The sequence below is a fragment of the Magallana gigas genome, chromosome 3 (assembly GCF_963853765.1).
Source record: "Magallana gigas chromosome 3, xbMagGiga1.1, whole genome shotgun sequence".
NCBI classification, from domain to species: domain Eukaryota; kingdom Metazoa; phylum Mollusca; class Bivalvia; order Ostreida; family Ostreidae; genus Magallana; species Magallana gigas.
This window is the reverse complement of record NC_088855.1, coordinates 49,353,479-49,497,657: the sequence shown is the minus strand read 5'-3', so window position 1 is coordinate 49,497,657 and position 144,179 is coordinate 49,353,479. Positions and strand designations below refer to the sequence as shown.

At 32.9% G+C, this 144,179-nt stretch overlaps 5 protein-coding genes, 4 long non-coding RNA genes, 1 other non-coding gene and 1 pseudogene across 21 annotated transcripts; 2 read left to right on the top strand and 9 right to left on the bottom strand.

Annotated features, from left to right (window-relative positions):
• Positions 1–2,535: 2,535 nt before the first annotated feature.
• LOC109617985 (uncharacterized) lies at positions 2,536–4,247 on the bottom strand (annotated as a pseudogene).
• Positions 4,248–15,473: 11,226 nt separating this feature from the next.
• Positions 15,474–17,270, bottom strand: LOC117693072 (uncharacterized). Its single transcript, XM_034483137.2, has 2 exons — positions 17,256–17,270; positions 15,474–17,093 (listed from the first exon to the last, which is right to left on the bottom strand). The coding sequence occupies exons 1-2, from the start codon at positions 17,268–17,270 to the stop codon at positions 16,575–16,577; spliced, it is 534 nt and encodes a 177-aa protein (XP_034339028.2). The 3' UTR covers positions 15,474–16,574.
• A 13,187-nt stretch (positions 17,271–30,457) lies between these two features.
• On the bottom strand, positions 30,458–31,605 carry LOC105322962 (interleukin 17-like protein). The gene is made up of 2 exons (XM_034483136.2): positions 31,525–31,605; positions 30,458–31,390 (listed from the first exon to the last, which is right to left on the bottom strand). The coding sequence occupies exons 1-2, from the start codon at positions 31,537–31,539 to the stop codon at positions 30,884–30,886; spliced, it is 522 nt and encodes a 173-aa protein (XP_034339027.1). The 5' UTR covers positions 31,540–31,605; the 3' UTR covers positions 30,458–30,883.
• Positions 31,606–42,806: 11,201 nt separating this feature from the next.
• Positions 42,807–95,518, top strand: LOC105322950 (nitric oxide synthase, salivary gland). Of its 8 annotated transcripts, XM_066080156.1 has the most exons (29): positions 52,323–52,469; positions 52,638–52,794; positions 71,700–72,911; positions 73,752–73,897; positions 83,738–83,900; positions 84,040–84,131; positions 84,238–84,379; positions 84,505–84,644; positions 85,020–85,194; positions 85,739–85,840; positions 86,535–86,729; positions 86,957–87,054; positions 87,164–87,308; positions 87,531–87,635; positions 87,822–87,871; positions 89,856–89,885; positions 90,847–91,147; positions 91,748–91,886; positions 92,016–92,094; positions 92,194–92,387; positions 92,481–92,650; positions 92,794–93,004; positions 93,146–93,233; positions 93,330–93,463; positions 93,574–93,731; positions 93,889–94,080; positions 94,230–94,385; positions 94,507–94,524; positions 94,959–95,518. In XM_066080156.1, exons 3-28 carry the CDS (start codon positions 71,883–71,885, stop codon positions 94,522–94,524), a joined length of 4,452 nt encoding a protein of 1,483 aa, XP_065936228.1. In that variant the 5' UTR covers positions 52,323–52,469; positions 52,638–52,794; positions 71,700–71,882; the 3' UTR covers positions 94,959–95,518. The 8 variants fall into 8 exon arrangements, with proteins under 8 accessions (XP_065936224.1, XP_065936228.1, XP_034339024.2 ...); XM_066080152.1 differs by lacking the exons at positions 52,323–52,469; positions 94,507–94,524 and adding an exon at positions 42,807–42,954; XM_034483133.2 differs by lacking the exon at positions 94,507–94,524.
• LOC105322948 (uncharacterized) lies at positions 43,188–54,694 on the bottom strand. Of its 2 annotated transcripts, none has more exons than XR_002199001.3 (3): positions 54,578–54,694; positions 54,073–54,161; positions 43,188–43,524 (listed from the first exon to the last, which is right to left on the bottom strand). It is a non-coding gene; the product is annotated as an uncharacterized lncRNA (long non-coding RNA). The 2 variants fall into 2 exon arrangements; XR_004604311.2 differs by lacking the exon at positions 54,578–54,694 and adding an exon at positions 54,438–54,568.
• Positions 95,519–95,747: 229 nt separating the features above from the next.
• Positions 95,748–99,516, bottom strand: LOC105322947 (2-oxoglutarate and iron-dependent oxygenase domain-containing protein 2). Of its 4 annotated transcripts, XM_066080158.1 has the most exons (7): positions 99,357–99,516; positions 98,795–98,851; positions 98,221–98,331; positions 98,021–98,123; positions 97,719–97,843; positions 96,368–96,911; positions 95,748–96,160 (listed from the first exon to the last, which is right to left on the bottom strand). In XM_066080158.1, exons 1-6 carry the CDS (start codon positions 99,468–99,470, stop codon positions 96,387–96,389), a joined length of 1,035 nt encoding a protein of 344 aa, XP_065936230.1. In that variant the 5' UTR covers positions 99,471–99,516; the 3' UTR covers positions 95,748–96,160; positions 96,368–96,386. The 4 variants fall into 4 exon arrangements, with proteins under 4 accessions (XP_065936230.1, XP_011420155.3, XP_011420157.3 ...); XM_011421853.4 differs by having other exon boundaries at positions 95,748–96,911; XM_011421855.4 differs by lacking the exon at positions 98,221–98,331 and having other exon boundaries at positions 95,748–96,911.
• Positions 99,517–99,658: 142 nt separating this feature from the next.
• On the top strand, positions 99,659–102,939 carry LOC105322946 (synaptic plasticity regulator PANTS). Its single transcript, XM_011421852.4, has 4 exons — positions 99,659–99,797; positions 100,522–100,567; positions 102,182–102,306; positions 102,576–102,939. Exons 1-4 carry the CDS (start codon positions 99,693–99,695, stop codon positions 102,813–102,815), a joined length of 516 nt encoding a protein of 171 aa, XP_011420154.2. The 5' UTR covers positions 99,659–99,692; the 3' UTR covers positions 102,816–102,939.
• Positions 100,318–100,392, bottom strand: Trnas-aga (transfer RNA serine (anticodon AGA)). The gene has a single exon. It is a non-coding gene; the product is annotated as a tRNA-Ser (tRNA).
• A 1,742-nt stretch (positions 102,940–104,681) lies between the features above and the next one.
• LOC105322945 (uncharacterized) lies at positions 104,682–105,666 on the bottom strand. The gene is made up of 3 exons (XR_899209.4): positions 105,560–105,666; positions 105,140–105,209; positions 104,682–105,037 (listed from the first exon to the last, which is right to left on the bottom strand). It is a non-coding gene; the product is annotated as an uncharacterized lncRNA (long non-coding RNA).
• Positions 105,667–108,317: 2,651 nt separating this feature from the next.
• Positions 108,318–111,810, bottom strand: LOC109617984 (uncharacterized). The gene is made up of 3 exons (XR_004604309.2): positions 111,673–111,810; positions 111,528–111,586; positions 108,318–108,871 (listed from the first exon to the last, which is right to left on the bottom strand). It is a non-coding gene; the product is annotated as an uncharacterized lncRNA (long non-coding RNA).
• Positions 111,811–123,030: 11,220 nt separating this feature from the next.
• On the bottom strand, positions 123,031–125,876 carry LOC105331378 (uncharacterized). The gene is made up of 3 exons (XR_900628.4): positions 125,813–125,876; positions 125,678–125,735; positions 123,031–123,317 (listed from the first exon to the last, which is right to left on the bottom strand). It is a non-coding gene; the product is annotated as an uncharacterized lncRNA (long non-coding RNA).
• Positions 125,877–144,179: the final 18,303 nt, after the last annotated feature.

Below are 144,179 nucleotides of genomic sequence, written 5' to 3'. Positions count from 1 at the left end.
TATTTTGACCTTTTTGCACTAATAAAACGCTGTTTTAATCCCTTACCGATTCAACATGAAATGAAATTATTTAAGAGTCTCAATTTTTTTTTTAAATTAGGATAAACTTGTCAAAAAAACCTTCAAATTTTAGAAAATAAAACCAAAAGTATGGGACTATTATGTAAAATTTGAGATATGGCATGAAATAAGCTAATTTTAGCCAAAAATTGGAATTCATTTTCCCCTGAATTTTATGAAATATAAGTTAAATTTGCCAATATGTGTCTATAGATATATTGAAAAATTGTAAAAATATTTTTTTCATAACGAAATGAAAATATCCTAATGCACAAACTATCTGGAAATTGTATTTGCACTGAAAATAAAGAAGCTGACGTTACTCTTAAACAACTGAGTTATGAAAAATGTTCATTTTCTTCTTATAAACCTTCCGCCACAAAATATAGTCCCATACTAAACTAAATATGTAAATATGTTGTTTTTCCTTTAGTATTTAATTTAAAATAGTTAAATTGGCATTATAAAATATGAATTTATGAGTAGAATCAATATATGATGCATAATTTCCAGAAAAGAGGAAACCCAAAATGGCTACCCAAAAACAGAGGATCGAACCTCTTTAAGTGTGTGGCACTCCCTGCTTGCACCAGGATCACGCCCAAATGTGCTGTCATCACTGCTTGTGTTGACGGTTGTGAGTTTAAATGTACTCTTTATGTTTAATTTATTAATGTTAAGAATTGAGTCTTGTCCGATTTTTTTTACTTATGAAAATGTAAAAGTTGAATTTAACGAGGCCGAGTACAGAACGAGTACGCACGCTTTCGCGCAGCGTTTCATTTGTATTGTGACGTCATCTTTTTGCTTGGTTGACGCCATGGCGTGATAGTTTCAACTGCAGATATTCAGCGAAATTTGTTGAAAATGGCTCGTTTAATGCGTAAAATTAATGTTATATTGTGGAATAAACATAACTGTCTCGAAGTATAAGCTATATTTGGGCTCGGGTCGAAAACGTGAAAAGGGTTCAGCAGGCCTAACCCTCTGTCACGTTTTCTTAACCCGCCTAAATATAGCTTAATTCATATATTTCAAGACAGTAACCATGTATTTTATATTAATGACCCTTAATATTTGATGTTATATATTTTTTTATTACTTAAATATGTCTGAATGCTTTAATAATACTATAAAGATCACCTTTTCCGCCTTTCTCAAATAAAAAATAGCCATTATCTGACAAATCTGGAAAATTGGGCATACAAAAATCAACTTTGATAAGACCCCTGGAACAAACCAAGAGGTAGAAGGTTTTTTTTATTTGACCATTTGATGCCTTTCAGCAATAACTTTAATATGTAGAACAGAAAAAGAAATCCCTAGGGCAGAAGTTTAAAAAATGTGCAAAATTGATACATTTCATGCGTTATCCCATAGGGTCCTATGTTAAAGATTAACAAACTTTGAGATGACCCCCTAAACAAACGGTGTGGTAAATGTTTTATTTTTTAATCTTAAAATAATAATTATATAAGTAGATATTCAGGTAAAAAAATTCATTAAAAAATCTAGGGCAGAACTAATTAGACCCAGCCTCGTTAAATAAATGTCCATCATATCATAGTAAAAGAGAATAATAGATTTTATCTTTTAATTTTTAAAAATTGTAAAATTAACCATAGAAATAGTAATCAAATTTTACAAACTAACAAGGACTATATTTTTGACAGAACACTGGCGTAGGAAAATATCACACGTTATCATAATTGTTATTGAAAATTACTGAAGATATATAATTTCAATAAATATTTTAAAAACAACAAAATCAATCAAAAAAAAAAATATGGGCTTTGCAATATCAACTTTAGCTTTAATATTTATTCAATTAAGTGGCATAAACTGATAGACATTGTATTTTTCATCATTTCATTTTAGAATAAAAACCTAGTATATTAAAATAAATGTTGGTGTCACTGATTTAATTTAACTGCGTCTAATCTTATTATCCCGAAAGTTGAAGGTAAAAATAATAACCTTGTCCTGACCTTGCTGTAAAAACAAGATGGTCAAAATTAATCTAACTGATATCATTATTTGGTATAATTGTCTGTTAGAGTATGTAACATTTCGTGTATTTCTAAATACATGTATTAAAAGTATAAGTAGACCTTTATTAAGAAATAAATATTGCATGAATGTAAAGATTTTATGTCTGGGAAAAAAATGCAATCTTTTAGAAACTTTTACTCAACTTGCACTAGCGAAGAGACATGGGTCACAAACTGACAGATTATCACGCTAAAATATTTAATATAGTTAAAAAATATTTTCAGCGTTTAAATCTACAACATCTTAGCAAAGGTGCTTTAAAGTTATTTTTTGTAATTCATCTCCACCCTCAACCTCAATAAAGTGTATATACATTTGTATTAATAAAAAATTAATAAACAAAAATATAAATTTTATTAAAAATGATATCGTAAATGCATACAAAATAATACCAGTATGAGATATAAAAGATGATTGGCTCAACTGAAAGACAATTCGCAGATGATACAGAATCAAGAAATTTCACACTAAATTAACATTTTCCTTCTTAATAACAATGTATTGAAACGTAAATAATATTGGTAAAACTTGCATAAAAACATTTGAGCTAAAACAAACAAAATTGAGAGTATTTGTTCATCCAAACAAAAAATTCGATCACTTTTTTCTGTTACTTAATGTCTGACCCGATCTGCAAACAGAGATTCGTGTTTCCTTTGGAATGCGTTGGACAGCGATAAACGAGCTGGAATTTGATAATTAATACTGACTAGAATATTCAGAGACAATATGTAAATAATATATCCTAGTGTATAAATAAGTATTGTTACTCAAACTCTTATCATTATAACAATACAACCACACAAAGTCATGCTAACTTTAACACAATACTGGATCCTTTCTCAACCTCTGGACATCGTCTGCCTATCGTTTTTTATGCAGACACATCCATTGGAAACCTTCTCCCAGAAGTAGTCGTACACTTACTCACCCTTTTTGTTACACCCCGTCACCCTCAGCACTCTGGTATAGTAAAACAGACGCACACAGGCTTTTTCAGGGGAGCCAAGACAACCGTTACATTTACAATGAACCTGCAGCATCATGCTTGGGATCCTGAATCTATCATACTCCATCACCTTGTACCCGCGACACACGTGTAATTTGTTCTCCAGAGTTGCCGGACACGTCGTGTTCTCGTTATCTTAGTTGACATAGACACTGCCCTTGTATTGAGGAGGAACAGTCACTTTGCTGCGCAGATAAAAACGTTCTGGCAAGTCTTTTAGTTTGTATCGGCTCAGACCGCGCGCAAGCTTACGAACGGAAGATGGATTGCGACAATTTGTCCTGTCACTTTCAACTTGACAACAAAAGAAAGTCAGCAAAGCATGGAACAAATCTGTAATGATAAAAAAGTAATGTCCCAAACTCGAAAACTTTTTTGAAAAAAGATGAAGAAAATTTGAATTAAAAATATTGTCGTCAAATAAATTACCAAAAAACAACAACTTAACTTTGGAATGAAATTATAATTTGGTATAAATAGTCATGCATACCTTTTTCAATGACATATTAATTTTTTGTTGTTGATATTTTGCCTGCTACTTTTTCAATATTGTCAATATTTATTAAGTATCTGTACAGTCTCTACTAAATGTGTTCATTAAAATCTTTAAACACCTGCTGTTATATATATGTACCCCAATGAGTGAGACTGCTTCGTCCAATTACAGTCTTCAAACCTCGAAAAAGGAAGTTCTAACAACTAGCAAATCCAAATAGTAGAATAACCAGGATGTAATCTATTTTTAGCTGCAGTTGGCTTCTAATTGCTTAATTCTTCTACGATATGTGGCATTTTTTTTTTACCTGTACCAGTGATTTAACACTGATCTAGTTGTATGACTAATATTATGATTTAAATTGAATTTCTTTCGTATCACCGAAAAAATCTGTGCAGTTAATTAAGAGTGAGTTAATTCATTTGTTTCGAGGAATAAAATTTAATATATATGTTGAAAGATTTAAATAAAACATGGTAATAGTGTATGTAGTTATTATTGCTGCGACAATGCTAGCATCGCATGATTAAATTGAAAAGAAAAGTGTATTCATGACTTAACCGATTTGAATTGAATTTACAACTTACGTTTACTGACTCGATATAACAATTTACATCCATTTCTCCTCATAATGGTCTACAGTACTGTTATATTGTAGAACAATAACCCCGTGAATCAGAAAACTCTACTAAAAAGAAAACAATTTATAATGTATTTAATTATATATTTCAATATCATTTTATATTTAGTGAAGTTTAGCTGTAATACTAGAAATCTTTCATCTTATTGCACCATTCAAACTAGTTAAGTTAAAACTCGACAGAATGGAAAAGGGTAGGTTAATTTGTCTATGTCGCTCGTGGTTCTTAATTGTGTGCTGTGGGAAATAGTCTGTATATCATAAATTTTCGTGATATTTAGAAATTTTAGAGAGAGAATGTATAGCTTCACAAAATATCTTTTTACGAAATTTAAGAGAAAAAATGCGTAACTTCACAAAATTTCCACACAATTTAATTTTCAAATCATCATTCACGACAAGATGCCCATGACACACAGCGTTTAACTGAACAACATTCGTTGTGTCATTCTATTGCAATATGTTTTAATAGAAGAAAATCTTTTAAATTATTGTAATATACTTCTAATTATATTCAAAGATTTGACAATACATTAAAGGGACATGGTCACGATTTTGGTCATTTCCCCTATTTCCTTTACTTCTATGTTGAGTTTTAAACCCACCTAAGGGTCCCAGTATTAGTTCAGATGTCACGATTTTAACAATTTAAAATCTACACTATCTTACAATTCTTGCATATTAATCATTTTTAAGAAAATAGAAAATTATCAATTTACATAAATATATTTGAATTTTTATCTTTGAACCCCTTCAGGGGCACCTGATTAGTCCGGAGGTCAATGTATTTACAATGAAGCATAAGCTAACATAGAATGTTTGCACAGTAATTTTATAATTTGTAGCATTGTAGTTCATTAGAAGAATATTTCTACGTTAAACTTGAAACCCCTTCGGGGGCCCCAGTAATGGTCACGGGGTCACAAATTTAACGAATTAGAATCCACATTATTTTAGAATACATGGATATGGACATAGCTTTGTGGTTCTTGAGAAAAGGATTTTTAATCATTTTTCTTATATATTGCTATGTTAAACTTTGAACCCTTCCAGAGGCCCCAGTATTTATCTGGGGTCTACAGTTTAAACAATTTAGAATTTTCACTATCTTAGAGTGCTTGCATATTAATCCCAAATTTGTAGCTTAGTTATTCTTGAGAAGATTTTTAAATATATTCCCAACATATCTATCTGTTAAACATTATCCCCCTTCTTGGGCCCAGTATTGGTCCGGAGGTAACGGTTTTAACAATTTATTACTTTCTCTATCTTAGACATATAATTTCACAATTTGTTGCATTGTAGTTGCATTGTAGTTCTTAAGATGAAGAATTTGAAACATTTCTCCCTTATATTTCTATGTTACATTATGAACCTCTTCTTGGGCCCCAGTATTGGTCCGGGGGTAATGATTTTAAGAATTAAGAATATTTACTATATATGCAAGCTTTGGTGTATATTTTAGCAATTCCGGTGCAGTGGCTCTTGACAATAAGAATTTATTTAGACTCATACCCCATTTTTACTTTTTCTCAATTATCTTCCTTTTAAAAAGGGTTTGTTCTTTATTTTTTAACAATTTAGAATTTCCTTCTCATAATGGTGCTTTGTACCAAGTTTGGTTAAATTTGGTCCATTTTTTGAGGAGGAAAAAGTAAAAAATATGAAATGTTCACAGACGGACGGACGGACAGACGGAGGACAGTGTCTTACAGTTGATCAGAAAATCCCACTTGAATCTCCGTTTCAGGTGAGCTAAGTTTTTGTTTTTGTTTATATTTATTTAGAAGTTAAGAAATATGTACGATAGAACAAAGAACAAACAAAACTTTGATTCTCAAAAGGAATTTTATCCGGGAAATCCATCTCCCCATTGGGCAATGCTTTTGTTATTCGCAATAGCTCCTTTTTTGTGTGAGGTTTTGTCACGGGAAAATGATATCGATTAGCTTCTTTTTAATCTTATCCTAGCTAGTGTTGAGAAGACATAACAGTTACGAAATGTTGAAAAGTACATATCATTATATGCATGAATTTTAAGTTATTCTATTTACTAGAGTGAACACGTCGAAGTTTTGTTAAATACATGTATGCGTCAAGTTTAATACTGGTTTGCGAAAAACACACTCAGTGTGATATGAATCTAGATTTTATCTAAGAGTTAACAAAAGAAGGAAAATAACAGAAGTTGACACGTTGTAGAGAGGAGAAACCCAGAACTAAAGGAAAACATGAGGTTTTGAAATATTTTTGATCCGGATTAAGAAGGTAATTCAAGGAAAATTAGAGCATTTTCACTGCTTTGGAATGCAAACTTGCTTTTTATTTACGTATGGAAGATTTTTTTTTATATTTGAGTATTTTCTACTCTTTACACTGCATTTTAGTAGATATATAAATTACTCAGAGGCAGTTGTATGTTTACATTCTACTTCTCCGTGAGATGTTTGTATTTCCTCCCCATATATATATATATATATATATATATATATATATATATATATATATATATATATATATATATAAATATATATATATATATATATATATATATATATATATATATATATATATATATATATATATATAAAATATTGAATATGTCATAGAACACACCCAAAGACCGAGTGCCCCAGACAGCAATTCTTTGTTTCTGAAAATTGTACTGTGACTATAACCCGATGCTATTGTTATATTGTACTGAAAAGAAGCAACGAAAGTATCAATTAAATGAAATTGACACTGCGGAAGTGCTATAATAACTATGACTAATTCACAAAATAAATTATGTTTCCATGTACACTGATGTCTGTAAACGTGGCAAAAGTACAAATGAAAAAGCTGAAGGTGGAAGTTCCTGAAAAGACAACGCGTGCTGAAAAAAGAGAGAAAAGGCTGAAAATTAAGCATATTTTAATACAGTGCATCATTGAAGGAAGTTGAAGACTGCAGATGAATGGCTTAAATCTATCGCTAAAGGCCCAAAGATTTGTTGGAGAATGTCAAATTGTCGCAGACCCACGATTTGTGCTGCATACAAGTGTCACGAATGATTCCGATACTTTTTTCTATTTTCGATTGTCCTGTTGAGAACTAATCCGCGACGATTGACGTCTGCGAACAAGTAGTTCTGTAATGAATTAACATAAGAATATCTAATAATAGAGGTTGACCCTGGATATTAGTAGTGAGATGCTTGTATTTCCTCCCCATATATATATATATATATATATATATATATATATATATATATATATATATATATATATATATATATATATATAAAATATTGAATATGTCATAGAACACACCCAAAGACCGAGTGCCCCAGACAGCAATTCTTTGTTTCTGAAAGTTGTACTGTGACTATAACCCGATGCTATTGTTATATTGATATTTCCATATACCAGAACAACAATAGGACCTATGTGATATTTATCAGACCTGAGAGTGTGAAATGTAGAACCCGATCAATGATACGACGCGTTGAATACCTTGAGATCCTCGGTGTTATTTCCCTTTAAACGACACGAGACGTTAGAGGATTTAAAAAATATTGAACGGAACGAGTTCCATGTTTGATAGAAAACAAAAGGATTTGAATTCCAAAATGTTACCGGCAGTTTATTGTTAATTAATTATTCTTTATCTTTCCGTATCGCTTTCCCTCGGAGTGCCAACGTTACTATGTTTTATCTAAAATGACTAACATTAATGTCCTTAAAAGTAACAAGAGTATAAAATGATGTATGACAGCATGGAAGTTCCTTAAATGACTCTACGTGCTTAAATAAAGATATGACTTTTTCCACAAAATGTAGTATTTTTATTTACATTTATGACTTTAGAAGTAACGAAAGTATCAATTAAATGAAATTGACACTGCGGAAGTGCTATAATAAGTATGACTAGTTCACAAAATAAATTATGTTTCCATGTACACTGATGTCTGTAAACGTGGCAAAAGTACAAATGAAAAAGCTTAAGGTGGAAGTTCCTGAAAAGACAACGCGTGCTGAAAAAAGAGAGAAAAGGCTGAAAATTAAGCATATTTTAATACAGTGCATCATTGAAGGAAGTTGAAGACTGCAGATGAATGGCTTAAATCTATCGCTAAAGGCCCAAAGATTTGTTGGAGAATGTCAAATTGTCGCAGACCCACGATTTGTGCTGCATACAAGTGTCACGAATGATTCCGATACTTTTTTCTATTTTCGATTGTCCTGTTGAGAACTAATCCGCGACGATTGACGTCTGCGAGCAAGTAGTTCTGTAATGAATTAACATAAGAATATCTAATAATAGAGGTTGACCCTGGATATTAGTAGTACGCATCTGAAACTTAACAACTAATACACAGCGCCATCATTTGTAAATTAGTTTTATAGTTATTGCATTCATATTTACCCTTACGTTTAGGTAAACGTATTCAACTATTTCTTGATGATGGAAGTAGGTTGATGAAAATAGATGATTTCAAAATTAACTTAATATGTCAATTTTTCAGATAAATAATTTGAATTATTTTCATGCACAGTTATTTTCTTTCTTTTTCTACACTGTCTATGCTGTAATTCAGTTTCTTTTCATCTATTCCATGAAAAATGAGGAAAACATACTTCGGAGATATTGTTTTTCTCTTTGATTAAAGATGTTTATGTTTAAAAGAAGGTTTACCTTATCTTTCATAAACATTAAATCTAATTACTTCAGAAAATCCCGAGTGCAATTTTCATATATATGTTATAGCGTTTAGTAATGGCGATGAAAGCAAAATTGATGAAAAAATATTTTTTTAATTCAAAGATGAACATTAATAAACATAATTTTGTACTGTTTCAAATCTATTTATCACAGGTTATGTTTTTTTCTCCTGCAAATGCTCACTACTTTGAAGGTCGGAATAAAGCGCCAAAGGAAAAGTTTTATTGTTTATATATACAAACATCGTTATTTCGAACTAGATGGGACTTTTTAAAAACTTTGCGATATCTGAGTATTCGAGATATCGAGGGTAAAATACTTTAAAAATATATGGTTGTGACTTACAAATCGCTTCCACATATCCATTGTATTCCAGATATCAGTGTTCGATATATCAAAGTTCAACTGTACATCTATTTTTAATTCATTTAATCAATTATACACTCGGATGAAAAATTGAGTGAAGTACGTAAATTGTCATACAGCAATTCTTTGTTGTTGGAAGTTGTGCTGGAAGTATAATCTATTGTTATTGTACATGTACATGCATTCTTGGTATTTTTATTGACCAAAACTAGTGAAGTTTATCAAAACTGCGGTTGTGAAAAATGTGAAAGCCGTTGATGCGATGTTGAATACCTATACAAATACATATATAAGGAGATCCTTGTTGTTATTTTCCTTTAAACGATGCGGTACGTCGTTATACAATTCAGAAAAAAGAACGTGTTCCATGTTTAACATCAATGCTAAAAAAAGATGAACAATATATGTAAAATTATAAAGCATTTCCATTTTTCAAATATATCTCTAGAAGGATCAAATGAAATATAATACCCCAGTAGTTCATTAAATGACTCTGTGTGCTATGATAATAAATATAGACCTTATGACAATATAAAGCATGTTTTAATTTACATTAATGTCCTTAAAAGTAACATAAGTATCAAATGAATAAAAAACACCGTGGAAGTGCTGAAATAACTATGACTCATTCATATAAATAAGTACATTTCTCTGAACACTGATGACTGTTAACATGGCAAAAGATCAAATGAAAAAGATTAATGTTGAAGTTCCTGAAATGACAACGCATGCTGTAAAAATGGAGAATGAAATATTGAAAGTAAAGCATCTGTTAAGACGGCGCATCATTAAAGGAAATTAAAGACTTCAAATGAATGGCTTAAATCAATCGCAGATGGCACACATATTGGTTGGTTAATGTAAAGTTGTCGTATCCTGATGTTTACTAAACGTACAATGTACGAATCTTTTTCTATAAGCATGCTTTTTATTATAGCAGTAGGCCGATTACCTAGGTTTTTGTCTTGTCATGCATATATGAATTGCAATCGATTATGAAAATGACAATAACAAACTGTCAACCATCTCAACAACCTATAAAACGAAATACAAATTCAAAGCAGAGCAACACGGACCTCCATAAAGATGGAGGTAGGATCAGGTGCCATGGCGGAGTGAGCATCCTCTGCTGACCGGTCATACCCGCCGTGTGCTCTTTGTCGTATTAACGGGAAAAAATGCAAAAGTCCGTAGACAATTAGGTGATTAATTATGGTCTAACAATTAGTATGAAAAACGTCAGTCAGCATGCGACCCAGTGGAGGATTGTACACGAATTTGCTTAGAAGGTCATTGTATCAACCATAGAACTTACGAAAAGATGACTTCAAACGAGACTGTTGATAGTCCTGTTTTATCAACTTGTTCGTCAGCAGCTTGCCTCGCCTTAGAAACTGTTCATACGAAGAGCATGCCCTTGTGTATCGAATTAACAGAGAGACAAAAACACCATATGCAGGTGATGAAGGTATATTGCTACATAAGTAAGGAAAGTTGGCCATAGAAAAATTGAAGTCATCGTGTTTATCATAAAGTTTTGTTGTAAGGTTACAATAAAAAATATCATAGTAAATAGAGAATGTAAATATATATGATCCATATGTGAAAAAAAAATAATGATTCAGCCATCATTAGAAATATCTATGTTTCCCCTAACCCGACCCTAAATTTTTAAGTTGGGTAGGTAGGAAGGTAGATAAATATTTTTTTTCTGTCAGGGCACAATATAAAATACTTTATAAATTAAAAATGAAAAAAAAAAATTAATTATTTAATTAATTACAAAACTAAAAAAATATGACCAGTTCTTATACTTGGCTGATGGAATGTCAACAAATTTAAGATCGGATTCACAATTTGATATTGTTCATCTTAAATTTTAACATGTTTGATTCAATGACCAGACGTGCATGAATACATTCATTCATGATGACATATATTATTTGTATGTTGATGTACATGTAAACCTATATATAAATATCATTTTAGTGAACATAATGTACCTACTTCAAAGTATCGATTATTTTTTTTTCAAAATTTGGTATATAAAATGTCTAAAAGTATATTAAAACAATATTATTTGATAAATTTAAGGTAATGTAATAAATGTAAATATTTGTGAAGTCATATTTAATGATTCTACAACAGTAAGGTTACACAAAATCACTACACTTGCAGATAATGTTCTTCTTTAACGAGGAAATTTTAACCCAAATTTGAAACATAATGCTAGGGAAGAAAAATAAATTTAGATACCAAAATTTTTTGTAAATTTACCTACATGTAATTTCATTTTGATTATACATGTAGTCATAACCAAAACCAACCCTTTTGTATCTTTTAATTTGAAATTTGACGAAGTTAAGAGAACTGTTTAAATTTTTCAAAACGTAAAGAGTCTTTTAATTCATACAGTTTTGGGAGATTTATTTCTCCCTTACAGAAAAGTAGGGAGAAGTTTGACATCAGGGAGACTGTCAATATTTGATACATCATAACCTACAGGAACGATGATATACACAGATTCAACCTTACTGAAAATTGGATTAAACTTTAAGCAAGTTAATAAAAAATAAAACAACTTCTAAAAGTTTTAAAAACTTATCCAATCTATTAAATTTAATTGATTATTTATTTAATTCATTTGATGTATTGATACATTTAATTGATGAAATGTTTTGTAATTGTGTTAGCTAAATGACAAATAAAATCAGTCTCTGTAGTTCTGTGTATTTTGAAGGTATTACTCCAACCTTTTGACCCAATTACAACCATTGTGTAGAGGATCATTTTAATTTAATAAGATAACTGTAGGTAGATGGTTTTATGATTATTCTAGCGTTAATTTGGTAGAGTTATTAACTAATTACAAGTTACCAACTATATGTATATCTAATATCAACACTAAAAGTAATAAACATCGGTTGTAATTTTCAATGCAGAGTAGGCTTCATGTTGCATCACTCGTATTTATACCAATTAAAGATAAAACAAGATTAATCACAACAGTGGTTAACTGAGGCTGTGGAAACCTCTATTAATTAAATGATTTTCATTTTTAATGTCTCTGGGGTTAATTTATACGATCGTGAACTCAGAACACATTCTCTTTCGGAGGAAATTCCGGTGAAGTTACCGATCATAAAGCGAGTATCTCGCCTATGTTAATAGACCGAGGCTTTCAAAATGATTGGAAAACGAAAAACGATTTTGGGTAAAAACCCAATTCAGTCGGCGGGATTAAATTGGGGCGGTCGCGTTAGGGGAAACATAAATATTTTTAATTTTGGCCTAACGTGAGCGTATCTTTAAAATAGAGGAAGCATGAGACGCCTTCTGAAAATTGCTGATACATTGCTGAATACTCATCAATGTCCTTAAAAGTAACAAAAGTATCAAATGAATAAAAAAAACACCGTAGAAGTACTGATATAACCATCACATATTCATATAAATAAGTACATTTCCCTGAACACGTGGCAAAGTATCAATTGAAAAAGATCAATGTTGAAGTTCCTGAAATGACAAAGCGTGCTAAAAAAAAGAAGGATGAAATATTGAAAGTCAAGCATCTGTTAAGACGGCGCATCATTAAAGGAAATTGAAGACTTCAAATGAATGGCTTAAATCAATCGCAAATGGCACACATATTGGTTGGTTAATGTAAAGTTGTCGTAGACCAAGAAGTACACAAAACGACGAATTTACGGCATCACTTTTTGTTGATAGAATGATCTGTAGGAATTGCTGTGACTTTGAAGTGATTGCATATATCCTGATGTTTACTAAACGTACAATGTACGAATCTTTTTCTATAAACATGTTTTTTATTATAGCAGTAGGCCGATTACCTAGGTTTCTGTCTTGTCATGCATATATGAATTGCAATCGATTACTGTAATGAAAAAATGACAATAACAAACTGTCAACCATCTCAAACCTCTAAAACGAAATACAAATTCAAAGCAGAGCAACACGGACCTCTAAAGAGATAGAGGTAGGATCAAGTGCCATGGCAGAGTGGGCATCCTCTGCTGACCGGTCACACCCGCCGTGTGCCCTTTGTCGTAATCGGGAAAACCCCCCCCGAAAAAGTCCGTAGACAATTAGGTGATTAATTATGGTCTAACAATTAGTATGAAAAACGTCAGTCAGCATGCGACCCAGTGGAAGGTTGTACATGAATTTGCTAAGAAGGTCGTTGTATCGACCATAGAACTTACGAAAAGATGACTTCAAACGAGACTGTTGATAGTCCTGTTTTATCAACTTGTTTGTCAGTAGCTTGCCTCGCCTTAGAAACTGTTCATACGAAGAGCATGCCCTTGTGTATCGAATTAACTGAGAGACAAAAACACCATATGAAGGTGATGAAGATATATTGCTACATAAGTAAGGAACGTTGACTATAGAAATAATTGAAGTCATCGTGTTTATCATAAAATTTTGTTGTAAGGTTACCATTAAAATATCATAAGAAATAGGGAATGTAAATATATACGATCCATATATGAAAAAAAAATAATGATAACGTGAGCGTTTCTTTAAAATAGAGGAAGCATGAGACGCCTTCTGAAAATTGCGGATACATGCTAAATGCTCTGCTTTATTAATCATTGAGTAAATACATTTTGTCATTCACAAATGTTGTAGGTTCCTTATCAATTAGCATTTCATTTTTAGCTCACCTGAGCTGAAAGCTCGAATGAGCTTTTCTGATCACATTTTGTCTTTCGTCCGTCTGTCCGTAAACTTTTTACATTTTCAACATCTTCTCAAGAACTACCGAGACGATTTCAACCAAACTTGGCACAAATCATTCTTAGGCAAAGGATATTCAAAGTTGTGAAAATTAAGGGCCACATCCTTTTTCAAGAATAATTAGAAATTAATGAAAATTTTTGAGAATCTTTCAAAAAACTTCTTCTCCAGAACCATAAAGCCAGGAAAGCTGAAACTTGTGTGGAAGCATCCTCATGTAGTTTAGATTCAAAGTTGTGAAAATCATGACCCCTGGGAGTAGGGTGGGGCCACAATGGAGGGTCGAGGTTTAAACATAGGAATATAGAGAGCAGATCTTTAAAAATCTTCTTCTCAGAAACTAATCAGCCAGGAAAGCTGAAACTTGTGTGGAAGTATCCTCAGGTAGTGTAGATTCAAAGTTGTGAAAATCAGGATCCCTAGGGGTAGGGTGGGGCCACATTGGGGGGGGGGGTGTTAAAGTTTCATGAAGGAATATATAGCGTAAATCTTTAAAAATCTTCTTCTCAGAAACTAATCCGCCAGATGATTCTTTATAATTGTTAAGACTTTGGTTCCAGGACAATTCTTCGGCCTCACAAGAAGGTTCAGAGTTTGATGTAGCTATATATCCCATAATAAAAACAATTTTTAAGGATCTTTTTGAGAACTGCTATACTCAACATGTGATATGACTATAAAATCATCCTGTTAAAAAAGGGACTAATGATTAAAAACAAAAGAATATCCAGGGGGGAAAATGAATTTTATTTATAGAGGATCCACGTGTATTATTGTACATTGTCCAGATAGTTTGTATTATGACTCCATTAAGCTGATTTTATCATACCTATTGTTCCTCAGGTGAGCGATGTGGCCCATGGGCCTCTTGTTAGAAGATAACTTTACAGGTTGAAAAGTTTCCGCAAGGAAGTTTCACCCACATACGTATATCAGGTTTGAGCAGTTGCGACACATATATCATCCACAGGTTAGCCAAGAAGAGCCTTATCTAGCTCTGCTCTAGATATAAAAGTAGCCCAATACTGTCAGGAAATCAAAATTAAACAATCAGTTTCATAGCCGACGATTGTAAAGTGCATTTGAGTAAGAATATTTCTTCCTGACAGATTTGATTATTTCTTATATAATGGCATTTGATAGCCAATCAAGAATATCTCTAATAACACATTGTTTTGATGAATAAAGAATTTTTATTTGAGTTTAATACGAACACTTGTTTATTAAATTCTAAAAAGAATTCAGCGGCTTTAAATACAACCTAAGAAAAACAAATTGCACAGTAAGAGAATAAAATCATACATAAAAAGTAAATTATCAAAAACTTCTGAACAAAATTACAAATTAAAAATAATAACATAATAATAAATGCGTTAAAAATACAATTATTACAAAAGTAAATAAGCACGGAATGGATCAACTATAAGACCATTCACAATGTTACACAACATCGTTAGGAATTTCAATATGTAATTAGCAAATGTCCTTCTTAGTGACAATTAAAGTGATGGGTAACTTTATTTGTAAAACTTGCCAAAATATGTAAGCTAAAACAAACAAAAAAGAGGAGTGTCTCTTTAACCAAACAAAAACTTAGATCACGTCCTCTATTTGTACATGCCTGAGTCCCGATACCATAATGTAACTCTATTTAGATCATTAGCCAGTAGAGATTATCGCTTTCCTAAGATTGCGTCTGGCTGTGAAGGAAATGCATTGGGTTATGATAGAATTGTATTGATTAGAGCATTTTGAGACAGTTTGTAAATAGAATGTCCCAGTTCCTCAGTGCTTAGAGGTAAAAGGAATGTACATGTATATTTTAAAAAAAATATATCTTTTTATTGAAAGACTAGATTTTAAATTGATTCTCTCTCTCTCTCTCTCTCTCTCTCTCTCTCTCTCTCTCTCTCTCTCTCTCTCTCTCTCTCCGCTACATGTGCACTTCCTGTCAAATAATCGAACTTTACAAAACACGTTTTCTTTAATTTACACTACTCCATTAGAAATATTTAAGATATCGAATCAAATGAAACGATGTGTTACAGTTCATAAAATGACAATGTGTAAACACAAATAGGAGGAGACAACGTTAAACGACCGTGTATCACGGAATTTAGTGAGACTTATAAAATACAATAATTTAAACAGCATTACATGTATTCTTATACTCACTATAAATTACACATCCGAGCAAAGACACGCAAACATACTATTATTTTATTTCCTTCCTTCGTCTTTTAATATTGGTTGAAATAACAGTTTGGTAGTCTTGTGTGATAGATAATAATGTGATAATGGTATTGACTAGAGTATTTGAGACAACATAAATAATTGGCAATATTTCTAACATATCATACACATACAACAAGATATATACTCATCATGAAGATGTTTGCGTTTAAATATCCATAAAAAGGAGCATTCAAGCAGACAAAACACAATAAATAATGATAAATTCTCCGAACACAATACTGGACCCTTTCTCAACCTCTGGGCATCGTCTGCCTATCATTTTTGATGCAGACACAGCCATTGGAAACCTTCTCCCAGAAGTAGTCGTACACATACACTCCCTTTTCGTTACACCCCGTCACCCTTAGAACTCTGGTATAGTAAAACAGACGCACACAGGCTTTGTCCGGGGAGCCAAGGCAACCGTTACATTTACAATGAACCTGCAGCATCATGCTTGGGATCCTGAATCTATCATATTCCATCACCTTGTAGCCGGGACACACGTGTAATTTGTTCTCCAGAGTTACTGGACACGTCGTGTTCTCGTTATCTAAGTTGACATAGACACTGTCCTTGTATTGAGGAGGAACAGTCACTTTGCTGCGCAGTTTATCCATTAGATAAAAACTTTCCGGCAAGTCTTTTAATTTGTATAGGCTTAGGCCGCGCTCAAGCTTACGAACGGAAGATGGATTGCGACAATGTGCCCTGCCACCTTTAACTTGACAACAAAACAAAGTCAGCAATTGCAAAAGTATGGGACAAATCTGTGAAAAATAAAAATGTCATATCACAAAGAAGAATTTGGATAAACAAAACTTTTATGAAGATCTTGGTCAATTAATCAAACTATACCTAACGTCTAAAATGAAATTAAAAAAAAGTAAAAAAAATATTCATGTTAATATCTGATTAATACAGCTGCATACCTTTTTCATTGACATATTTGAAACCTGTTGCCTTTTAAAGTATAGTTAAGATTTATCTAGTACAGTGTATCTTACATTCTCTATCGAATTTGTTTTTAAAAATCTTGATACACCTAGTGTTGTATATATAGTACTTGTGAATGTTAAAGATTGGTTGCACAGGGGTGTCGCCTATCAAATTACAGTCTACAAGCTTTAAAAAGGAAGTAGTAAAAACAAGCAAATTCTGATAATAAAACACGCCGGATGTAATCTATATTTAGCTGCATTTGACCTGTATGAATTCGATTGCTTCATGGTTTTTTTTTCGGTATGTGTAATCTTTTTATCAATAACAAATACGATAATCTGGTTTTAAAACTGTGCAAACATTCAAAAGTAATTTAATCTTATCATTTCGGGTAATAAACTTCATGATATAATTAAAAAATTTTTTTTTTTAAATTCCTTTTCTTTTATAAGAAATCTATAATCTAGAATGAATTCACAAGAGCGTAGTCTTGACATTAACTGATAACATTTGGCATCCAAGTTTCAACCAAATGGTTTGTATAATGTACAGAATAAAAATTCTTACCGATAAAGAAAACCATTTGTAATGTTTTCATTTTTACATTTTAAATTATGTATATTTGTTTATTATATTAAATATATATCATCACACTATACTGGTATTAAATATTTTCTGTTCTCTGTAATAAAGATACACCATACATGCATAAAGAATAACAATGTCGACAGTCTGAGCATCTTTTGGAATCGGAAAATTAAGAATCATATCAGGAACAACTTAACATAACTTTATATATAATATTATAAATATACATTATCAATGCACACATATAAAATAATTCTTTCTATATTAGCTTTTGAATTTGAAATAGATTCTCCTCTTCGAATATGTAATACTTTATTTTGAACTCCACCAATTTCCCAACCTTCTAAATTAACCCGACACCTCGGAAGCACTACGTGTACAAAAAAAGTAAGTATACATAGTAAATATAATTATTTTAGGATTTAGGAGTTAAACTATGGAAGGTAAAGTGCCATTTTCGGACAATGATCTTGTCTTCACTTTTTTAGAAATTAGGATAATTGGCAGCCCGTAATTTGAAATAAAGTGCAATATCAGGTACATAGCTTATTCTAAAAGCTAAAAGGAATGTTCATTATTTAAAAGAATATATTATTAAATATCCATAGTTTAGATTTTATTTAATCTCTCTCTCTCTCTCTCTCTCTCTCTCTCTCTCTCTCTCTCTCTCTCTCTTTCGCCTTATGTGCATTTCTTGTCAAAGTAATCTAATTTTACGAAATGTAACACATGTTTACTATAAATTACACTGATATATTTGAAATATTTGAAGATATCGAATCAAAAGAAACAATGTGTTGTAGTTCCTGAAATAACAATGTGAAAACATGCACAAAAAGGATGAGACAATGAGGGGGGGGGGGGGGAGATATCATGGAATTAAGGAAGTTGAAGACTTACAAAATACAATTAATCAGCATTAATCTGGATAAATACAATAAAATCAATAATCTGGCATTATTGACAAAGAACTTCGTTGGGCGAATTCTTAATAATATGAAAGCTCCATCAATTTTCAGTTTGTGCTCCTTGAGAAACTTCTTTTATTTGAGTATAGTCAATAAACAAGTGCTCACAGAAGATGCATATATAAATTTCTATATCAACGTGCATGCACTAAACTTTTACACCAAGTCCTTTGATTAAGAATTATTGTTTTTTAAGTTTACTTAAAAATCTACTAGCTTTCTGTACATCATCTTTGGAAACACAAAGCCGGATTGGATATTCTAAGAATATTGCATTTATCTAATATTAAAACAGTCCTGTAATTTTTCGGGATTTTTTTTTTGTGAGGGGGTGGGGAGTGGGGTCGGGTTGGGGGTTGGGGGAGTCAAAAAGTCAAGAGAGTCAACTGAATGTGAAAAACATAGGTCTTTACTCTAGCCGTCTAAGTATTTCCCCTATTTGAAAAAATATTCCTCCGACTTTTAAAGATACAAGTATGGATATAACTACTTATTAAATTGTGTTGAAATAGAATAAACAACATGTTAATGGCTTGTAATATGAATGATTTTAACTCAATAATTACGTATTACTTGTTACAGAAAAAGGCTTTTGATAGCTTGATTTTTTTCGGGAGGGGGAGTAAGGATTTCTTATGCACTACTTATGAAATATTGAGAGATGCATAATAACTTTTACTATTGATATAAAGGAAACCTTTTTTTAAAATCATTTTCCAAAGAACGTTTGTTTTTATCAGTTAAAATCTAAGTTATAACACTTTAAATGTGATAGGTTGAAAAGTTTCCGCAAGGAAGTTTGGCTCTTCTGCATACAAGTTTTTCTGGTTTACGAAATACACATTCTATGATGCTAGCAATAAAGATTCTTTCCAACGGCCAACGAGATTACGGAAAACAACATACGTTGTGTCGATAAGAGCCTCCCAAAACAACCTTATATGGAAATCTGTGTAGGCCTCAACTGGATTAACAACTCAGTAGCTGTCAATTGAAACGAGGACAATTTAACCAACACGACTTATTTCAAACATAATTAAGTCGCTAAAAACTGATCGATACCTGTCAGATTGAATTTAAAATAGCGGATTCTCACCTAACTGATTTTTTGGACAACTAACAAATTGCTTTACTATGTAATGTAATGCAGAAAAGCAGATGTAAAATTTCAAACATATTAACCCCTTTTATTTCGGTTGATTGAATTTGATATATCCTTGTTAAACATACGTTACAATTTTAACATTATCATATATTATTAATTTTAACAAAGTCACCTTAGAATGTAGACTCGTTGTATTCACGATATTTGGCTAAGATAAGTAATTGCTTGTTATTTGAATTGACATCCTTCTAATATGAAAATAGATTTTTAATCCTTACTTAGTAATACTCTTTCGTCGTTAAACTGCTTGTTTGTCTATTTCTGATTATCTTCGGGAAACATAAAGAGACTTAAGACTAAGACAGTGCTTAAGTAGGACTTATGTACATTCTTAGACTTAAGTCCGTAACTAGAAGAGTGCTTAGCTAAGACAATTTACCCAAAACTTAGGCGGCCGGTAGAAATGACTTAAGTACGTCTTAAGTATTGTTTTAACACATTTAGAAGTTTTATTGTTAATTATTTCAATTCAGCATATGATTACAAAGTATTAAACACATTTTGATATTTACACCGATTCAATATATTAATATTCACCAATATGAACATTTTGATTTGATTTATATAAATATTAACAGTGGTCGTAATGAGCTGGAACATTTTCATAAACCAGTAGGATGCAAGTGGGCTGCTGAATAGGTTGTAAACACGTAATGGTCGGTTTACAATTAAGAAGTAACTGCATATATAAACTCGCGAAACTTTAGAAATTAAAAAAGGACGTTTGAAGACAGAAAAACCCTCAGCGATTTTAAAGACGACGATTGCCTCATTTCAGTATATCGACTTAATAAAGAAATCATACTCAGAATATGTGAATTGCCTTATCAAGTTCTGACGACATCGCTATATCACGCCACATGCAGTCTTCTAGATTGACTAAAATAGTGAATATTTGTCAAAAGAAAGAAGAAACAGCAATAGACTGAATATATTGCCCAAGATCCATCGGTCTAAGCCTTTTAAAAAAATTAGGTACATATGTATATATACTGATGCAACCTTGAATATTGTGTCTGTACATTTACATCTACCCCCATCTGGTATCAAAGATGTCATGCATGTGTATCTATAAAAATATGATTTTATTACCAATATACATTCAAATTCGACAAAAGAAATGCAAATTATGTTTTTAACTTTTAACATAAGCATGACTTAGCTAAGACACTGCTAAGTTTGCTTTATGTTACGGTATAAGACATACTTAAAAAGGACTATGTACATGTAGGTCCTAAGATCGTTTGAAAAAATCTATATTAGCGCGAAATATACAATGTTTATACGTGTTAGATAGGAACAGATTATTACAAAGATGGCTGAACTGCGTTTCTTTTCTTACAGTTTTAAGCCTCCGCTATTTTCAAAAACTAAGTAATAAACTTCAAAATAATGTTTCTTAATTTCATTGTCCTACATGTTAAGGGTCAATATAAAGTTTATTTGTCTCCACGCCAGTTATTATCTACTTGAGCACATTGCTGTCCTGCATATTTTTTTTTGCAATGGCGATGTTGTTAACTTGATTATGTTTTATTAATATGTGGTTCGTGGGACATTGTAATCCACAATTCCCAGAAATCCGTTTCCGTTATTATCATCCATGCCCATTTATAGATTATGTAAACCTTAAACATCTTCAGTGCAGAAATTGTCAACGGCAGTTTTTTTATAACATATGTCAATTAATATTTGTTTTAAGACTATTTACAATTAAATGTTATTTTAAACTTCCACTTTTTCAAAATTATCTTAGAAGCACACTTGGAACAACAGAGTAGGATAAAATGATAAAACAACAAATCTCACATTCTAAATGTTGTTTTTCTTTGGTAATGTATATTAGAATTTGTTCTTACACGTCTAATCGACTCTTGTTGTTTTATTCAAAACAATTTTCTAAATGAAATATATATTAATCCCTCTATTTATTAATGATGCGACATATTTTTTCCTTTCTTTATTTTTTTCTCTACTTTTTGGGGAATACATGTACAATTATATTTTACACACGTGTGTATGTTTACAACCGACCTTTAAAAAATAATTGTGAATCCCCTGAAATAAAAACCGTAATAATAGCCAAAAATAATATAGGTTGTTAGCTGTTGGTTTTTACTTTGGATTTACTTTGGATTTTTATAAGTGACAAAGATTGTTAAAGTAGCAAATATGTCATTGTACACCCCACCGATCTATTAACCCAGAAATCAATTCTTTGTTGCCGGAAGTTGTACTGTTACTAGACTTTAATATTTGGTATTTCCATCGACCAAAACAAATACACGTGACACCAGGCCCGTGATTGTGAAATGAGAAACCCGTCGCTACGACTTTACATGCCCGATTTACATAAAAGAATCTTAAATGTCATTTTCATTTAAAGATACAAGACGTTATATATTATATAAAAATATATGCGTGCTCTTAATGAAAGGAGAAGATGAAAGAAATAGAAATAGTGTAACATTAATTTTTGAAAGTGTATTGCAATTTCTTTCGATATATTAAGTTATTGCGTGTATTTTTATTTGCGCCTCAGCAAATACCAATTAAAAGCCGTTGTACATAATTCAAAACTATATTTGATGTAGTGGCTAGTATGCAGTTTAATCAGATTCTTTTGATAATTTCTTCTTAAAGAGTGAAAGACGGATAGGATATCCTTTTTTTGTTTAGATTTATATGGCGAAAAATGAATATGAGAATTAGTATTCTGAAATGTAATAGTTTGTATTTCTCGATAGTTTTAGTATAATACTGAGTATACATCCTTGAACTTTTAAAACTATGAAAAGCTTTGGATTATTTAATAAATACCAATTATCTCCCATGATTATATTTAATCAACATTATTTAAGATATAACGAGAACAGAGAATGGATTGAACACAACATGCACATCAAATGGGTTTAATTTAATTAACGTGTTCATAACCAAAGGATTTTTACAACAATTAATTCGTAACTTTTTAAGAGGAGCTCTCTAAATCTATGTATAGCAAATTTTTTTAATTTTTTTTTTATAATTCAAATATGAAGAAATATGTTAATGAATTTGTACAAGTTTAATTTTTTTTTTATATCAAAAAATTCAATATTTTACATAATATGGAATAGATAAATGATAATGTATGCGTTTCCTTAGACAGATAAGCTATGAGGTGCTTTATGAGAAATGCTCACATATTGCTGAATACTCTGGTTTAAGTCATTGGGGAAAATAAACACAACATTTTATCATTCACAAATCTTTTATAAGGCATCTTGTCAATTAAGCATTCAAATTAGAGAACAAACCGTTGTCGAAAGTTCTGATAAATTTCCGCGAGGAAGTTTCATCCCCTCCTATGTACTATACTAACTTGATTTTTAGAAGTTGTGTCACACATATCATATTCAGAGAGGTTTGACTGATATTCTACAGGTAGGCCAATCAAATATGACAGAGTGATTGCCCTCCGCTAATAAAAATATTAGTAAAATTGTGTACGCCTCACCTGGACGACTCCACGGCTGACGATTGTTAAGTGTGTTTGACTTAGATAGTTTCCTCCTCACAGACTTGTTTATGTAATATGCAATATCTTTTGTTAGCCAATTCGGATTTTTTCCGTTGACACATTTTCAACTTCGATCGATAAAGTATTTTAATCATTTATTTCCTTTTTATTTTACTTTGAATTGGTTAAAAAGAAAGCAAATGACTCGAGTTATTGATTTATTTATGAAAGATTAAACAGGTAACAAATAGAAAAATACTGACGGTTTTGAAATATGTGTTGCTATGTTATGTCTTCTTGTGTTAAACATGGCGGTAGAAACAAGAAAGGCAATTGCATCCAAATTCAAAATTAGCAGCGTTCATGTCATTTTTAAACATAAAATATTTTCAGAAAAAATTTTAGGGGTCTGTTTTGTCTTTTTCCAATGTCAAAAAAAGAAGATAAAAAGATGGTCTCCCTACAAATGTGTTTTCTTACAGAGAAAGCATACTTATGTTAACATTGAAGAAGATCGAGCACTCAACGTTTATTATTTTCCTTCAATTTATAAAAATATATTTTTCGATAGTTAAATGTAAAAGAAACTATTACAGTAACTCTATTTTGAAGCCTAATATTATTTATTTTTAAAAAGGGATATACATCAAGTTCAAATGTATGTGATTCAGATATAACATAACATTTTTGTTATTAAACCGATGCCTTATCTCATATTTTCAGAGAAGGTAAAAAAAAGATTGATTCCAATGGGGATTTTATAAGATTTTCAAAGAAAAGTTTTCTTGATATAGGTATGGATTTTTGTATTTAAAAAAAAATGAAGGCCACTGAATTGAAAACAAAACATTTTTTATCTGAATTCATGTTTTACAATAAAAAAAAAATGAATTTAACATTAGAACGCACGATTACTTTTCATCCGTTGATTTGTTTATCTACAATTATCCGTAAATAAATTTATGATATGTTGTTGTTAATGCATGTTCATTTATCTTTGTTCCTTTCACTCTATTGAGAATAAAATAAATAAACACATGTGTGTATTTACACTTCACAGTTTAGTGAAATAATTGTTTGGTTTTTTTTTAAAATAATTCCCCCCAAAAGTATTATGTAATATGAACTACACGAAATATAGGTAGTTTTCATAGCCGACGGATTTTACTTAAGATTTTTAAAAATGACGAAGATTGTTAAAGTAACAGATCTGTGACAGCACACCCCATACGAACCTAATGCCCAAAAACAACAAATATTTGTTGACGGAAAATCTGCGATTATGAAAATGCTTAACACAACTGATCCTTATTAATTTTCTTATTTTTTGCTATTTAAACAAGACGTAATACACGGTACAATATATAAAAATAAAATAGCTAGATATTGAATATTGGAGTATTAATTTCACTTATTTGATAGAAATTATACGTATTGGATTTCCAAATTATAACAGTGGTTTGTTGTTTAGGATGTTTAGAAGAAATCGAAATTTTACTCTCTCTCTCTCTCTCTCTCTCTCTCTCTCTCTCTCTCTCTCTCTCTCTCTCTCTCTCTCTGCTTAAATAATGATACAAAGTATGCAAAAGAACTAGTGAATGGAAATGATAACGCGGGGTGAGACAGATTGATCATTGATCAAGCACCAGTAAATATTTACTACATGATCCAGAAATGTACACTGTAAACTTAGAATTTTAATTACATTCTTGATTTACAAGTTGTGAAATATAATCTACATAAAATTGGTCTTTATGAGAGTAAACGGTGGAAAGAAATAGAAATATTTCATAATAAACTTAAAAAGTTGGGGTTTTAGAACATATTTAATTTGAATGCGTTTCCTACACACACTTATTGCACGAAAGATTCTACTCGGTGGTTTATCCATTAACAGCTGTCGTAATTTAAAAAATAGATTGTTTTTACTGTTTTTACTGAGCATTCAGATTCTTGTAATATATTTCTTATCCTGAAATGAAAAAATGGATAAAATGATTCAATTAATATCTTGTTTAAACAGTAAGGTTTATTCGGCAAAAACTTGAAAAAAGGTGCTCTGAAATGTCAGAACTGTGTAAAGTGCTTCGATTGAACAATCAGCTCAATGGTCGACGATCGTAAAGTGCATTTAACCAAGATTATTTCCTCCTCACATACATGAGTTTATATTATGTAATCGCTCTTGATCTAAAACTCCCCCGCTAACTCCCCCGAAAACACACTGCCAAATTCGACCCAAAAAGATTTAAATCGTACAATAATACCTTTTATCTATATTTGAATGACCCGAGTAAAGCCTTTGATATTTGAAAACTAGGCTGTTAAACTCCCTGGAAACAAACAAATAAGACGAGAAACAATCAATAGGTAAAGGATATTGACGGTTTTAAACAGATAATGTTATATCGAACCCATTGAGGATTTGAAAACTAGGCTGTTAAACTCCCTGGGAACAAACAAATAAGACGAGAAACAATAAAGGATATTGACGGTTTTAAACAGATGATATTATCACGAACCATTTTGAGGAAAACATGGCCGTAGCAACAAGAGGGGATATTGCATTCACCTTGTTTTTTTTTGCATTTCTTCTAAAAATACCAGCAATCATGTCATTTCTAAACATAAAATATTTTCCATATGTTCTTTTGGGGGTATATTTCGTTTCTTTCCGATGATGTTTAACACATTCATCTTTTTTCTCTCTCCTGATTTTAAAGAATAAAAGAAATTGGAAACGAAAGAATTTGTATGTACAAACATACTCTAAGACAGTTTTATAGCACCTGCATTTAAGTCTTAAATGTAACAATTTTAACTTTCTTGTGACTACACAAAAAAACCCCAATCTGATAATATCAAAATTTTAGAGACATCTTTTGCATGTAGAATTCACTGACATTGATAGGGTGCAGTTGCATTATTAGATGTGTATGAGAGCAGAAGTTTAAGGTATCGTGTTTAAAACTTATTCATGCCTGACAGTTACAACTGCAGAAAATTGTATCCTTGATTGTTATACACTGCAATATCAAATCAAAATTAAATAATTCATCAACCCCTACGCAAATCTACGCAAGAACTAAGCTATATTACGACTCTTTTCTTACTAATACCATACGACTTTGGAACACAATACCAAGCAATGTACAGAACAATCCTTCCATAAGAAGCTTCAAAAATATCTAAACAAAAACAACATAACTATTCCCGAATACTATCATATAGGGTCTCGCATAGGTCAAATTCTCCACTCTCAACTACGTTTAGAATGTAGTACTTTAAATCTTTATATGTTCAACAGAAACCTTTGTCCATCCCCTTTTTGTTCGTGTGGGTCAGTAGAAAACTCTGATCATTACCTTTTGCATTGTCCAAAATATGCTACAATACGAAATATAACAATAAACACACTTGCAAATTCTACAGACCCTAACTTACTACTCTACGGATCTAATTATCTAAGTATTGTTGAAAATAAACAAATTTTTCACACCGTACAAAGATTTATACTTGAGAGTAAAAGATTCAGCAATCATAATATCACGTAGAATGTTGTACAATAATAATACCTTTTTTCGGTTGCCTGTTTATCTTATTCCCACCACTTATATTTATATTTATGACAATAATTAATGGAAATCGGCAAAAATCCTACGGTATCTGTATGATGTGTTAGCATGTATTGAGTTAAAATTGTACTGAAAACGTACACATAACTGGTGTAAGAAATAAAGCCACCTTTTCTTTTTTGTATGGATGTGTTTGAACATTAACACGTGATTATGTATACTAAATTTCTGTTCTGATGTTCAACCAACGAATATATTGTAATATTCTTTTCATGATATTTTATTTTGTTGACTTATTTTCATTACCTTATAAAATGTGTTTCAAACTTTGACTTTTGACACATTTTCCTATTTTGTTCCTTGTACTTACATTTCATTTCACACCTCTCATTTCTGCAGTGTATGCAAGAGAGGGATTAATATTAGCCCTATGGCTTGTTTCCCGATCTTACAATTGTAATTATCATCATGTAAATGTAAATGTATTTGAATCTATAATGAATAAATATTGTTTAAACTAAACTAAACCCCTTATGCTGAATAAAGCTATATGTTTACTTGGTAAAAAAGTTACCCTGTGAAGCACATTAGTATTCGCTTTGATCTAGAGTTATTCCGAAATGAAACACGTAGATATTAGATATTATCCAAAACAGGATCAATGAGACACAAAACATTTAAAATCATACATGCATTTGAAGAATGATTGAAATTTAAGTACAATTTAACTACATTTATACAGAAATATATAAGTAATATTATGCTTCGAATCTTTGCTACCTATTTATGCAGATTAATTAATTCAATAGATTATTAAAATGATTGACATATTACTTATATCGATTCCTATGGTAATCATTAATCAGCAATACAAAAACCAATTTGACGAGTATTACCGTAATTTATTTCTGCAAACAATTGACATATGAAGACGGTAAAATACTGTAGGAATAAACCTAGTGAAGCGGTGAAATGACAACGACCTTCAGTACAGTTTGTGTTATTGTCCAATGGTTTATTATTGATTATTCAATTGATTTACCCAATTATGACAAATGAGTTTAATAATTATTTTATACAATGTAAATAATTCCCTATGTTAGGTAATTAATGCAAATTAGTATTTTGGTGTAGGGCGTAGTTTACTGGCATTTTGAAAAAAATATATTTGATATTGGACACATCAATAATGATAAGTCAGCATCTTCATATGTATAGGGACTGTGTTAGCTATTATGCGAAAATGGAGTTAGAATGTGATTATCTCTGTGTATAAAGTGTACAGTCATCCCTGCATAAATTAGTTATGGTTCCGGTGGAGTGCTAGTGTGTGGTTATCTCTGCTTGCGTTCTAGCCTCTCTGGCTAAATTGGATCCTGCGATCAAAAGTCTTAAAGTTTTTTTCTAAAGTATTTTTAAAAACCTACACACATAGCTTAACCAAAATTCAAAACAAAATTTCGGGGTCTATATGCTTCATTTGGCGCTACGGTGTATTTAATATGACCTTCCTGCACTGAATGTGCATATTGCACATAAATCGCTTTTCCCTCTTTATTTTATCATCGGAATGAGCTATGGCATTAAATACAAATTTTAACTATTTAAAATAAATGAAATTAAAATTATCATAAAGAAAAATGTTACAATTTCTTCACCTAATTGATATTTTGCCCTTTTTGCACTAATAAAACGCTGTTTTTATCCATTACCGATTCAACATGAAATGAAATTATTTAAAAATCTCAAACTTTTTTTCAAATTATGATAAACTTGTCAAAAAAAAACACCTTCAAATTTCAGAAAATAAAACCTAAAGTATGGGTCTATTATGTAAAATTTGAGATATGGCATGAAATAAGCTAATTTTAGCCAAAAATTGGGATTCATTTTTCCTTGACTTTTATTAAATATAAGTTAAGTTTGCCAATATGTGTCTATAGATGTATTGAAAAAAATGTAAAAAATATTCTTTTCATAACAAAATGAAGATATCCTAATGCACAAACTATCTGGAAATTGTGTTTGCACTGAAAATAAAGAAGCTAAAGTGACGGTACTCTTAAACAACTGAGTAATGAAAATTGTTCATTTTCTTCTTATAAACCTTCCGTCACAAAATATAGTCCCATACTAAACTAAATATGTAAATATGTAATTTTTCCTTTAGTATTTTATTCAAAATAGTTAAATTGGCATTATAAAAAATGAATTTATGAGTAGAATCAATATATGATGCATAATTTCCAGAATAGAGGAAACCCAAAATGGCTACCCAAAAACAGAGGATCGAACCTCTATAAGTGTGCGGCACTCCCTGCTTGCACCAGGTTCACGCCCAAATGTGCTGTCATCACTGCTTGTGTTGACGGTCGCGAGTTTAAAATTTTAATGTACTCTTTATGTTTAATTCATTAATGTTAAGAATTGAGTCTTGTCCGATTTTTTTACTTATAAAAATGTAAAAGTTGATTTTAAATAAACGTCCATCATATCATAGTAAAAGATTATATATTTTAATTTTTTAAAATTGTAAAATTTACCATAGAAATAGTAATCAAATTTTACAAACTAACAAGGACTATATTTTTGACAGAACACTGGCGTAGGAAAATATCACACGTAATCATAATTGTTATTGAAAATTACTGTTGATTTATAAATTCAATAAATATTTTAAAAACAACAAAATCAATCGAAAAAAAAAATGTGGGCTTTGCAATATCAACTTTAGCTTTAATATTTATTCAATTTAGTGGCATAAACTGATAGACATTATATTTTTTCATCATTTCATTTTAGAATAAAAACCTAATATATTAAAATAGATGTTGGTGTAACTGATTTAATTTAACTGCGTCTATTCTTATTATCCCGTAAGTTGAAGGTAAAAATAATAACCTTGTCCTGACGTTGCTGTAAAAACAAGATGGTCAGGTTTAATTTAACTGATATCATTATTTGGTATTATTGTTTGTTAGACTGTGTAACATTTCGTGTATTTCTAAATACATGTATTAAAAGTATAAGTAGACCTTTCTTAAGAAATAAATATTGCATGAAGGTTGAAGATTTTATGTCTGGGGAATAAATGCAATCTTATAGAAACTTTTACTCAACTTGCACTAGCGAAGAGACATGGGTCACAAACTGGCAGATTATCACGCTAAAAAAATTGATATAGTTAAAAAATATTTTCAGCGTTTAAATCTACAAAATCTTAGCAAAGGTGCTTTAAAGTTATTTTATGTAATTCATCTCCACCCTCAACCTCAATAAAGTGTATATACATTTGTATAAAAAAAAATTAATTAACAAAAATATAAATTTTATTAAAAATGATATCGTAAATGCATACAAAATAATACCAGTATGAGATATAAAAGATGAAGGCTCAACTGAAAGACAATTCGCAGATGATACAGAATCAAGAAATTTCACACTAAATTAAAATGAACATTTTCCTTCTTAATAACGTAAATAATATTGGTAAAACTTGTATAAAGACATTTGGGCTAAAACAAACAAAATTATGAGTATTTGTTCATCCAAACAAAAAATTCAATCACTTTTTTCTGTTACTTAATGTCTGACCCGATCTGCAAACAGACTCTGAGATTCGCGTTTGCTTTGGAATGCGTTGGGCAGCGATAAACGAGCTGGAATGTGATAATTGGTACTGACCAGAATATTCAGAGACAATATGTAAATAAAATATCATAGTGTATAAATAAGTATTGTTACTCAAACTCTTATCATTATAATAAAATGTACAACCACGCAAAGTCATGCTAACTTTAACACAATACTGGATCCTTTCTCAACCTCTGGACATTGTCTGCCTATCGTTTTTGATGCAGACACATCCATTGGAAACCTTCTCCCAGAAGTAGTCGTACACATACACACCCTTTTTGTTACACCCTGTCACCCTCAGCACCCTGGTATAGTAAAACAGACGCACACAGGCTTTGTCCGGGGAGCCAAGACAACCGTTACATTTACAATGAACCTGCAACATCATGCTTGGGAACCTGAATCTATCATACTCCATCACCTTGTAGCCGGGACACACGTGTAATTTGTTATCTAGAGTTGTTGGACACGTAGAGCTCTCGTTGTCTACCTTCACATAGATACTTTCGCTGTATTCAGGTGGAACGGTCGCTTTGTTGCGCAGTTTATCCATTAAATAAAAACTTTCCGGCAAGTCTTTTAGTTTGTATCGGCTTAGGCCGCGCGCCATCTTACGAACGGATGAAGGATTGCGACAATCTGTTCTGCCACTTTCTACTTGACAACAAAACAAAGTCAGCAAAAAATAAATCTACAATGATAAAATTTGCAATATTATAAAATTAAAACAGCTAAATCTTTCATTTCAAAGAAATTTTAAAATTAAATGACCATCTCGTTGTATACTATGCAAAGTTTGACGAAGTGAAAAAAAATCATTTGTACCTTTTTCATAAACATGTTAAAAAATTGATTTCAAGCTTGCTGCCTTGCTTTTCAAATCAAGTTATATTTGATCAGTTTCTATCAAAACTGTTAATCAAAGTCTTGAAAAATCTGTAGTTTCTTATATAGTACCTGAGTTTATTGTAATAATTGGATATATAGTGATGTCACTTCGTCCAATTATAGACTACAAAAAAGGAAGTTAGAAGCAAACAGTTTTCTGCAAACAGGGAGGTAATCTATTTTTAGCCGCAGTTAAACTGCATAAATCCGGCTGTTTAATTCTTCTTCGAAATGTAAAATTTAATGGGTACTATTGGTTATGCAATGATATCAACTCCATGGAAATTTCATTTGAAATTAATATCAAGTTTTCAAAAGCAATAAAACTAAGGACTATATTTGGTATTGTCAAAATAGTATCGAATCAAAATCAAATCTTCATAAAACAGTATACAGAGGATATCTACCACATTATTCTTGATATTAGTCATCATCGTCATATAGCTGTTCATTTTTGACGTCGCAAAAATGAACAAACTCCTGCAATTTAGCAAACAAATGAAAATATTGTCTTTTTCATAAATTTTTTGCCTTTGAAAGTACATGTATAGAGCGCAGATCTGCTCAAGTGCGATTTTTACATATGTCTTTGTTCTTATAATTATACACATCATACAATTATGTAATTAAAAAATGGTGCTTGAGCAAGCATGCGCTTGATGTTTCCAATTTGAAAAAAACCCGTCGCAAAACAAAACGTTTTGCTCCAAAACATTAATTCAACAATAATAGGCAATCTTCATGACGTCATTTATACATTACGATGTTACTGGGGTGATAACTTTTCACATACCTATTTTTAATATGATTTCAACTATCTTCAACCTTATTTTTAAAGCTCTCTATGGAAGTATAAGTTTTGGGGCCGAGAAATGCACATTACCTCACATATAGTCCTTTGCGAAAATAATCGTAGTATATAACTAAATTACATAAAAGTTATTGCTGCGGACACGAGTCATTACATCAACAGTTGTAAAATTATCAAAGATCAACATTGATAGCAAGCGGAAAATAATAGCAATAAAATGCATATATTGTACATATATTGTACAGTATACATGTAAATTATTTATAGAATCTCTAATGATTTGAGATGGTAAGGCTCGGGGATATAAAACACACAAAATCATATACCATCGCAAATCATGAGATTTTTTTAAATCAAGTTTTTCCCCATTTATTAGTAAAACTTCCATATTTTCTATACTTGACATTATCGTTGTAAGCCGCACACTACACTCATAACAAATTGTCAACAATATTACAGCGCGAAAAACAAATTTCAAATCCAAACAGATTAACAACATTTTCGAACATATTCTTATGAATTTATGAAGGACAATCTATATTGATTATAACAATTATAACTGCAAACCCCCCTATAAAAAATTAGAGAATTCTGCTTCAACATGTTATAAACAAAACTGAACTATGTAGTGTTTAATTATGACGATATATGGCTAAGAAATAAAAGTTATATTAATCAATAAATGATCGATAGTTTAAGATGTGATAAACACTATAGGTTTATAGCGTCAGCCATTTTGAATTCTCGACTAAAAGCTTAATTCTTTTATTCTGATCCGGATTTCCAGTCAATACCGTTTTTTTAAAAATTGGTTTCATGCTCCCTATTAAACTTTTTTTTCATTTTTGCCTGACTTAATGAAAACTAAAGTTTTATAAAATTCCAGGGCTAAAAGAAATCGACAATTCGTTTTCCTGATTGACTTTTCCCAAAAAATTTTAATCTTGTTGTTGGAAATCATGCATCACCATTTTTAATCCAGAAACATCAAATTCCCTCTAAATCCCAAACAGATAATAAAAAGGGAAGGGGGTTTTCTGCCTTCGGTCATTATTTTGATTTTGAACAGATAATAAAAACGTAATATCGCCTGATATATCCCTCCAAATTTATTCCACCACACCCAGTGCCTCGGACTAAAATCGTTGTTGCCGGAAGTTGTGCTGTTACTATGGCCAAAAGTGTCTTACTCTTGGCATTTCCACTTATTATTGTCTAAAATATGTCACTGTTTTAAGATCAGATGTGCAGTCGATGAGTGTTTACGATAAGATATAGGATTCCTCATACATGAAACACAGATTGTCTTAACTATGTCATTGAAATGATACGAGGCAGAATGTTACATGGCATTTAAATAACCTGACTACGCAAAACGTAAACATAAAAAGGGATTTCTTGCATTACATAGTGTAAAACGATACGAAACGTTTTTGAATAAGAATATGTTGTTCAAAGTTTATATCAAATTGAAAAACTCAAGTAAATGTCATAGTAAATGTATATTGCCATTAACTTAAATGCTTTTATTAGGATGGCGTGAGAAGAAAACAAAACAAAAATTGTGTATATTTTTTAGGGTGCTTTATTCAGATGCATTGTGTATGAAGGATTTATTATATCCTCTCAAAATATAACATTAAGTTGGTTTTTGTTTTAATTTAAAAACGAAATCATATCTATGTATTCAATTGGTAAAACATTTATTTTATTATGATTAATTTGGAAAGTATGAAGCCAAATACATGTATGTTTGTACATGCTATTTAGATGTACCTTCGTGTTTCATGACTATTCATAACTATTTTTTATTTCTGATAGAAACTGTTTCATTATTAATCAATGATATTTCATGGCTTTTTCGAAAGATAAGTGGTATGAATGATATCATATAAAAATAAATTAATAATCTCATATAAAAAAAAAAAAGCTGGCTAATAAAAAATTATCGTAGGTGCATCATACATATATCTTATACATTAGGATTACCGTACTGTTGATTAAGTCTAAAAGTAATTTACAACTTTCAGATTTTCTTATCGATCATTTAATTACAGGACTTGATGTGAATGGTTGAAAAAGTATGAGATGTTTCCGCGAGGAAGTTTCATCCCTACTGGATTGCTAAGTGCAGATTCAATGGGGGTTAAGAGAGGAACTACGGGTCGGCAGTGAAAGCCGGAACAATGTCAGCTCTTGGCTGTAAAATAAACCATCCCGACGAGTAGAAAATATGCGTTCTTCTTAACATACAGCTCAGTGCTCGTCGCTTGTACAATGGATTTTTGAAGACGTTTTCATCCGCATAGCATTGATTCTATTATACCATTAGAAACATTCTTCAAATGAAAAAGTTTTCTTGTGCAATTACAATCGTATGAATTGTTAACTTAACATGAATGTAGCTATGAAAAAGAGTTTTTTTTAAACAAACAGACAATAGAAAAACCATGGTCAGACTTGAAACTGCAAATTCAGGCCATTTTAATTTGAGGAAAACTTAAAAATTACCAGAATTGTCTAGTTTTATGCGAAAGGATAAGGATTGCTTTACGTTTGGTTATTAAGTATATATATATATATATATATATATATATATATATATATATATATATATATATATATATATATATATATATATATATATATATATATATATATATATATATATATATAAAAGATGAGGTGCCAAAATAGTTGATGTGTTCTTGTTTCATAATCTTTCCCTTTATATCTGAGTAGGGGATAAGTTATATAAATTCACTTACCTACATATTATTGACGTTTTTATGTGTTCAAATCATGTACATAATTAAAGACATAATTAAAGACAAGGAATCTTATGTTTTGATTTATAAGGTATTCGCTCCAGAGGTATTCCACAATTTTTGGGGCCTTCCTTTTTCCTCTATGAGATCTTCGGAAAATTATCAACGTTTGTATTATTTATACATATACATTTTTCATATTATATAGTTCAGTTGATTCTTGGGCTCAGACAATTCTTTATTGAAAATAAAATGTTAATGAAATAAGTGTTTTTGAATGAATTTTGCTTAATGACAACAGGAAGCTTGGCGAATGTTTTATAATAGCGTTGTCTTTAATATTTACATTGCGAATTTGACGATTCTTTTTGCTTGTATCAGTAATAACAAATAAATATTTCATTTTTAAGCTTACGAGGGTTGTCCCAAAATAGCGTAGACAAGTGGCGTTATTCAGTTAATCGAAGACAAAGGAGGATGAAATTTGTGCCACAAAGGGTTCAAGAAATTTGCATTCAAATAATGTTTGAAAATTAAATATTGTTTGAGATTAAATTAGTGAAATGAAAGCATGTTAGATCAGAAATTCGACATGCGGCGCAATGTCAAAAACAAAAAGTTAAAATCAACATAATGAAATGAAATTGCGAGGAAAAGTACTTTTCGAATAAAAGAATTCAAATAAGACATACATTGCTATTTGATAATAATTCTATTATTTATTCAGAAAATGTTTGGCTATAACAGACTTTTATATATTTTATTGCGCGTTTTGTGACAAGTTGAAAAGTTAACTCGTATTAAAATGACGATGTCAGCGTTTAAGGCGGCGCACCAATATCTGATACAATTTTGTAAAGACCATTAAATAAATCCTAAGCGGCTTTGGAAGTAAATGAAATTAACAAAATAGATTAGAAATGCGTTTTGTTAATAAGTAGTTAAACAACATTGAAAATATTTGAAAAAGTATGATGACAATAAGTTGTAAAAAGAAACCCCGAACAATATCGATGGACGTCAATATGCTGAACGACACATTTCGGCAAGACGGACGTAAGACAACAAGTAATACAGGGCAAGTTTGGAGCCGACAAATCGTATGTACTTGGAAAATAAAAAAATAAAACCCAAACAAAACTAGAAATATATGTTGAATGTGCACTCTGGGAACTTCAAAGATAATATTTTTTGAAAGACTTTTTCGGAAATAAAACGTAAATGTTATCGTAAACGATGTGGAGGGGTTAGCAACAACTTAAAACTGGAAATCGACGTCGATACTAATCATTCATTTTCTCGAGAAATAAATAAAGTACAATTTTGAATTATTCAGTATTGTTTGCCAAAGGGTTATTGAAGAAAACATAGAAGTCTAATGAAATTGCAGTGAACAGATTATAAACTATGTGTCCTGTTTACGCTATTTTGGGACAACCCTCGTAAAGATACTATGTTAGAAGAATAAATAACACATTTCTTGCACCTGTCATTTAAACCTTTTTATTTTCTATATATAAGCTATGTTCTAGACTACAATGAAAAAAAAATTAGTATCTATTTTTAAAAACCTATAAAACTTCCTTATAACGAAAAGACTACATTATTCCAAGATGAATAACTCTAGAGCAGTAAGTTGTCAGTCGAGTTAAGTTTCTTGTCACATGAAATTCCCATAGCACTGAACCGTCTGGTGAGCGATATGTTTGTATCTATATGTCGAACTCTTGCTGTTTCGGTTATCATCATTTTCACAGAGGTTTTTCGTAAAGATTTATAAATCTTTATAAAAGCATATCAAATATAACATCAATGTGACAGTTTTGAATAAGATTTTTCGTTACTTCTCTTTATATAATTAGGCCAGGTACCGGTATTATCAGGTATACAGCATGCGCGGATCTAGAGGGGGGGGGGGGGGTCGGGGGGGGGGGGGGTCCCGACCCCCCCCTGGAAAATGAAAATTTATTAAATTTACATAGTAAAATTATCACGAAAATATGCCTCGGACCCCCCCCCTGGCAAACACAATTATCCTTCGGACCCCCCCTGGAAAAATTTTCTGGATCCGCGCATGTACATGCACTCTAACAGTGATCAATTTAATAATGCCAACCCAGCAGGGTTCTATTTTGATTATATGCGTTTCATGTTTACATGCATATGTTGACAATTCACACTTTTATTTGACAGAATAGGGTATCTCGAGTACTCCCCCACATATTCCTGAAATAGAAACCAAACAAAATGCCGGTATAGTTTATTTTTTGCCGCTTATCTTTGTTTTGAAATGTTAATGATTACACTAGTACAAGACCTCATGGTGTGGGGTTTTACCGTCTCTCCTCTCTTATTATTGATGACAATAGTATAACACCCCATGGGGTGGGGTGTTACCCTCTCTGCTCTCCTGTCACTAACGACAACAACAAATATGTGTTGCCGGAAGTTGTCTTGCTAGGTAACTGACCTCAATCAAAAGTATTGTGTACTGGATTATTCATGCAAATCTGGACCAAATGAAAATAATCTCAGATATACTATATATAAATGATAAAGGAATGTAATAGGAAGAAGGTTAAAATAAAATGTAGCGCGAAGAATAGAAAATTAGGTCTGGAATTATAGTGGGTTGATATGATAGATAAAACATTAGTGTCAGATTTCCAGATATTAATAGATGTCTGGCTAATGCACTAGTAGTTCAATTTAATGAAGTTTCAGGAAATGAAGATATTCTTCTTTTCAAACATTCATCAAAACTATATACAGAATATCTATTATCAAAGCTGTAGACAGCGTGTCCAGGGATATCTGTTACCATTTTCTATTTAAACAACTTTTAATTAAATTAAGGTTTGATTGAGGTCAGTTAACAAAAAATCAAATGCATTTTCATAACTGTACATGATGTAAATTTTTAGTCAATAATTTTCACAAACATTCATAAGTATTTGGGGAATTGAGCATTGTTTAAAAAACACAAAAAAGTGTGTCAAAATGACGTCCTTTTTCATTAAAGACAACGTCAATTGAATGAGTAAAATTCCTCACAAAAACCAGTGTACGGTTCCCACTTTCTAAAAACTTCTCACTATTAAAAGAATATGTTCATTGGGATGTTTTATTCCAGGGCAATCTTATTTCATAAATCGCCCAACTATATCTTGAATCTGTATTTGAAACAACAGTGTTAAAACGAACGATGCTTGCCCTCTCGTTCGATTGTTCGAACACAATTTACATGTACTAAAACTGAAAAAAAAGATATTGTTTTACTGGAGTCTATTTTTGTAAGCCTCATTCCCTTGCTGATTTCGATTAGCCTTAAAAAATACATCAGTGTACAAAAGACCCGAGCGCAATTACATAAAAAAGTTTCTTCGGGAAGGTATTCCACAGGCCAATAGAACCACCAACACTTGACGCTCATTACGCTTCAAACGCAAAATGTCAGTTGCTTTTCAATTTTTCTTTCTCCAATGTTCAGACCTCTCGGATTTCAAAATGTTTAAATCTATTAAACATAATAAAATAATAAAGTTAGACTATGAAAGCCACAGGCAACACAATCGACAGTCACTCTGAACCATGACCAAATTGATAAATAAAGTTACTTTAAACAATTTTTGTAGTGAAAAGTTACTTGGTGACAAAAAGTACATTCATGCCGAACTTTTTATTTCCCCTCTTAATGAGTCTCTATAAGAGAAAACAAAATATCATTAAGAAAAGTTTTCTTCTGAATTAAAAGGGATCTGAACACGATTTCAAATTTTGTTCTTTCATTTTAAATGTTTAAAATGGTTGATTCTTGGTATTTTTAATAATTTTAAGTTAATTTTAAATAAGCGACTTTCGCTGGGCTCGGATAAAAAGATTGCTTGTCTATTGCTCTTACTTAAAATAGTCAACAGAACTTATAATAGTTTTTTAGTGTTTACAAACCATGTGAGCTCAGCTAAGAATAGTTCTGATACATGTATGAACCATCATTCTTGTAACATGAACGATCGGCGTCTTCACGTTACCAATGAACTGCTCTTCGATCGTCATCGTTTATTGCCGTGTGTCGGTAGAAACACTCCAATGTCCAAACATATTTTCCTATACAGTTTCGAATTTATAAGTAAGAGTTATCGAACATTTCTAAGGTGCTGACATGGGGAAAAGTGTACCAATTCATTTCCCATAGAGCGCAATATTAACCTAAACACCCCTGGCTAATTTGCTATTTTACTTACAGACATATCCTTGGTCACATCTGAAAGTTCATTCCAAGCACTAACAAAAAATTCACCAAAAATATATATGGTCCCATCGCGTTTATAACTCAAAATTGAGCTTGTATACAACTTACAGCAATCCGCAGCAAATGAATCCAAGTTTCAAAAATGATATCCACCTCCTATCTTAACCCCTCCTATTTCTTTATTTTCTGCAGTTCCTCTTCATTCCACCACTGAATTCAAAATTGAAAAGTTAATCATTATTTTAACCAACTAATTCAGCCAATCACATAAAACCTACCTTTTTCTGACGGGTTTACGTTTCTCTGATGTCAACATCCGGTGCATTGGTACTCTCATTCCAACTGTTAATAGCCATTAGGGGCTGGATGGTCGATTCCATTTTAGGTTATATTCACCTCCACAAGACAAAAAACTCTGTAAAAAGATAAAGGAAATGTTCAAATGTTAATGCTATATTATTTGGACTCCTTTACTAAATAAAAGTTGATGACCAAAAATGTCATATTTAAAGATTTAAGGCAGATATGATTGGTAATTTGTTGACCACCTAATTGCCTGATTTTTGTACTTTGCCAAATACTTGAGGCATAGAAACTTTAGATCTTTTCAATGCTTGAAAAGAAAAACAATGCATCCCGATTTAGAACTTTCATAAAATGATTAAATTATTTTTATTTTAATCACACACACACCTCTACATGTAACTTGTTGGCATGATACCTTATCAAAATTAGAGGCAAAACCTGAAATTTAAGAACGGAACTGAAGGGACCTCTGGATAACGTAAAATAATCTTTCTTAGAATTGGATAAAATTGTTACCGATACTACAAGGAGGTTTTGGAAAGCTCATACGCGACTGTAGAAATGGCCTTCCGTCTTATTCTAGAGAGGATAAGAAAAAACCAGCACAACTGTTTCTTGATTTTCCTTGTTCTTTGTGTTTTGCCCTTAGCCAAAATTTTAATTCTTGAAAACCAAAATCTTTACATGAGAATTGTCTTTCAAAAACTTAAATTATATGAAGAACCTAAGATTAAAAAAAAGTTACAATTCAAAGATAAACGCTTCTGATAAATGAACGATATTTTCTCATCAATATATATAGTTATGTGTGTGCACGAGTGCGTGTTTGTGTGTTGTCATGTACTTGTCATTGAAAATTACAAAGAATTTGATTATATAACATGCATCACACCTAATTTCACTCATTCAGTGTCATTTTCTGATGCAACATTGCTAAAATTGAAATAATATTAACCATTGTATTACGGCAAAAAAAAAACCCCTAGCATATTAAGCATAAAGTGGAACATTCGTATCTGACACAAACTTCATCAGATTATACACATATACAACAGCTTACACTGTTTACAAACTGCTTGCTGTATTGAATGCTGCTTACTTTTTCTTTCGATAATGATTCGTTCTTAGGTCTCTTCTTGATACCTGGTGCAGTTGGAATGGTTAGATAAACAGTTGTTATAATGGAGTGGGCTTTGTGACAAATTTCGTGATAGATGTTGGGTAAATATGAAGTGTTTGGGCGACAACTTCAATCCACCGAGCAACTGTGTTACTTTCTTGGACCGAAACAAGCCAGGTTTACGCTATTTACAGAGATTTTCCAGGTAAACAGTAGCCCATATGTATGATCCTCACTTGGGCGGAACTCTTTGCACAGAACTTAATGGGCATATTTCTTGCAACCTCTTCGTCTATATATATGATGACAAACGAGTTGTTTAAAGATCTGATGGAACCTTTGAAGTTTTAATAATGGCTTCACATGAAGATTTTGATACTAATTTAAAATTACTTTTTTAAAAATTTTATTGCATTTGGTTCTTCAAGCACTCTCACATCATTTTTTAAAAAGTATATCTCAGATCATACACAAGAGGAAAAATCATGGAAGTATTCGTCTAAATATAACCAAATTACCTCAAGGACGTACAATTAGAGAAATCGGCATCACTTAAGTCTTATCCATTGAAGTTTAAGTAGTTGTTGATTTTACAATTGATCAAAAGTGGACAAACTTCTTCATAAGGCAAGACTTATGAAAGACCATCGATAGAGCTAGGCACTGGGCCTAATAAAATATCGGTAAACGAAGAACACAAAAATTCTCTTTAACAAGACTATTTTCTCTGTCATTAAATGGTAATTTCGAAATTGATTTCATGAAAAGGAAGCAATTAAGAAATAAAACTATTTGGCATAATTTCAGATTTAGGTAGAAAAATCCCAGGTTGACACGAAAATGATGGTGCTCGTGTTTAATTGATAAACTACTAGTATTTCAGATTTATTCCTAGAAATACCAACAAGTAAATATATTTTGAGTGATTACTTACAGGTTATTTGCATTAGAGATATTATAAATCAAGACAGACCTATACATATATACATATACGCACTGACGAACACATATATAGACAGGTTCACTTCAAATCAAACGGGCACCTGTTGCAACATAAGTAATGGTGGTATGGTGTTTAACACTCTGCTTTCTTTCAGAACTGTGATACATCATGCTTTAGCTAAAAGTAAGAAAAAGATCGTCTTTTTTTTTATTCGAGTTGACAAATCGGGTCATCGTGTAACATGTACATGGTTAATTTAAAAAAACAGTCTCTTTGAAGAGAAAGAAGGCGAAAAACACAATACGAAAAAAAGTAGATTATCACTCAATTTTACGTACTTTTATCATTTCGTTTGCATTTTCAATTCTTGTATAGATATGTATTTATGAATTTTTAAAACTGATATTTTTAAACATTAATATTTCAAAGATTGTTTTAGGTTTTACAATAGAATTTTCGTTCAATAAATGCACTGAAAACAAATCAATCATAAAATACCATTTTAAAAGTTCATGACATATTTTGCAATGATCTCATAACCTCATTTAATATATTTTACTCACTTTAATGATAATGACAGCAACCATCGTTTGTGCGGCCAGTTGAGCTCAAGGTATGAGATGGATGTTTATAAAATGTGTTAAATTTTGTCAGGTGCATTTGCCATTCAGTATGTGCATTTTAGCCACAGGACATGAGAGCATCTGTATCAAAGACCCTCTTTAATTTACATTCAACAAGCCATCATTAATATCAAAGTCCAAAGGTAATTTAAGAATACATTGAACAAACTTAAAGTGGATGTAGAACCATGTACAACTGTCTATGGATAAAGAAATGATTAACCACGCTTTCTATACCGGATACTGTAAACTATTTTCTTCGGTCTAAAGAAGAACTGTTGTTACCTATATTGATCTTAAACCCTCCTTTAATCTCTACCATCTGTCAATCCTGTGTTGACTTTCTCTCATTTTACTCGTGCATCATACGCATAGCAGCGTGTGCTTACTACACCTACTGTTTCAATGAGTTTTGATCACAACAGCGTTATGTACAGGTAGAATGGACAGGAGAAACACGTGGGGTATCGAACCGCTACCAGATTCTGGAAGTCATGACCACTCGCCACCAGCTCGCCTCCCTACCTATCCTCATTTTATGAAGGTAAATCTTAATTATTTAATTTAATTTTCAAATCAATTTTCTCAAGTGTCAAACGTAATACGGTGAAAAATAGACATCAATAACGTTGAGGACTGTTGACTTATTTGATAAATTACCAAAAAAGGTGTCAGTTTGGCGTAATTGTATTTGCATTTCAGTCAGTATGGATAGGACAACAACTTCTCCTTTTCATGCACGTTCGACCAAAACAACAAAGAGTCTTTAACGGTCTATTCATTTTATTATGCATTTATATTACATTACATAGCTGCTTTGATAAAAGGATTTATGTATGCTATAACGTCAACAACGATTGGCACTTTTTTTCGATCATGACCCATGGGTCGTAAGTCCTCCAAGAGTAACCAATAATGTTATTAACTTTTCGTGACACCGAGTCATTAAACAGATTTAATGTTTTAATCCAATGCACGAGTAGATTAATCTGTGTAGAAAGTTAGACGATTCCGTTTTCTTATCAGCTATCACGGAAACATCCCTCGTCATTTCACGGACTGTTAGTCAAGTGTTTGTTGTATATGCGGTGGCAGGATGGTACTGTACAGAAAACTAAAAACAAATGAAAGAAAGGTTAAAGTCATTACAGATCATGAAGTCCTTTTTCTCATAAGCGCTCTGTATTTTTACGACGTTTTATAAACAAAATTTAATCATCAAAACACATGTAGATAGTAGATACATTGTGATAATCATCGATAGTCTAAACATGTAGCTTTAATAAAATCAAGTTATTGAAGACAAACTGTACACCCGCGTAATCAAAATAATGATCTGAGAGACAAGATTATTTTATCGATAATTCAAAGACGAGCCCTAGTCTTAGAATAGGAAGAGTTCATTAAAGTATCTTAATAAGCACAATCTTCAAGGTAAGTTTTTAAACACAGCATTCACAGTGCCTTTACATATTAATGAATATATTAGGATTATCATTAAATCAGACATCAATATTATCCCAATGAATAAGATGAATACCAAAAACAGTGTACTTTATAGGCCGTGAAAACAGTGACCTACACTTGAAGATACACCAAACAAAAAAAGGGAAGATGAGTAACATTTCTTAACCCTCCTATTGAATGCTTTCACCTCTAGGAACAATTTGAACATTTATCAAACGAATGAAACACACTGTCCCACGGTTAAATTGTACAAGTTTGATTGTGCCCTGATAAATTAACACCCTCCAGTTTCCCAAGTTATGGCAACTGATATATGTACATGAAATATACTAGTATCTATAAGAAAAACGGTATTCAACTATTTTATCAATTAATTGCTGATCCTACTGTATTCAGAAATGATTTTATTCATTCATAATTAACTCTAGTTGTAAAACACCATTTTCATTCTAAATGACTTAGTTTGATCCTTCAGCTTGTGTAACAGTTGTTGGATTCAGGTCCAGCCTTTTACATTGAGGCTCAGAGAGAATGATGAATTATTAAGACAAATAATGGGTTTACGACTATTTGTAAACACATATTGAAGAATTTATTACAAAATTGAAATCTCTTGACCAGGCAAAGCACAAGTAAACAAGAAGCCTCTCATGTCTACACTGATTTGCGTTTTCCTGTGCCAGTTCAAGCTGATATCTGTCTGTATGCTGTACACCGGAGAGCCCTTGTGTGTCTATTGACTCGAGGCGTTCCACACTTAAAACTAAATTTACAATTTTCATTAAGAGAGGGTCAGAGGTCGAGACTTCAAATGTTTTCTTACGGGGTTTCTTTGGAGGTCAGCATGGTAGAGAGGGGCGGGGGTGGAATTGAGGGCAGGTATGCGCTATTGTCTACCTGTACAGGTAGGTGTATTGTTTCTGACCCGCCGCCCCCTCTCCATCGAACGCTTTGAATTGAGGGCTGCATTCCATTGATACGCCAATTTATAAGTACCTCTAAGAGACACAAGTTGGGTGCAATTAATGGGCCTTTAACAACACTGAAGAGATAAATACAATCATATCAAGGTCCCACGGTCCATGTCCGCGAATAAGGTGATTCTCATTTGAACAGAAACTCTCTGCAACTTATTTCTTAGCAACAAGAACTCAATGCTCATAAAATTGTTCAGGTTTGATAGCTGTTCCATATTGACCACAACAAAGCTACATTGTAGATTTGTAAAAAATGTATCCTTGTTTATCCTTCGTATTTCCCGACTTAGATGGAATTTCTGTATCGGAATCTAATCCTCAAGGTGAGGAGCCCCTGTTTTGTCGGTTTCCTATCCATGTTTCAGTTAGCTGGTCGATGGCTGAGCCATTCATCTCTGATTCTTCCCCCTCGTGTTTTATGGCTCAATCTTAAGGATAAATGGAGGGCTGAATCCAGGGAATGGGATAGATCATCGTTAATCTAAATCGGAGGCTCTCCTGAGACTCAAAAATTAATGTCAAATTGAGTTCTTTAAACAAAAATGTCTCAATCGAGCGACCTGATGAAAGATGATAGAAACATAAGATATCGGTGACATGTTCCAGAGGATGAATAGGGGCATATATGCATTTCTGTCTAACGGACTACTATTCATTATAAATCAATGGTTTTCGTGGGATGATGGTTAATAGCTCATAGAACATGTGGATGAACAAATCCCATCGCTCGTCCTACTGTTGCTTAACAACACTAAGGATGCAAATTTAATTGTTACCGTGTTAATGCATGTACTCGAGTGTTAACAGTTAGAAGATTTATAGAATAAATGTATGTTGGTTCTTGGTGCAATTAACAGAATTAAAATCAAGAAATGGTAGGAAAATGTGCATTGCTCTAAAGTTTAACGTTATGAAACCAGTACTTCAAATAAATACATAAATCTTTTTTTTTTGCAATTTCGTAGATGTATAATGATGTTATTGTATAATGCAGAATTTCACGCTGTCCAAGAATGGTATGTCTTGCTACCGCGATGACAGCTTGCAATTGGAAACGATATTATCCCGCCGATTAAATTGCTTAACAGCAGAATAAGAAAATTATGTTTGCCAATGACTCCTGACGTATCTACCAATAATGTTTTGCAATATTTACATCTTTTTCTAATATTACATAAAGTACGTGAAAAAAATATATAGCAAGGAAGTGAAACAAGAACTTGATAACCTCGAAATATCCGCCATCTTTTTTTCTGTCGAAAAACCGTGGAGTTCCTTAATTACTATTTTAAGAAAACCTCATACATTTTGAGGTTTACAGTAATCGCCAAACAATCGGGGAGAGAACATAGATTATTTACTGGTGTAAAGGAAACAATAACTGATTTATGTTTTTCACATAAAAAGCCGTGAGCATATTTGATGTATTGAAGGTAAATTGAATACTATGTGACATTAAAATATAAAGTTTGTTCGCTTCTAGTACTCTATAAGGGATTCTAAAAAACTTTAATTGATGATTTGAATTACTACATACTACAAGACAAACTCATTCATAGATATCAGCTATTATTGATGGACGTACTACAACAATACTAATAGCTGTCCAATACGAGACTATAAAAGACACAGATAAACAAAACCAAAAAGCTAGATTATAGACAAATTACAACTAAAGTGAAATGCAAGAGAGCTGAATTGGCAAACTATTATTTTTATAAAAAGACAACCTGCTGCAGCGTTAATGATGAAAAGACATGCACCAACTATACTGAGAGACAGACAACAAAAATGTCTTATAGACTGACAGCAACTGAACTGACAGATTGACATCAGTTATACTAATAGACAGAAAACAAAAAATACACAAAGACAAATTACAAACTATACCGATAGACATACTATAGCTATTCCAAAAAACAGATTATAGATATACAGATAGACTACAGCTATGTAGATAGCCAGACTATAGATATACAGATAGACTACAGCTATGTAGATAGACAGACTATGGAAATACAGATAGACTACAGCTATGTAGATAGCCAGACTATAGATATACAGATAGACTACAGCTATATACATAGACAGACTATAGATATACAGATAGACTACAGCTATGTAGATAGACAGACTATGGAAATACAGATAGACTACAGCTATGTAGATAGCCAGACTATAGATATACAGATAGACTACAGCTATATACATAGACAGACTATAGATATACAGATAGACTACAGCTATGTACAATGTAGATAGACTATATAGATATACAGATACTAAGAAGACTACAGCTATATAAATAGACATACTTTAAGTATACAGATAGACTAAAGCTATATAGATAGGTAGATCACAGCTACACAGATAGATGAACAAGCAGAAATAAAAATACTATCAGTTTATGCAAACCAGTGGGTTGTACTAACGCCTACCTTGATTTGACCTCTATTGATACAAAAGCTTGATTTTGTTTGGGTCCTACATGCGCATATCTAAGTTGACTTTTCAAGAAATAAAAAAATATCTTTCGTAATAAGCCCTTATTATAGTTTCCTGATTAAGTTTAGAAAACCTTCATTAGGCTCACGCTTCTCTTACGCCAACCCAATTTGTTTAAGACATGTTTTAGAAATATTAAATCTGAAAGATTTCTAATTGCAGACTTAGCTTAACGAAATATGAAATCTGTTGAGGAATTAAGGATATAACGAGAGGCGAAGTTTGATAGAGAAATAAAGAGTAAAGGTTAACGGGTGACTCTTAAAGTTGTCGATTAATTTGTATTCCGAAGAGGGATCTAAACGTATGATTATTTCAGGAAAAGACCAAGTTTACGATAAAACTTTACCGCTAATGGCTCACTTTACCCAAGACGAGTAAGCCGACAGTAGCAGCACTAAGGTAACTCCTATAGATTGCCTGATCCGATAATGTGGGTTTTTCTCAGGAATCTGAAAATGATATACTTATCTCCTGTCATTTCGCATTGAGATTCAGAGTACGGTAATTATAGGTAGGGTCAAGACTGATTTTTCAATTGTGTGGATGTAATTTTTACACAAGACAAGGTATGGACATTTTTAACATTTAAGTCGTATACAATTTGTCATGAAAAAATATTTAGAGTATAATTTTGTATTTCCATAAGTAAACTTTTGCGGGTTCATAAAACATTAAGTAAGAAGAAATAAAATTTAAGATCTTAAAAAACCGTTCAGAATCTTTGCAGTAATCTGTAATACCCTGTAACAAGATAAATATTGTCACTTTATTGTGCTGGAAGGGTTTTTGTTTACAAATATCAGTTAAGCGTGTGTGAAAATTGACATTGAAATTAAAATTGACATCCAAAAATCTTTAAATTTCGAAGCTTTTTTAAAAAACTTAAATCTATGTATGGATAATGTCGAGAAAATTATAAAATCAATAGAAAACGCGAGATTTGGGATGGTTTTCATTCCACTTCCAACATTATAAAGTATGTCGTATTGTTTTTGTTCCTTGTTGTTTTGTATCCGTGCGTGAACGGTGCATTCACGCAAACTGACGTAATCGGCGACATTAATGAATGCGATTACTTAAAATGTGGATCCTTTCTCGGTGCTATCGGCTATTGAATTATACACAGTTAATGGTTACACAACACAACACAAGCACACAGACAACAAAAACACACAAACAACACTCAAACAACACAAACACACGAACAACACACACACAAACAAACGCTTGTTATTTTCTTTCCAAGGAACGACAATGATTAATGAATTTTAAATATCGTATATTCTTTCTCTAATAAAGTTTTCCAGAATAAAGTCGATAAAGAGCGATAAATTAGCGCAAGGGTAACATTAGGACTCAAATGGGGTCGTGTGAAAGGTTGACGAGAACCTTATAATGGAGAGTTACCTTTCTTTCGATCTATTCCCTTCCATAGCATGACTTAAAGAGATTCGCTCCTTAGGTTTTGGGTAGCCATTTAGGGTCACCTCTAGTCTGTAAATTCTGCATCACATATTAATTCTAGTAGTATATTTATTTTTGACAATGCCAAATAAACTATACTGAATAAAATTGTTTTTAAAAAATTACATTTTTACGGGACTGTATTTTGTGGCGGAAGGTTTTCAAGACGGTAATGAACAATTTTCATACCTCACTAGTTACTGTAGCTTCCTAATTCTCAGCGCAGGCAAAACTTCTTGATAGATTACGATATATTCATGATATTTTGAAAACATATTTAAACAATATTTTGATATTTCTATCGATATATTTTGGCATAATTAGCTTATATTTAATAAAAGTTAAGAAAAAATTAACTCCAATTTTGGCCTAAAATTAGCTTATTTCATGCTATATCTCAAATTTTTTAGATGTGACCCCTACTTGTTTTACTTTTAAATGAGACATAAAATGTATTTCTATTTGTATGCAAAGTTTTGGAAAGATGACATTATGGTAAAATTTTTTATTTGTGTTATTATTTGATTACTTCAAAATTTTGTAACATCTGTTGTTGTGTTCATAATGTACTGGCCTTTGAAGCCACCAGTAAAGCAAGAATTTTTTAACTTTGGCTTAAATTTTACTTTTAAAGTCACTACATGTGTTCAACTTGTGACATAGGTCACAAATAAAATAAATGAACATTTTAGGTCCCTATCTTTATATCTAAGTGGTTTTCGGATGATTGACATTACTATTATTTCAGGAGCCAACCTCCTTACGTCATATCGAGTTAGTCAGATTATGAAAATTGTAACAATAGTAAAGAAATGTGTTTGAATGGCAGGTTTGATCTCATTGACGGTCAATGGTTCGAATGAGACCGAGAAATATGTGAAAACAGACGTCTTTATTCGGATAAAGTATTGTTAATTAAAAAAACTCCAGTTTCAATTTAGCAATCTCTCTCTCTCTCTCTCTCAAAGATTTTAAAATTTTTTTAGCATGCGTACCACTTGAAAATGACAAAGAAAAAATGATCAATTTTCTGAAAAAAAAAAACTATTAATAAATTTATTGATATTGATAAAAACGAAAGCCCCTGCGGTATTCGAACTCGGGACCTGCAAATCGACACACCGAATCAATACCTAACACAGTGTTAGACACCAAAGAATAGTTATATAAACAGTTTCACACTGGGTAAAAATCGCCATTGTGTGACGTACTGTCATCATAAGGTAAAAGTCACGGGGTCTCGAGGAATTATTTTAAAGAACTAAATTTCGTATTGTCTGCGTGCTGGTGTAATGTGAGCGTAATCTCTGATCGCTAGAAATATATCGGTAGGTGTCGAGCACGGTGACAAGTAATGTGTCTGTCGGGGCCCCTAACAACGTTACTCTGCTTCACCGTTTGTCTGCCACCGACTGACGTCTGAGTACACCAAATAATCTGATCAGGAAGAACTATATATAGGGCCGGTATATATATACACTTGTTGGAAAAGAATTTTTCGAGGAGAAAGTCTTCAAGTTTACCGGATAACATTAGCGAATCAGAAAGATGCGAAGTCACACTATGACAAGCTGTTTCTTATATCTAGTCTAAATTTGGTACATTATTCTGGGCTGTATGCAACTAAATTCTTTTGAAAAACCAAATATTCGATAGAAAACCTATGTGTAATGTTTTCATGCTATATTCACACAAATTCGTTTCAAAACTATACATGTGCATGTATTAGTACTTAAGTTTACAAATGATTGGAATAATTAGTTTTAATTCTAATTAAAAAATCAAGAAGTACACATTTATAATCAAGCTATTAAACAGTGATTATATAAATAATTACTTTGTATCTAATCGGTCAAAAGACAAAGAACATGTTCCATCAGTGTTGGGGACAACTCTATGTGACTGATCAGACAATGCAGCATGCAATTTGAGCTCTAGACCAGTGTTCAGAACGAACTATAAAGAAATAGTATTTGCCTGACTGGTATGAACTTCATATAAGTCCGGATTAAGGGGAGCTTTTACCTGCTGCATGACATGTGGTCTCTGACAGTTACTGTAGCTTACACAGACCAATACACTGCTAACTAGCCCTAGCAGGTAGCAATAAACCTTGTTCACTATTTACCGTGGATGGGAGTTAGCCCGATCTTTTACAAGTCAATAATGATATAATTATATCATAAGATAGTACAACCCCAGTAAGTTTGCCTATCTGATTGCGGCTTTAGATGCCCATAACATGGTTACAATAAATTAAATCAAACAAAGAAGCAGTTCCGAAACATATGGCGGGGGCTCTGTTTGATTTGCCGCTTTGATCACACCCGAAATAAAGTGGAATAAATGGGCCCAAGGAATCGTTGTCAAAGAGCTCCAGATCTCAGGATCTGACGAGAGGGAAGCCAAATGATTGATACCAAGATTACAGAACTATGTTAAATTCGGCCCCATATAATATCTTACAGATAACAAAGGAAACAAAAAGACATCGGCCGACTCCTGGTTGGGTCGTCGGGAACTTGCCGGGCACTTGTTCTACCTAGGTTCGATTAAGATGTGACGTTGTCACTGTGAGCAATGACTTTCCAATACGGTAACGATGCCTTTATCATTGATTGGAGAGGACTAGATTTGCGAGAAGTCAACATTTTATTTATTGTTACGACCAATAAAAACTAGTGTTCCTTACTGGTCAGTATACGATCACAGCGATTCTTTTAAAAGGAAAAACTAATAAAATCCCCTCTTTGTCAAGCACTTCAGAGTATCCTCGTCTACACCACATTACACACTGTTCAAAATATGGTCTGATAAACGAATCGAAGGATAGTTTGAAAATTTGTGTGACATGATTAACATTACAGCAACAATAATGTCAACAAAGTGCGTGTCGGTTTCAATCCACTACAACTCTATATATAGATGGTAAAACGTACTGCATGATAAAATGCATGTATGCAGCTTACATTCTAAATGTAATATAAATCAAAATACTTTGTAACTTCAAAAGAAAGTAAAAATAAAAACCACATTACCAAACATCAAATAAAATATACCATTCTGTGACTTATTTTAATTATTTCAATATCAGCGCACCCCGCATTCCAAAAATAGATTAATGGGAAATCAAAGGGGTGTGGATTTGCCTTTTTATTTAAACCGATTATTTGTGAAACCATTTATCATACAGCATATATTTGAGCACAGGTTTAAAGGTGTATTCGTCAACTTAATTATTCAACGCAAACAATAAACAAAGACAAAATGGCAAAAATGGAAAAGTCAGTACGCATTAACTGAACATTCCAAACAGAGGAATCAGCGGCTGTCAATAAATCAATTTATCGATAAATTGGTTCACAGTTTAATGTAAGTGTGTGAAGTTTTGAACTGATTGTAATTTTAATACTATGCAAACTAAGCAGGGCCTAAACACGGGCATGATTCCCTTATCAACTTTTGAAGTAGTCCTGAATAAACAACATTTTGGTGGTGATTACTCTGAGGTTAGACTCCTTAAGCATTAGGGAGAGGGTGGATAGAACGAGGGGCCCTCAGAGTTTTTCCGCAATATCAGATCTGTAATGTCAACCGACTAATGCGAAACTCAAAGAACAAATGATCTGACAGCGCAGATAAGGTTATGATGCACGATCATAATATGTTTGACGATTCTATCAAACATGTTTCCGGTTTTGGGTGGACTAAAAGTCCCCTTGACACCCCCTTTCGACTCGTTCACTGATGATTTGTACCAATGAGGTAATAGCGGAGGATGTGTTTCTGTAATATTGTTCATAAATTCCAGATTCCCATGCTTGTGTAACGCTGGCCTGATTCCATACATGTATGTACATTGGCTACCGTTTAAGAAAGGATTGTGACGTCACGTTTCTGTTGACAAACTGTTGGCAAAGTGCTTCCACACAGCATCCGTGGATCAGCCCCTAAGCATGGCCAAAAAGGTAAGATTGTTTACAGAACTTCCATACTCTTTTACAATTCAAATGATATGTTTGATTGATGTCAATCAAAGTAGTATTTGATGACAGAAAAATCGCACAGACCAGTCAGCAATGATGCCCTCATCATTTCAAAACAAATGTGGAAATTTTTTGGGAGATAAAAAGTAAAGATAATATAATTATATTCATATGTCATAAATTGTTTATTATTTTCTCACTTTTATATCATCTCTGTATAATTTCAAAATCAACCCCGTAAGCAGACAATTTCGTTAACGGGACAAAGATGGACAAGAAATTCTAGTAATTAAATTCATCCCCCTCCACCCGTTTAACAGCACCCGAATTAAAGCATACATTAAAGGATTGGACGATTTTTACTTTTACATCTCACACAGGCCTAATTAGTTTGATTTGTTTTTAAGGAAAAGTTTGATTGTCTCTAAACAAAATCGAATTTTTAGAGTGTAGCTAATAACAGGGACTTATGGATATAGTGAAATGATCTGTATAATTTAACAATAATGGCTTTTGGGGGAGGGGGGTTATAGGATTGTAGAAATGGTCGTCTTATTCTAGATAAAAAAGAGAGCACGCCATTTCCTTGCGAAGTCTGTTATTTGATTTCCTTGTGCTTGGAGCATATCCCCGTGAGCATCAAAACGCCATTTCCGAGTGTGGTGATCTTGCAGGTCTCTTACCCGGAACAGTTAACGCCTTGTTAACACCTGATTATTCAATCAACCCCACAGACTCTTATGAAAACCATTCTCCATCATGTTGAGGGTCAGGGTCATATTATATGTCGACAAAATCGCACACATTGACTTTGGTAACTTACATGTAAGATAGGAGTTGGTGCAAGCTTATTTCACTGTGTAAAATTAAGAATCTGTAGTCTCGTAAAGTACAAGTACTCCGATTTCATTCTGTGCACAGCTTGATCATACAATACTTGTCCATCCTGTTCATATTTCTGTTAATTACGCATGAATACAAACACAGCAGTATTCGGTAAAGAGCTGTATTATTCAAGAGCTCGCTGGTGGCCCATAAATAAGGTGACATTGTTGGTTTTATTATAATTTTCATGTAACATAACGCATTTCAAAATGAAAACAAACAATCTCCAACCTGTTTTGTTTTTAAGAGTACAATAAATTATGATTTACGTCTAAGTACAATCTAAAACGGCAAGGCTGAAGTGATCTCGACAGTGTGAGAACAGATATTGGAAAGATTACAACTTGGTTAACCTCGACCCGTCCAAAGACTTACCTTGAATACAAGAGTCCAGAAGAATCATTATAAAATACAGACAGCCCGCGTCAGGTTTGTTGACCTTCATCGATCAAGTTCTGTAAGATCTGTTTTAAATAGTCAAAAAGAGGGGGAGGGTGTTTATTCAAATAATTTACACATCAAGTTACATCAGTTCTGTGTAGCCAACCTTCATATTTATGTAATGTTTATTCTTAAAGATAGATTTTACTAAAAGACTAGTTTTCGTTTATATGTGTTTTCTATAGATATTTTTATCCTGGCGTAAATTATTTATCTTATCTTATTTGTGCTAAAATTTTATCAAAGGTAACAAAATGGATTATTTCTTAGATATTTTTGTTGAAAAGATGTATACATACTCAGTATTCATAAAATACAGGTGAGGGAAATTTCCAGTTTATGACACCGCAAATCGAACAACTTGTAACACCTGATCGTTTTGTAATAATTTTGAAGGAAGATAACGTAGCACAATAAGACACCGTTTGACCAGTCATACCCTTCAATGGCGTCTTTTTTTTTGGAGGTTAGGGCACGTAGGTTTTCAATGACAAATGACTGGAACTCCATTAACAGAATACATCCCCTCTGTTAGTCTTCTTACCAAGTTTCTCTGAAATCGAAAACACACTATAATGTTAATGTGTCTCAGACAAATTTATAACTACATGTACCATTAATTACAATATCATTCTAAACATTGATAAGTTGCAATAAACCCTCAATTGAATTGAAACAAACATAATATTAATCTAGGGTGATTAAACTCAATCACAACTTATATATAAGTTAATTAGTGCATCGTTCATCTATTCAAAGGCTACATTAACTAGATTTTTCCTTCCAATATCTTAACAAAAGTTTTAAAATGTAACAATTTCAAAAATGTTCAAACTTGTTTAATGCTAATAAACATTTCAATATGAATATAAGCAGAATGGCCAATTGAAAAATGTCTTCAATCAGTAAAAGGCGGAGACAAGTTTTAACTCTATGTCCATCTATCTATTCCCATGCGAATTATTATAATAGCAATAGTTACATATTTTTTTAAAAGTTAACAAACTTCTGAAAGGCGAGTTGTTCAACGGTTGCTTTAAAATGCAAATGTGATTAAAATGCATGCATTGTGCAATTGGAGAGAGAGAGAGAGAGAGAGAGAGAGAGAGAGAGAGAGAGATGCTGTATGCTGTTCTCGGTTCGAGAGAGGACATGTTCCGTACGTTCGGTCTCCACAGTCCGTTTATGGATGGGCTTGGATTAACATGCTTAATGGTTTCTTTCTTTCCGTTTGACAAATGTTCTAATCAAGTGTGATTGAAGTTACAAACCATAATTAGACGTGGAGACTTTGTCTGAAATTCAATAAGTGAACGTCGGAGCACACTTCTCCGTCTATCTCATTGATTGGCGGAGACGAATTTGACAAACCTGTATTAATTATTGATGCATTTTTCACTTTGCATCCCATTTCTTAGTACTCGTGGTGTGATAAAATTTCTTAAAAATTTTGTTTTGAGTTTACAAGGGCCAGCTATTGGGGTAAAAGTATCTTAATTACTCTTTTCTTCGGCAAGGAAATTACCTAATTTCAGGATAAAGGTGAGTAAATTTACAATTTGCCCTTTAAAGAGAGTTTAATTTGGCAAATTTAACTTTTGTCGATCTTTCGGTTTTTTTTTTCTATTTTGCAACCAATGGCCTTTTATCCATGCACTTTCCATTATGAATTCCATTTTTGAAGAGAAAAAAGATGTTCGCATTGCCATGTATTAATTTAAAAATTCTAATGTATACATGTATAACCGGTATTCATATCTTTTAAACATGACTGTAGATTTCATGATGTTTTTTTACAACAAATATAATTTTATTAAAATTTGTAAGTTGGGTGACAGACGTTAGTAGAATACAACCCGATATTGCTTAAGGTGGAATAACACATCATCACAAAATGGCTAACCGCTGATCGAAACGACATTTTGTTTTATTAAAAGGATTTTACGGACAAAAACTGTAACTTACTTCATAGACGAGTGGATAAAGTGTCGGACTTGTGATCCGTACATCCGGAGTTCGAATCCCGCAGCGGCGTTTGTTGTAACTTACTAAAATAATTATTTTAGATATTTATTTTTTATCCCCAAACTTAAATTTTTTCGCTTATTTGACATCTGTACAGTTTATTTATCATTATATCTTTCATTATCAAAAAATTTCCTGTTAATTTGAGTGACTTTTTCCAGGTGTGTTATTCCACCTTAAGGTGGTAAGGGGCACCTGTCAATAATAATGTAGATACAAGTAAATTACAATCAGAATATCTTAACCGGTTTAAAACTTTCAAATTTTAAATATTTGACCCCAAAAATGTTGCATGTACCTGATTTTATTGTTTATTTGGATAGGAAGTACGTCACAATATGGAGGTGCCCAGACCATCTTATATTCAATTTATATTTTTTTATGAATATAATGAGTTTTTATTTTTAAGTATCTATTATTTGTACGTATATCTAATCGAAGAGTTAATTGACGACAAAAATCATACAAGATCATGTACCTTTAACCCCCTTTAATATTCACCTTAACTAGTCATGTAATTTAAAAAAAAATTGACTTGCAAACATCAATATCAACAATGCACCAGGTATGACACAAAATGTACATTACAACCCCGTAACCTTTAATTTATTACAAAATCATAAGATTTTTTTTTTGAATTCTACGTGACTTTGACCTAATAAGTCATTGAAGACATCTTTTTGCTTTTATGAATATCTCAAACGAGTTTTTTTTTTCAAATTAATAAGCCCGTTAAACAAATTGTAATATAAAGTTCAGAAATAGGGATCAGGATGGCGAACCTTAGCCTAAAAATAACGAATGTGAGACCAATTACTGAGCACTTCATTTGTTTTAGTCAAACAAAATGTGTTTACTTATCAAATCTATGGGAATCGGCAGATTTAATTATTATTCTCTGCGCGGCCTTTTCATTGAATAACTGTCTTGTAAACTTTTGTCACATATTAACACATATAAATGTTTCATCTTTTGAGGTAAAACTTCTTCGAATCTCTAGCTACTGCTAGTTGTTTGCCTCAAAATAACTGACCATAAGAATGTGTTTCCATAATTGTCGTTTTTTAACAATTACTTTGAAATAAACTGGTCAATAAAAATAGTGGGACTCAAGACAAACTAACGTATCATTAAGATCAAATGGCCATATTAGGTTATTTTAGGTACATATTGCTGTCCTATTTTTATTTATACAGTTTTATAATTACTTATCTTTCATTATGGAAAAAAAACCCATATTAACTGTTTATTGTATATACATGCATACATGTATATACAACTAATTATGTATGTGCTTGTATGTTATCGTATCGATCATGCTTATTATTAGTGTGATGCTTGAAAGGGCCCTGATTTGTAAATGATCCATCCATCCATCCATCTACATTTGTTTAAAATGAAATACAAGAGAAGGATCTTTTCCAGTACTAGAAATTAAAACAAAAGTAAAAAGTTATTTTTTTCTATATTTACTCTTTAAACAGTAAAATCAGGATGTTTTCCTGGTTATGTGAACCGTAGTGTCCTTTCTGATATATTTCATTTTTTTCAAATAAAATATACAACATGACTATGTAGTCATGTTGTATATTTTATTTGAAAAAAATGAAATATATCAGAAAGGACAGTAGTATAATTTACAATGTGAACCGTAGTATAATTTACAATCCTGTCCCTTAAGGCTGTGGTGTATTTTTGATTAAAACGCATTGGAAAGAGGTTATTTGTTAATCTCTCTCTCTCTCTCTCTCTCTCTCTCTCTCTCTCTCTCTCTCTCTCTCTCTCTCTCTCTCTCAGTTTCACTAACGCTATTGAATGACTGTATAAATCAAATAAATCCGTAAATTATATTTACCAGCACTGCCAGAGAATGCGACAAAATCGTATTTCTAGAGGGCTAATTAAAGAAATTTCGTGTAATTTATCAGAAATCGAAGGTGTGTCTTGAAAATTTCCAATGCTACCGTTTACCTATGCAAACCATTGTTTGTTAACTATTGAATTTCTCTCGAATTAAAGAATCCAGGGTAATTTTGTAAATAACCCCTCGTCCGAATAAATACATCTGTTCGTTATTTTATCAAAATAACCGTGCTTACTTTCAATTAAAAATTATTGGCATTACGTGACTTGATTTTTTATTTTTTATTTTTTTACTTCCCTTAGTTCGATGATGAAAAGCTCATAACACTATTTTCATTGTTTACACACCTACGTTTTTTTTTTCAGAACAAACATTTGTCAAATGTGCCTCTCTAACAGATTGTTCAAAGGTGACCCAACACTGCGTGATATACACACGGGAAGCACAGAAACTCCATGAAAAAAAATTATTTTCATATTTATACTGACCAAACAGTGTTTTCCCAAGTAATTGACCCCACCACTCGCCCTGTTCACACCGTGCTGCTATGCCTGTTGTAATTTATTAAGAGGGTTGGATGGTCGTGGCCATCATTAGACTATCTCCTTAAAAGGAAGAGCCCTATCTAAAGATGTAGGAAAACATTCAAACTTCAAGCTAAAACATATGGAATTTTTCTTTACTAAATAATAGTTTATTTATAAACCATTTGAAAAAAAGTTAAGGTAGATGTGAGGGGCAATTTGTTGACCAGCCTCCTTAATGTTTAAATGATTCAAAGGTTTCTTCTTTATACCTCAAAGCAATTTTCCCTTTTACATTTACTGAAGGACAATTTTGGTTATAATCTGTCGTGTATGGTGGGTGTCGGGGGGGGGGGGGGGTTGAATGCATAGATAACAACAGCCAAATCGTCAGAGACTCGACATGACTTTATAAAATAATACCAGCTCTTTGTGTCAAGCATTTGCAGCTATATTGTATTTCTGTTGATTTCTGGTAATTTTGTACGTAACGATATTATTTCTTACGTATCGTGTCACCATAATAACACAAAACAGGCAGACGTCGTACTGTTCGAAATGTCAGACATTTTGGTTTGTGTTTAATGCAGTATAAAGTAAATATGATACTAACTTTTCCCCCGACCGTCTAAATGTCATGCACACATCGCACACCTAGCTGATTGCTCAATAAGATTAGTCTGGCATTATTAAGAATTTACTTCGTATGTCCGTTCTTAAAACCAGGGAAATCGGGGCTTGTTCTTGCGTTAATTGGTTTTTTCTTACTTAAAGTCTGGCTTTTGTCGCGAGAACATAAATCGAAGAACGCCATTGAAAAAAAAACCCCTCGATTTGATAAACAAGCAATGATAGTGTACAATGAAAATTAATAAACGATGTTTTTGACGATAGAATACTAAATTATGGTCCATTTAGGATGAACCCTGCTTTTTAGGCACTTTTTTCCTGTAAAAATGTTTGTACCTCTTGTTTAAAAGGTAACTCGAAATAAGAAAACAGTTCAAGATGCCTTAAAAAGCCCCCGATATTTCGTTAGGTTTAAGAGGAAAACGTCTAAGGGAATCATGCAGGATAAAGATGTTGGAAATTATAAAAAGATGATCTGAAAAGTTCCTAATGAATGAAAGTTGCCAGATGTTTCAATTATAAATCCCCGTGAGGATTTTTTTTTTAATTTTCAATTTTATTGGGTTAAAAGCGCGAGACGTACCGCTGAAAAAATCTTAGATTTTTTCCTCGGATCGATTTCTACTGTTCTTCTGTGATATAAATGTGGTTAGTTGTTTTTTGTTGTTGTTTTTTTTAGAAAATCGCCAAAAAATAGGGTTCTTGGTAAATACGACAAAGTGTAGAACATGTTCATTAATTCGATGCACGTGAAAAGGAACTAAAGCGAAGTATTGGTTAGTGCTTTTATTGTACATAATACAAAAGAGTGCATATCTTGCAGGTCTTTGGTGACATATTGTGAAACAAACAGTTAAGTACCAATTTAAATTCAAAAGCATCTTTGCAACCAAATTTCTAGAGGGAGCTGCGTACTCGACAGTGTTTTGAAAGCGACTGATCCTGAAGTCTGTTTATTTATTCAATGTCACCTTCCTAAATGTACCTTTAATTCACCATTTGCAATGAAAAACGTTAGTGTTCAAGCTAGCTTCTGATCTTAATAAATGCTGCAATACATTTGATTTGAACAATAATCTGTTGGAGTATGATTGCGAAAATAGATTTGAATGGTGCTTGCAATATATCTTGGTACATACAGTGTAGTATAGAAGTATTGCTATGAATTCAGTTGATTCCATAGAATCAGCCGCATGCCTGACATATCCATATCATGTTTTCATACTAATAAGAGCATTTTGTTATTCAGTACAGAGAAAATCATATTTTATTAAAACTTTAGATATCAATTGAGGAAGAAATGCTTATTGTAGCGGTTTAACCATATTTTAATATGCAAATATATATTTACATAGATAGATTAGGCAGCAGGCAATGTCTTTGTAAGTCTTCTCCATAATGTGCAAGGTAATACATATAAAGTACAAAATATAAATGACTTTTATGAAATAATACACCTTTTATAAAATAATGTGATGTAGCATATGAATATATATTCAGGGTTGGGGGGGGGGGATTGAGAAATTGACGATGGAAGCGATATGGTTCGTTCAGTGGAGATTTTTGGTTTGAGAATACATCATTGCGCTTCAGTCGATTCCTTAATTGATATACGATTGTAATAAACCAGCAGATACTCAGAGGTTTCACTTCACCAAGTAAGTACCCATCTAATCAACTAAACACGTCCATTTCCTGTGCGACATCATGTACGTGCCAACAAGCCGCGGGGTCTGGGACTTCAGTGATGGGATAGTAATAAAAAGTGAACAAATTTATCGTAGGTTTTCATTTAATATGTCGTTACAGATCCAGAAGCAAACATGGGCATCTGTTGCTCCAAACAAGGAATCAAAGTATTTATTACACTCATGTCCGAATTTACAGTGGCCGACGCTCGGTTTTTGAAGCGGCAGACTGCGCGTGAATTACACTGACGGATGGAAATTTACACCTGGGGATGGTGACTTCCTCATGGGTAACCAGTTGACGTCATAATGGAATGAAACGCTAAAAAATATTTAATATATTACGGACCTTTTTTAAAAAATACATAATTGTACATAAAAGTGTATTTGGAATGGTTTACTTGGGATTGCTTGCGGGCCACCACTAATCAAAAGAAAACCTTTGTCTGGATGAATGCGTTTTTCGAAGGTTTGGGTTGTTTCCTTATTATCTTTTGCATTATGCTGTCATTTTGTTTGTTTGTGACGTCGGGCTATTTTCACGTTTATTCCCTCTTCAAAACCTGGATCAACTGTTCTTGCTTTGGTAAGCATATGTATCCAATGTTAAAATGTGTTCAGCTTACTTCAGCACTGAATCACTAGGACTTAAAAAAATAAGTTTATTTAATCGCTTGTTTGACAATAATCCTAGTAGGTTTTAGAATAGGAATAAGCTAGAGTCGAAGGACGCGATGAACAATTGAAAACTTTGCTAGTACCAATGACAACTTTTAATCAACTTTTCATCTTTCACTGCTGGACATTCCGCCGAAAGCACTCCTCCTAAGAACCCCACGGAGCATGTTTCGTCGACAAATCTCTATGCGATGGGTCTTTCTCTTAACCCATGACAATTTTCGTGACTTGGGTGTCTCTGGCAGACATTGGTCCCTGACAACTCGCAGTGGGATCCACTCCACGATTACTTTGCTACCCGGGACGCCCTGGGTAGTCACGGTCCTACTGTCAATCTACCGTCGTAGTTCTTTCGTATGTGGGTTTAAATCCGGCCAAATAACCGTAAGACGTATTTGATCGGAAGTCAGAATGTGATAAGAAAATGAAGAGGTATTCAATTTTGATAAAAAAGAACAATTTGGGGCGTATCACAATCAATTTATAAGAAGAACCAAACGATTTTATAGTGGTTCATTCTAAAGAAAATACTATTTTGCTTCATTTTGTAACGTGCTTTCTAAGGTTTTTTTATATGAATGGAAACTATATGTTATAAAATAAAACAAAGTTATAACTTATTTGAGTCGATGATTATAGGGACAATTATGCAGCAAAAAGACTGTTCAACAACTCTCTGTGGCGTCTTGAACTATAGGAGGTATATCAAAGTCAGAGAATTTTTTTTCGACCTTTTGCGTCATGCTGATTTATTTTTACGGCATCGGAAGAATATTGATTTTGAAAAAGCCAACGAAAACATAATTGATATTGAGTATAGATTCAAACAATAAAAATTAAGTGGGCAGAAAGGGGAAGCTGTGATGAATGTGTTTTCTGGATTAAATACGGGGTTTTGTTTTGTTGGTTTAACATTATAAAACCCCCATCTTTACATAACAGAAAAGGGGCAAATTGTATTACATTGTTCACTATAAAATTCAATAACCATTTTTCAAGATTATAATCGAAACGTTTCACTTTCTAGCGATGTGCTATTCTTCAGTTGTCAATCGCATTACGATAATTGACCAACTAGGTCCTTCATCGTTCGCTGAACAGCCTTTGTAAATCACGGTCATCGGCGCCAATTAACGGTTTTCATTTAAGTTACATGTAATTAAAACGAAAATTATATCCTTTTTGAGAGAAGAAGTTGATGAACGGTCCCAATAGGCCGTGACATGTTGATTAATCAATGAGTATGCCGCCATGACAAGGGTAGACTCCAAACACGGACAGTTCTTACCTATACTGACCAAAGGGTCTAACCTACCTGGAACTACATGTACCTGGGAATGGACCCACCGGGTCAACCCTAGCACTGGTTTCAACTGATTTTTTGACAGGTGTCAATGCCTTAAGAGTATTTCAGGTGAAAATACAGTGACGAGAACTCAACTCCTGACCAAAATTAATACCATCCTAATCTTAAATCCGATACTTAGTTAGTACAAATCCGCGTCAGTGTTAGGTAAGTTTGTACGTAAACAGCGATGTATAGTTTCTTAATTTAATTTTAGACCCCCTCCCCCTTTTAATGTTCAAAGTGATATCTCGGGGTTTCTTTCGGTTGGAAGGGGTGTAGATATAGATTTTTGTGCACATAAAACGTTGATACTGGGATTAACAATGGCTTGTTTATATCTGTTCTTGATGTATTTATCATTTATACTCAGATTGATGCCAATGTTGTAATTGTGTTCATTGGGATTAATTGATGTTCTCTGTGCGGATTATGATGGTATCTAATCCCGGATAATATCTTCTTGAGTAAATAGGTAATTTTTAATGTGTTTTGCCATCTTCCATAATTACCTGTAAATAACTGATTACAATGAAGCCAGCCTTACACTCGCTTGCTTATCAAAGACACACCCATATTAACGTAGCTTGATTTCTTTATCTAAAATGTAACTGGATTTATCGTTATGAAGTCTTTTCTCTGAGACGTACCCCGATTGACTATTTCCTGGGACAAACTAATGGAACTTTACCTTCAGGTACGAAGAGATTGTTACTAAAATATGTTTAAAATTACATGTGATTGTAGAAAATGGATAATTATAATTCATTGAACACAATTCTATTACTACCTGTGTGACGGTTGTTAGCCCTGTGTATTTTGTCTGTCTTTCTGTCTGCGAAAACTTAACTGGCCTTATATCAATGCTTGCCGAGTACCATTTCTACATCTGCATTGTTACGCCTTCATTCTATGCGAAAAATAACGCAACATTGCACTTGCGAGAAATGCTACCGGGTACTGGGTGAGAATTGGTCCTAGCCTAGTAGCATTCAGCTCTAACATTTGACCCACAGTATATAAACTCTTTAAGCTGGGCTACCATATGTATCTGTTAATGTATTTTCAAGTGTTGTGCAATCAAAGACCCCAAAATGTTCTTTATTAAATATAATAAATAATATATATATATATACCGGTATTAAGAACTTGATGATCGGAATAACACAATATACTAGTACTCTACTGGGATCAGCATCCATAAATGATATCATAGCAACTTCTCGGACCTTCCAACTTGCGGAATCATTCGACCGTGGCCGGAAAGGTACACGAAGATGAAATTGCGGTAGAAGTGAATAATATAATACAAAAAAAAATAACTGACACAAGACTTTGCTGTCAACAGCATCTAGAAGTAAACGAAGTAACTGTTGGTTCATTAATATTTATCAACGTTTAGATACAAAAACGTATTTTATTTTTATCTAAAATTGAAGTATTTTACAGTTTCATCCTAAAAATTTACATGCTACGACTTTATTCGCCTGTTTGAATTAGTAATATTTTGTTTTGCTCTTTTGGTGTCTTTTATGAGACATTTTACGGACGGATTTCGATTCCAGAACCCCTTGCACACAATTTGCCATAATTAGACTTGTCTTTGAATTTTATACTGGCATTACTAGTGTATAGAGCCGTTCATTTAATTATACATTTATTGTAACCCTAACTCAATGGGCAATTAGTTGATTTAGAAAACAAAGTTCGTCGTTGGCATATTATTGGACGATAAGTCTCCGTTCAAACAAAATCAATATTGAATATTCTCATAAAATAGAAAACGAAAATACAAATTATTGTATTAATCATTATGCAAACTATTAAATGTTCTCAAGTTGTATCATGTTATATCAAATATATCGTACCTCGTACCTATATTTTAGTATTCATCTTCACCTATAGAAGCTTTCCTTATTTGGATGTGCAAGCTACACCAACTACATGTATCCCCGCAGACAGGCAATTGCTCATCTCCATTGTTCATGGTCTACACATACTATTTAATTAGTCTTTTCTCGTATTATTCAGTAATGGAGATAATAAACAAAGTTCCAGCCAGATCTTATTATTGAGGGACAATTTGATTAGAGAGTGTAGTAAAAAAGCCGGAGTCGGCGGCCTCTGTGAGCCCGGTTCGTTGTGACCGTCCAAATACCATACACATCGAAGACGTACAATACAAGGCTTCGACGGAAATCAAATTGTATTTAATCACCTTTATCTTCATTACATTCAGACCATCCTCTCAATCCCCTCTCTATAATCATTGCTTTTTGCATGAAACTTGTTTCCTTCTCTCCGATAGAGGGACAAACTTTAATATGTTAAAGGTAAGTTAAGTTTGATAATTTGTTACTACTTAATCAAATTGTGTTGCAAGTTTGACATGAGAAAAACTCGGTGTGCATTGGGTTTGGTGTAGAGGAGTCTGCATATAAAGTGCATTTTGGTAATTTTTAAAAAAAAAAGGAATCATAAATGTTATCTAAAATCAAAAGCATTGCGTACAATAATTTTTCTTGCAAATTATATGAAAACAAAATCGTTGCATTAACCTAAAAACAATTGAACTCTAAATTGAAAAAAAAATAAAAAAAATGTATAATAACTTCTTTCACCTGTGATTTCCAAGCACATTTTTTCCTTTTTAAAGAAAAAAAAATGACAAGATAGACGCGTTTTATCACATGGGACATTTTTTGTTTAACGTTTCTATGATCTCCTCAAAAAGTGAGCTGCTCATCAATTTATGTATTATTAGCTCACCTGAGCCAAAGGCTCTTTAAAGGGGAGATAATTGAGAATTATTGAAAATTTGTCGGTATTTTTCAAAAATCTTCTTAAAAACTATTCGGCCTGAAAAGCTTAAACTTGTGTGGAGGCATCCTCAGGTAGTGTAAATTCAAGTTTGTTCAAATCATGGTCCCCGGGGGTAGGGTGGGGCTCAATTGGGGGATCAAGTTTTAAATAGGAATATATAGAGAAAAATCTTTAAAAATCTTCTTCTCATAAACTAATGGGCCAGAAAAGCTCAAATTTGAATGGAAGCATCCTTAGGTAGTGTTAATTCAAGTTTGTTCAAATCATGCTTCCCGGGGGTAGGGTGGGACCACAATTTGGGGCATCATGTTTTACATAGAAATATATAGGGAAAATCTTTAAAAATCTTCTTCTAAAAAACTATTAGGCCAGAAAAGATCAAATTAAAATGGAAGCATCCTCAGGTAGTGTAGATTCAAGTTTGTTCAAATCATGGTCTCCGGGGGTAGGATGGGGCCAAAATGGGGGGATCAAGTTTTACATAGGAATATATATTAAAAATCTTCTTCTCAAAAACTATTAGGCCAGGAAAGCTCAAATTTGAATGGAAGCATCCTTAGGTAGTGTCAATTTAAGTTTGTACAAATCATGGTCTCCGAGGGTAGGGTGGGGCCCACTTTGGGGGATCAAGTTTTTACATAGGAATATATAGAGAAAATCTTAAAAAATCTTCTTCTCAAAAACTGTTAGGCCAGAAAAGCTCAATTTAAATCGGAAGCATCCTCAGGTAGTGTAGATTCAAATTTGTTCAAACCAAAGTCCCTGGGGGGTAAGGTGGGGCCACAATGGGGGGATCAAGTTTTACATAGGAATATATAGAGAAAATCTTTAAAAATCTTCTTCTCAAAAACTATTAGGCCAGGAAAGCTCAAATTTGAGTGGAAGCATCCTCAGATAGTGTAAATTCAAGTTTGTTCAAATCATGGTCCCCGGGGGTATGGTGGGGCCACAATTGGGGGATCAAGTTTTAAATAGGAATATATAGAGAAAATCTTTAAAAATCTTCTTCTCAAAAACTATTTGACCTAGAAAGCTCAAATTGTCGGGTAACCATCCTCAGATAATGTAGATTCAAGTTTGTTCAAATCATGGTCCCTAGGGGTAGGGCGGGGCCACAATGGGGGATACATTTTTATATATAGAGAAAATCTCTAAAAAACCTTCTTCTCAAAACTATTAGGCCAGGAAAGCCCAAATCTGAGTGGAAGCATTTCCAAATCGTATAGATTCAAGTTTGTTAAAATAATAGTCCAGTGGTATGGTGAAGCCACAGTGGGGGATGAATTTTTACATAGGAATATATAGAGAAAATCTTTAAAAATCTTCTTTTTAAAGACCATTTGGCCAGAAAAGCTTAAACTTTTGTAGAGGCATCCTCAGGTAGTGTAAATTCAAGTTTTTAAAATCACAGTCCCTAGTGGTAGGGCGGGGCCGCGATGGCGGTTTGAATTTTTACATAGGAATATATAGAGAAAATCTTTAAAAATATTCTTGGAAAGTTTTCGGTCCAAAACTCAGTACTTAGTGCAGGGTTGGCAAAAAAGCGGGAAATACTCATATTTCAAAGGAAGGTGGGAAATACTGGTAATTCCCGGGAATTACTGGTATTTCCCGGGAAATACTGGTATTTCCCGGGAAATACTGGGAAATAAAGTACAACTACATATTATAGTACTTCATACTTAAGACATTAGTCTTAATTAAATCTGTAGGGATGTAGACAATAGTACACCTTGTCAGCAATGATATTTTATAATGTTCTTTGATTTTAACAAGTTTTGACTGGTCAGTAATGCATTGGTTATCTCTCATGAATACTCAAAACATGGTTCATTCCTATACCATTGTAATTTGTTTTTAAGGCTTTAATCAGGTATAGGTGCATCTACACAGTTATCATAAACATGATATCAAAAGTTCCATTTTCTGGTAATTTGGTGAATATGAAAATGGGGCAAGAAAATTGTGAAAAATAAAGTGTGACTGTGTCACTACCTCAGTATGCAACACACCTAAGAAGAAGCCAATTAGCCCCAATCATAGTATCTCCCCAACACAGGAGCACAAAACTGTCAAGTGTAATTATTTATTAAAACAACATGTGTGATTATTGAATTTTTACTTGTTACACCTACACTAATTATAACAGTTTAATTTGTGCTTTGAATTATAAATCTGTAAAACCCCAAACTTGAAGTTAAAAAAAACTGGACTAAAATTTGTACATTAGCAGCTGTAGAAATCTTTTGGAATAGGTGATCTGGTGAATTTAAGATTTATAAACTGACAGTGAAATGGGGAACTATAATAAATTGGTTTTTGATGCTTACTGTTAATATCTTTTATCATAAACATAAGTTTTACATTGAACAAACTAAAGAAATAAAGATTATAAATTTGTATTTCCCAGTATTTCCCAGTTTAGTGGAAAACAGTAGTATTTACCGGGACGGGAAATACCGGTAATTACCACCGGTAATTCCCAGCACTGGTATTTCCCGGCCAACCCTGACTTAGTGTGAAAGCACAGGTTATGCAGATATAAGTTTGATGAAACCATGATACCCTAGAGAAAAGTGGGGCCACAAAATGGGGGTGGGCGGGGGGGGGGGGGGTATATAGGAATACAGAAAAATCTTCTTACAGGTACAACAACAAAAGGGGCTTGGTATTTACCCCCAAAAAAGAGAAGCATAAAAATTGGCAGATTTTCAATTTTTTTTAGCAAGGTCTACTGTACCGTACTTAGTTGTCAAGATAGTTTGATACTGTAATGCTAATTTGATCAGAATTAAGGCAATTGTTGCTCAGGTGAGCGATGTGGCCCCTGGGCCTCTTGTTTATGCCATATCAGATGTTGAGATACAACATATGAAACATCAGACTGTAATTTTGGGAATTACTGCAGGCTGCAGCATGAAGCGTCGTTCTTTCGAAAGTGGAGGAGCCAGACTTATCCTAAATCTTTACCAAAAAAGAAAAAAGAAAGAAAAAAAAACAACAAAAAGTAAAAACAAAAAACCCAAACAAACAAACCAGCCTAATCGCCAATTTTCAAAATCCGTGAAAGGGGGTGGGGGTGTATTTACCTTGATTTTAATGTTATTTTTCGTATTCAACCTAAAACTTTTTTACATGCTCCCCAAATGGTGGGAAGAGCTTCTTCAATATTTAATGTTCTATATGTAAATTTAAGAATAATGTCTGTTATTTGAAAAAGATGATGCGTGCCTATACTGTTTTCGTGTAAAAAAAAAAAATACACTGAAAAATGTCGCCACCAGTTTACATACAATCAGTAGAAGTTGTCTACCTTTGACGAGTTTACCTCCGATATTAACGTGTCGAGAAACAATTAACCTACAGTGCCATTGAAATTAGGTGCAAACCGGATAATAAAATTCTAGAAATTGATTGGTATTTGCAATCAATACGTTAATGTCAAAATTCATCATTTTGTGAACATTTTGGATCCTGAAATAGAGAGAGCTAATTTGTTTTTCATACGCTTTCCTTCGTGCTTGCACAGATTGGATTTTGACTGGCCTTTTAGGCAACACTATTTAAAGTGCCTTTGTGGAACAACAACCTTATGAGCAAATTTAACTCTTAATTTATGTAATGACGCTTAAGGAATAGAATTTTAAACTCCAGTGGACAATGAAATCGACACTCCATTTTATCAAAATTTATGTTTAGTTGATTGTATAGCGACACACATTTTTTACGAGGTTGTCTTTGTTGATTGAGGTCATATGTTTCACCTAGCACAGGTACATGTATGACTTTCCGCCAGGTGATTTTCAAAAATAGTAAGTTTCGTTCGAATATCAACTGACCCCTCCCACCCGCACCTTTCCGGAAAAAATGTTACACGCAAATCTAGAAGAATTTATAGCTCTGCTTTTTGTCATTCGAAACTGGATAACAATGTATTTCATATTAATTTGTGACTAGTACTTCCCAATGAAATAGGTGACCCCTTCTGACAGTTAAAAAAATATTGTATATGTTTATATAACTAAAAACTCTGTGAAGCTATTATAATAACTGAAAATTTTAACTAAGAAGATGTATATACCGCCATCTGCGAAGTAGTTTCAAGTATTACAGAGCTCAAAATCTTGTAAAATATTTTGTTTGTTGTTTCATGAACACGGGTGGGGTAAGTTTTATTCTCCAACTACATGTAATAAATACACAATGCCTTTGCATTGCATTCTCAATTTAATTACAGCTTAAATTGCTCCCAAAACAAACCAGTGCAATCTACTCTTATAAGTCTTAATAAGTCAAATACAGTAGTAGGAAAGTGTTTTAAAGTTATGCCAAGATATCGTATTTACCATCTCCCCTACAACGACAGGAAATGCTACTAAAGGAAATTTACATATTAATTAATAATAATAATAATATTGTACTCATACTTTAAAGAATTTTTAAAAATCACAGACTATGGAATTCCTTTTAATCAAACAGGACATTACTTACGACGAAACGAAGAAAACTGGTTCTTGTTGATAGAATAACACATTACTGTATAGAACTGACATAATATTTGAGTATAATGACACAGCAAAAAGCCATGAATAATGAAAGTGTTATTTGAAGAGTTTTCTAACTGATGAATAAATAATTTTTAATCAATGGTAGAAAAGTAATTATTTTGATCTTGTAAACATAAACTTGTATTAAAAGAAGAGATTTGTTTGATTTTAGCCAGCAAAGCATTGTAGATTTAACGATAAGAATTTACGAGTTGAAAACTGTATCATTAAACATTGCCCAATATTTAACTATGCCATCATGTGTCTTCTGCAAAGCAGTAAAGGTAGTGAACTGTGCGCGGAAAATCAATGGCGCTGAACTTTGTCTCGGCGATAAACAACGCTGCCTTTACTACTCTTTTTTTCTTGATAATTAAACGAGAAAAGAAGCTCAGTAAGATTTTTGCATAATATTGTTATTTACCACAACATTTTTATTTCTACTACACCCTTCAACTTCCCTTATTAGTTAGAAATAGGAAATGGCAACTCAACATAAACAAATAGCATTTGAACAAGACCTAGCTAATCATGCTTGATTTTGGAGTGATATGTACAGTGCGTTTACTTATAATCACCCACGTGTACTTCAACAGGAGTGGGCCAACTATACACACATTGGTGTGTCACTCACAGAAGACTTCGTTTTTACGAATCGACTAATCTGGGGCTCAGTCAACAGTATCAGTCATTGAGATGGAAACATCACGTGCAGACTCCCATTATCAGAAATAAAGCTTTAAATTATTTCAAGGTTTCGTTTGGTTAATGATTCACAAAGTGATTTTACCTGTAGATTTTTATTATCGTTTTTTTGACTATCTATTGGAATTTTTATTTCTTATAATCGTATGTAATAAAAAAAAACCCACAACATCAAAGAGCTAATCTGGTGAATCAATCTCAGTTATTTCCTTAATTTATCCAGATCTTGATAAATATATTTAAAATTTAGTATTTCTAAATGATTAATGAAGTATCGTTCATCCAAATACGAGTATGTAGGTGATAGGTTTTGGTTCAGTAATTTATCCTGACCCGTTTATTTTTAACAAAATATTTTACACTGCTATGTACATTGTAATATGGTGAATAGGGCTTGTAATTTTGGAAATGAATTGCTAACACCTTTAAAAAAAATTGATTTCAAAAACGGACAAATCGACGTAAAGTAAACTGTTTCGTGTTCTGGCACACTGAAAACACAACTTTATTTTATTAGGGTAGCGTTTTACTTTAAACTATATAATATCATACTATTTAAACATATTATTACAAGATGATAAAGACCATCATGCACTGCAGTATCTACGAATTATGTCATTAAGGCGCAGTCACTGCTCTTATGAAACAATCACGTCCAATCAGCGGATCATTTCATTTCAAACTTTGATCACTATTGCTCTTAATCTTATATATATTTTTTTCCTTTTTCAGATCTATATCTCAAGGAAATTACACGCCACATCACCTGTGATGTATACATAACTGTACGAGACGGATGAAATCTAAGAATTAAAAAACAAACAGTGTAACGGTGTGTTATTACCTGCACAAAGTTCTCTTGTGCCTTACATGAGATACTGTGGTTGCCAAAGCGTCATCTTTGGTTAATTTGTCATGGAAGACAATAACTTGATACGGGTCAAACTAATCAAGCGGAGACAAGATGGATTGGGGTTTCTCATTCGTCCTCGGAAAACCCCTCCATTTGTCAGTGTTTCTGCCTTGGTGGCCGGCGGGATGGCAGAGCAATGTGGGCTGGTTCACGTCGGTGACGTCATCACCCGTGTCAATGAGATTGACATATCAGAGTCGAGCTATGAAAATGCCGTAGAGTTGTTGAAGGCTTTGCCAATTGACGCCCCTGTTGCTCTTCTATTACGAGGTCCCGAAGGATACTCCACACACCTTGAAACTACCTTTCAAGAGAACGGAGTACCCAAGACTATAAGAATAACAAAGGTGTTACCTTCGACTGACTCTCTTGTAGGACGTATAAGGCGTACATTTAGCCGCTCCAGATCGCAGTCACCTTCTAATTACAACAGGAACAAATTAAACCGCAATAGCAATAAACTATCCTCGAGTTCTCATGCGGAGAAGTGTCTAAATGAGACAACAACCGTTGAAGGAAACTGTTTTATGTGTCCTATTGAGAGACATTTCCCTATGAGTTCCACAAAGTCATCCGTTAGGGCCCCAGTGACTGATGCCGGAGTGCAGACGTCAGTAAACTCACCAACAGAGGCCGTGACCCCGCAGTGTAACGGAGGATCTCCTGCAATCGTCGTAACACAGACAGACAAACCTAAACAAGGCCCCACAAAAGACGACGACAAAGTGTTGCAAAGCAACGAGCAGACGACCATTTCTAACACTAACAAAGAAACTGCAAGCAAAGACGCGCAACAAAACATGACATCCAAACCCCCAGGAAGTCCTGCAAAGACCTTAATGGTTAACGGCGGCAGCACTACGCAGAACGGACACAATAACGGGCATCTATCTGATGACGAGGCCCACAGCCCGTCCACCCGCAGGAAAAGGCCAATGTCCGCCAATTCTGCCAAGAAGTTTGTGAAAATTAAAAATGTAGCTGACGAGAAGATCGTGTATACTGACACACTACACAACAAGTCCTTGGAGGTAAGCCTGCTCTCTTTGATTGGTGTTCCTTTCAATTGGTATTTTTTCCTATTTCACTGTTGTATTTTACCTAAATACAGTATAACCTTTTCGTACAGTGTTAACTTAATTTACGTCGTTAATCATTCAATCTATTTTGTATTCGAAATTCCGCGGATAATTTAATCATCAACAAACTTTACTTGTAGGCTTGCCAATTTTGCCGTCGTCTGTTTGTCAATTTTTCACCTAACGAATTGATGCCGCAAAAAATTGCCAATATCACTCAGAATCAGTTTTGATCATAATTTTCAAAATTATTCATGCAACGTAAACAACTTGTATGGTTTTTCTATTTGCTCGTCCGTATAAAAAGTGACCCCAATCAGCAAAGATACCAAAATTGCCTTGTCGAAATGAATTTATTGAAAATTGTTCCTTGAAACCAAGGGAAGCTTTGCTAATTGTATTTGTTTGCAATTAATTTCTACGAATGTCACTGATGCCAATTAGTGAATCGAAGCGTCATTGAGTAAATACTTGACTTCACTTGATAATTGCCCGGCTTTGATTCTATAACTGTAGCTTTAAAGTACATAAAACGTTTGGTTATTAAAGACTATTGATGAAGTTCAATACACTTTTACTCGCACAAAAAAGAAAAATATACCAAAAATCCCCATCCCAGAAAATCTTTGATAATTCTGGATATATTTACTCAAAACATTTATTGAGAAGATAAAACTTCATATAATACTTTATTTTTCTCTACTTTCTTAGAAAGTAGGTATGCATTGTATATGTAAAGCTATATTTTTTTCTTTTGATCGCAATCATCTAGATTTTCGGTGATCTTTTTAGAATGTCCCGTGTAACAGCAATCGATGTCTGGGCTCCATCATGGGATACACAACAAACAAACGAGCCCCCGGGGAACCCCGTCCCAAAGAGGAAGTGTTGGTACAGGCCAAAGATTTCATTGAGCAATACTACACTTCAATCAAAAGGTAACAATATATATCCTCTCGAGCTCCCTTTACAGCTTTTCTTCTCTAGTGATCCCGGATTCTTGATATCTTCTTTTTTCATTAAAATGTAACCAACAAAATAAAAACGCTTATGACTGCGTCTCATATTTTCAGAATTTTGATTCTTGTAATCTGACGTCGAATGTTATTAAAGTGTATTTGCTAGTCTGAGATCCAACAAGGGGCCCGAATTACATCTAACCGATGCAAGGCCGAGACACAAAACAGCTTTCATTTCACGAGTTGGAATGTTAAATTAGTTATTTCATGTAGTCTGCAATATTGCATCCACAGAAATCATGAAAGGCATTAGATAATAACCATAAAAGTATTTGTTAAATTTTGCCCCCGTCTCTTTTTTGATTTATATCTCATCTATTTTTTCATAAACTTACAATAAAACTCATTCACCTCAAACATGGTTGTATCGTAATCAAGTATATATATAATTAGCGAACTGCTATTGAGCCAGATCGAAGTAAAGACTGATACATTATGCATCTCCTGTGACAAATTGTTTAATTCAAATTCTTACCAATATATGACAAAATTCCTTTTATTATCTATTTCAACGTTCATGTTTAAGCTTTAGTTTATAATTCTAACATATTAGTCCCGAATGTAGGTTTTTTATTTAATACCTCTATAAGCCCACTCAAAATACATAAGGAAGAAAGCAAATTGCAAAATATTCATATCATAATAAAAAAAAAATGAGGAGTAATACAATGCAAACTTTGTTGGATATAGCTTTGGTTTATTGGGTTTGAGTAAATCCGAGTATTTCGAACACTTGGTAATTACGAACAGGTTAACTTTTCTCAGTTAAGAGGGTTGATGGTCATGACTATTTTAGACTGTATTGATCTCCTTTAAAAGGAGAGCGTATACGAATATAGGAAAATACCTTTAAAGAACTATACATGCTATGAATTAAATTTGGTCTCCATAATTCGCCATTTTTTTAAGTGATTCGGGTTCAATAAAATGTTATGTTATGTTTTAGAAGAGTTGATGATTTTTTCACCTATTTATTTGATTTATTCGCACTCACTGGCAGTACATGACGTCATAAACCGACATCCTGGTTTATATCCTGGTGAAATTTCAATGATTCATCTTTTTACTAAAAAGACAAATCATTGAAATTTCACCGGGATATCATCGCAATGTTACTTTAACGTTTTTCCTTGCCCTATTTTATAAACACCTTACAAATGAAAGGAAAAAATACTAAGTAAACTATTCTTCATTTTTCTTCTCTTTTTATTTTAAAATTGCAACAGTAAAATATATTTTCCATTTTTGATTTTTTGTGAAAAAATCACGTTATTTCTTCCCAAAAGTTAACTTACTGTGAAATTGCTCTTACAATCATTCTGTATATATATCTTAGAACTGTTAAAATCAGTTTGTGTGAACAAAAAAGTACTTGATACATGTATATAGTCCCTTTGTTTTAAGTTTAGTTAAACAATCAGTTGAAAAAAAACCCCGACTAACTGAGGCTTTTGACCCTTTTCCATCGTAGTTTTTATTTAGGCAATTTCTTGGCCAAAAATGTCTTTTTCCGAGGTTCACACCAATTTCATGTGTATTCGCTGCGCTGCCTTGACGTCAAAATTCAATGAACCGTCTCAGTCAGATTTCAATTGCTTGGTAAATATGTAAGTACTTTCCTTGTTTTCCAACTCATACACCAGTAAAACTTACACAAAAGTTAGTCACAATAAGGAGCAAAATGGACATACATAATTTAATTTTTTTTTATCAAGAATTGTAAGTCTAACAACACTTAAAATGAAGATGTTTAACTTTTTTAAACTCCGATTGTGTGCCTGCGCCGGGTACCCCGACCACAGACTTGTTTATGTATTGTCATAAACAAACTATAAATTATTTTGTAGTATTACTTAGCTTATTTATTCGGTTATGTTTCTTCAATGTTCATACCAATTTTCATTAAAATCCGCCGCTTAGAAAGAGAGATATTTGTGTTGTCTCAATAATTTCCGAACAACCCTCGTACATATATGTACAAAGAAAACAAAGAATTACAGTAAAATGATGATTTTCATTTTAGGGGGCCACTTTAGGCCCATATCATATATAGTCCTTTTAAAATATATGGATTTTATCTTTCCTAAATAATAGTTTATAGCGAAAGACATCATATCTAAAAATATTATGGGAGATCTGAAGGATAATTCGTTGATCACACAGCCTCTTTAACTAAAGATAGTTTCGGTCGATGCCTCTATATATCCACATGCTTTTATCCAATGATAGGACATTGTGTTGTGTCCTAAACTGCATTGTTTACATTATAAATTATAGTTTCGGATTTCAGGGTGCCAATGTGAAACGTTGATACATGCATGATATACAAAGCACATGAAGTTGAAAAAGTCCTGAAACTAGTCAATTAGAAAGTTATCTAAATATTTTTTTTCATCGGTTTAAGCTTCCGAGAATTCTTTTAAATGAGAGCCCGATTCAGAATTTGAGACGAATAAGCATTTGCACAAAAAAAAAATAGAAAGAAAAAAGAGAAATATATACAGTTTTCGGTTCAATAGCATTATTATGTATCTATAGCAGCAGTTACGGGTGTTTGTTTGCAAAAACTTTTGATATTGAGTAAAGCTTTGTAAGTTTATTGCTAGCTTCCGTTACGACATAAAGACTTGTCTAATGTTATAACAAAGATTAAATCTCAGTGCAATACACGTATCATACAGAGATAGAAACAGCTTGGACTTTGGGTAGTTGTGCCAAACATTACTGTGACGCAGACCTGTATTTCGTTGTTGGCCACTCGGCCATGTACGAAAGCCCACTATTACTAGTTAGTCTAATTATTATTTTGTGTAAAAATATGTATTTATTTAGTTAGGGAAAACAAAAGATTTAATTTAATTTAAAAAGTATTTTATTTAAGTATATAGATACATTGAAATGGATTGAACAACAAAAGATTTATTTGTATATAAGAACAGGTTCGAATGATCTTTTTTTAGAACAGTTGGACGTCGCTTGAATATAGGTTTCAGACCCATGATTCGATTGGTTACATGTAATTTAGATATTGAATCTCGAATGAGCCTTCTGGGCTTTCATAACTATGGCTCTTTAAAATCAACATGTCTGGCTTTTGAGCTAAGACAACGCAATCGGTGCATATTTCGCTTGAATCCAGCGTCATTGCGTGGACCCTGAGGTCCACGCAGAAAATATATAAGCGAGGTTAAACCGGATGCTATGGGGAAAATTCAGCCTGCGCATGAGCTAGCCTGGTTCCTGTGCGTAGCTCAGGGAACCAGGCTAGCACACGTTTATCATAATCGGGATCGGGATTCCGTGCCATATGCACACATAAGTTCAAAGGCGCTGTAATTGTAAAGTTGTCGTTAAACAGTACAGACACAAAGTATTCCTTTTAAAGAAATGATTGGCATGTGATATGAACTATCAGTATTATGAAATAAGTTAACGTTATGCCGAAACTACAATATGCATCAAATAGCATTATTTGCAATGTTTTGTTGTTTTCCGAATACGCATGTAACTTAACTTTACTTATATAGAAGGCGAGGCTAGAGAACTTCCCGATTAAATTTTTTTAAGCATCTAAGTATGATTGAATAATTATGTCGCTGTATAAAAGTTAAAATATCAAGAAAAATGCATCAAAATATGAAATTTTTTATTTACACAAAGCTGTCACTGCATAGTTAACAAAGTAGTGCGAATCGTAATGTATGCGCAAATAGTAGAATTTACCGAATGCCTGATGCAAGCTTCATTCATAGATAGATCATAATTATTTTAGAGGTATGAATCCTTTAAATTCTGAGATTAAAAAGTCAGGATTATACATACAGTACAGGCAACGCGGATCCCGTATTGGCCCGCGTTACCGTCACGGTATTTTTATCGTTCCCGCGATACACCATCGCGGTTTTTGATCGCGGTATGGATTGCGACCATGATGACACCGCGACGGTGTGATATACCGTTATTCCTGCTGCTGCTTGTTTTTGTTACTTTACCTGTACTGTACATTACAGGCAATGCGGGTCGCGTAAATCCACATCAAATATGCGACTTCAGATTTAAGCATAACAGCTGCATTGTAAATAAATTGTGGTCCATATTATTATAAAATTAATAAATTATATTTATGAAATAGAATATCATGAAATCGGAAACTACATTCGAATTACAACATGATTAATACGCTGTTAAATTTTGGGATGTGTAAATAAGAACACATAACTTTGCATTTGACGGGCTTATTTCAGTTATTATTTCTATTAGTTGATAATCCTGTTTTTATAACAATCTTAAAATTAAATATTTTCATTAGATGAACTCGTATCAATGCAGAGCAATATCATCTTTTCTTTTTATAAGTTGACACGCATAGCGCCGTAAACTGTCAATACAAGTGTATGTTTTAAATTGAGAAATGAACAAATGTCGGGAATCAACTAACAAATCTATTTTTCATTCAATGATAAAATTATCATTCATATATAAAGTTAGTGCTGCGTTAAAGCACATGGAATCATAACGTGTTATCAGTATGCGTTTCCTGTGTATACATATAAAGTTTAAGTCACTATCATTTTCTGTGTATACATGTAGTGATTAACAAACTTAGGGTAGAAAACGACATGCCCTTGAGGGTTTTCACACCTATTCACGACCAAAGAAAAAGTCTATATCGCGTACGGCTTCGTCTAATTGCACAACAACTTACAGGAGAGAGAGAGAGAGAGAGAGAGAGAGAGAGAGAGAGAGAGAGAGAGAGAGAGAGGGGCGTTTAGGCGTAATTAACGTACACTTATGTCAAATATACTAATATCCAATACTAAATATTCATAAAATTAGTATTCATAAAAGAATATGGTACACTGTGATTGAATCCATCATGCAATTGCAAATTTGAGTCCACGTGCTGCATCTGTCAATCAAATCAGCCCACTAGCTCTACCACATGTTTCCTCCATGATAAAGTTTCGTTCTATTAGTTTTATTTTTAATAAAGAAAATAAGAAGTATGTTTAACAGTTAAGTTTTTTTACAATGTTCGTGATGCATGATATACTGTGTTTGGAAAGTTTAATTCGTTGTGTTTTTTCTCTATCTCTCGTTTAGTTTATAATGGAGGTTTTTTGCGGGAAGGAAAATCTTTAACACGTTTAGCGGTTAAAGAACGCAGTAAAATGAATCAATTATTTGATATTACTATCAGTAAAATTGTTTGATATGCATGTAGAATTCTTCTTGGTCAATCGTTTCACAGATTATCTACCTGCCTCATTCCTGTGTATTCTGTGCGTTCAAGCGTGGAGTGATTTCCTGTCAGTGCGACCACCGGTTTCACACCTTTGTGTAAAACAATTGGGACTAAAGTCAAATAAAGTTAACTCCGACAGTCATAAAGCGGTGGGGGGGGGGGGGGGGTAAGGTTACGATAACAGGAAACGGGTTTACATATTTGTAGTAGCTGTCAATAAGAATAAATGTACATGCACACATAAAATGATATCAATACATTTACTGAAATGTTTTTTATCGGCATGAAATATCAACAGCAAAACTTTCAAAACATGTTCTTAATTTCTTTGAAATGTATAAGAAGGTTTAACAACATTTCCTTCTCAAAAAAATTTATCTAGTTATTCTGTTAAGAGAGAGAGAGAGAGAGAGAGAGAGAGAGAGAGGCTCGGTCGCGAGCCAACGCTAACCTCCGTCACGGCAGGTAGCTGGTACACCATCACGACACCATGACATGGGATACCCACAATATCTTTCGATTACATAATATTATGCAATTCTGGGTATCTCTAAGGCTCCTTACTCTTTATTTGTTATAATTCAGTTCAGAGAGATACACGTTAATTTGATTTTTCGCATTACAATGGGGCGTATTCGAAGGTGGCAAAGAAGTTGATGAGGAAGGAGAGGCCGGTAGACACTCGCTATCTTCCATCTCTCGCAGCTTGACCCTCATGTCCTGCTCACATCCAGTATGCAAGACCACAGCTCGATCGATTTCCTCAGGCCGGCCCCACTGAACGTCATACTCATTTCCACACTGAATATTTAAGTCAGACTGAGTCTTGAAGAACACACGGCTTTGCACTTGAAGATTGTCGTCGCAGACGTAACGCACTAGAAAGTGGGAATCCTCGCGCAATGACAAACGACGAGCCATAGGCGTCGGAACCGGGGGGGCTAGGGGGGGCTTAGCCCCCCCACTTTTTTTTGCAAATTTATACCTTACCATTAGAAACATAGCATGATAGAGGGTTCAGCCCCCCCACTTTTTCTCGCAGGAAAGATTATTGTATCTAAATTTACCTTGAAAGATTGAAAAGTTGGATTCAGAAGCATACTAACCCCCCCCCCCCCCCCCCCCCCCCCCACGGATTAGGAATTTCAGAATTTTGGAGAAAAAAATTTGGGTAAGTAATTTCTTTTTTTTGGGGGGGAAGTATAGGTATACCCCCCCCCCCCCACGGATTAGGATTTCCATGATTTTGGGAATTACTTTTTTGTCAAAATTTCTGAGGATAAGTCTAGCCCCCCCACTTTCAATTTGCTTCCGACGCCAGTGCGAGCCATACATGTACCTAAAGTAACGCAACACAAATTCACTAAAACGTGAATTCACAAAAAATGTACACACAGAAGACCTTGTAAGAAATGAACGGAACGTTCTAAAATTACTGGATTGGTAATTTCATAGGAAGCCCTAATTTTTTAATCACTTGCTTATCATTAGTTGACACGCATGGACTTCAACAACAAACAATACAAATGTAGGCGAACCAATTAATTGTTAAGAAAACACAATCACACTGCGTACACATTTATAATTTTATTGGCAATTAAAATCATTTCATGATAATTTTGAATTTAACGACCTTTTTAAAATATGATAATGGATTCGAAAATATTTTATTTGCAATTGCTGCACAAGTATTAAGTTAAATACTTTTATAATTTATTCAATAGCTATGAAATTAAAAAAAAATAGTAAAAAAGACTCCAAGTATTTCGATTATAATCTCTGTCAAAATCTGGTTAAATATCGTCATTAAATATAAAGAAACATGCAATTTATTTGTCATTCGGGGAGATAACTCCCGCTTGTATACGATACTTTTCCATCGATAATTTTACCGTGGCGGGGACAGGTAGATGATGAGTTTACCGTGATGGGAACGCGGTATACCTGTCTCACCTGGCCGATCACCTCGATGTGTTTATACCGTGACGGGTCGCGGGAAACACGGGATCCGCGTTGCCTGTACTGTAGATGTATACGTAATACAACATACAAATTTAGTGGTAAAAGGCAGAGGACTAGAGTCGGTGGAATCTCTGATAATCTTATGACTTTCACGGTTTCGTTGGAAACACATGCAAATGGTCCACGTATTGTAGTCCTTTTTTAAAGGACAGCAACTTGTTTTTAACTTGTTTTGAAGCAAAAAATAGATAGCTACCTTCTACTGAGAGCCATGGCTGAGTGGCTGGCAATGAAATAGACAGGCCTACGTCACATTGCTGTTTGACACAACCACCCAAATTCCAAGCTCTTGTTAAAATGGTTTTAAAATTAGTTTCAGTTTGAATATCATTTAATAATTTCTCCAATACCTCCCATGTTTTTCAAAATAACTATTTTTTGGCGCTTGCATTTAAGTTGTAAATTCTAATGCTATTAAATTCAGTATTATTTAAGCAATGCTAAGACGATTTGTTTCAAATGCCATTTAATATTCTATGTATTACTTCGGCATTTGCTATATACATTGTCTTGAAAGAGCGATTTTTGTTCAACACAATTAAATAAAGGCAAACCATCACTTTAAGGTGGTATGGGACACCTCCATATTCTGACCTACTTCCTATCGAAAAAAAGCATATTTCTATTATCCTTTTCTTTCCCGAAATTGTTACCCAACAGAGTAGCGCAATGGGTTAGACCGTTAACTCCAACTCTGTAAGTCATGAGTTCGAATCCTGTTGGGGCTTTAATAATTTTTATCTGTCCAAAAAAAAATTAAAGCATCGTTTTTGGTCAAATATCGTAAAATTTTAATGTTTTAAAACGGTAAAAGAATTTTGGCTATATTGTACTTTCATCCACATTAAGGTGGTATGGGACATTTGTCGATATTTATGTGGATTAAAGTAACTATCTACATGTATATAATAACACCGTATTTTATTGTTTATTTTGATAAATAATACGTCACAACATGGAGGTGTCCCATCCCACATTAATATCGACAGGTGTCCAATGCCACTGTAAAAAAGGTTTTACCTATTTGTATTACAATTTTAATAGTTTTAACAGGAAATTGTTGAGATGGTGCCTCAAAACAAATTTAACAATGTCCGTTACAGATTCTTGCTAACTTAAATTTGAACAAAACAATTTTGATTATCAAGAATCTAAAATTTTGTTAAGGACAATAGTCGCATTAAAATATAAAGGTCCAGTAACATATGGTGCTTGATTTTGCGTGATACCTTGTAAAGACAATGATAGAAGGAAATCAAGCATCGTGCTTTCCTCACTTATAAACAATTTGCATGCTCCGGGATTCAAACTGAAAAGAATCCAAATAAAAAAGACACAGGAATACACCCAACATAGAATAAATCGATCTTTGAAAACAGATGTCTTAACAAATTCGAATTAGTTTTTCTCGTTGATAATTTATAATTGTTGAACACCTGTCGAAAAGAATGCTATTGTTTATGAGACAGAGAATATGTATCATGTGTTAAGTGGGAAGACTTAGATAATGTACTAATACGATTATTGTAAAGAGGATAGCGTTACACGTAAAACAACTTCTGAAGATACAGTCGATAGGATGGTGTGACATCCGACTTTATATTCGGTTTTATGAATTAAATCAATTTAGTTATTCATTAAAATACAAACATAAATACAAAATTTTTAAAACTTTAGATCTGCAATACAAAAGATTAACAATGGTAGAAACCATAATCTATAATTGTTTAACACCTACCAAAAAGAATTATGTTTTTTATGACATAAAGAATATGTAACATATTTGACGTGGGGGGATTTTTTTTTCATTTTGAAACATTTTTACAAATTCACATGTATGGTACAAATAAATAAATAAATAGATAACATACTTAGTAATATTTTGTAAAAGAGTTGTCAGTTATCTATAAGAGAAAGAAAGAAAAAGAGAGAAAGACAGACAAGCAATCACATCATGTACATCATACAGCTATGTAGATTTATACATATCATTATAGTTGTAATGTATATTGGGTTCATAGTGACCACAATATCATATGATACAATGCCATATTGACAATAATTTATAGTATCATTTGTACAAAATTGTATTTTATAGTAGCGTATTGACAAGTAGTATATTATACAATACAGTATGAAATTGACGTATACTATGATACAAAATTGTATCATACGATATCATGTGATATTGTGTCAAACCACAATGTAATATACAGTATTTCAACATAGACCATTAACTATGATTTTCATATTATATCAAAAAGATGGTCTCATAAAGGTAATACCTGCCTTGATGAGCCCTAGAATCTTTCATTTCCTATGTTTCGTTTTATGAATTAGATCAAATTAGTTATTCATGAAGATATATACATAAATTCAAATTTTCTAAAACTTTAGATCTGCATCATAAAAAATTAAAATTGGAACAAAACATATCTTTCGTCCGCAAATATTTGCATAAAGTACAAAAAATATATATAATTTTTTCTTAGAGTTAATTCCCAAATGTACCACAAAAGACTTGAAGAGGTAGTAGCGTCTATTGAGAAGACTGGCACATATGAGCTTACGTCCAGTAAATTGACTTATGGCGCTAAACTTGCTTGGCGAAACGCTCCAAGATGTATAGGGCGAATTCAGTGGAATAAATTACAGGTAAAGCGACAGCTTTGTTAGCAAGTCTTTACTGCGTACCCCGAGTTTTGTGACTATTCCATTTACTACTAGCATAGTTACTGTAGTCTTAAAGAAAAATAAATTAATTTGAACACATATTCTCCATTTCGTGTATCAGGTCTTTGATGCCAGGCATATAACAACTGCCCGAGGAATGTTTGAAGCCATATGCAATCACATAAAATACGGAACCAATAAAGGCAACATTAGGTTGGTATTTTGAATCCTCGCTCAGTCCTTAAGGGGCTTACAATAAGCTGCAATAATGGACTTCCCCGACAGAAATGATTATAGATTACTGATATATCTTTTAAAGGTCTGCAATAACTATCTTCCCTCCAAGAACTGACGGGAAACATGACTTCCGGGTGTGGAATGCGCAGTTGATTCGGTACGCCGGGTACAAGCAGCCAGACGGTTCCGTTATTGGAGACCCCGCCAATGTGGAGTTTACAGAGGTAAAATTTCAGGGAAGATAACTCCGAACGAAGACAGCCCTTAATGTATTGCTTTTAAGAGGACTATTTTCCTAAGCGTAAAATGAGCAGAATTGGCCTATTAAGGCAAGTGCTGTGCTTTGCAGGTTTGTCAGAAGATGGGCTGGAAAGGAAAAGAGGGCATGTGGGACGTGTTGCCACTGGTTCTACAGGCTAACGGGATGGACCCAGAAATGTTTGAAATCCCTCAAGATTTAATCCTGGAGATTCCTATTAAACACCCAAAGTAAGACATGTCACTGCATGTCAAGTTCTGTGACAAACAATTATACAGAAAAGATACAGAAATAAAATTATACCGTCAACAATATCGATAATATTATCATGAAAATTTCACAAAAGGTTAAGAGTATCTACTTTTTGTCAATTGACATAATTTTAAACCAAGAAATATCAACACTTAGTCAAACTAGTGTCACTTATCAGTTTTAAATTGCAAAACATGAAAAAGTCAACACATTTTACAGAATAAATTTTGCAATCTACTGCAAAAGATAAATTTGACAATTTATTAAGTCTTGGGCTTCTACATGTATATCATAATGCACGAATCATTTTGTACATCCGAGACAAATCCAGTACTGTTTGAATGTTTCAATAGGTTTCCCTGGCTGGCAGAGATGGGGATTCGTTGGTACGGCCTGCCCGCCGTGTCCTGCATTATGTTTGACTGTGGAGGGCTAGAGTTCACGGCGGCCCCTTTTAACGGCTGGTTCATGGGGACTGAGATAGGGGCCCGGGATCTCTGCGACGTACAAAGATACAATCTCCTCAAGGCAGGCTTTTGAATCTTAAGCTCTAGTAGTTATTGAGTTATTGACATCTTTCTATAACCGGATCTGTTATAAAATTATCAATGCGGCGTGTTAAGTTCATTGCATGATTGACTATAAATGAACTCACTGTTGCAATGGATTTAATTTAACGGTTTATCTATCTTGGTTTTAAATTGTGGCATTTTTTACATTGGCGTAATACATGTTACTTAAGGTTATGTTGCTTAACTATGATCTGAATACAACTTCTTTTAAATGGAATGCCATGGGCTAGCTTGTTAAATATTGAAGAAAAAAATCATGTATTTGTCAGGTAATCGACTACATTAGCTTCATCAAAGTGAATTTTAAATGAGTTGGTACAGTACATGGATTTATCAATTGAGAATCGTGTTATCATTCTATTTTTGAATCCTACGTTCACGCAGGGTTCATTGTTAAGAAAAGTTTCGGGTGAAGAAAAAATATCATGATATAAAACCACTTATAATTTGCAGGATTAGAAAGAAATGACTTAAATATTAATTATATTATTAATTTACAGCCCATTGCTGAAAAGATGGGTTTGGATACCAAGAAGAGCTCTTCACTGTGGAAGGACCGAGCGCTGGTTGAAATTAACATAGCCGTGCTGTATAGTTATCAGGTGTTGTAACCTATTTGCCCCAAATACTTACCACCCCATTCAATTAAATTTATAACCAATCACCTGTGATGTGTCGGGTCCTTATGCCTTTTTGTGTGTTTATGTTTTTAATGTGAGTTAATGGTCCGTAAGAAAGTCAACAGCTCTGTAAGGCAGTATACATGTATTATCTTGAGTGTAAAAAATATTGTTGTTTGACATAGTTTGATTGATGAAGACGGAAATTCTCCCAAACAAACAACAAATCGGATATCTTTTGCCAGAAGCGACTTTGATAACTCTCAAAGGATTCTATAATCCTCGTTAAAGTCATACGACACCCTTTGAGTATAGATTAAACCACTTTTAGTTATGTTTTGATATTTTGTTGAATTGATATCTTAAACATTCCATGCATTATTCAAATGAAAGAAAGTATCCGGAAGTGATGGCCCAGCCATCTTTAAACACTGTTTTTGATCCTTTTATTCATCTCCATAATCTCTTTACTTTGCTTACTTGTTCATATTTGTCATTGTATCGTCTGTGATCTTATTCAGATCGGCAATCTCTTTATTCAATCAGGAATCTTTTTTATTCAATCAGGAATCTTTTCATTCAATCAGCAATATTTTTATTCATATCGGCCATCTTTATATTGCTATCTTTACGTAGATCCGCCTTCTTTTTACATCATTTATTATCTTTTTTTTAGCAAATGGGCGTGACCATCACGGACCACCACGCGGCCTCCGAGTCGTTCATGAAGCACATGGAGAACGAGCAGAAGGCGCGGGGAGGGTGCCCCGCGGACTGGGTCTGGATAGTGCCGCCTATGAGCGGCTCCCTCACCGAGGTGTTCCACCAGGAAATGCTTCTCTACAAACTGAAACCTTCATACGAATACATGGTCAGCTGATTGCAACTCTCCATAAAGTCACATAAAGCCCCCACCCCATGATGATTAGTAAAGCAATCGTCTATGGTGCTATTATCAAGCGATGTCGATACGCATCAAAACTTTTGAAATTTGTAAAATGCGCGACAAGGTTTCCATAAATTAAATGATAACATTTTCACCTTCATTATCTCAAATTCTAACTCATAATTTTTCAATGTCATTTCTCCCTTTGATAGGACGATCCGTGGAAGACACATATTTGGAAGAAAGACCGAGACAGGAAGGTCTCCGCCGACAGACCCAAGCGCAAGTTCGGATTCCGGGAACTCGCTAGGTTCACTCTTTATTTATGTCATTTTTTTACCATATGAATAAGCATAGATGTATTCTCAATATATGTACATGGAATTCTTAATTCTACTTTACTCATTACTACTTTCCAGGGCAGTGAAATTTTCGGCTAAGCTGATGGGAAAAGCTCTAGCAAGGCGAGTAAAGTGTACGATACTCTATGCTACGGAGACTGGAAAATCCGAGAGGTTCGCTCGATCTCTGTGTGAAATATTCAAACACGCCTTCGATGCCAAGGTAAGAACTATTTACTCATATCACTCATTTTATACATTCAATCACACATAGTATGGCAATGTGAAATCGTAAGCTTGACTTATATCACAAAATCAGTAGATTTTTATTAGTGATAGAGATTTTATTGACAATATTTGATGCTCTGATAGAAGAAACAAACAAAACGACAAAAGCACCTTACCTTAACATAGTTATAAAATACAAGTCAACCTTGACCTACAGGTGTTGAACATGGAGGAGTACGACCCTATCTACCTGGAGCACGAGCAGCTCCTCCTGGTGGTGACCAGTACCTTTGGAAACGGAGACCCCCCGGAAAATGGCGAGGTATGGATCTCAACGACCACTGAACCTACACTGAACTTTACTGAACATCAGAGTTGTATTCGTGTTTGACTTTAGCGCCACAGTTAAGCCAAAAATGAATTGAAACCCTTTATTATCATGGAAATACATTTCTATTGCGCAGGGAATATGAGTTTACATGTAGGTCTTGTTTTTTTTCCATTTCAGGCATTTGCAAAGAGTCTACATGAGATGAAAACTCCACACAACACTCAAAAGTAAGCAGTGCTTGGCAACAAGCAGTAATTAATATCTCAGTGCAGTTGAACATTTGAACAGTTTATTTTATCTCTTTGGTTGTAATTTACAACATAGAGAATATGACAAACATATACACAATATATACTTTATGCATGAGTAGAAAAAAAAGTAAACAATTATAATGGTTCTCTACAAAATATATATGAAGCATTAAAGTACAATTTTTTTATGTAGATTAATAACCAGGAGGTTTAGCCTTCTCGTTAACAAATTTATAAATTTACATAACTTGCTTAATAAGCTCACATTGTTTGAGGAAAAAAGCTCGTTAAATTTAACAATATATGGTCTAAAAAGATAAAATTTTGGTATATACTTTTCTCTTCCGTTTTTCAACACAGTGCAACACAAAATATAGTGAAATTCATCTCCAATGTCTCTGTTACATAAATTACATAACCTGTTACTTCTTTCTATGTCATTCCATCTCCCAGTTTCAATAGGTAATATATGGTTTGAAGTTCGAAATCTAGCTAAAACTTGTTTCATATAATTACTTAAATTACAATTAACATACGGTTGGCATCCAAAGTTTAAATTAGTAAACAACTTATATATAACACCTTTTGAAGAATTATTGCAGATTGATTCCCAGTTTTGTTGAAACTGATCTGTTAGTTTTTGTTTTAAGCTTTTGATTAGCCAATCATGATTAACTACTTGGTGATTCATCCAAATATTACTGTACCCACTGTCATCTAAAATTAATTTCAAGTTTTTTTTAGCCATTTGGATTCTTTACCATTCACAGATTTAGCATAAAGTAAACTATACATTATGTAACACTATTTTGACTGTTTTCCATGAATAATTGTTAACCAATATGCAATAATTCTTGTCTTGATGTGTACAATTAATGGTACTCTCCCTAATTCTCCATATATCATGTAATTTGTAGTAGAAGACAAAGAAAAAGTAGTTTACAAAATTTAACATGTATTCTTTCTATTATATCAACATTACTATATCCCCATACCTCACAACCATATAACAGTATAGGAACTACGATCTTATCAAACAAATGCAACTGATCATCTAAAGAAAGATGCAGTTGATTACCTTTTTTTAGAATCCCATACCTAGCTTTAGTAGCTCTTTCAGTTGCATATTTTTTGGTCTGAATAAAGGAACCTGATGATGAAAATATAACTCCAAGATATTTAAAGTTTTTTACAATCTCAACTTCTTCACCATTGTAATAAAAAACATTATTTTTCATCCGCCCCTTTGTAAAAATAACTATTTTTGTTTTTTTTCAATATCAACTTCAAGTTTCCATTTTTGACAATATAGTAGGAAACTATTAAGTTGGTTTTGAAGATCTTCGGGTGTTTCTGAGAGTAAAACTGTATCATCAGCATACAAAATAATCAACAATCTTAACAATATCCCAAGCTCATGTTCAATTTCATATGATATTGTAGAAACACCAATATTGTTAGTTGTTATCAAAAAAGATTCTACATCATTAAGAAATAAAGCAAACAAAAATGGTGATAAATTTTCCCCTTGACGCACTCCTATTCTGCATGGAAAATATTCAGAAAAATTATTATTTACACCAATTCTCGACTTACATTCAGAATAAATCTTAACTATTACATCAAAGCATTTTCCAGTAATACCATTTTGTATAAGCTTCTGCCATAGTCCTACTCTCCATACAATGTCAAAAGCAGCTTTAAAATCTATAAATGCACAATAAATTTTCTTTTTTAACATCAAAGATAATTCAATCAATGAATGAAGTAAATATATTATCTATAGTAGAATAATTTGATCTGAAACCACCTTGATTCTCATTCAAAATATTTTGTTGGTTGGCATACGTGTTCAATCGTTTGGACAATATAGATGTAAATAATCTACCCATGCAACTAAGAAGGGTAATTGGTCTATAATTTTCTGGGAGATTATCATCACTTTTGTTTTTATAAAAAGGCAGGATATTACCCACAATCCAAGCTTCAGGTAATATTGCAGTTTCAAACACAACATTAAATAATCTAACATAAATGGGCAACATAAGACTGGCTGAAGATTTGATATATTCATTAAAAATACAATCGCTTCCAGCACTTTTATTATTTTTACAATTGGCTATAGCTTGTTTAACTTCTTCAGTTATAACACCATCCAAATATTCATCTGCATCTGAGTCCACGTGTGGTACAAATTCGTTACTTTCTAAGTCACTCTTATTTATATTTTTAAAATATTCGTAAAATTGATTTATATTAACATTACATTTTTTATTTATTTTTTTATTTATTATTTTTCAGTAGTTTTTTTTTTTGGTCTTTGCTCTTAAGTTTTCTTATTTTTGTCATTATAGTTTTTCTATACTGTTTCATGCTTTTGTCCATGATTTTCTTATATTTACGTTCACTTTCCCGAACCTCGTCCTTGAATATGATTGACCCATACTTTCTATATAACCGTTTCGATCTTCGATATTTTTTACGGGCTATAAAACATTCCGTATTAAACCAGTCCTTTGTTTTCTTTGGTTTTTTACTATGATTATGATTAATTTTAGATGTGCCAAATGTTTTTGAGCGGAGTTTAAAAGTAAATTAGCAGTGTTTGTAAAGATATCAGCTACATGTTTTTTGCTTAAATTGTTAACATCAATAGTATTTAGAGAGGATAGAACTCTCTCATAGTGCATGATCTTAAGACCAAAAAGGCCGATTATACTAATTATTCCTCTAATCATGTGTTATCCAATATTACGGTATCATTAGAAATACTTTACGTATAGAATTCACTAATAACGAAGTGAAAAATATTGTTGAGTATAGTTATGCAAATATATCTTATGACCTCTCTCTCTCTCTCTCTCTCTCTCTCTCTCTCTCTCTCTCTCTCTCTCTGAGTCTTGTGTATAATTTCATAAATAATTAAGTCTGATATATCTTTGTTAATGCAGTGGGGAACCTTTGTCCATGTCCTACTTCAAGATGAGTACCCCGAGTGAGTCAGACGACAAAGGTGATACGTCACCAGATACGACGGGAAATCTGGACGCAGACGATGGGCCTCTGGCCAATGTTCACTATTCGGTGTTTGGCCTCGGCTCCAGAGCATATCCGAATTTCTGTGCCTTCGCCCACTTTGTAGACAACATGATCAACTCTTTAGGAGGAATGAGAATTAATAAGATGATGGAGGGGGATGAACTTTGTGGACAAGAGGAGTCTTTCCGGCAATGGGCAGAAGAAACGTTTAAGGTATCCAGTGGGGATTACATATAATTGTTTTAATATTTCCTATCAAAACATTTGTTTATTCTTATATGGTTCATTGCCGTATGAAGGCGGTGGGCAATGGCAAAATTTCAAAACCTAAAGTTAGCGAAATGTGTTACTGAGTATATTTTACTGCAATGTCTGTGCTTACTGTTATTTCAAATAAAGCTAAAACTAATATACCAATCAAGCATGAACAAAAAAGTTCATTAAGAGTTATCTGCAAAAGTATAAACTTTATAGTTGCACCGTGAACCATTAAGTAGAAAACATATTTTTAACAAACGACTTATTGTATGGCGGACTCCCTACCATTTGGTACTAAACTTTGGTCCATAGTGTGAATGGAAAGGGGTGCGCAACGCCGGAAAAGTGTCCATTCCGCAGTTGTCCATCCCACTGTTGGAGGTTTATTTTGCCCTTCGATGATTCAGTCGGATGTTCAAAAGCGGGTAAATGGCACTGAAGATGGTCATATTTAGTCCCAGTTTCTGTTCACAAACTAGCCTCATAGAAAAAAATAAGGGAGAATCTACTCAGTGGATGTGAATATTTGATTATTGACTTTTTCCCTAACATCAGACTGCTTGTGAAACTTTCTGTGTCGGGGACGATAGCAGCATCAGTGAGGCGACCAGTTCCCTGTCCAAGACAGACTTCACCTGGTCCCCAGGCAAATTCAGACTCACCCCGGCAGACAAAGAGCCGAAAATAACAGAAGGTACACACATGACTAATAACAAGCACATGATTGTTCTATTGTCTCTTTATAAAAAGTGATCCTCCTCCGTTTTTCCTATTTTATCAGATATTTCAGTAATGAACGGTTCTTTTTTTCTTCAAATTATAGCTTTGTCCAAAGTACACAACAAAACTGTGCTACCCTGTAAGCTGATTGAGAGAACACAATTACAATCACAAAATTCAAGGTAAGAATCCATGTCAACGAAGCAAAGACAATCAAAGACATTTATACAACATACATACGTAATGGTTCTGGTCTAATTTACTGCATACTATTTTTGCAGCCGACAGACAATCTTAATCAAACTGGACACCTATGGCGCCTCGGAGCTGGCCTATGTACCTGGGGATCACGTGGCCATTTTTCCCAAAAACTCGCCGGATATGGTAGAATCAATTCTGGCAAGACTTCATAACGCCCCTCCAGCGGATCAAATAATAAAAACAGAGATCCTGCAAGAAAAATCAACACCTCTTGGTAACTTATTACATTGGTGTATAGTTTAAAGCATGTTTTTAAGGCAAAAACAAACTCGAATGACTGTTATTGGCCTAAACTTTGCTTATTTAGGTTCGTCAAAGATTTGGGAACAGGTAGAGAAAATTCCGATTTGTTCACTGCGCACGGCTTTCTCCCGGTACCTAGATATCACTACGCCCCCTAGTATCAACATGCTGAAGCAACTGGCGTCTCAAGCTACTTGGGAAAGTGATAAAGATAGGCTGGAAAACCTTGCAAATGTACTTGGATTATGACGTCATTTGATATAATTTTTATGGTGTTTGATTTAACTCTCTGTCTATCGATCTAAGAATATATAAAGTCAACCTACCAGGTATTCCTTTTTTTTAAATTAATTAATCATTTCATGCCTTCTTAACAGGATATACACGCCTATGAAGACTGGAAGCATGAGAGGAACCCAAACTTGGTGGAAGTCTTTGAGGAGTTTCCTTCACTGCGAGTAAATCCCACGCTTCTGATGACACAACTTCCGCTGTTGCAGCAAAGATTCTACAGCATCAGTTCCTCGCCAAAAGCATATCCCGGGGAAATTCATGCCACAGTCGCCGTCGTTAAATACAACACCATGGGTACGTTCTTTCATAATCTTTAAAATACAGTATCTTCATAAAAAACATCTGGCAATGGTAATATTTTAGGATAATCACTGAAAGCAAGTACAGGTATATACAATTTAATACATAGGCCTACGGTATAATTTATCTTCGCAGGTGGTGTGGGGCCAGTGCATGAAGGCGTGTGCTCTTCCTGGTTGAACAAATGTGATATCGGAGAAACCATTCCTTGTGTGGTTAGAATGTAAGTACCAGGGTGGTAAAGGACCTTGTAACGTGTAACGTTATGGCAGACTAAATAAAAGGTGGAAATCATTAATTGAATATTTTTAATTTTCAGGGCACCTAGTTTCCATCTTCCGGACGATTCAACTCTCCCCGTGGTCATGGTCGGTCCAGGGACCGGAATTGCACCATTCAGAAGCTTCTGGCAGCAACGTAAAATCGAGAGAGAAATGCTTCCTCCTCCATCGCGTGAGTAGGCTATTGTATGGGAATTTTTCATACAGTCATATACATATTATAACGAATACAAAAAAACAAACATTTCGTTAATCAATTTTCAATGTATTTTCGTTATTTAGATGGAGAGAAGCAAGGATGGGGTGAGATGAGTCTGTACTTCGGCTGTAGGCAGTCTACCGTGGACCATATCTATGAGTCTGAATTAAACGCATGCGCAAAGGAAGGTGTTTTATCTCAGGTCAATGTTGCTTTATCGCGGGAGCCCGGAAAGAAAAAGGTTCGTTTCTTCTATTATAACACAACATTCAAAGCAAAACAATAAATTGGGATCGTTTTCTACATATACGTAGATCAGGTTCGAGAAGGTTGGAAACAATCATAAACATGTACAAGTATCGCAACTAAAACTTCACATCGACATGTATCTGTTTTAGGAATATGTTCAAGATCTACTGAAGAAAAACAGTCAACAAATTTTTGAAAGCATAATGAAGAAAGGTGGCCATTTTTTTGTTTGTGGTGACGTAGGCATGGCGTCAGATGTAACGACAACTTTGTCCAAAATAATCCAGGAGCACGGGAAGATGACCTCGGAGCAGGCTCAGTCGTACCTTTTGAAACTACGGGTAAAATCCTCTACTGAATTCAAGATAAAAACCTTGAATTTACTCATTTTTTTTTATTTCGCCCATTTCACTTTGCGATTCTCTTGGAAACATGATTCTAGAAATCAAAATTTCTTTGATTTGTATTGTTTATGTTCATTATTTCATAGGAATCCAATCGTTTCCATGAAGACATCTTTGGTGTAACAGTCAAAGCGGAAGTGACGGATAAGGCACGTGATCAGGCAAAGAAAGCATGGAAGTACATCAACTCTACCAACAAATCCACGCGGACTGATGAAGTGGTCACCAGAATTCCTTCAGCGGTATGCTAGTTTTGATCAATTTTCATGCCAAGTGTTCAATAAATTCTAATAGTAAAAGTTTGTGCAAAATATCCTTTGTGATTATCGTTATTCAAACCACTTCTATGTTAATCTATTGAAGTCGTCTGAGGAAAAATAGGTAATCAATTATGCTGGTTCTACTTTCTTAGACCTACAGAATATTTAATTTTATATATTTCTCTGAAGTTTTGCTTATAATTATCCTCTTATATTTTATGATCAGTTGGTATTTATTATTCCTAAATCTTTGCATGCTAATATCAGCCACTAATTTACACTTACGGCTAGAAACTTTTATCTTTTTTTTTTAGAATCATATATTTTCTTTATATACATTTATTTTTATTAATTCCCTTATATTTTGATGCTGTATATATAAACTATATACAAGATTCCTAGTTTATGTTGTGAATTGATAAAATAAACTTAAATAATATATCAAAATTACTTTTGAAACTGGTTTGGGGGGGGGGGGGTCTCATGACCTTAACGGTTAAAAATATAAATATCATACGACCATATAAAAAAAATTTCGACACGTTTTCATTACAGGAAATCCTGATACAGAACCGGAAGCGCCGACCGCCCTCAAGGAATCGGTCCCACAACGTGTACTCGGAGGGGGTGCCGCTGTACGACAGTTCGGACTCCCTGTCCCCCGAGCACTGACCGGTCATATATATCAATCATAGACATTGGATAATTTAAATATATATTGCTTGTTGTTTAATTAGTCGATTTCTATTCATTATTTTCCATTTTGAGGACGTTATTGATGCATTGTTTATATTTTACAAACTTTTATCACTTTTTACGGATTACCTGTACTGTAATTTTAATTTGTTGGTTACTTGTTTTTCTGGGTTTCCCTTTACATATAAAGTTTATGTACATTTTATGCATTATCTTCTTTTCCTCACTGCCGTTTGTATTATGAATTATGATAATGTTAATTATATTATGAAAATTTATATCTCGTAATTTGTAAAGATGAAAAAAAATTGGCGACCATAGAAATTGCATATAATTATAAAGCAACTAATTTTGATCTACGATTACCATATTTACGGAAAACCATGCAATACTTTTATTAAACAATTCCGAAAATGTTACAGTGTTTCTTCCCTGTTAGCTTCAAATCCACACGTATCTTGTATATATAAAGCACTGATCTTATCTATATGTTTTAAAATTCATAGAATTTTAATTTATCTATAACCATTTAAAATTCTTTGAATTTTAAAAAACTTTAATGAAACAAGGAGACTGGATAAGATCTAGCCTTGCGTGCTGAATGTATTAAGTAAATATGTACATCCATTGAAGGCCAGAAGTCGGATATATAACGAACCAGTTTATTATTTCCAACAGTAAATTTTCTAGAACAAATAATTAACCAGTGTCTACAATTTCGGTGCATCTTGTTTGCCAGGTTCTCCAGTTGTCTTACTTTGGCCATAAATATTGAATACATCTTTTAAACTTTACCCATAAACCCAGCATGAGTGGAAATAGAAATTATAATCAACAAAATAATGGGTCATATATTTATCATTGTTCTAAAAATTAAATAATCTGAATTGGTAAGATGAATAAATAAATAAAAATGAATTAATCTGAAAAATTGTTTTTCATGATACTGAAACAGTTTCAATGATTCCTTGAGCAATATTGACTTTGCTGTTGAGGACCGGTAAAGAAGGATATTCTAGTTTGCATGAGAGATAACTGTTTCAGCGATATATATCATCCAACTGAAAAAAAAAACCAATCAAATAATGTTGGAAATGACGGGCATAATTATACAAAGTTTAAGTCTGAAGCAGAAAAAAAGTTCATCGTACATGTATATCATTGCATTGATAGCGAGGGAATAAAAATCAGGACGTTTCCTGTGTTAAACACATCGTTTAGTCATTTACTATATTGAAAGACATATTAGATGTGAGTGTGATACATACTTTAACATATTATATCAAATCAAACAGTACAAACATCTACTGTTTCTGTCTGTTTTGTAAATCCGTCCCCAAATCCGACAGTCGGAACTAGATCTGGTTCCTCAAAACACATGGGACAGCACGCGTTTCTAACTGCCGAAGATCGCATCCAAATTATTAAGTTATACCGTTCCCCGCTAGTTATCGGTGAGGCCCCATGTCTGTGTTGTCCTCTATGCAGCAGCGCTATAGATGGCACGTGCGAGATCTCAGTAAATCTCGCATTTTGGTTGGAAGTCTCACGAGGTCTGAACATGTCACCGAAGTACAACTCGCCGCCAGTGAAAGTTTTCCCTAGTGACACATTCAAAGTAATCTCCGCATTGTCGTAGTGATAATTCAGGTCCGTGTCTTGACCTAGTTTGTACTTGACCACGAACGCTTTGTGGGAGTCCAGGGAAGCCCCTCCCCAGTCAGGGTACATCAGGGAGGTGATGGCGGCAATGTAGTGCTCGCGCAATGGCGTCAGAAAGTCCTCGTCAAACCCCAGCTCATTCAGCAACACCTGGATGATTCAAAGATATCGAAGTATTACAACATGCTTACATTCCAGGAACAGAGAAATGTAATGATCCAAAACACGTTTTGCCTTTCTACGTGGATAGAACATAGCCCCTAGCGAGAGTTGAATGGCAAAATATGAGTTTACTTTCCACTGTTCAAGAGTTGTTGTTTTTTACTCGATAACTATTCTAAAAACTGTTTTCGTAAACTTGTTCTTATCATCACTTTCGTCCGCTTCGGATCTGCAGATATCAACTTTTCAATATCCTAAATTTCTGGCTTACTGAAGATTCCGAAGAATTAATTTCCGCGTAAAATCGCGAGAAGCAACCGTCGTGGATTTTAAAATCCTCGCTTTTATTTTTCAGACAGTTATGAACAGTATGACATAATAACAAAAATTGGTGAATGCAGTTTCATATTCTCGCGATTTAATACAAAAAAATTAAGCACTCGCGTAAATTAAGAATTTTACAGTACTAGTATGTTCCTCACACTCAAGTTTTGTATAAAGATACGCTGTTATAAAAACTCAACATAAAAATTCTTGAAGACAGCAGAAGACAAGGTGATGAATAAGTATACATATTTCTGTAGTTTGTAACATAAAAACAGAGGCATTTGTTCCTGGTTAAAGAATAAAATAATGTTGAATGCTCATATTTTTATGTTTTCTAAATTTTGAAACGCAATATAGTGAATTCGATACCTCTATAAAAAATTCTGTGATTCAAACACTATTGAATTATACAAATTTGAATAACATGATATATATTTTTAAATAAATTAATTTATGAATCTTCCTAACCCCGTATTTATTCATTGTGTTTGGCCTGCCTTTAGGACAATCGCTATCTTCAAAGTGTGATAGTTCTTCAACAAACAGGCGGCAGAACTCCTCCGTAAAAATAGGAAAGGTATACACTCTCTCGGCTGATTAAAATGGCAATGAAAATTTTTATCAACTGTGTATTGCCTAATATTAATAGCAACAATATTAATTAACCTTCGAGGAATAAATGAACATCATAGAAAACCAATCAAAATTTAAGAAAGTATAAATGTTAACTATCAATGGTAATAGTGATACATTTATACGTGGTCACTTACCCTTTTCCACTTTAATTCTGTCAAAGATCTCCTCAAGTGACGCCGATTTATTAGCTTTACATGCCTGGACTAGAGCTAAAAATTCAGATGCTAGGTACTCTTCCTACAGAGAAAAAGAGTTTATGGTAAAAGTACCTTAAACTTTATAATACCGTTGAAATACAGTCCTAGCAATTAAATTCTTCTAAGTTTGTGACAACCTTCAGATGATAGATTTCGGGATGCACGGGAGTGTAATGAGAGGAGATAACGTTCCTCCTTTTCAGACTCTCTTCTCCCAGATGTCGCCTTCTGCTGATTTCTTTCTGAATCTACGTTTAAATATTCACATACATGTACTTCATACACAGTTATATCCAATAATGTTATTGTTGTTTTCATCAGCTATCAACTGGTATTTATTGGCCTGTCCTACACTGGTTGTTGTGTATGAATAGCTATCTTACAAAAATAGTTCAGAACACACGCGACGTTTTTCAGTTTTAGAAAATTTACCATCATGATAGATTATTTCTTCTTTAATTGAATATAAACATAGTAATCCCCAAATGTGCAGGGTGCTTTACCAGGCTATTTTTGGAGTTAACATATGTACATTTTTTAACTGTTCTTATGATAGAAGGCAAAATGCATTAATTTTGAGTTTTTATTAATAAGTAAAAGAATACTGTCTATATATTTTCAGTCGAAACTATATTTCCAAATATATGAAAAAAAATATTATATAACATGAAAATATAAAATTTCACATTTTTTTAAAATCTAAAAACATACCTCTCGACATGCTTCCCGAATTTTTTCTTCTGTATTACAACCTCGTTTTCTCAATATCTTTAACATCAAGAAAAGACCAAAAATTGTCTAAATATATGGCACAATTTGAGATTCTACCCACCCTAAAAGAGGTACACTATAAAGGCGGAATCATACTCAGAATAGAGTAAAAAGAACAAATGAAGGGCAACGTTTATGGTAGAGTAAGGTAATACACACTTTGCAAATAAACTTGATAAAATCCATGCTTGACTTATCGTGACATCATATACATATGCTCCGACAATAACTTTAGGTGAAAAAAAATCGGCATAAATCTACAAGAGAAACACCTTCAGCAAGCAAGTTTTATGCATATCTACAGTCATAAAAAAGTGTATAATTTTGTTTATCCATACGAGAAATTAATGTAATTTCATGCCCACACACAGGTACATTCAAATACATTGACAGGTACCAAGAAAGAATGATCAATTCATGAGCATTTTAGGACCTAAGATTGTGTAAGTGGCAAAAACTTGAATTTTTCAAATGTTTCAAAACTTTCTGTTTTTAATTTTACCTGTAAATAGTCATGCTTAAACTGCTCTTCATCCTTGTATGTCACATGCAAATTGTATTGTTTCAAAAAAATATTATTTGAGAAAAAACACCGACAAACGTAGTATGTCATCATTGAGTCAAAGTGAAAGTAGTAATTACATTTGTTAGCTCGAATGTAAACTATTCCGTTCTGGTGTAAAGATTGTTAGTTTATTAGTATTTTCTTTACCTTATGCCCAAATTAAGTTATTTTGATTATTCATAAAAGTGAAGTATTCAACTATCCAATTAAAAGTACAATATTCGTTATTATTTGTGAATTTCTGTGGTAAGAGTTAACTTTTTAAAAAACAAGATGTCAGCGCCCGTTACCGACTTCAAGGAGTCTTTTAACGGAAACTCGCCAGAAACAGTGAAAAGTAGAGAGGAATACATAAAGAATCACCCCGATGCAAATCTGGTATGTTTGTTTTTAGTATTAAGTTCTGTTATTTCCTTTATTTTTATGAAAATAGCACATTGACAAAATTAACAATAGAGGATTTTCGAACGTATCATAAAATTTAATCAAACTTGGTACAAAACAACGTATGGGAAGGGGATGCTAAATTGGTACAAAACAACGTATGGGAAGGGGATGCTAAATTGTAAAGATAATAATGGGCAAATATATACAGTTATTAATTGACGCAATGTTAAGGTAAACATTTATTTTATCAAATGATTATGTAACGGGATGGGAGAAATAATGACGGACCTGACCGGGATTCGAACCCGGGCCCCCTGAATCTCTAGTCAGGTGCTCTACCAACTGAGCTATCTGGCGCCGGTATTCGAACCGGTCTGACCGTCACATTCCTCCCCCCTTAAATGATCTTCGTCCCCGAAGATCACCCCAGGCTCTTCCCCCGGCAGGAGTTCACCTGTCAGTTCCAGGGGTTGGTCACGGCACCAAATGTAACGGGATGGGAGAAATAATGACGGACCAGACCGGGATTCGAACCCGGGCCCCCTGAATCTCTAGTCAGGTGCTCTACCAACTGAGCTATCTGGCGCCGGTATTCGAACCGGTCTGACCGTCACAATTACTTAATTCTTTTTTCATCTCTTCATCATTATTGTCGCTTTTGACCGGTACATCGAATTGACTAGTATTGAATTTAGTTTCTATTGAATGATTCCAGATAAGACCGTGCGCTACATACTGGAGAGAATGTGAAGCATGCTTTGGTATGTATATATGATTATAAATCTGGATCTGGAATGATGAACTGAAAAGTGCATTTTAAAGGGACTTGGACGTGATTTTAGAACAAAATTTTAATTTTTAATATATAAAATGGTTTACTTGCACATTTTAAATGATTGACCAAAGGACTAAGTGCGGTTTTATGCAATTTTTGCCCCCCAAAATCAAAGTTTTAGAAAGAGCTTGAAAATAAGGTGAAAGATAGTTAAAATCATATTGGAAATAAAGGTGTAAAAGGTTATCACCACAGTGACGTCATAATGTAGAAATGACGTCATGAATATTGCATTATTTTGATAAATTGATGTTTTGTAGCAAAATATGGGTGTTTTCCGATGGTTTTTCGACTGGGAAACATCGAGCGCAGGCTTGCTCAAGTACCATATTTTAGTATAATGTGTATAACTATCTGAAGAAAAACATATGTTAAAATCGCACTTGAGCAGACCTGCGCTCTATACTTCCGAATGCAAAATATAGAGCAAAAATGAGAATATTTTCATTTGTTTGCAAATTTGCCGGAATTGGGCCATTTAGGTGACGTCATAGATACACAGCGAAAGAGCAATGATGACTAAAATCATTATTATAGTTATAGGCATCCTCTATACAATAATTTGTGAAGATTTTATTTTTATACGATACTATTTAAAAATTGGTTAAAATCGGGGGCAGATATTTGACCATACCGCACATAGTCCTTTGAATGTTAGAATTCAAGTTATAAGGGAGATACAAGGAAAGAACGCATTGTTATGTAAACAAAGCTTGAGTTTTATATTTGTTTACAAATAATGTAATGTATGGAATTACCATCTCTTTGATATATTAACTTGTGGGAAACAAGGCAAACCTATTCAATGGGTTTATAAAATATATTATCAATAGAAGAAGCAACATTTGATTGAAACTTATACCAATAAAACACATATTTAAACAATAACAAGGCTCGAGCTTTGTTTAGAAACAAAGAGTTCCAAACTCTGTATCTTGCTTATAACTCAATATCTGACTTTCAAATTTTGACAAAGCATTATAAATACCCATATTATCCATTCTAAACATTTAAAACAGAAAAATGAATTTTAAAATGTTGAGCTCAAATCGTGTCCAAGTCCCTTAAACGTTCAATCTAAGATAAATCGTTTGTTTACTGGGAATTATACAGGCTATGTTTGTTAGTGAATTCATTGATTTAGGTTTTATTTCAGAGCAACCATAGTCAGCCCATTTCATCTTTTATTTCTTTATACGGTATAATGTTCTTTCTAAGATAAGATAATTTTATTTCCAAATTCTGGGCCCTTTTGGGCATACAAAGGTACATGTAAAATGTCAGTCAATACAGAAATTCATTTGTTCTTCTTGCTTTACAGCAAAAAGAAAGATAAAAAATGGTTTATTTCCCCTGAAATATCTTATATTAGGATTCCACCCTAATACTACCCTCTCATTTTTTAATGCCTGATATTTCCTTACAATGTCTTTAGTAAATTGAAGAGTAATTTCTACAGAGTTGTTGCTTTTCTCAGGGCAGTGTATTATATGACCATGTTGTATACATGTATCATACAATGTACATTTATTTTACACAGCTGCACCATCACGTATCAGACAGCGCTATGTCAATGGCAAGGACACGGACTGCACTCCCTTATTGAATGTCTTTGAAAAATGTAATGCTATGGAGAGAGGGGGAGAGGACTCGTTGGATGCCATGGTTCGTACAATGATACGCCACTGTTTTATTATCAATGGTTATTATATACACCTCACTATCTTGTCATCATTCTTGTCATCAAACAAAAGAAACAGTGCCCACTGAGATTGCCTATCATTGACTTTTGAATGATTTCTTTAGTTTGTTAACATTTGTCCCTGTTTGTTTGTTTTTTCAAATTTATTTTTCTGAAACATTTATAATTTATATAATAATTCTTGTAATCATCTGTTGAGAATTCTTATAATTTTGGAATTTCATTTTCACAGAATGACCTTATAGCTTATGAAAAACAGAAAATGGACAATGAAAAGAAAATGATGCAAGCTAACAATGTGTGGGAGTATCGTTCCTCACCCCCAGAAAACTGGTCAGCCCCACTTCCTGAATTCATTGAAGCACGAAAAGACACTCATCTGAACAAAGTAGGGGACACGTGGGAGAAGCAGGATCTTAGACTAACTGTCAGGGAATGTCTATTGACCGGGGAATTGTGTTGTATATCTTGACCAAGACTGCTGTTTATGTATTTTATATTGTGATTTGAAAGTACTGTATAATTGTATGTGTAAAGATGATAGATGTATAAAGTAAAGACAAATGAAAGTTATTTATAAATCAATATTACTGAAATGAATGTATTGCATCTTGTTTTTATCAAATTACAGTTGAGGGGTTATTTTTTTTTGGGGGGGGGGGGGGGGGGTTGACTGGTTTGTCGGAGGATGACATGGCAATCTATCTCTGCACTATTGATTCCATTTTTTTTTCATAGAAAAGAGAAATCTTTCAGAAAGCAAACTTGCTACACATAGGATATATTTTTTTAGAGTGAGTGATACTAATCTCCTGCAGGTTCAGGTTAACTCATACAGACTAGTCTATTATGGTCCTAAATGGAATTTGTGCAGTGTAAACATAATTTTTGCGTTGGCGAAATAGTTATGCATGTAATGATGACCAAAGATTAGCGAAGTTTTGGAAAGGGTTTACTTTTTAATGAAATAAACAATACTTTTTGTTATTGAAAATGATTAGAACCATTATAACAAGACCTTGGACTTTCGGTTGGACGTAGCTGTCTATTTCTCGCATCAAAACAAGTTAAAAATGACGCGGTTTCAAGCGAAATATGCACCGATTTCGTAGTCTTGCCTCAAAAGCCAGACAAATCTTGTCGATTTCAAAGAGCAGTGGCTGAGTGGCCAGCAATGAAATAGACAGGCCTACGTCACATTGCTGTTTGACACAACTACCCAAAGTCCAACCTCTTGTTAAAATGGTTCTAATACGGTTAAAAAAGAGATGCTTGTTTAACAGTTTAAATTAATGTGAACATTACAGATTATATCTCTGTTTACAACATTTCTTTATATAATCAGGAAGTAATTGGGTAGGTTTGGGGACATCTGTTAGCACATCTTCTTTGTTAGAATCTTCAAATAAAAATCTGCCCCCAAAAATATGAACTGAGAATCTAACAAAAAGGCTATAGTTAAAATTTTTATAAAAATTATTATAATTTTCAAATAAGTTTTCTAAGCAAATGAATTTCCACTGTGTGATTATATACCAAAATATTAAGCAAAGGTGCCGTTTTAAATTAAAGACTCATGTAAATTAAGAACGACATTTATCAAACGTATATAGTTTTTGACTTAGATCATGTCTTCTCCTCTGTTGATTACATAGGACCCGCCTATTTAAAGTTCTCATGTTTTCTTTGTGTTCATACTGAAAAGATGTGCAAAGAATATCTAATTTATCCAAAGAAATATCATAATGCTATACAAGCTTATCTTTTAAAGAAATTGGTGAGCTAGCGCTGTAACCATCAAATTTTCAAGAACCATTGGTTCCTTTTTGAAGAAATCGTATCTTCTCGGAACTTTCCGACAAGCTCGGAAAACATATCCGAAGTTGTTTTCCGAGCTTGAAGGAATTTAAGATAAAGATAGCTTTTTATCATAATATTGGAAATAACTTTGCATTTTAAGATCTGAGCTACTGTTACTTTTTTACATTTACAATAAAACAAGTAACTTCATATGAAGATGACAAAACGAAATTCAAATGGTACAGTTTATCTATCGTAGTACAGTATTCCCAGAACCCCCTGCTAATGAGTCGAGCATGCGTATTCCAGTGAAAAAGACTAACGTAGTTGCTAGCGCTCGAGAGCACTAGCAATTATGTTTTCTGTGGATCAGCTAAGAAATAAAATACAAATTTTGGGATATTTAGTGAAAAAAAAATCTTCCGTGTAAAGCGGTAATATTTATATGTGAAAAATGATCATATATTAAGATAAAAAAAAATCACAGCTTTGTACATTGAGGAAACAAGTACTATAGACTAAGGACACATTTAGAAGATACCGTTTGTCACTCTTTATTCAGATTTCAACTGATCATATAATTTCCTCACAAAAACACATTAATTTTTATAAAACCGTTTGAATTTCACTTTTTTACACCGTGGATAAAGTTAACATTTGAACATTGGTATCTATGTAAAAAAAATCATCAATAAAATTGTACTTTCAAATATTTTGATTCTTAATCTGCGACAGTTTCATTGATCATTTATTAAATCAGTAGCTGGAGGAGAGCCAAAAAGACCACGTGAGATACGAGGAGAGCCCCGCCCCCTGAGGCGGCAGTCGTCGGCTGAGGCGTCGTGGTCGTCGGCTGAGGCGCGGGTGTGGTAGTAACGACAGACGTCGTAGATGCTTTAAAATAAAAAAAAGCGATTTTTTAAAACCATATCTTAGATTTAGATAGTAAATCAAAGTTTATGAAATTCGAATTCGAATATATTAAGTGAGACAAACCTGCTTCTCCGAGGTAAAACATGTTTACGAGCAGAAAAGCTGCGACAAATAGCGGAAGAAATTTCTTCATCTAAAAGCACAATTATTTTAAAGTTTGAAGAAGAAAAAACCTTATCGCACACACACACACACACACACACACACACACACACACACACACACACACACACACACACACATATATATATGCAAAATTAAAAAAAATTAAATATGTTCCTTTCATCTGTTAAAACTGAAAAATGAAAGGGGGGGGGGGCAACGCTTTCGCACAAATACTTTACAAATTATTGATATGACGTTAATATACGAATGAATATGCCGACATGAATAAACGTTTTCATAATTAATCTTCATTAATACATGTACATTTAGCATTTGAATATGAATAGTATTTTATGAACCTTATTAAATTCTGCCTACCTTAAGCTGTCACCTGTGTCTTCTAGTTGGGTAATACCGATAGGGATACAGGATAGGAAGATATTATATTGCACCTGCGCTGTTCTTTTAAATGATATTAATGTCCGGGGTCATTGTTATTTTTTTACAGGTGTTTACATTGTTTTCATTGTAGTTTTTAAAGTTTATACACTATTCCCCATTTTTATTTTACCTGGTAAAGTATTTTAATCAAGGTTTTGATTAAAGAGGAACAAATTTTTCGACGTGTTGACACCATATATGTATATATGTGCCTTTGTGAAACATACAACGTATTTTAAACACATATGTTGCTATATCTCATTCTGAGAAGAAATAAATTGATATTGTTTCGTTAAGGTATTTTGACACACAACTCTCCTTTTGTATGATCAACGTATGTTGCTTGTTTTCATCTTTAACGATATGTATAAATCATATATGTTCAGTTCGTTAAAATGCGTTGCAATTTTACCAGCATAACATTTACAAGGCCTAGATGTACCCGAAGCCGATTGTTCAAAACAAAGAGTACTTCCAACTGGAAATGTATTTGGTTATATAGCAAAGGATACTTTCCTCTTGAACATGGCCGAGTTTGTTCTAGGAGTGACCCGCGGTTTAGGCAAGTACCAAGGTATACAACAGTAAACGTTTCTTTCTCCGGAAGTAGTGTGTTCTGTTTATAAGGAGGAAGATATTCATGTGTGAAATGTTGACCTTGAAAATAACATGTTCTCCACTATAAAATCGTTGCATGGCCATGATCTGAACATTCAAGTTGACATTATGTTTATTAATATGTGTTTGGGAATCTCTATTTAACTTCATGTAATAAACTTTGGCAGAATACAACAAAATTCCAATGACGAGGTAAAGAAGGTGACTTCTATGAATTATTAAGATTTTCTAGACTCTTTAATTGTAACGTTGCTTTCCTTTTCATCGCGCGTACATGTCCATATACAGTGGTATTACCCCTCCCCAAAAGCCAAATTAATAAGAAAAGAATTGGATTGTAAAGACACAAGTAAATACAAAAAGAATATCACACCAACGAGATTAACTTAAAGATTTAGTGGTATCGGATGAGTTGTATTCCAGGAGTGGCGTTTGCAATTATCTTTCCTGATTTACGACCGAATCCCCAACTTTACTACCATTATTCCAGATCCTACGATCGAAACCCCCAAACTCCGCTACCATCATTATTTACAGATCCTACTTCCGAATTAAGACAATCCTCTTCGCGTCTTCCTACGTGCCTTAATTATTCACCAGGAAGATACAGTCCGTTACATGTACAATCCATTAGCAAGAAAGGGTAGAAAATACTAATTGCGTAAAATTATGTTGATCAATCGAAAAAGTGAAGTGTAAAATTATATTTAAAGATGCTGTTACAAACGACTCTTTTTAAAAAAGCTTAATTAAACGTCTCAAAAAATGTTCACCTATCATGCTTCCTTCATTGTAACCCCCACCCCGGTTATAAGAGTTGGCAACACTTATAGGTGATAAGGAAACACAACTGGTACCGTTCCTAGCTTTGTCATTGATACCCGTCATTGACGTATTTTCTGTGGTGCTGTTCCTTTTACTCTATATGAGTCATTGGATTAATTGCAAAGAACTTGTGACTCTCATGGACTCGTATGATATGTGAAATACGTCGCTTAGACCCCTTACGGACATCGAAGGAAATGTTAAATAAATACTGTTGTACATTATATCAACGGTTAAACGATTATAACCATGATGATGCGAATAAGATGCATTGTAAGAAAATATGTTAATAAGAACTTAGGTCCACTGTATGCTCTGAATTAACTGGGCCCGCTTTTTACCATTGGTTGCCTTTGACAGCAAAGAGCTTGTCAAAGATAAAAGCACGTCGATATAGATCCTGAAAGAATTTGCAGGTTGCCTGAGATTTTAAATTTCGATCAATTTTGTTAAACTCCTAAATTAATTTTTAAGTTATTTGCGTAAATATATGGACATTAGATAAAGAATTTATGTTCATAGTAAATTTTAAAGCGGATGTAATAAGGTTCTGTACAGTAAATATGAATGGCAATTGCATCTGAATTTTTCATATGTTTAACGATACAAATGTGAAAAGAAAACAAGTTATTTTGACACCTCTCCAAAATTGATCAGAATAAAATAGATAAATCAAAATGTTTCCATTTCACACTGTTTCTATATCAAATCCTGAAAATTTTGTTTTTTTATGTCATGAAGATTATAATCAATTTTAGTATGACAAGTTCCATCAGAATGTCGATATAAACGCCGGCATTCCTGAAAGTAGGGAATAGGAGAGGTCATGTGATATTGATTTTGGAGATTTTCCTACCTGTATACATTTCACAGTATCCCACGTTTCTCATTTTCTTAACACATTTATAAACAAAAGGGAGGACCCTGATTTATACCCAGCTCAAACAATCTAATAGGGAGTTATCACAAAATCAAAGTTTGAAGAAATTTATCATGTTTATGTTTGAGGTCTTAATCCAATCAGTCAAATCGGTAAGGGATTTTTTTATATGATAAACATCACAAGCAATTCTGTATTTTCGTAAATGTGAGGGTTTTTTGCTAGATACAAATTACCCGATTTATATATATATATATATATATATATATATATATATATATATATATATATATATATATATATATATATATATATATATATATGGAAATGATGATATACGATGGAAATGTCTATATAAAATAGAAGAGTATATCAAATTAACCATTTATTAAAGATTTACAATGTTACAGACTACGTCTCACGCTTCTAATACAAAATCCTAATTAAAAACAGAAAAGATACTCGTACAACACAATATATCAATAGTCATTTCTTCTTCCGTAGTGTAGGATTTGTTATAATATTATATATATTATGACAAGCAATGCATGGGTTTTATTAGAGGATGTCTTATGTCTACAAACAAACATGGCTGAATTGATTTCCGGTACTGATGTTCGTGTATCTATTTCTGTCAGTTTTGTGACAACTGTTTATAATTGTTGCCAACAACAGTTCGAAAGAAAAGTTGTGGAAATGTCTTTACTTTAACTTCATAAAACATAGGAAACCAATTGAAAGCGCAGTCAGTAATACACTTCCGGTAATTCCTGACGCTCCACCGCCCGATCCATTGCCTCCTTGATTACCACTATTGCCTCCTTGATTACTGTTGCCGCTTTGTGAATTACTATTACTATTACCATTACCATTACCATTACCACTTGCAGATGCAGCAGTGGTAGAGCTTGGATCTTGACACTGTCCTTCAATTTTAACAAATATACAAGAGTTTACAAATGTTGATAAAATATGCATTGAACAAGTTTTGTTCTTGGTTAAACGATAAGAAAACAAGGAAAATATCGATAAGATATCAAAACAAAAGACGACATTATATAAATAATAATAATATTAATAATAATAATAAATAATAATAATAATAATAATAATAATAACAATTATATAGCACATTATCTTTCAAAAAAACCCTCAAGCGCTTTAAAGAGTAAGTCAAAATTACATAATAAAACAGGACTGAAACACCTTACAGGGTTAAAATTAACTTAGATATGGATTCCAAGTCTAAAATGTAGAAAACTTAACAGTAACATTATGTATATAGTGCCTGCGTGGGAGGTTAACAGTTTGTTTTATTATACCTCATTATGATTATTCTATATAATGTGTCATCTGATTAGTCTAGAGAGTCATGTGATCGGGCGACAAATATCGTGTATCACCTCTTTGGAATATCGGGATTTTTTATCCCAAAGGTATAAAAAAGCCAATAGGAGCATACGATGTTGACTAATATGATGAAATCAAAAATATTTAATCATTTAAATTCTCTCTATGCTACAAAAAGAAATTGTACTATATTTGATTCAAATTTATGAAACAAAGAGAAGTCGAAAAATGATTAAAAATCGCCGTTTATTGTATAATCATTTATTGTTCGGTATAATAAAACTTTTATTGCATGAATGTTTGAGAAATATAAAGATTTATTCCCCCAGAAAAATTATATATTTAAAATATGATTTTCTTAGGGGTACAAAATATTTACTGTAAATTTTACATATGAAAATCTTTGAAGAAAAATCTTTAAGTTAGCTAGAATATGAAGAATTCAACATCTTTCTTCACCAACGTCTCTTACTCGCTTCAAATTTACACACCATGTTGACATTTGGAACTCTCTGGATTTTTCATAGTAAATGCACAGCTACAGAGACAAAACACAGAACGCAATCTATCGTTAAAGCAGGTCCTTTACTCCGTAGGATATTTATCATTTTAACGATTGCACATTCTAGTATCCAAACTCTGCTAAGAAATATAATATGAATATTTTGCATGGAATCAAATATTTCTTTGCCTTAATTTATGTTTCCACAATATCACATTTGCATGGATAAACCAGAGAAATAAATAACTGTTACTTATGTCTGTGGATGAACTCAGAAACAATAATACGTGTAAATGCTCTATATTCTGTTCATATAGACATGTATTTATGATTTCTTACGAGAGAAATTATAAAATAACAAATATATATCAACTTGGTATTTAATTTTGTCTTCTCTGATTTGAACATCGTGATGAGCCTCCTGTGATTTAGTGTGAATGTAATGCGCACGCGCAAGATTGTAAAATCGAAAAAAAAATCCAGATGAGTTTCGGAATGTTTTAATGCATTTTCGTTGATTATGAATAGGCGAAGCTTAATTAAGAAAAAATGAAAAACAAATAAGTAATCTTCAAGTACCAATTATGTCTACAAATATATAAAACAAAAGACAGTACTTCTCAGAGAGAGAGAGAGAGAGAGAGAGAGAGAGAGAGAGAGAGAGAGAGAGAGAGAGAGAGATGACGACAGAACAATATTACCAATAACATAGAAGAAAACAAATCGCTTTAAGAATTTTTCGCCTAATTTGTTGCCAACCAAACTAAAAGATTAAGAAAATGAATAACGCTTGCAAATTATCAAAAAGTCTTATGAAAACTGTCAGTTTTACATTTGATTTGAAAAATTCCTAAATATCATTACTTTTCAAAGAATAAAACAAACAAGACATTTAATTTTGATGGTATTCGATTAAAATCATATAGCGAGTGTCTTTTTAATTTTAAAATGAATTAATTTCTTCTGTGTTTTATCTTATTAAAAAAAAAGAAAAAGCATTAATAACGAATTGTAGATACCTTGATAAAAAGACGGATCAATAATCTAACAATAATCAAATAGATTGTTTTGACCTATTCATCAATATTTACTGTAGATCCAAGAAATACAGAAAATCGTTAAGACTATATGAAAAATTCTAGACGGACCACAAATGAGAACAATGACAGGAAACCGTATTAGCAAATTTTATTGAAGGAAATCATTAGTAAAATATCTTATTTCATGTGTTTAATTCCCTATAGACTACTTGAGATGAAAGATCAAGTATAATTATGTTTTGGTAAAAATATTATATTGTAAGGCCTCTAGTTCTATACAAATAGTATAACATGCTTTTGATATTTCCGTTTAATTAAATTTTTCAGTTAAGAAAATAAACAAATTTTTTTACGTTAATTCCTGTTTACAAATTGTATAAAATAAAAATGACTGGTAATGCATGTATTCAAACTGTCCGAATTTTGCTTTGTTCACTTACAACATGTAAATGTCCGTCAAATGCAAAATCAACTCCACATAAATTTACTAGTATACTCGATTCAATACTTCTCGAAATTTAGAATTAACGTTTTTACGTCCTCGTATTGCCAAGGCTCTGTGTCTATGCTATTCTGTCGTTAACTGTGATCTACTTTTAGTAGGGTTCTAAATTTTCATTGTAGCATGACAAAATAAACAATTTAAAAGAAAGAAGTTTCACTGCGATATTAATTGGATATTATATTTACCATCATGGACAAGAATCAAAGCCACCAACAAAACAGCGAGAACTCCAATGTGCTTCATTCTAAGGATACATAAACCTTGCAGATTACAACAAAAATCAAATATTGAAAAGATAATGTCATTCTCAACCTAAAGAAAAGGTCTTACCTTTTTATCTCTTATCCGGTTCACGTCTGGTCGTCATGCTGCTAAACTGTCACTTTTATATGCCCTGTCGGCGTGTTGACGTTCATTGGCTACCCATATACCCACTCTTGATCCCAGGGCTTACCAACTTGCCAGGGTCTTCTGATTATGGCAAAACGTGTTTATATCAATAGTAATTTTTTTTTATCAAGTTTGACATTTAAGATTTTTTTTCTTTGAATCATCCGATTTCATCACATATAAAAACAAAGTATGCTATGTAATACTTTCATGATTTATCTAAATTGGTTTACGATTTTCTAAAATAAGATTAATGGACATAATATGTTAAGTATAATAATTAGATAAAATCAAGAACAAAAACAAAAAATCATAATTATCAATTTACATAATTGGAATTTTGACTTGTTCACTGTTCTAGAAAGTTACCTGTACATTTACTTTTATTTATTTTCTTCAGATAACGAATCCTACTGTATTTGTGTTTTATTCATGTTACCTTTTCGAAAGTTAATAAAAATATGGCACAAAAATAAAAACAACACATATCTAAAGGTCCCTCTATAAACTAGAAGATTTTTTCTCGGTGATACAAAATGATATAATCTACAATGACACCGTATAACAAACTTTAATTTCAAAAAATTCAACTTGATTCTCCTTACTAGGAAGTATCCTGATAACACAAAGTGTTAAATAAATTTTTATTTGAATGTTTTATCCCTGTTTAAGTATAAAAAAAACCTCACACGTTCCAAGATACAATTATAATACATGAATACAATATATAAAAAGTAGCCTACTTTCTTCGACATTTTATGTATTCCTAAAATTTAAGATGATCAATATTATTATCCTTGGCCTCGACGTATCAAAGATAACAAGATTGAAAAACGATCGAACTGTTTATAATTATAAAAAGATTCCTCTACATTTATATATGTTGAACTACATGATTAACCTCTCCTGATGTCCAAATATAAGTCTGGGGGTCACATTTTGTGCATTTAACAATATGAATTATCTCTAAATGCTTGCATATTAATATCACAAATTGTAGCACTGTAATTCTGGAGACGATTTCTAAACATTTTCTGCCTGCATTTCTATGTTTGAATTTGAACCAATCTTGGGACTCTTGTATTGGTTTGGAAGCAACAGTTTTAACAATTCAGAAGCTGCACTATTATAGCATAAATATTGGCATTTCTATATCTGGTACAGTGATTCTTGAAAAGATATTTTAAGACACACATCATATTTCACAGTTTTGTGATATTTTCTCCTTGTAAAAAGGTTCGCCCTTAATTTTAGCAATTTATTTTAGAATCCCCTACCTAAAAGGATGCTTTGTACCAATTTGGTTAAACTTGGCCCAGTGGTTGTAAAGAAGTAAAAAATATGAGAAGTTTACAGACTGACGAATGGACGGAAAAACCTACGAACGGGTGGACGACGGGCATGAGATGATGAAAAAGCTCACTTTTACCTTCGGTTCACGTGACCTAAAATACTAGTAACAAATTAATTGTCTAATATAACAGTTAACAAGAGGCCCAGGGGCCACATCGCTCACCTGAGCAACAATTGCCTTAATTCTGATCAAATTAGCATTACAGTATCAAAATATCTTGACAACTAAGTACAGTAGATCTTGCTAAAAAAAATTGAAAATCTGCAAATTTTTATCCACCTCTTTTTTTGGTAAATACCAAGCCCCTTTTGTTGTTGTACCTGTAAGAAGATTTTTCTCTATCCTATATACCCCTACCCCCCATTTCGTGGCCCCACTTTTCTCTAGGGAATCATGGTTTCATCAAACTTAAATCTGCATAACCTGTGCTTTCACACATAGTACTGAGTTTTGTACTGAAAACTTTCCCAGAATATTTTTTAAGATTTTCTCTATATATTCCTATGTAAAAATTCAAACCGCCATCATGGCCCCGCCCTACCACTAGGGACTGTGATTTTGAAAACTTGAATTTACACTACCCAAGGATGCCTGTACACAACTTTAAGCTTTTTTGGCCAAATAGTCTTTAAAAAGAAGATTTTTAAAGATTTTCTCAATATATTCCTATGTAAAAATTCATCCCCCATTGTGGCCTCACCCTACCCCTGGACTATTATTTAAACAAACTTGAATCTATATGATCTGGGGATGCTTCCACTCAAATTTGGGCTTTCCTGGCCTAATAGTTTTGAGAAGAAGATTTTTAAAGATTTTCTCTATTTATAAAAATTCATCCCCCATTGTGGTCCCGCCCTACCCCCAGGGACCATGATTTGAACAAACTTAAATCTACATTATCTGAGGATGGTTACACACCAATTTGAACTTTCTTGGCCTAATAGTTATTAAAAGAATTTTTTTAAAGATTTCCTCTATATATTCCTGTATAAAATTTATCTCCCAATTGTGGCCCCACCCTACCCCGAGGGACCATGATTTGAACAAACTTGAATCTACACTATCTGAGGATGCTGCCATTTTAATTTTAGCTTTTCTGGCCTAATAGTTTTTGAGAAGAAGATTTTCAAAGATTTTCTCTATATATTCCTATGTTAAACTTGATCCCCCAATTGTGGCCCCACCCTACCCACAGGGACTATGTCTTGAACAAACTTGAATCTACACTATCTGAGGATGCTTCCACTCAAATTTGAGCTTTCCTGGCCTAATAGGTTTTGAGAAGAAGATTTTTAAAGATTTTCTCTATATATTTCCTATGTAAATCTTGATCCCCCAATTGTGGCCCCACCCTACCCTCGGGGACCATGATTTGAATAAACTTGAATCTACACTACCTGAGGATGCTACCATTTTAATTTTAGCTTTTCTGGTCTATTAGTTTTTGAGAAGAAGATTTTTAAAGATTTTCTCTATATATTCCTATGTAAAACTTGATCCCCTAATTGTGGCCCCACCCTACCCCCAGGGACTATGATTTGAACAAACTTGAATCTACACTATCTGAGGATGCTTCCATTTTAATTTGAGCTTTCCTGGCCTAATAGTTTTTGAAAAGAAGATTTTTAAAGATTATCTCTATATATTCCTATGTAAAACTTGATCCCCCAATTGTGGCCCCACCCTACCCATAGAGACTATGATTTGAACAAAATTGAATCTACACTATCTGAGGATGCTTCCATTTTAATTTGAGCTTTTCTGGCCTAATAGTTTTTTAAAAGATGATTTTTAAAGATTTTCTCTATATATTCCTATGTAAAACTTGATCCCCCAATTGTGGCCCCACCCTACCCATAGAGACTATGATTTGAACAAACTTGAATCTACACTATCTGAGGATGCTTCCATTTTAATTTGAGCTTTCCTGGCCTAATAGTTTTTGAAAAGATGATTTTTAAAGATTTTCTCTATATATTCCTATGTAAAACTTGATCCCCTAATTGTGGCCCCACCCTACCCCCAGGGACTATGATTTGAACAAACTTGAATCTACACTATCTGAGGATGCTTCCATTTTAATTTGAGCTTTCCTGCCCTAATAGTTTTTGAAAAGAAGATTTTTATAGATTTTCTCTATATATTCCTATGTAAAACTTGGTCCCCAAATTGTGGCCCCGCCCTACCCCCAGGGACTATGATTTGAACAAACTTGAATCTACACTATCTGAGGATGCTTCCATTTTAATTTGAGCTTTTCTGGCCTAATAGTTTTTGAGAAGAAGATTTTTAAAGATTTTCTCTATATATTCCTATGTAAAACTTGATCCCCCAATTGTGGCCCCACCCTACCCTCGGGGACCATGATTTGAATAAACTTGAATCTACACTACCTGAGGATGCTACCATTTTAATTTTAGCTTTTCTGGTCTATTAGTTTTTGAGTAGAAGATTTTTAAAGATTTTCTCTATATATTCCTATGTTAAACTTGATCCCCCTCTTGTGGCCCCACCCTACCCCCGGGGACCATGATTTGAACAAACTTGAATCTACACTACCTGAGGAAGCCTCCACACAAGTTTAAGCTTTTCAGGCCGATTAGTTTTTGAGAAGAAGATTTTTGAAAAATACCAACAAATTTTCAATAATTCTCAATTATCTCCCCTTTAAAGAGAGCGTGGCCCTTCATTTGAACAAACTTGAATCCCCTTCACCTAGTGGTGCTTTGTGCCAAATTTGGTTGAAATCTGCCCAGTGGTTCTTGAGAAGAAGATGAAAATGTGAAAAGTTTACAACGACGACGACAACAACGACGACGACTACGACAACGACAGACAACGGACAAATTGTGATCAGAAAAGCTCACTTGAGCCTTTGGCTCAGGTGAGCTAAAAACAGCAACAGAAAGGAGATATCTGTCTAGGGAGAATAAAACCTTGGATTCCAGTCTAATAAATATATGAAAGACGACTGAGTCTGAGATCACAAGTTAGCTTGGCTAATCTATGACCTTGGTGTCTGATTTGTCTTATTGTTTCATAGGGGAGTGCTCAACAAGTAAAGTTGGGCCGCAGAAGAAAGTGGTGAAGTGTCAAACTGAACACGTCAAAACACAAAATAGACCATATTTCGGAAGGAATTCTTTCTACACACATCTTATTGCAAGTACACTTGCAAGTGAAATTGATTTGTTAAACTTGTTACCATGCATTCATTTTTCTTTAAGGAACAATAAATTTTGTCCTTTATTTATATGTCCATTAGGTTTCCGAAAGTCGGGAATAACAGTTTGCACAGTGCATGATACCACATTTATTGGAACATAACTCAATATCAACTATTCCGTGCGTACAAGTTGATGTGACCTAACTAGAGATAAAACGATGTTCTCAGTTTTAAACAACCTAGAGAAACGAACCAGCTAAAAGTATTTTACACGAAGTGCTTCAGTTGTGAGCATTTTAATCATGTATGCAATTTGCAAAACAAATAAAAACGAGAACCTTTTTAATGTTTCATCTTCAAGCACATGATCATACAAATTTACAGCATTGTTTTTTGCATCGTGAAATAAAAAAGGTAATAAAAGGACGTTTTCGCTGGTTTATGGGAAACGAGAATAAATTATTGTGGAATCATCATTTTTGAAGGGGCCAATGCTCTTGGCTTCGTGGGTAACACTTGGCCATAAATTGATATCCTAACGTACGAATATATGCATTTGTTTAATATTTATTAACGAAATCCCCGGGACCATGAACGTTTTGGCAATCCATGAACATTGCCCCTTACAAATAAAATTGATTCCACAGTATTATGCATATTTCAGTATATGGGTACAGTAAGCATATTCTGCTTAAAAGTTTATAGCAGATCTTTCAACCATTTTTGCAATTGTGTACGCCACAAAACTACCACAACAGAGAGACCAAAGAATGACATGATTTATAATAAAAGAAAACGTTGAAAAGTGAAAGGGATTATCATCAAAAATGTATTTCCAGATAAGCTTTAAGTGTTTTTGTCTTTGTTATAGCAAATCTTTACACCATTTTTGCAATTGTGTACGCCACAAACTACCACAACAGAAAGGCCACAGAATGACATGATTTATAAAAAAACGTTAAAAAGTGAAAGGGATTATCATCGAAAATGTATTTCCAGATAAGCTTTTAGTGTTTTTACTAGCGCTTTTTTTAAAAATTCCAGGTGATAGTTCGGGCGCATGTTTATCTGTACCCCATTATGCTTATCAAATGAGTTACGATTCAGATATTTATTGTTCGAGGTTTCTGTGGTGCGACCATTCCATATAGTTCTTAGTATATAATGCTGGAAAATACAAGACAAACCGTTTTTAGAACCTTAATTTACTTGACTCAGAACTTCAAAAGCTCCTTTAAGTTGATGGATTTTTCATTCAATCCCTGTCGTACATTTCCGACGAAACAAATACGTTTTCTCTCATTATGTTAAAATCCCTTCTTTAAGTGAGTTAACGCACTAAAATATATTTCGAAATAATTGATATGAAAAGGAATTTCTGGTTTTGCAATGGTTTTTCAGTGTTTTCTTTATTTATTCATGATATTCTAGACTTGCTTCGATAAGCGAACGCTACATTGTAACGAGACATCACTATCGATTAACTTAAAACATGCCAAACGTTGAAATATTTAATCTTATCCATTTGTGTTGAATTTTTTTTAATTTTATTTTTTTTTTGCATTATTTAGATTTCTGTTGTATATTGTCTGACCTGTAAACCATAATGTACAGCATAAATGTTATTCTATTGAACAGAAGCAATAGAAATGCGTAGGAAGGTTCGGTTACGTTTGCAATTTCTGTTATATAGAGATCATCCAAGTCAAAGATGATGTGATATGGTTACAAGGAGACCATATACTAAGCCATGGCACTCGTATTTTACGTGTGATGTACAGCTAATAACATTCCGCTTCGAAAATACTTTTGAAAAGATATTTCATAGATGTGCGTTTGGAATATGATAAGTAAGAATGTCAATTCCTCAAATGGAGAATGTATTAAGGATTCCTTTGTGCAGCAGCATTGACAGCAAACAATCCATCTGAATAGATTCCATACATATTATCAATAAAATTCCTTTGTTATATAGATACTTTTTTATGATTCTCCTACATAAAGGTAAAGGTTTATTCAGTTATGCTTCTATTAAATAGGGGCCAAATATTTTGCTGATATTTCTTCAAGACTTGATTTTCTATGAACTGGACCATACAGCAAATTTTCTTTTGTTTGGGACCTAAGTTGTGGTTCTTATGTATATAAATTTAAGACTTTGTTAAATGGAAACTATAGTTTGAAGCTAAGATTATGTTGTTTTTTTTAAATTAGTACCACACTTAAAATAAAGATAAAAAGGCAAAAGTAAGGGTTCTGGTTACGAAGATAATATAAAGTGATGAAACAGAGCAAGATATCTGGTATATTGAAACCGAAATTATGGTTCGGTTACATACAAAATTACATTATGATATTAATAAATATGATTTTGATTTGCAGGTCATCATAATGTAACAAATGGGGACCATAGCTTTATTTTTATACACGTATGGTGTCGGTTACATATAGAATTGGATGGTAGTTATGATTTTGATATGTAAGTAAAATATTCCTTATTTTTTTGTCAAATGTGGACCATAGAATTTTTTTTATATATAAGACAGCTAGTTGTTTTGTTACTATGTCATTGAAATCAGGTCGTCATTTGCAATGAATAGAGATGGATAGATTTGACGTTCAATTCGCCGGGTTTAAAACTTTTTTTTTACCTTTTCGAACTTATTGCGTGTTGATAATTTAGAGGTCCCCTGTTCAAACATGCACGCTTCGCATTGATCCCTTTATTTGACATACCCCGGTAGGAAAGCAGTCCGGTTCAAGGTTCTGTTTTGATGACAACATCGTTGACGGATTACAGAAAAAATCAATTTCCTTAACACGGCCAATATAGATAATATATTTCTTTTCGATAGAATTTCAGTAGAATTTAAAGTAGACATTTTCAAACTGAATGACTGAGTTTCTACAAAAATAAATCTTACTGTCAAAGTGATATAAATTCTCTTGGAAGAAAAAAATCTTAAATATTCCGTTAAGATTTACAAAAGCTCATAAACACTAATGATTCAAAACAGTTACTGTTGTTTAAAAACATAATTCTAATGCTATTCGGAACAACGCAATGCTCCTAGGCACATTACCTATATAGGGTTTTAAACAGAATTTATTACACCTGACAAATGGTTATTTTCTTCATTTTTTTTTTAAATGTTGAATCATTTTTATTTTCAGTGTTATCAGTGTTTAGTAATATTTTATACTGGAACTCCTTGGTTATGTAATTTTATCAGGCATATTGTTGTTGACAAAAATCCATATTTTAATAACAGTTGTTTCATTTGAATTGAATATTACTGATGCTAGCTGGAAGAAAATGCTCTTTGTAAATGACATGCTCAAAGTAAGACGCGAAAATAATCCTTAACTTGATTTATAACTTCATGCATTTTATTGTGTTATACATTCTTTATCATGAATATTAATTTAATATATAAAATGCTATGTTTCAAGTTCTTAATGAATTTGTATCTTACCAGGCCAATAGAATGACGAAGGGGGTTACGATTCTTAATCTATATTCTTAAAAATATGTCACAGTGCCAGCTCACCCAAAACATTTTTTGTACCCACTGCGATCTGTTTGTTTAAATACATTTTGTCAACATTAACTATCTGGTAGAATAAAACATAAAATTTCAGTGGACAAATTAAACAATGTATATGTATGTACTCGTGCATTCACCTGAAGGGAGATAATACCGACGGTCCAACTATATACTCTGCCCCAAGATATCTTTGCAGTAGCTTTTGCTTAAATTTTGAATGTTTAAAGATACACAACAGTTCAAACTACATGTACCTCTTTAGTTTGAAAAAAATCCTAAGATTTTTCATTTAAATTATGCTTAGTGTAGCTTGTCAGGTTTTAAAAAAGGGTTAAAAATTCAAAGTACCTGTAAATAACATTTATTTAAAAAATTTTGCTTGTTTTTTTTTTAAAGAGAATTCCAAATGGAGAGAAGGAGACAAGAAATGGAGAAATTGTCCAATTATTAATCTGTTTCAATTCCTGTGAATTCCAGCGTTCAAAATAGATGACATGTCAATGAAAGTGTATTGAACTCCCCCTTGTATCGATTCCAATTCTTCTTATTTGACAGATATTTGCAAGTTGTATTTTAGTTAAGTCAAAAAGTGGCGGAAATAGTAGTCGTCTGGGACGTACTATAACATTAAGACACCGTTTATTTGGGGAAGTGGAATAATCAATTTTACAAAACAATCAGGCTGAACTGCACTCTAACAATACTTATGCTGAACTGTATCCATAATCAAAAATAATGCTGAATTGTAAGTAAACCATGACCAACAATAATTTTTAACTGTTACTTAACCATGATCAACAATAATGCTGAATTGAACCTAATCAACACTCAGGCGAAACTCTAACTCTATCAACACGTAGAATGTACCGTACCACGATAAACAGTCTAAATGACTCCTTGATAAACACATAACGTCAACTGTTACCCGATGAACATTCAGACAGCACTGTATTCAATGACAACGGGTATTTCTCTTTTTTTAAAACATTGACCTTCGTCAAATAAGAGTTGCAGTTTAATGCATGGCGTTATGATAATGTCACTTTGTACTGCTTGATAGAATTAATCAGGGTTATTTTCTTACATAAACAAAAATAATTCAAGGTTATTTGCCGCAAATCACTCTAGTAATTGAAAGAAGCTTTAAATATATTTTCTTTTCTTTGATCGCTATAAAGATCTTACAAAAACTAATTTTTTTGTCGAGAAAGCTGCACAAATATTTCCTTAGCTTTCATATATCCTTGGCTCTCTTCTTTGATGATATCAACAAACATACTCTCATGTAAGATAAGTTTGATATGGTATATTCATTTTAGTGAGCAGAAGAATATTGTTTCACTAAAAAGCTTTATGTTAAAAGAAAATGAACGCTTCAAATTTGTTTAGGAAAACAAATGCATGTTCTTGATTTTACTTAGCTGTTTCTCTGCTGGTTTTTCTGTGTTGGCTATTATTTTAAAACAATAGTAAAATTAGTCAAACGAAGATGCGCTGTAAGGTCAAACATTTGGTCTAATGATAATTTATAATTCTAAGCTGAAAATAAAATAAATTAAATTATTAAAGACTTTGAAAACTACAACACCAACTGTTGTATTGTTATGGTCTGAAGCATGTCTAGAATAGGAGGAATGTAGATTATGAAATTTATTACCTTAAGTACCCCAGGACCTCACGACAGACGGGGCGAGACATGCAAAAAGGGCATTTTTTCAAAAAGCTTTTCTCTCTGAAGCCCTCTACCACAATTGTTAAATGAAAGGCCCATGGGTCAAAGGTTTATACCTTAGGACGGGGCAAATAGGACAAATATAAAAAAAAAGTATCAAATCTTTGAAAATCTTCTTCTTTATAATTACTCCCATACAAAAAGAAAAAAAGAAAAATATAGTTATGATAGTCATAAAACCGTCTACCTAAATTTTAAAATCCATAGTCCCTGGATTAGAAGTTCAGACGTTATAGTGAGACCGATATTCATTAATTTTCTCCAAAATCGTTCCGGAGCGATTTTGCAATTTTCTGCTACATTACGGGTATATGGGAGGCATTCTAACTGTGGTGAGGGCCTTTCCCGAGACACAGTTAAATTATCCAAACTAAGGAAAGTGTAGTGAAATTAATAGCATTATTGTAGGCTTATAGCTTTGTTATGTAAATGTCAATAATACGGTATGTCGATGTACCTATTTCATAGTTGTCCAATATGCAATGTCAACCCGTGCACGCGCGGGTCAAAATCTAGTTTGTAATAAATAGCAGTAAAATTCATCAGCCGAAAAAATATCGTTAAGTTAACGTTAAACTTACTGAGCTGAGGCAAAAAATAAAGCCACTATAGTGACCAAACAAGTTTTACTACTCAAGATACTAATAAAGTGATATTCAGCAACATCTACGCAGACTTATCAATCAAATTTGATGAGTATCTTAATCTAAATATAGTAACAACCTATTGACCAATAAAGCGTAAATAAATGAAAGGTAATTCCGATCTATAAACGATAACTCTTACGTTAAATATAGTAGACAAATATATCACAAAATATTATTTAAAAAAACCCATTTGCATAATGTCTATTGTGATAGTAAATTGACTGCCATCATACTCCAATATTCTACAATGTTTCACAATATTTTGTTAAAAAAAATTGGTTTAATCATAACCAGTGTATTCACAAAACTTGCCTAATTATGTCTACAATTATTGTAAGGATTTTCCCTAAAATAAAGGAAAGTTCATAACATTATTTGATGTATACAATATTTAAACAATAAAAATATATATAAAGTAGTGTATATATAATCAAATCTCCTGAAGCAAATCTGTGTATCAAACCAATGGGTTGCACTATGACAAGTTTTGCTGTCTATTTAATTGTAACACCCACGGCAGTCAGCAAGTAATTAAAACCGGATCTATACAGAAAAGAGAATTTTTCGAAAACAGCTAGGATATAAACTTTAATAATCAAAATGATAAGATAGACACGAAGTTAAATGAGAATATTGAACAAAATATTGAACAAAACAATGGGTTAATTCATTTCAATAATGCAAACACTTAAAATTAAATTCACAAAAAGAGACAAATTGTTTTAATACATAAAGATGAAATTATTGATATTTTATGTCTTTGTTATAATTATTCCAGAAATATAATGTGATATTGATTGTTAACCTCCTTGTTATATACTCTACATAAAACAATCTACCAAAAACGACAGTTCTTTTTTTTTTTTTTTTTTTTTTTTTTCACTTTCAGGATACATAACTTGACTTCATGTCATGTTGTCGAAAAAATATATTTGTTTATTTTTAAATACTTTTTTAAAAAAATAAACAATATTTGATATCTTTTACTTAAGTTTCATTAAACAGAGGAAGCCAAACGAGATCACAGTCAATATAACACTTCCTTTGATTCCAGAGGCTCCACCGCCTGGTGCTGCTCTAGTATGTCCAGGAGCTGTTGTTGTTGTTGTTGTCGTCGTTGATGTTGTCGACGACGACCCTGTCATGTCAGATATAAAGATGTAGTAGTTATTAACAATATATTTCTAATACCGAGTATTTTCTCCTCTATTTCTTAAGAAAACCGATCGTGATTCTTAGTTTTATGGAAACTGACAGAGCTGAAATCTACGCGATCCAGTTCTAACCACTTTATCGATTGGTTGAAAAAGCATCTCAGACAGCACGAATTAAGCCAGACTTTAATTCCGATACATAAGAAAATGTACATTTCTTCTATCGAAACATACTGATTTACTTATCAGTATTAATCTAGTTACTTTTACATGTACCTACTCTTTTCGATGAATTTAATGATTTGCAATTGTTTTAAGGTCAAGATCTAGCAAAGGAATCTTTTTGGTGCTAGAACCATTATGACGTAGGCATTTTAGATATAATTCATAAGTAAAAAATGGACAAAACACCGAGATTTGTTACTTTAATTCTTCATATTTCATAGAAAATGGTTGTGTAAAACATGATTTTTCATTGTGTCTGCCAAAAATTTAAACCCCGGTACACCCTATGAAACAAAGATACTGTTATGAAGCATCATTGAAAGAATTTATATCTTGAATTTCATTAACTTGTAGGCACCTTTCATTTACTAGATCTTGACCTTAAGAAAGATACAAATATAATCAATTAAATGCTTTTTTGAGATTCATAAATAATTGGAAAGTAGCCAACATAAGAGAAAAAAAATAAAGTAACACTCTTACGCATTGTAATCTATTCTTACACAGATTACCCGTTATTTAATTCAATAAGGTGGGACATCAGAGTAATAAGCACTAGTACTATTATTCCACTGACAGAATTGAATTTTCAATACAAACTGATCATACAGACTTTTAAAGCCTTAAACAGAACATCGCCATTTTACATTCAAGAACTGGTCCGAATCTACATGCCAAAAAGGTCTCTGCGCTCAGAGAGCTCTATGCTCCTTGATCATTCGCGTGCGCAGACTAAGTCATATGGTGACAGGCGGTTCGACGTGTTCAGTTCTACATTCTCAAACAATCTTAGATTAGAGAGAAATTTTATTAATTTCAAAAAGATTATTGAAACTTGTATATCTACCAAGGCATTTTAAAACTTTATTTTATTGAGCACAGAGACAGCACTTCATTGATTTTCATTATTAATGTTATAATTTTTATAATAATGTTTTATTATAATGTTTTTAATTTAGTGCATTTAGGTATATTCTTAATATTCTTAGCTCTTATGTCCATAACATTTATATGTTCAGCGCTGTAATTTAGAGTAATTTAATATAATTTATATATGATGCTTTATAAATTTTGGATAATAATTTTATCCTACTGTAAATATCTCAATTATTTACCTTACTTCACCTTATATGTTTTTTTATTTATTATTGCATAAAGAGTGATTATTCATAATTATATAAAAAGACTTTATCACGTGGAATGTAAATGTACTGAATCTCGCCAAAATATAAAAGGTGAACAAATCCAATCTGATTAAAATTAGATCCTCGATCTGTTCTTTATTTTTCTACTTTCCCTAAAAGCGGGTTGAGGTAACTTCCTGGTGAACTTGATTTCCGAATATTCATGAGTTAATTTAGCAAATCAGAGCAAGTGTAAGAAACGGTGTTTAAGGGTTACAAACAAAATTGGAGTCGTATAATCTTAGCGAGATTTGTCAAGACTAAAATATTTTGACGGATTCTCTTCCGAACCTCAGACCAGTGCCAAACAAAATGATAAGAGAAAATCTACCCCAACTTCGACTGGTTGGGAAGGTATCTCGCTGAGATTAGGAGTCGTTTCGCGAAGCGTTGGCACGTTCTCGAATCTTTAAGTATCAGCGAGCTAGAGACATAGCAAAAATAAATATAATACGTCATCAGGCGAACCAGGAAGCCATGCAAAGATTGTATAAGCACAAGTACGTTAGACAATAACTTCTGAAACAGGTAACTGAGAAATGGAACTAACAATTTGATTTGTCAAATCAAAGTTCACCAACAGGTGCCATCAAGCGGGTTTCTTCATATCCTCGTGTAAAATAAGGAGTGGAATGAGGATCTGTGTTAACCAGATTGTGAATGTATTCAACTTACTTAATCTTTTCACCAAAGCATTTTGATCATTTGACAAAATGATTATTTACATTTCGGATATTTATTGTTTAACACGATATAAATATTTTAAATTTGATTTTAATTTTGCAATATCAAGATAAGGGCCTTTTAATGCTGAATATGTCGTTCAAAAGATTTATCATCAGGGTCTCCATCACCAAAATTCAAAACATGTAATTATGATTACTAAATAGAAGTTTTTGGTTGAAAATTATATATATGAATAAATATATACTTACCCTCATGGACCAGAATCAAAGCCATCAACAGAACAGCGAAAATTCTCATGTGTTTCATCTAAAAAAAAATCTTATCATTTTATGGCAATTTATTGGATATTTTTTTCTTTTTTGCGTTTTGTAGAAATGCCTTACCTTGTATCCCTTATCTCATTCACACCTTACCCTCGCATTGCTTTTTGTTTGCTTTTATATGTCCTATTTGTGTCAACTGTTTTTTTAAGGTTTTTTATTGGTGGATGAACCTAGATTCAGTTCAATGGCTTATCGTGTTATCTATTAACAGACTACCCCCAAAGTTACATGATCGCCATGAAGTGCTGTGTGTATATCCATTCAACATTAGAATTATTCTTTGCATCTATTCTAAGACTTATACAACTAGCAGTATTATTTTTTGGGTTTTAAAAGAACATTTTGGATCGTTCTTATTTTTGAGTCCTAAAACACGATCATGAATTTCTTCTATTAATCACGTATATTTTCTATAAAATGGTTTTGCAATGATGCCCATTGAAAATTTACACTTATTCACACACAATATTCTTGGCGTAATTTCTCTTAATATTTTTTTTTTGCATTGAATGATTAATATTGTCACACTAAAATTGAAATCCAACAGACACTAGTGAGTGCTAACGATTAAATACATATTTTGACAATGATTTGATATTTGATATAACGAAACAAAAAGAGTAATGCGAATGCTTATTTTCATATGTGTGTGTATTTTCCCTTCTTTTCCCTTCTTTTCATATATCAGTACCTAAAATGCATTACTAATTCTTTCAGTTGTTCCTCAAAATGTTTCCAATTTACGAAAATTTAACAACTTCAGATAAAGGCCAAGACCTTAATCAATGAGACAACGCATCAAAAAATAAAGTCATAATCATTAATTTTTCACTTTTTGATTATTTTTTTAATCTTAATACAATTTTTTTGGAGTCATTCGTTGAGTTTTAAGCAATATACAGGGCTCACAATTCTTTGTCATGTAAACAAGGCTCGTGCCCTGTTTTTGTTTACATAGGTTCAAAATACCAGTAAAAAACTTTTTCCAGCTCATTTGTCTAGTATCTTTTTATTAATGATAGGCAAAGATAAACAGTTCCTAACGTTTAACACATTCGTTTTAGGCTTAAAGCCGAAATTTTACTTCAACGTTCAAAATGTAAACATACCGAAGAATTTCAAGCTCTGTAATTCGCTTATTACTAAACGAATGACAAATTCAGTTGCCTATTAAAAATACCTCTCTTAAGCATTGTAGATATCAAAAGCGCAAAAATAATTTTTGACCATGCCCCTTTAACATTAACACCCTAGTTTGCAAAGAGAAGATAGGAGATGAAAATAAAATACACTAAAAGTACTTTCAGAACTCTTTTGATGTCTCATTGTTTCTGAAAACTTACTATATTTTTATATAATGTTTTTAATCAATTTCCTAAACTTCACCTAAAACATGGAACATAGAAATCCGTCTGCAGTGAAATTCAAAATAGTGAAGCTATTCAAATGTGTTGCTTTATAAGAAATTTATTGATTAATTGTTGACGGATGAACAGTGCTAATTCAGTGTAAGTCTGTATACATAATCAGAAAGGAAAGTCTCCGTTTACACCTGATATCCTAAAATCAGTCCGTTTTTCTGTGGTATTATACTGCACTCTTTGTTACAGTGTAGAACATTACCCAAAAAAAATCACGACACAAAAGAATCCAACACCACGTCGGTGATTAAATAAGAGCCATCAATTTATTTCACAATTATGGATCCGGTTGTTTGATGCCATTAAATATTTATTAAATATCTTATTTTATCAAATGTTTATAGAATCAAGAACAGTTCTTTCCCGCGTTTCCTCCATACTAACATAAATTAAAAAAAAGATCGGTTTATGTATGTCGTTTTGTTTTTTTTGCAATGACGCTATCTGTTAAAAAGGGAGCTACTTTTAAAAGAACTGCCAGTTATAAATTTGAATTAATAACTTCAAATTGGTAATATTTCTTCTGGATTGTGCCAACAAAGCTTGAGAAAGCTTACACTTCATAATATCTATAAAACTAAACGACCACGTTAACAAAGCAAAATGGTCCTTAATTGTGATTTATTTTGGTCACTACCTTTAGTTCACTAGTCATGTTTTTGCAATCATGAACAAATATCATGGCGTACAGATTTTATTTGTTCTTTTATTTATAAATTGGTTTCTTGATTTTAATTTACGGGACATAAACTGCAAGTTTTTATCTTACCGATAAAATTGTATCACGATGGAAACTGTGATCACATTTTTGATCAGTAAATGAATATATGATTACTATAAAGTTACTTCATTAGATTGTATTAAACCTACATTATTGTTCCGCTCTGTAAAGATCACCACTGCATTTGTAAAGAAAATACATACAGAATGTTAATGAATTAAAGAAGTCGAACGGATGGATATCCAAATGACACACACCCTTTAAAAAGCATAATGAAATGATGCTCAAAAATAAAACAAGAAAAACTTAATCATTGTAATGACTTTCATGGATCGTGATTTGAAGAAAGTTGAGTCTACATTACCTTGGTATGCTTCCTCACAGGTTTCAGCTTTTTTTGGCCAAATGGTTTTTGACAATGAGATTGTTTAAAGATGCCTATCAATGATCAATAACCATTAATTATCTCCCTTTAGAAGAGAAACTTGAATCCCTTTTACCAAAGATGGTTACACTTGGTTCCTGTGATTGTGGAGAGAAAATATATAAAGAAATGTAATTAATTTCAAACAGACAGACGGACAGATAGACAGATGGACGGACGGAAGCTGGACAAAGAGTGATCAAAATAGCTTACTGGAGCGTTTATCTCAAGTGAGCTGATCAATGTAGATCTAACAGTTTTGTAAAGTAAATCCAATGATTCAAGGATTTCTCTAATTTTGGGAAGGATGCAGATGCATTCAGTTTTATGTCGCCTTGGGATATACAAAATATTGATTTAATCCCGACTGCCTTTCTATATTTTTTTTCTAAAATTTGAACCAAACAACATAGGGGAGAGAGCATGCTTTGGGAGAAAATATATATTACATGTAGTCCCCGGGGAAAAGGTACTATAGACATGGCTATATAGTTTTCCTTCCCCTGGGGAGAAAGCTAATGTGACGGAATTGGTTTGATTTTTAGTTTTGCCAAAGCGAAAGACTTAAATTTTCTTAAACACCACAGTGGATGTTAATAATTTTTAATTATATGTCAGAACTGCCAGATCATAGAGGGACTGCGTTGTATGCATCACATTTGATTGCTACGGTTAATTGACTCTACAGTAGAGATTCGGTCTATTGCCATCTGTAAGACCCGAATAACGTATTTTAGAATATATAACTGTGTTTTCTTGAATGTAAGACCCTCATAAGGCATTACAAAGAGCACATATATCGATCGCATCACAGGCAAAAGTGGAGGAAGCGGAAGGTTGACGCAGTTACTTTGATTATCATTTGGAAGGCAGGACACAGTAATATTGTATATGTCGAACACAGTTAGTTGTTATCTACTTAAAAGGAAATTATTTTATTATTCTTGTGGTCAACAAATATCTAAATTAACAGTTTTACGGACCTAGTGCAACGCTTAGGTGTAAGACACACACCAGTGTGAAACACACAGCTTGGCTGCGTTGCACGTTACCCTACTACTATGCTGACTCATAGGCGTAGTCACAGGGGGGGCGGCGGGGGCACTAGCCCCCCCACTTTCAGATATGGGGGGGGCAAGAGTATGTCTGTGCCCCCCCACTTAATGTCGAACAAAATCACAGCTATGTTGAAATTATATTAAACCATTATAACAGTTCTCATTTTATGGCAAATTTATTTTATTTTCAGCAACAACTGAGTAAGCATTTCTCTTGAAGTAATAGTAATGTATAGTACTTAAATCTGTCGAGACCTCTTGTGTTCGCATGTTTGGGATAGGGAGTGCGGGTCATAAATTTGACCTAAGTTTAGACGTTTCTGTTTCACTCAGCATCTGTTGACTGTTATCTAACAAAATTACATGAGAGGTACAAGCTGCCCCTTGTGCTGACATCTAAAAGTCATTATTTATTTGCTGTATCTCATTTCTTGTTTAACACATAGGCCGTGAAGTAAGATTTGTCAAACCTCTGGATTTTTTAATTATTTGCTGATTCATTAGTGATTATATGCTTGCAGTCTGACCATCTCTTTCAATCAGTAAGTTTTTATGATTATTTTGTTTTGTGTTATTAGCAAAATGATTAAATTGATATAGAATTAATACATCATAGATGAAACTGTTTTATAAGACCACTCATTCACGCTATTCTGGAGTTAACAAATTGAAATATTAATGTTACTGTAACTAAAACAAAAATCAAGTTAAATCTATTTGAACACCTGGAATTTTATTTTTTATTTTATTTTTTAATTTTATTTTTTGATATTTTCAAAGTTGACAGTGAAAATGAAATCAAAAAAGTTACCTTGATAGATACAATTTGTCAACACATGAAGGAGCCTATCACAAAGAAACTTCTGTCAGAAGTTACGAAGCTTGTACAAATTTATCTTACCATTCCAGTCACAACTGCCACACCAGAAAGATCTTTTTCGTCCTTAAGGAGGATTAAAACCTACCTCCGAAGTACAATGACGCAGGCAAGATTGAATCACTGTATGACTTGCTTTGTTCACAAAGAGAGAACAAACCAAGTCAACATCAAAGAAATAGCAAAGTCATTCATCCAGAAGATTCCAAGTCGGAAACTGTACTTTGGAAACTATTAACTATAGTTTTATTAAGACTGTTCTCTTTCAGTTTGGTTTCCAAGAATTAAGTATTGAATTATCTAAGGACTCTTCATTTTCAAACCTACATGTATAAGTTTAATAAATTTGTTTTGCATCTGAAAAGTATTCTTTATGTTTACATATATGTACTTCAGAATATATTCTAGCCATTCCGAATCTCATCAAGATTTGTAATTTCTACAAGATAGCTGCAGTATTGGAGATTCTGATTGTGGTATACCTGTGATGAATGTCAATCAACTTTAAATGCTCTATTTGAAGTCCTCTCATTCAACTTAGACAGGGGCTTGATATTACTTGTTTTACATCTTAATTTCTTTATATTACACATTTTACATCTTTCTTGGATTTGAGCCCCCCCACTTTTAAGTTTGTGACTACGCCTCTGTGACTTATCCTCTTAGTAGGGTTTCGTCCCAACGATTTTGGTTCAGATTTAAGGAAAATGTTATGGAATGCTACTCGGGAATAAAATCAATGCTTTGTACATCCCACGGTTGCATAAAGCTGCATTAGTATATACGGTAATGTTATGATATTTACAATACGAGGGGGAAAACACCACTAATTAACCAGCTCTCCGTTGGTGGAAATCTACTTTATAGTCATTTTTTAAGAGGGAAAAAGTGCTGTACAGCTATTTTTCACATATTTTGACAATGATTGCAATTCAAAATTAAGAAACAAAAAAGTAATGCAAATGCTTATTTTCAATATTGATATGTATTCATATATGTATGTGTGCATCTTTCTTTGTGACATATTTTTAGTACATGTACTTCAAATGCATTAAAATTTTTGACAGTTTTTTCTCAATATGTTTCCAAGTTAAAGGAATCTAACAACTTCAGATAAACGCATGTGCCTAATCAGTGAGACCACACATTTAAATATAAACAATACACATTATTTTACATGGTTGTTTTCTTTTTGTTACAAAGTTTTTAATTTGTGAAACAAGCTAAATTATTGGGGGTTTATATAGATAATACCTATCCTTGAATGTTCAAATCGATTTTCTTTCAAAGAAAATTTTAGGAAAACTAGCTGTGCTAAGAAGAGTGAGCTATTTTGTGCCACCAAATGCACTACAGAAGGTTTTTAATAGCATTGTGTTTCCACATTTTACTTATTGTTGTACTGTCTGGTGTATTGTACAGAACCAACTGTATTTAAATTAGTTGTTTAAACTGCAGAAAAAAGGCCGCCAGAATATTGTTAAATGTACGTGATATTTTAACTCCTACCATTTTGTATTTTATTTTCTTGTTTATCATGGATGCCAATTGAGGATTATTTTATGTTTAGACAAGTGATCTTTTTGTACAAGGTTTTACACAACCAAATGCCCGCTTATCTTAGTTTGTTTCGATAAACAAGAGATGTTAATTGTCACCAAACCAGATCAAATGATTTTATATCAAACTTTTTATATTTACCACGTCCCAAAACATAATATTACAGACGTTTCTATAGATACTCGTCGGCATTTCTTTAGATCAAACTTTTGCAAAATGTCCGAAACTCTACCTCAGTAAGTAATTTTAAATATGTGTATCTTAGGGAGTATTTCAAAATAGCTGATATTTAGCTATAATAGTCCTTTTTTTAACTTACTTTTAAATACATGAAATTGTAACAGTATCATGTTTACTACCATGTACTAAGACAGTAATGTGCTTGCATTTCTTATATATGTGTGTGTTTTATTTAGATGCTAATTTTAATCATTATAATATGTATGGTTGTAAATTTGTTTTAATGTAGGACAACGATGAAAACTTGATGCAGCTAATCGTGTAATCCTGGATAAATACAGGTTATAATTATTATTCAAGCAGTATCAAGTAGAGAGACTCTCTTGATTGTCGGGGATTAACGGCGAGAGCCGAGCGTTTGGTTGAACCAGACGAGAGCTCAATATAGCTTGGATCCATAAATTTTCCAGATATATTTCTATCACTGATACATTTTGATTGAATTTATTCTATCTTTAAATATTACTTAACATGATTCATATGGGGTTTTATCATCATTCTTGTGTCTAAAATGTCCGAAAATTTATATTATAAAAATGTGCGTAATCCAAATACAGATTATAAACTACCTGTACTTGTCATGCAAAATAACATATCATTGATTTTAAAATAGATATTAATAAACATCGATAAAATCAACTCCCGTCAGTTCTTCGGTACTTTGATTTTTAAATCAGATATAGCATTGATGTATATTTTGTGTTTTTCTCAAGCAATGTAAACTTTGAAAATTTGATATTATTCCTCCATGTTGTATTTCGTATAAAGGAAAACATAAAATGCATACAAATGAAAAATATAAAAAAATACCCTGGCATTTATATTGATTAAATAAAGAATATCCATGGTACGCATACCATTGCGTTTCTGTGCAACTCCTTCGATTATTTGGTATTGGAGCACTCCATTGATGAATGTACACTTTATTGACATGAGTTGCATTTGAGAGCTCACGAGATATTGATCGCTTGATAAGAAAATAGTGTTTGTTTTTTTGATACCATGGAAGCAAATCCATCTAAAAATATACATGTGAAAACCACCTTAACAAATTTCTTGAAGGATACCCTTTGTATTGTTTACTTCCATTTACCACCGTAGTTTGCAATGATGAAACATTAAGTAAAGATTTTTTTTTATTACTCATTAATTTTTTCTGTTGCTTGTGTCAGAAAAGAAAGAAGACAAAATGAAAACTCTACAATTAATTTCAGAATTTTTTTTTTTTACAAAATGTCTTATTAGTTCTCTTACTTTTTTCTTTTTAGCAAAGATGGACCCTAGAGCTGTGTCTTTAAAATCTGCAGTAAAAAGAGTGAAGTAAAGCCATTTTAATGTTTTGTTTTTTGTAAGATTATTGATTGACCAATATCTGAACAGTTCTAATTAAGTTGTTACACCTTATTCAAAGCCTCTGTTTACAACCTATATCCTCATTACAAATATTTTTTTTCTTGAGGAACTGAATGTAACAATGTGGAACATAAAAGAAATTTTACACCAAAGAATCCAGTACCACGTTGGTGATTATATAAGAGTAATTAATATATCGGAAATCCAATATTTTGATACCTCAATTTTCATTAACGACCATTTTATAGTTATGTTCATGGAATCAATAAAAGTTTATCCCTGCGTTTCCCCCATCCTTTTATAAATTAAAGAATGTATACCTTTTTACTTCTGCGAAAATACAATATCTGCGGAACGTTAAGTAAGTGAACTTTCATTGTTTATTTATAAATTGATATTAACAACTTAAGACAAAAATATTGCCTCTAGATTGCGCGACATTGTTTGTACCATTGAACATTTAGAAGTTTTACGCTTTATGTAAAAATACTGATCACGAAAACAAAGCAAACTGGTTCTTTATTGTGATTTCTTTTGGTCACTACCTATAGTTCAACAATATCGCATTTGTTTTGATATCATGAAACAAGTATTATGGCCTACGAGAACCCTGATTTTATTTGATTTTTGTTAACGTTTGTTTTTCTTTAGTTTACAGGATGTATACTTCCAATCTGGCCAAAAGACTTTTCAAGATAAGAATATAAACGCTTCGCGTCTCGTTTAATCAGATGATCCGCGCCTGAGTCAACTCGACGTGATCCGACCCTTTGGATCAAGTTACTGTTATAATGATAAATTTATCAAGATGCCCTTGTCCATTTAAACGTTTTAATAACAAAACTATATTTTTATAAACAGCTGCATGACGTTTACTTATAAAATAAAGATATTTTGATGCGAACTCTTTTTAAACGCATTAAAATACAGATTTAATTGGTCATTTATTTCAGAGAGTTGTGATATGAATCGGAAAACCACAATTTGGTGATCCGGAAAATCGGATCACACTGTGTAAAACTTACAGTATCAAAAAAGAAAAATCGAAGGAAATATAAAAAAAAAACCCCAAAATCACATTATGAAAACTAATAATTTCTTCAAAGTAACTCAACTAAATGGTATTGCAGCTAAGCTCTGCTTAAATGTAATTTGATCATATCAGTATAAAGAAGAATCATAGGTAGCATTTAATTATATAACTTAACTAGACTCTTGTTGCTATAGCAACAAAAAGGTCTTCCGTTCCTCATGTTTTATTGGTACAAAAAATCCATTTCTCTTTTTAAAGAAAATGAATACAATATAAACTGTAAAAGAATTTCCCAAGAAATTGTTTCTAAAGTAAACAAAACAAAAAGCCTAAATGTCAAATTTTTTTAGTACTTTCTGTGACGACCGCAAGTTACGCTGGATCGTTTAGAACATAGTAAACATATCTTCATATATTGTTTTGTCTTTCCTCAAAGTTTGGATGTTCAAGTTTTTTTTTTTTATTATTATAATATCTCGTTGAAAAAGAATTTTGTCTCGGGACCGGAAACGGACAAACGGCAGTGTTTTCCTTTGATATTTTGAGTAAGTTGAGCAAACAAAAATGTACAAAAGGCAAGTAAATAAGAAACATTTAATACAATTAACATTGAACACTTCCGTTTGTCCGTTTCCTGTCCCCCCAGACAAAAACCTTATTTTGACGAGATCTCAAAAACGGTAACGACTTGAACAATCAAACTTTGTGGGATGATAAACCAATGTTTGTACATGTGTAAATACTATTTTGTTTTATACGGCGTGACTTCCGGTTGTCACAGGAAGTACATCTACTTTTGTCTTTTTAATATATTTTGGTTATATAGCATGGAAGTAACATTTTAGCAATAGATATACGAACGGTCATTTACACATGGTAAAAAACTAAAAAAAAGTTCTACTTCCGGTGAAACATCTAAAAAATCTCAGATAGCTTTCTTTTATAAAAACAAAGTACCAACAAGATCTCAGAAGCTGTGAGAGATCAAGACACAAAATTTATATGGATAATGGACATTTGATTGAACATGTTTTTAAGGGTTTTATTTGGTCGTATGTCACTTCCGGTTCTCACTCGAAGCGTTCAAGCAATAGAAGTTTTCATTTTTTAACTTTATATTTTTGAAACATTTTTTTCAATATGATAAACAGTAACGTACCGTAGGTAAATGCACTTAAATATCTACTTTTAATTTCTTAAATCACTTCCGTTTGTTAGTTTCCGGTCCCTTTTCTCAACGAGATATTCAAACTAACAAAAACTTGAACATCCTAACTTTGAGGTAAGACAAAACAATGATTAAAGATATGTTTACTATGTTCTTTATTGTCCGGCGTAACTTTCGGTCGTCACAGAAAGTCCTCAAAAATTGAATTTTTGTCTTTTTGTTTTGTTTATTTCTTGGGAATTCCTGTACAGTATATATTATATCCATTTTCTGTTTACAAGAGAAATAGTTTCTGTACAGATTTAAACATGAGGAACGGAAGAACTTTTTGTTGCTATGGCAACAAGAGTCTAGTTTGGTTTATTATCGTGATTTTACAATAAGGCAACCCTTGCTATTATTTTTATAATAGTGTTGTGTTGTGCATGTACTATGCCTAAATAGAAGTCAGGGTTGATACATAGTGCACGAACTGGAGGCGAGTGCACAATATATCAAACCCTGATGTCTTCTATTTAGGCATTGTACATGCACAACTCAACACTATTACATGTATTATTAAGCTGACTATTGTATACTGACGTGCCTCGCTATTAATAGATGTGACATTTAAGTGTGGTGAAGTCCCTAAAAATAATCATCGGAAAAGCAAACGTTTGCTCTTACAAATAAATTAATTGATGTGATTGATTATTTTATCAACAAGTTGCTGTACAATCACCAAAAAAAAGTTTTCTTAGAAATAAGACTGCATTGACCTTTTAGAGAAAACTCGAGTTGTTTAGCAGACGAAATGTCATTGAACTCTTTTCTTGTACATTCTTTATCCAGCGTCCTTTTTAAAAAGCGTTTTTTATAATCTCATCTACAATTTCTTTGTTAAATGGTTAATCAATTCGTTCAAAGGTTTACTAGAAACTTTTACTTTTAAATCTCCGTCAATAATGAGGAGACTTGGAAAAATCATTAAATTTAATTGGTTGATGTCAATCGTATGTTTCTATATTTTATATGTAGAAAAACCGCCAATTATTTCATCGACTGATGTGGTGTACCGGTGGAACGTTGCGCTATTAACGCGCTGTGGGACCTAACGTATTTAGTGTCGTGAGTTCGATACCCGCTGTCGGCGTTTGTAAGATTTTCGTTGAAATATTTGACTTGCTCTATTAAAGTGTTGTGTTGTGCATGTACTATGCCTAGATAGTAGTCAGGGTTTGATACATGGTGCACGAGCCGGAGGCGAGTGCACTATGTATCAAACCCTTAATACTATTTAGGCATAGTACATTTGTACATGCACAACACAACACTATTGTTAGTATTATGCCGAGTGTTGTATATACCGACGTGCTTTGCTATAAGAAGTTGTGACGTTTGAGTGCTGTCTTGTCCCAAAAAATAATCACCGGAAAAGCTAGCGTTTGTTTTTTCAAATTAATCAATTGATTGATTATTTAATCAACAAGTTGTTTTTTTAATAAAAAAAATCAACAAAAGTTTATGTTCTTTTCAAGAAACGAGAGATGTTTCACCTTACTGTGAAAACTCGAAATGTTTAGAGACGAAATCTCATTGAATTTTGCCCTTGTACATTCTTTATCAGGCGTCATTTAAAAAAGCGTTTTTGTAATTCTCATGTAGAATATCTTTTGAAATTGTTTAATCCATTTGTGTAAAAGTTTATCAAAACTTTAACTTACATTAAAATTATCGTCAATAATGAGGTGTTTTTGGAAAGATAAATAATTTTGATTGCTTGATGTCAATCGTATGTTTCTACGTTTTATATACCATCTCTGACACCATCGGCTGCTGTAGGGTAACGGTAACGCGTTGGGCTTCAAGACGTAAATATTTTTGTGGCAAGAGTTCTTAATCCGCTGTCGGCGCTTGCAAAGTTTTCATTGTTAACATTTGCTGTGCTCTATTTCGTCATAGTATGCTTACGCTATATACCCATTGTATACTATGCGAAAATAGATGTATAATGAATATTTATCTCATACGTGTGGTGTATATTATGGGATTGAATGATTTATTTTTTACGTCGTTGTGTCAATAACTGCCGTCAGGTGAGCAGACAAATTGAATAACGCGCGTTAGCGCTATATGATAATTTGTCTGCTCACCTGACGCCAGTTATTGACACGACGACGTCAAAAATTAATCATTTAATGCTTATATTTACATTCCCTTACTTAAGAAATCAATTGTTTACTTAAATAAATCGATATAAAGTGCAGATCACGGAGGGAATGAATAAGTAACAGCAAGAACAGCTGTTTTGTAAAACCGGTTTAAACTGGTTTTCACATAGACTGTTGAGATTAGATCGACGAGCATGAAAATATAATCCATGATAAATTATAATTCTTAACATGTTGATTTTAACAATAAAATCAACTTTTTTGTTGAATAAATATAAAACATGGTGTTTAGACAACATTCATGAAATATATTTATTAACCGATAACATAGACATCACTGTTTGAGAACTACTTATGTAAATTACTCGTAAATTCATACGCAGTGAGTAAGTGTTGCATTTAGAGGCATTTAAACATTACGGAATTTAATGGAAAAATACAGTAGAATGTAAATATTACCCCTGTAATAAACCTTTGTTATATCAAACGGGTGATGCTTTATCAAATACTTCCGCTTTGAACTACATGCATTTTTGACACAGCCCCTTCTACTACAAAAATTGATATTAAATGGATTTTGTCTAAGATTTAAATTACAGATGAAGGAAAACACATGAAGGCGTCGGAACCGGGGGGAGGGGCCTATGGGGGGGGGGGGGGCTTAGCACCATCCACCACTTTTTGCTTAGTTATACATAACCGTAACCAAAAGACCCTTTTTTCTTCTTTGTTAGGATTTTTTTTTATAAGTTTTGCCCCTTCCAACTTTCAATTTGCTTTGTTTAGTTTATAAAACTGCAATTTACGTGAACTATCAAGGAGTTCATTTTGACGACGCGAAGAAGGTTGTGTTCATATACATGTACAAGAACTTACCAAATAATGTTTTATAAGACGATTATTTCACCACCAGTAAGCATCTTTATTCACTATTTTCAATTTCGAATCATTAGCTAGTGTTTGTTTTATAAAACATCAACAACTGTTCCTCGTTCGAGTCAATTTAAACTAACGAGCATTCCCAACTGTGTGTATGTCAACAAACTTGATTATTCAAGTCTTCTGATCAGTATTTCCACTTAATCAAGTGAATAAGCTCGAAGAAAAATTATTTAGAGCTAAAAAAAATCAAGGTTTATTTCAATGAAACTTTACACCAAAACGGTAAGATGTATCTAAAAAATGACGTACTAATTTGTATTGCACAAGGTCTCAATAACTGAATAACACAACGTTGCATCATCGTTTTTAATCTTTAAAAAAAAATCAATTCGGGTCATAAAAGGGATTGTCTCAAAAGCTTCATAATATAAATCAAATTGTATGAGATAGTTAGAACATCTGTAATTGTGTGACTTTATATTTGCTTTATTCAACTCGTTGAAAAAGTAATATTAGCGAGGCAAGCCTCGCGAATAAATACACCATTTCAACTCGTTGGATAAAACAAATATAAAATCACAATGTATAGATATCCTCTACACAGGTAAAACTGCAACATATGTTCAACATATGTTGCAATTTTACCTGTATATATAGCGACAACCTGACACGAGGCATAATAATTTGGCATACAGTAGTACATGTATGTTTACGATATATAAACCCTATGTATACTATGCGAAAATAGACGAGTATTGAATACATAGAGACAAACTGACAGTAAGCATGATAGTAATCTATTATAGAGTTATGATTTAACAAGATGGCCTAAAAACTAATTGTTATGATAGTCAAATATAATTACAATTTTTTTTTAAAATTTGAATTATTTTAAATAACACAATACTATTTTCTATTATGAATTTTTGGCAACGAGTTTACGGACTGCTATTTATTTCCTATAATGTTCAATTTTTGTGATATAAAATGATATTTTTAAAGTAAAATGGGTTAATGCGCAAAGAATATGTTGATTAAAATCGGTTTGTTTCCCATTAAACCTTAATTAGATCATATACAAATATTATGCTCAGACCCTCTCTATATAAAGGGCATAAGAGTTCTAAAATGACTAAACGCTTCTTAAATTTATTGCAATTTTATAAATCAAAATCATAAATCAAAATTTCAACAATCATTTTAAGTTACTATGTTAATGAACTGATAAGCAGATGGCCCGGAAACGCCCGAACATTAAGTGATTATACATTATTAGGAATGTATGTGAAATAAAAAACATTATTGATACAATCATCATACATATTAACCCCATAATTGCAACTTAGTCTAGTCCTAATTTCTAAAAAGAGCTCTAGAAATACGTTTTAACGGCAAATAATTATTTGGTCCAGCATGGTTTATTATCATAATTAAAGTATGCTGAGTCTGAAAAAATATGCTGGCCTTCATGAAAATGGCGTTATGTAGCTCAAAATGGCGATTCAAAATGGCGGACAGCCAATCTTCAAATTTTTCTCTTAAAGTCTCTTCAATTGGAAAAAAAAAATAATGACAAACACTTATGAATTGATCCAAAATAGTATTTCATCATATCCAATGTGTGCTGAGTCTTAAAAATTATGCTGGCTTTCCACAAATGTGGTTAATTAGGTCAAAGTGGCGATTTAAAATGGCGGATAACAAAATTTTGGTAATTCGTCTTATATTTCTGAAATGGACATAAAGCGTGAGACAAACAATGAATATTCAGTCCAGCTAAGTTTTTAATCATAACTTAGGTGTGGATAGTTAGGAATAATATGCCATTTTCAAGAAAATGTCGTAAATTTTCTGAAAAAAAATGGCGATTCATAACGGTGGACATACAGATTTTATATTTTTTCCCTTTAGTTTCTGAAATAGTGAAAAAGCGAGAAACAAACAATTATAATTTTTTAATAAATTTTCATATCATAAATAAGACGTGCTAAGTCTGAGAAATCATGCTGGTTTCCACTAAAGCGATGCTTTTTATGTCAAAATGGCTGACAGCCAGATTTCATATTTTTTTCTTTAAAGTTTCTTAAAACGAAAAAAAGCATGAGACCAACAAGATTAATTTGGTCCAGCAAAGTTAATCAATATAACTAAGGTTATGCTGAGTCTTAAGAAATATGCTAGCTATGACGGAAATTTCCTAAATTCGGTCAAAATGGCGATTTAAAATGGCCTACAGCCTTATTTCATCGCTTTCTATTTAGTTTTTTAACAAGCATTAAAACAATTATAGTCCGGTCCAATAAAAATTTTTAATTCATAATTAAGGTATACTGAGTTTGACGATATATGCTTACTTTTACAAAAATGCAGCTATTTGGGTCAAAATGGCGTTTCAAAATGGCCGACAGCCAGAATTCATAATTCTCTTTTAAGCCGTTTACAGGGATGAAACGTGTAAGTATTACATTATACAAATATGCAAATGAAAAAATTAGATTGGAACACCTTAACAAAGAAAAAGAACAGTTCCATATTTTACTAAAATTTTTTGATTTTTTCCGTTTTGTCTTATTAAGGCGTTTATTTAAACATTCTGTGTTCATGCTTTTCAATATCCGTCTTGTTCCTACATGTATACCTTTCTGGGTTTTTAAAAAAAAATTATACTTTATGTACCGATTTCTTCGACCTGCAAGTTCGTGAAATACAACAAATACTTAAAAAGCAAAGTTTGAGAGAGGAGAAATATATCTGCACTATAAAACTGGTGTTTTTAGGCTTAAATGACATCGATGTCATAAGCTTATGATAACAGAGATACAATCAGGTACTTAATTAAGAACAGTGTACGACATGAAGAACTATATATTATAGCATATGTCTGTCTCTTCCTTTAATACCTTTCCAGCAAATAAATCTTACTAATATATCATCATATACACAGGAAAAGCTCGTGATTCAAAATGAGCCGAGATCAACATATCGTCCAGCTTTATATATAGTATGCACAATATGTTTTGGGCAACCCAAAGAATTTACTCTTTTTAACATTACTAGGGACAGTTTATATATTGTATAAGGAATCAAGCTGTCTATGTCTTCGTTAAAAATAAAAGAACCTCTTGCAAAATTGTTAACATGTGTTTGGCCAAATGTGCTGAGGAAAGTACAGAAATGTGTGTCCATATTCAGAGGAAAAGTTGAGGCTTTTTATGCTAGACCATGCCAGTGTTAATTTGCAACATATCCTCACAACTAAGTTTGCTGATGGATGTATGAACCTCTTCAAAGTCGATAAACATCCCTGTCAATGTTGTTGAAGAGAGAATGTTCCCCTTTTATAGAACTTTGAATTAGCACTTGGTTCATCTCATTCACTGAAATGGTGTGACACAACTTCTTATTTCTACAGCATATCGAGAAAATCGACATAATAAGGGAACAGAAACAATCATGAAAAGGGGAATTAACTGACCAGAAAATCAAAGAGTTCGAGAAGTTCTTTAGTTATATGGATAACCAAGACACATTGCCCATTGACACGGTTTAATTTGCTTTCTTCCTAAAATCAAAGCCCGGGAATATGTCCCACCTTAGGGTTTGCCTTACGTTGCTTATGAAACAAACCCACACCTAGGTAATGATGGGGAGACAGGCATATATAAGCATGCCCATATAACCATGCCCAGCCGAGATTGGATAAAAAAAAAATTAAATGATAGTTGTTTGCTGGAACTAATGACCTTAAGATCTTATACCTAAAGCTTTCTTAGATTTGATAGCTTGCAACTGCCCCACAGGTTGCAGAACCTTTATGTGTGAATGTAAAAGCGCCTTCTTCCGGGGTAAAGACATTTGCAAATTTCAAATCACAATCTTAAAAAAAAAATTGTATAACTAACATATTAATAATGTACTGTAGCTTAATAATGGAAAACAGAATTTTTTTCCAAATGAAAAGCTGGTGGAGATTTTCCTATTAATACAAGTGTTCAAATTTGGTTGTCAGTTACATCAGTAGTATTGAAATTATGATATTCAAACATTTTCCCCATTTAAGAGGCCTTTAGTAGTCTATATAGAGATTCATGAAATTTGGCTACTAGTATACACCAATTTGAATTGCCATTTTGACAAAATTAACGTCATTTTCATGAAGACCAACACATTTCATCAAACTTGGCACAACCTAATTATGATAAATGTGTTTGCTAGACCAATTTGTGATTTTGTATTGTTATTTTTTTCCATTAAAGAGACTGTGAGACGAAAATTAATGAAATCTGGCTGTCCACCATTTTTAACTATTTATCGTGATCAACATATTTCGTTGGAATCAGCACACCTTAGTTATGATAAAATGCTATGCTGAACAAATTTATAATCGTTTGTTACCTCAATTTTTAAGACTTACATGTAAGAGAATTAAAAAATTTGTCTGGCGACCATTTTGACCGCTATTTTGACATAATTAGCGCCATTTTTGTCATAGCAAGCATATTTTTCAGACTAAGCACGCCCTAATTAATATGCAAAAATAACTTTGCTGGACTGAATTATTATTTTTTCTTATGCATTTTCCCTAGTTTAAATATTTTAGGAAAAATTATAAAATCTGGGTATCTGCCATTTTGAATCGCCATGTTGACCTAATTAACGCTTTTTGGGGAAGGCCAACAAATTTTTTCAAATTAGCACACTTTAGATATGATAACATACTAAGCTGGATCTTTTCATTATTGTTTGTTAATAATGAAAAGACTTTAAGAAAAAAATATAACATTTGGTTGTCCGCCATTTTGAATCGCCATTTTGAGCTTCTTAACGCCATTTTCATGATGGCCAGCATATATTTTTGGAATCAGCACACTTTAATTATGTTTAAAAACCATGCTGGACCAAATAATAATTATTTGCCGTTAAAAGTTTTTTTTTTCCGACCAAATCGGACTAGACTAACTATAGATTGTTTAATATACGAAACAATAGTAAACTAGACTTTAAATGAATTTAAAGGAGTCGGCGACGACGACCTTGAAAAGAGAATTTCAGAAATAAGTGAGATTTTAGACCAAGGCGGATGCATTTTGTTAAATAGATTAAAATGATTTCGAAGCATAAAACTGTTGTCACCCTGTTGTACGAATATCGATGTGCTATTAACTGATACAATTTTCATTGCTGGGATTTAGCTTAAAAGAGTAAAATGGTTCAGTAATGAGCATAAATCATAAAAAGTGGAGTGTGATTTGTTAAAAATGTAAATAATTAAAACGCAGCGGCGCGTACAGTACTAGTGTATGAATACAAAACAACAAGAGCAACAATTTTCAAAGTGGATGCGCCTTCAGCTGATGCAGAGCTATTGAGCTGCATTTAATGGATTAAACACAAGTAGATAGTTAAAATCTGAACCGACTGAATTGGAAACGAAAGAGAAATACGTTTGATGGCGTGTGATGTTTTTCACTGTGCAGCAAGATTCGTAAGACTGGTTTTAATGGAAGTTAGATCGCTGGAATATGCACCTGGGCATACCA

Excerpts from the sequence above, each read along its gene's own strand:
- LOC105322946 (XM_011421852.4), top strand. The coding sequence starts at position 99,693 with ATGTCAGCGCCCGTTACCGACTTCAAGGAGTCTTTTAACGGAAACTCG. Across the intron at positions 100,568-102,181 it reads AGAATGTGAAGCATGCTTTG|CTGCACCATCACGTATCAGA; the intron begins GTATGTATATAT and ends TATTTTACACAG. Across the intron at positions 102,307-102,575 it reads AGGACTCGTTGGATGCCATG|AATGACCTTATAGCTTATGA; the intron begins GTTCGTACAATG and ends TCATTTTCACAG.
- LOC105322950 (XM_066080152.1), top strand. The coding sequence starts at position 71,883 with ATGGAAGACAATAACTTGATACGGGTCAAACTAATCAAGCGGAGACAA. Across the intron at positions 91,887-92,015 it reads AGAGCCGAAAATAACAGAAG|CTTTGTCCAAAGTACACAAC; the intron begins GTACACACATGA and ends TTCAAATTATAG. Across the intron at positions 92,388-92,480 it reads AGAAAAATCAACACCTCTTG|GTTCGTCAAAGATTTGGGAA; the intron begins GTAACTTATTAC and ends TTGCTTATTTAG.
- LOC105322947 (XM_011421853.4), bottom strand. The coding sequence starts at position 99,470 with ATGATGACATACTACGTTTGTCGGTGTTTTTTCTCAAATAATATTTTT. Across the intron at positions 98,332-98,794 it reads TTCGGGAAGCATGTCGAGAG|ATTCAGAAAGAAATCAGCAG; the intron begins GTATGTTTTTAG and ends ATTTAAACGTAG. Across the intron at positions 97,844-98,020 it reads CAGAATTAAAGTGGAAAAGG|CCGAGAGAGTGTATACCTTT; the intron begins GTAAGTGACCAC and ends CATTTTAATCAG.